We start from the raw sequence: 144,179 nt of genomic DNA on the forward strand, positions 1-144,179 counted from the left end.
TACGGAAACCATGATAAGACCTTTCATCTAACCCTCCCTAGACAGTCGCACCGCACTTCAGGTTTCACCCCCTCCTTTACACCAAGTCGGGCAGTCCCCTCTTGTGCCTTGGTGAATCCGGAAGCAGCAGAGGCTTTCGTTACACCACGATTGCCCGTCCATACTCCATCACGCTCACCCTTGCCTTGGTACGTCGAATAGGGACAAGCTAGATTACGAGTCTCACCGTTGCCCATTCTGGCTTGTGGTTAGTACGTGTAAGACTTCTAGGGTTTCCCGAGAACCGGTCCTTAATTGCCATGGGCACGACTCTCAAAACCATGCACCCACAGCCCACCATATATAAACAATATTTTAGTAGTATTAATCCTCAACGAGATATTAATAATGATTACAACCATTAAAGGTCTATCAAAGTTTAATCAATAATCAAATAATAATTGGTGAACTAGTTGAACTAAGCATGGCTAAGCATTGACTAACCCTAATTCTAGTCAAATTAACCCTGGGATGACAATAATAATGAGTGGGAATCAACGGATATATTGGTAAATGCCCAATAGATAAATAAAGTAAATAGATTTGCATAAAACAATGCATGTTTGAATGTAAAGCGAGGAATTTTATAAACATCGGGTCAATATAATCAAAGAACGGTGCCACTTGCCTTGCATAGACCCACGAGGAACTTCGGCGACGACTTCGAGAACGATCGGCGCTTCGACGGGGTCAAAACCTACGACAAACAAAGCAAAACAAGCAAAACATGCTATAAAACTACTGAACAGAGAAAAAAACTATTTTTAATGGATTCTTGGCATTTTTCTGGATTTAATGAAACTTGAATGGGCCTAAACGGAGACTAGATGAATTAGCTGTGAATTTTAGAACATTAATTGTGTTTTTAAACTAAACAGAAAACCTTAATGATTTATTGCGCAATTAATTGGAGGCATGATGTCAGCAAGGAGAGAAGGGAGTGTTGACAGGTGGGGCCGATTGGGTAGTGAGAGAGAGGGAGAGGGGTGGAGATCTCGGCCGGCGGCGTAGGGAGCGTGCGGTGGTGGGTGGCAGCCGGCGTCGGCGGCAACGAGCTCTGGCGAGCGACGGCGATCGGTGACCGACGGCAGGCGACGGCGTCGCAACGATGGTGATGGCGACGAAGTGGGGAACGGCGGCGTGGAGACACGGCCGAGAGGGAGAGGGATCGAGGCGGCGCGGCGGCGAGTCGGCCGGCGGCGCGGGTGCGCGCGGGTGTGGGTGAAGGGAGCTCAACGACGGTGATGGCCGAGGGTGGTGGACGGCGGTGACGTCTGTAGGGAGTCGGCGAGCGACGGCCCCGGGTGGCAACGGGGAGGCAAGTGGCGGGTGGCTAGCAGTGACGGTGGCGAGCAACAGGAGAGAGGGTGGAGGAGGGGGAGACAGAGGTGTCGGCCTCGTCTCGGCTCGACGACGGCGGCGACGAAGACCGACGGCGTCGACAATTGAGCACGGGCCGAGAGGAATAGAGGACGGGGAAGGAGGAGGAGGCGGAGGCGGCGACGTCGGCCAAGCGACTCGTGCGACGATGGCGAAGACCAACGACGACGCGACGACGATGTCAACGCGCGACCGACAACGGGTGGCACGCGACGGCACCCGCGCGCTCACGGTGACGCGTGGCGGCGGCCGAGAGGGAGAGGGAAAAGGGAGAAGGGAAGGGGGAGCGGGTGCTCACCGGTGACCGGCGGAGACGACGGCGCGTGGCCGAGGAGGAGCGACGGCGTCTGCACGACGATGGGCAACCGGTGCGGCGGCGGCTCGGGAACGAGTGGGGCAGCACGCGCCGGTGGGGCTTTATAGGGGAGCTAGCGCCAGCTAGGGCGGGGAGGAGGTTGGCGGCGGCGCGTGGCCGTTGCAGGTGCACGGATAGGGCGGAGAGTTGGTTGGCACGGCACGCAGATTGCGGCTGGTGGTTGTGGATGGTGGTTAGCCACGGCGCGGCCTGGGCGTGGCGTGCACGCGGGCGAGCGCGAGGGCAGCGGGCGACGCGGCGACCAAGCATGGGCGCGAGGCGCACGCGCCGCGCGGCACGGCGGGGCGTTTCCGACGCAACAAGACGGCGAGGGAGGCGCAAAGCGGGTGAGCGGCAGCGTTGCTCAGCTGCGGCGGTGGCGATGAGTAGCAAGAGGAGGACGACGAGCATGAGGCGGCGCACGCGCGGCCAAGAGGGCCAGAGAGGCGACCGTGTTGGATTATCAGCGACCCGGCGGCGATGGCGCGTGGCTCCTGGCGTCTGACGACGGCGCGAGCGCACCGACGACGGCGGCGGAGGGAAAGAAGAGGGGGAGAAAGAATTGGGGGCGCTCACCGGTGACGACGAAGATGTGGACGCGTCGGCGTGGCGGTGGAACACGTGACGACAACAAGACACGGGCGGTGGCAGGAACGCGCGACGACGCGTGTGGACGGCACTAAGCGGCAATCGGCGCGCAGCAGCGCGCGCACAGGGTGAGTGGGCAGAGGCGAGCCGGCGTGGCTCGCACGGCCGCGACGCGACAACGGCCACGGCGGCGGCAGCGACTCGCACGGGCACAGGGCATGACGACGGCAGTGTGATGAGCGGCAGCCGAGCATGGCGCACGGCGGTGACAGCAAACGACGCACGCGCGGAGGGGAGGCGGTGCGGGCGAGGGCGTCGGCGCAGCTAGCGGCGCGCGACGCGGTGGCGACAGCCACGGCGAGGCGGCACAGCGAGATGGATGCGGGGAGGACGCGAAGGGCGGCGACCGAGCGGCACACGGCCACGGTGGCGGCGAGATCGACGTGCGGCGCAGCTAGCACGCGCGAGCAGACGGACAGAGAAGGGAGACGCCTCCGACAGGTGGGCCCCACCTGTCGGCGGCCAGGAGAGGGGGACGTGAGCTGGACTTCAGGGTGCTAGTGGTCTACGGCCTATGGGCCGGCCCAGCGGGAGGGAAGGGAGGAGAGAATGGAGAGGATGCCGGAAGGGAGAAGTGGGCCGGCGCTGTTGGGCCAAGAGGAGAGGGAAAATGAGGAGTGGGCCGAGGGAGGTGATGGAGACTTCGAGCGTGCGTTGGGCCACAGCTCGGGAAATCACGAACAGAACATGTACTCGCAAAACAGAACTAAAACATGCACGAATAGATTCGCACGACGAATTAGATCCGAAACGCGAAACTGTGCACTGTTAGCGAAACAATGACGGAATTAGACGACCCGTTAAATCGAGATTTAACGACTCGCTAAACTGAAAACTAAACGACTTTAACGTAAAATCAATCTACACGTACGAAATTGAATTTCATATTGTAGATCAATCTCACGCTAGCTAAAAGATTAGAAAATCTAAGCAATTACACGGTAGATTAATGATAGATTGATCTGCATGAGTAAAACGTATGCAAACCTGAGGTTTGGTGGAGAGATCAGTGACGGATGCGGTTGTTCCTTACTGTTCGGCTAGAAAACCTAAACAATTAAACAGTAGATTAATTTAGATTGATTCGCAAGAATAAAACATATGCGAACCTGAAATTGAGTGGAGAAAACCCGGCTGCTGCGAATAGGAACAGCAGCGCTGGCGGTGGCTTGCTGCTAGGAGAGGGGTGGCTGGAGGCGGCTGGAGGAGCACGGGAGAGGGAGACGGGGAAAAGAGGCAAGGCTCTAGGCGGTATTTATAGGGAGGAGCTAGAGATAAATCTATTTACCCATCTCCTATTAAAAAGAAATAGATAAGGTTTCAAAGGGATAAAAAATTGGAGTCCTAATTGTTTGGAATTGATTTTACCGTGAGAGAGGAGGTGGTGGGGCTGTTCACGGGAGGGGAGGAGGAGTTGGAGTATGATGGGGGGTGAAGGGGGAGATCGTGCACCCGCTGGAGGGGAGGAGGAGATCGTGCACACGGGGGAGAGGCAGAGGAGTTCGGCCAAGGAGGAAAAAAAAGGAAAAGGGGAAAAGAAAAGGGAAAAAAGAAAAAAGAAAGGAGGGAAAAAGGAAAGAAAAAGGAAGGAGGGAAAAAAAAGAAATCACCTCCAATTTTGCCGATTTTTATTAAGTTTATTAGAGCAAATTTTATTGACTGCAATTCAAATTTAAATCCTGTTAATCATTTAAAATTCTTTCGGGACATTTTAGAACATTCCGAAAAGCTTCCAATTAATTAAATTAATTTACACTGTGTTTTCTCCTGAACTTTAATTAACAAATTATTTTTAATGTATTATTTAATTATTTTCTTGGATTGGGTAAAACTCAGGGCGTGACAGCTATGCAGATATATTAGTGTGTAGCAAAACTACCGAAGCACTCAGGCAACAAATGCATGATCACTTCAAGAAAAACAAGAGAAGCCGACCAATATTCTTGGAAGAGGATGAAGGGGCAGAAGAGGCGGAGGGTCTAGCAAATAAAAATGCAACCACATCCTCTCTTGCACTAGCTGTACCTTCTTCTGGGACAGCAGCAAAAAGGAGGGCAACCTATAACTTCGAGGCTCCGGCCACAAAAGATGCCAAGCCAAAGGAAACCAAGACGGTTGCTGCTATGATTAGAAAAACACCTGAAGAGATTATGGATGAGCGCCGTTCAGGTCGGTTCCAAAGCACTATGGAGAGAAGTACGAAGAGCAAGGAAGATAAGCACTATGTGGATATGCAATGGGCTTTGTGGTTCTATGAGTGTGGCATGCCATTCAATGTTGTAGCCTCAAGGCAGTTTGAGATTGCTTGTCAGGCCACTGCGCAATATGGTTCAGGCTATAAGCCTATGAGTAAGCACATGTTGAGAGAGCCCTTGCTTCAAGACTGTGTGAAGGAGACAAGTAAAATGAAGGTTGATCATGAGCTAGCATGGAAGCAGTATGGCTGCACCCTTATGTCGGATGGATGGACCGATAGGAGGGGACGCCACCTAATTAACTTCCTTGTAAATAGCATGGAATGGACCTACTTCTTGGAGTCTGTTGATGCATCAAGTGAAGCACATGATGCAACTATGTTGGCTGATTTGCTAGAGAAGAGAATTGAGATCATTGGAAAAGACAAGGTTGTGCAAGTTGTCATTGATAATGGTGCTAACTACAAGGCAGCAGGCAAGCTTCTGAGGGAGAGCATGGTTGTTAAGGCGGTAAGGCGACCTAAGCCGACCTCACACTACCTTACCGCTATGGCGGTAAGGCGTAAGGCGAGGCGACACCTTAGACGGTCAAAAGCTATTAATGTGACAAACAAAATAACCTAATATAATAGCAAATTAAATATACATTTGCTGCTGACCTACCATTGCTGCTCCCCAACTGTATGGCACATGAATAATGAGCAACATAATTAGATAAGTATAAATTCAGATCACAGGAGGAACAAGTAAAGTCAAGTACTAAACATTTGTGCAGCAATAAGTTCATAGTAAAATAACAAGCAATAAACAGCATAGTATAAAGTCAAGTACTAAACATTTGGGCAGCAATAAGTTCATAGTAAAATACCAAGCAATAAACAGCATAGTCTGCAAGCAAAAGAAAATTAACATAGCAAAATAGTGGCAGCTATCATAGCCTAATGGCATATAAAGATAATAGTGGTTCATGACTCCACACTCCACACTCTAAACAAAATTATTATACGGGCAACTCCTGATTCCTGAATCTTGATCTCTTAGAAATCATCATCAAACTCATTCAAATTGGTAGTAACATCCATGCTTCCTTCACCATCTTCAGTACCACCAGGAGCTTCATCACAATCGCTCACGTTTGCATCATCGTGTGGATCTTCTTCCTCTTCTTCTTGATCAGATTGCACATATGCTTCCTCATCTTCTTCAACCATTGCTGAATTCCTTGAGCGCCTTTGAAAGGTTATTGGATCAGCACGGTTGTGAGCTCTCCTTGGAACATTGCAACCTCGAAGAGAGTGTGACGCACCAACAGCTTCATCAACATCATCCCATGTAATGTCACGTCCACGAGCACCTTGAATTGGTTCATGTAAGGAATCAGCCCATTCATTGTCCCAATCAAACTCCTCAATGACTAAAGGGTCATAGCTTTTTCCAGCATTCTCACGCCTAAGCTGAAACCTAGTTTTCATCTTCCGGTTATATGCAACAAAAACTACATCATTTAATCTCTTATGCACTAACCGGTTCCTTTTCTTTGTATGGATCTGTAAGGAGTCAAATAACAAGGGGAGCAAAACGAGTGAATATAAATAACTTGCTGAAAAGTAAAGCAATGTAAATCAGAGCTACAATCTTGTTGACTCACAAATTCGAAGGTGCTCCAATTACTCTCGCAGCCAGATGAAGAAGCACAAAGATTAACAATGCGCTTTGCGAAGCGTTGAAGGTCTATAGCATGACCACCATATGCACACCACCAGTCAACTAAATTATAAATGCACACAATTTAGGATTTAGAACCAAAATATATATTCTGAAATAAGCTAACAGAAATGGAGGACTTTGTAACTTACTAGGCATCATTTTTCTTTGTTGGCGATTGCCATTTTATTTGAAAATGCATCTCCTCTTTGGTTCTCATAAAGAATGGCTTGTCTATCAATATTGTTTCTAATTTGATCATCTTCTACAATTTTTGCAAGCACATCAGTGAAGCAGCCTCTTAGTAGCCCAACTGTAGCATCATCTCCACTCTTAACAATGTTGAAAAATTTTCCTAGGTTCAACTAAAGTGCAGCCCCATACAAAGGATGGTCCATTTGGTTTACCCAACGTTTCTCAATGATGTCCATAATTTTCTTAAGCAAAATTTTCTTGTTTTGTGTGGGAAAACTCAGATTGATCTTCTCTTTCGCATGTGTCATTAGAGTTGAGACCTCTGGCATAGCAGGCTCCTCATGACCATCAACTGCCCTAAGAACAATAAGTAATGGTGCTGAAGCTCTAAGCCAATCTTCAACTTAGGTCCAAAATTCCTTAGATAGGACAATGTCACTCACATTCTGTCCAGCCGTTGTTGTTGATAACTTAATACCAGTCCATGCTTCACTCACAAATAGGCATCGCAATGCATCTCTCTGGCTGTACATGCTCTTCAAAGTAAGAAATATCATGGCAAACCGAGTGGCTGCTGGTCTTACAAGATCTTTTCCACCTGTCTTATCCCTCATTGCACTAAGAAGCCTCCCATGTCTATAAATGAATATGGTGACACGCCTAGCATGGGCAATAGGCTTCTTAAATTCCTTCAGCTTCCCTATGTCCTCCAACATAAGATCCAAACAGTGTGCAGCACAAGGAGTCCAATACAATGTGGGAATTCTCTCCATCATGGTTGTTAAGGCGTCGCTAAGGCGTCTACGCAGCGGTAAGGCACTGCCAGAGGGCATGGCGTCTGCCACGCTTGGCAGATTGCGTAGGGCGTTCGCTTTTTCCATAAGGCGTCGCTAGGGCGTCGCTATGGCGAGTAATCTCGCTATGGCGAGAGACAAGGACGCTGTAGAAAGAGAAGGGAGGAGAGAGGTGCGAATTTTGCTAGTGGACCCACGCACGAGAAAAAGATTGGGTGTCGTACCTTTGCGCGGGAAGGAAAGCAATCTGGCGCTTCTTTTTGGCGCCAGAAGGAAAGTAGCGCTAGAAAACAGAATCAGATCAGATCAGATTAGATCAGAGGGCCAAAGGAGGCAGTGACGACCCCACAGTGACCCCATCCTCTAGCGACGGCAAAACAACGATCCTGGGATAGTGACGACCCCACGGCGACAGCAAAAAGATGATCCTTCTCAAGGACGATCAGGTACTTCTTCTCGTCTCCCCAGCTCTGCTTCTTCCTCTGTTCTTCTTCTTCCTCTGCTCCTCTGCTTTGTTGTGACCATCTCTCTAAATCTCTGTTCTCAAAATTTACTTTTTTGATCTTCATCTATTGATCATCTGCTTCTCCTGTGTCCTCTCCTCTGTTACTTTCCCCTCACTCCCTGGCCCAGTCCTCTCTCCTCTTTATTTATAGCAGATTGATGCTCTTCTCCTATGAATATTAAACTAATGTCTAATTAAATGATTATTATACATATCTAGTTGCTGATATCCATGATTAATATTGTTGCAAAGTTTGCTTTTGCTACTGGCAGATTACTATATTCAACTATGCATGTGCAGTTGTGTTCTAGTTATAGATTAATATATTTAAGTATGCATGTGTAGTAGACAGTAGTGTGGTGTGTTGATGGTAGATTAGTATAATACTCTAATGTATACATTGTTAGTACTTGCTGCCTTGATCTGCTAATTTTGCTTGTTAGTTGCTACATCAGTTGTATATTTTATGTCAGTGGGTTGTTTTATGCAGCAGCCAAGATGACAAGTTCAGTTTCAGCCTCTGATGCTAATTATGATCCCATGAAAGATCCAAAACAAAGGCCAACAAATTCAAACGATCCAGCTTGGCAGTATGGCTATTGGACGACTATTGGAAATAGAGACTTTGTGACATGTAATCTTCGTGGAAAGGTAACTAAAGGCGGGGCTACAAGGCTGAAGCAACATCTTGCAGGTGGCTATGCAGATATATTAGTGTGTAGTAAAACTACTGAAGCACTCAGGCAACAAATGCATGATTACTTCAAGAAGAACAAGAGAAGCCGACCAATATTCTTGGAAGAGGATGAAGGGGCAGAAGAGGTGGAGGGTCTAGCAAATCAAAATGCAACCACATCCTCTCTTGCACTAGCTGTACCTTCTTCTGCGACAGCAGCAAAAAGGAGGGCAACCTCTAATTTCAAGGCTCCGGCCACAAAAGATGCCAATCCAAAGGAAACCAAGACGGTTGCTCCTATGATTAGAAAAACACCTGAAGAGATTGTGGATGAGCGCCGTTCAGGTCAGTTCCAAAGCACTATGGAGAGAAGTACGAAGAGCAAGGAAGATAAGCACTATGTGGATATGCAATGGGCTTTGTGGTTCTATGAGTGTGGCATACCATTCAATGCTGTAGCCTCAAGGCAGTTTGAGATTGCTTGTGAGGTCACTGCGCAATATGGTTTAGGCTATAAGCCTATGAGTAAGCACATGTTGAGAGAGCCCTTGCTTCAAGACTGTGTGAAGGAGACAAGTAAAATGAAGGTTGATCATGAACTAGCATGGAAGCACTATGGCTGCACCCTTATGTCGGATGGATGGACCGATAGGAGGGGACGCCACCTAATTAACTTCCTTGTAAATAGCATGGAAGGGACCTACTTCTTGGAGTCTGTTGATGCATCAAGTGAAGCACATGATGCAACTATGTTGGCTGATTTGCTAGACAAGAGAATTGAGATCATTGGAAAAGACAAGGTTGTGCAAGTTGTCACTAATAATGGTGCTAACTACAAGGCAGTGGGCAAGCTTCTAATGGAGAGAATTCCCACATTGTATTGGACTCCTTGTGCTGCACACTGTTTGGATCTTATGTTGGAGGACATAAAGAAGCTGAAGGAATTTAAGAAGCCTATTGCCCGTGCCAGGCTTATCACTACATTCATTTATAGACATGGGAGGCTTCTTAGTGCAATGAGAGAGAAGACAGGTGGAAAGGATCTTGTAAGACCAGCAGCCACTCGGTTTGCCACGGTATTTCTTACTTTGAAGAGCATGTACAGCCAGAGAGATGCATTGAGGTGCCTATTTGTGAGTGAAGCATGGACTGGTATTAAGTTATCAACAACAATGGCTGGACAGAATGTGAGTGACATTGTCTTATCTAAGGAATTTTGGACCTCACTTGAAGATTGTCTTAGAGCTTCAGCACCATTACTTATTGTTCTTAGGGCTGTTGATGGTGATGAGAAGCCTGCTATGCCAGAGGTCTCAGCTCTAATGACACATGCGAAAGAGAAGATCAATCTGAGTTTTCCCACACAAAACAAGAAAAATTTGCTTAAGAAAATCATGTACATCATTGAGAAACGTTGGGTAAACCAAATGGACCATCCTTTGTATGGGGCTGCACTTTAGTTGAACCTAGGAAAATTTTTCAACATTGTTAAGAGTGGAGATGATGCTACTGCTACTAAGAGGCTGCTTCACTGATGTGCTTGCAAAAATTGTAGAAGATGATCAAATTAGAAACAATATTGATAGACAAGCCATTCTTTATGAGAACCAAAGAGGAGATGCATTTTCAAATAAAATGGCAATCGCCAACAAAGAAAAAATGGTGCCTAGTAAGTTACAAAGTCCTCCATTTCTGTTAGCTTATTTCAGAATATATATTTTGGTTCTAAATCCTAGATTGTGTGCATTTATAATTTAGTTGACTGGTGGTGTGCATATGGTGGTCATGCTATAGACCTTCAACGCTTCGCAAAGCGCATTGTTAGTCTTTGTGCTTCTACATCTGGCTGCGAGAGTAATTGGAGCACCTTCGAATTTGCGAGTCAACAAGATTGTAGCTCTGATTTACATTGCTTTACTTTTCTGCAAGTTATTTATATTCACTCGTTTTGCTTCCCTTGTTATTTGACTCCTTACAGATCCATACAAAGAAAAGGAACCAGTTAGTGCATAAGAGATTAAATGATGTAGTTTTTGTTGCATATAACCGGAAGATGAAAACTAGGTTTCAGCTTAGGCATGAGAATGCTGGAAAAAGCTATGACCCTTTAGTCATTGAGGAGTTTGATTGGGACAATGAATGGGCTGATTCCTTACATGAACCAATTCAAGGTGCTCGTGGATGTGACATTACATGGGATGATGTTGATGAAGCTGTTGGTGCGTCACACTCTATTCGAGGTTGCAATGTTCCAAGGAGAGCTCACAACCGTGCTGATCCAATAACCTTTCAATGGCGCTCAAGGAATTCAGCAATGGTTGAAGAAGATGAGGAAGCATATGTGCAATCTGATCAAGAAGATGACGAAGAAGATCCACACGATGATGCAAACGTGAGCGATTGTGATGAAGCTCCTGGTGGTACTGAAGATGGTGAAGGAAGCATGGATGCTACTAACAATTTGAATGAGTTTGATGATGATTTCTAAGAGATCAGGATTCAGGAATCAGGAGTTGCCCGTATAATAATTTTGTTTAGAGTGTGGAGTGTGGAGTCATGAACCACTATTATCTTTATATGCCATTTGGCCATGATAGCTCCCACTATTTTTGCTTGCATACTATGTTGTTTATTGCTTGGTATTTTACTATGAACTTATTGCTGCCCAAATGTTTAGTACTTGACTTTATACTATGCTGTTTATTGCTTGTTATTTTAGTATGAACTTATTGCTGTACAAATGTTTAGTACTTGACTTTACTTGTTCCTCCTGTGATCTGAATTTATACTTATCTAATTATGTTGCTCATTATTCATGTGCCATACAGTTGGGGAGCAGCAATGGTAGGTCAGCTGCAAATGTATATTTAATTTGTTATTATTAGGTTATTTTGTTTGTCACTTTAATAGTTTTTGACCGTCTAAGGCGTCGCCTCGCCTTACGCCTTACCGCTATAGCAGTAAGGCAGTGTGAGGTCGCCTTAGGTCGCCTTACCGCCTTAATAACCATGATAGGCACGTCTGATCTTCTGGTCCTTGTATAATATCGTCAATTTGCTCCATGGACAAAGTGTATAGTAACACTGCATTCAATTTCAATATGGGAGCAAATGGAGGGACCAAAACATTTTTACAGTAACCTATCTGCCAATAAGAACTATAGTCCTGATCTTTTCGCTTTTGTTTGTGTTTATATGCCAAAATTTGAATTTTTAATTTTAAATTCAGAGCTGATTTTGGAGTTTTCTCATCATTGTTTATTTTTATCCTTGGCTTTTAGATCGCTAATTATTTATAAATTATTCTTTGTTTATAAATATGTTGTTTGGTTTTTTTCTCAAAAATGTCATGACCACCCCTATATTATTTACTCAACAAAAGGAAAAAATATATTATTTGTCCATAGGTAAACTACACCTCTGTCCGTTGTACATATTCCTCTATTCAAGAAAAAAAAATGAATTTTTGGGTTTGAATTTAGACATAAGTAGATTTCTTTTTTACGGACGGAATACACCTCAGTTACATATCCATGCACCACGTGGGGGCGTAGTAGCCATAGTTGCAGACTTCAAGTGCCCTAGGCAGTGGGACAGGGACTCGGTGACAACAACCATTTTAGACGTTTATCCTATCTTTTCGCTTAAATTTTTAATTTTAAATTTAGAATTGATTTTAAAGCTTTTTACTAAAGTTTATTTTACAACTTTAGCTTTTAGATCTCTAAGAATATGTATATAAAAGTTAGAAAAAAAGTTTTATTAACAAATTATTTTTTATTTGTAGATATGTTGTTTGGCTTAACTCGCATCACACAGAGACCGTGATGGACGATTGAAAGAGGACGAGGCCATTGTCATGCGGCATTCAAAGGATCTGAAGTCCCTCAATGCCCATTGAGGATGCCCAAGATGTGATTTACAACAACAACAATTGGGAATACAACAGTTGGGAATTCATGAAGAGACGATTAAATAAGATGAAATTAGCGCTAGGAAGATAGATAACAGGAACGTATAAAAATAAAAACACTTCGAGCCCCAACTTTTCGCTTTTGGTTATGTTTATAAGTCAAATTTAAATTTTAACCTTAAAATTAAATTTGATTTTTGGGTTTTTTCATCGTGGTTTATTTTTAAGCATTTGATTTTATATCGCTAAAATACATATGTATATTTTTTTATTCATAAATTATTTTTTATTTGCAAATATAACTTTGTCTTTTGCTAAAAAAAACAAATGATCACCGCTTCATTTTTTTAACTAGCAAAGCGCCCATACTTTGCAACAAGAGAAACTAAAAAACTAATCTATACATTGAACTTTTAGAAAAATTCAAAAAAATTCCTTTTTTTCCTAACTTTCATTTTTATCGGTCTTCTCTTGTTCAGTATTCATTCAAATTGTGATCATGCAATGCCACTGATGATGGACAAAAAAATGGATGAGAAATATAAGCCCTTTAGGATTTTATTTTCTATAAGTAAGTTGCGAAGATATATATTACTCAATTATTTTTTATAATTTGGTATAACTTTGTGCCATCATTAATGTTTTTCCATTGAAATGTTGATTATATAATTAATCGTACTGTGATCCTATTACTCAAGCACAATCAAACATATGTTTTCTATTACCATAAAAATACTAAACATCCTACGATATCAGTACTATTTATGTTACACCAAGTATATAAGTTAAACCATATATTATAAGTATAAAATTATTCATTTATTTACATCATAAATCCAAAAGAAAAAGGGAAAGTGATTGCTCTTAGGCGTGTCAGTTATTCTCCACTTGCTCCACCCCCAACTCATGTGTTAGTTATTCTCCGCTTGCTCCACCCCCAACTCAACCTAACGCTCGCACGCAACTTGATGTCATCCCAGGCTCCTAGCCGCTGGACCCGTCCCCCTTCCCAGTCATTGCTGCTGGAGCTGGTGGCAGTGATGTAACAGGCAGTTACATCATTTTTTGCTGTCGAGTCCAACCTCAACTTTCCTGTCAAATCTGGCAAAGCTCAAGGTGCTGTGGAAGCAGTTGGAGATAGGCTATAAAGCGAGGCCAAGAAGCCACACATCCTCGCTACGTCGTGATGGCCTCCCTCATGGTAAGAAACCTCCAAGGACCAAGGATGGGCTAAGGATTGGAAAGCTTTTCTTTAAAATCTTTTTCCTGCCCTTCTTTGCTCTCTCATTCTATTCCTTTGTCACCTCCAGTTGATTTTGACTTTTTATTTGCTCACTGAAGTCCTGATCTTGCTAAAGATTGGGTTTCTTTTGGGAGAAAATTAGGTTTTGGTTTGCTCCTTTGATTCATTTTAGTTTGTTTGAATAATATCACACATAATGCGTGGATGGAAGTGTTGGTTGATTTATTCGGTTAGACACCGGATAAAAGAAATTAGAGATAGAGACCGGTTTAAGAAATTCGGAATCCACCATAACTGATTTTCTACGGTGTCCTACTCCTACTCAAACAAGAAATTCGAGATAGAATAGGAGTCTGTTTCGGTGATCGGTAGAATCAGACTCCGAATCAAATACGAGATAAACCTCCGACTCCCACTAGCGATATAAATACAGAGGAGGGACGCCCAAATCCAACGTGCAAAATTTATAACCCTAATTGCCCGATCACTTGGAGCTGGAAGGGAGTCGTGAGGTAATCTCAGGACATTGCAGGTAAAGACCCGAAGGCTGTAGGTTTAGAAGTGATCACCGGCTATCTAATCTCGTCGGGAAGGAAGGGAAGGGAATCAGATGGCTTCATCTGTAGGTCAATATTTAGTTTTCCACATTTGAATTAATTGGTGATCATGTATAGATTAGGGTTTAAATTGCGTAATCTGTTTTTATGGATGAATTCAATTAATCAAACATGAAGTAGACGAAGGATGATGGTAGAGGTGACGGATGGAACAAAATTGGATTTGGTGCAACTACAGTGGTCAGAGATGGAATCAGCATGTTTAATTTTTATAATAGTAAAGATATGAAAAGATTAATCGATGGGTTGAATGAGGCCTGCTTCTAAAAAATATTAATGGACTAACATCCCCACTTTACTTATGCTATAAGTCAGAATTAAAATTTTGACCTTAAATATGGAGTTGATTTTAGATCTTTTTCATCGCAGTTTATTTTTTTAGCCTTTATTTTAGATCAATAAGAACATGTATATAAAAGTTTTATTTACAAATAGAGAACATGTCATTTCACCTCCCACAACTCTTCTCTGAGTCCGAATTACATCCCTCGATCATGAAATGCGACACTCTAAGTGGATGACGTGGACGCTGACCATGGTCCAACTTACGACTTAAGCAGCTCGGAAGGGAACAAATCCCCAGGATGGCTTCTTACACCGCGCGACGAGCAAGACCAAGCTTGCTAGTGGCGCAACACAACCATGGTGGGTGAAAGCGAGTGCCGAACACAACCATGGTTGCATCTACTCTGTTTCCATAGCTCTTACCGCTGATCATCGTGTCACTTCCCGCGACAGATGACCACGACTAGTCCCATGGTCATCGACCAAACCCGCATAAGTTGCAGCGCGTCTACCGCCTCTGCCGCCATCGGCAGGGATAGTGGGCGTCGGATGGTGACGCCGCGTGTCTCCAGATTCCCGCCGTCGGTGACGGGCATCATACCAGGACCCCCCACTGTGTCGTACACGACGACACGCGCGTTCACCTCCAGCTACACCTCCTTCACCTAGACGCCCTCCGGTGCAGTATACAGCGGCAGGGGCGGGCACAGGATTTAAAGATTGAGTATTCGAAATATTATAAAATAAAAAAGTATGTTATACTTAAAATCTCAATAATTGACTCTTATAACGTTGAATGTGATAGTATGATATATCATATATGTTTTAGATAAAGGAAGCTTTTATTGATCTTAGATGATTACATCAAGGTGAAACAATTACTCGAAGACCACTTCTGGTCTCTGCATAACTAAGATGCACACAGCAAAAAACTAGACACAGGCGTAACCAAGTATTAAAAAATAGAGCAAATCCTAGCTAAGAAGAAATCCTCAATCTAGATTGCCACCCATAGTCCTGGGTAAAAAACTCTGTGACCACCGGTTCTACTTGGTGAGACACCATAAGCATTGTATTCCGTGATCCAGGCTTCTAGAGGAGATCCCATGTACGAAGCCAATGAATAATTATGAAAATAACCTGGAAGGGATGTAGACCAAAAAAATATCAAAATCTTGGTGGGAAGCGGCGCATACGTCCATAGTTATGTTGCGGAAAATCTTCCATCTTCAACTTTGGTTGGCATGGCCACATTGCAATATACGGCCTTCCGATGGAATCTTGATCATTAATATCATATCGTGAGATAGGAGTCCTCGATGCCGGATCATGCTATATACAGTATATGCCACCATCATTAGCTTCATCACTAGATTTAAATTCACCATTTGACATAAGAATATCACCAATCTCGAGATCTGGTGGCAATGTGCTTGTCTCATAACCACTTACATTCTCATAATCACCATGATAAATCACCAATTGCATATGAATATGATTGCAAGAATGATTGAGATTGCCCTCACCTTGAGTTTCACCTTGATTTTTATTTTGAGTTGTCTTGTTTGAAGCAGCTCTTTCTAGAAGAGATTTCAGATCAACGGCATGCCCCTTGTTCCTATTTATTTTGAGAGCTCAAAAGTAACGGTGTATCGTTAATCATACTACTATTGTCACATTTCACGATGTACAAAATGAAGACAATTAATAGTTCATGGTTCATACCCGCTTTTTTAGAAGAGACCAAGAGAACTACAGAAGGTAGACTTAGAGCAATCCTAATGCAAAATACTAGTCACGATTTCTAGACCCCATGTCAAAAAGAAACTAGTACTAGGTATCACTCTTACACTGCAAACACTTCTAATTCACATATGAATTTAATGTTACTCATTTCTTTTCATGTATTGGGTGTTGTGTAGAAACCATGTCTCGTGCAAGATATGGTTTCCTTCTCTTTCTTCATTAACTCACTTGTCACATCATCTTTTATCCTAGGTGGCAGCTCATTTAATTCTATGGACACCATCTACGTCATTGCATTGTTAATGCCCTTAGTACTCTTGTAGTAATAGCTACAACCTATAGGCAAGTAGGCAATTGAAAGTGCATCTAGCCCCTAATCGAGTTTTGGATGATTAATGACAAACTAGTCAAGCACTTGTGCACTAATGAATTTGTGATGCGAAGAAGAAATGTCAGTTCATCAAGGATTACGCAAATTGTTTGACTAAAGTGATCCTAGATGAAATTCGACGAAGTTGAAGACCTTTTTGACTTTGAATCATAGGAACTTCGTACTATCAAGAGGGGTCACAAGAGTCGTTATTAGGGATGGCAGTTTTACCCGCGGGTACTCGACCCGATGGGTATGGGTGAATTTTTTGCCCGTGGGCATGCTTGCCCGATACCCGAATACCAAATGGGTAGCTGCCGAGTTTAAATTTTTACCCGTGGGTAACCCGTATCTGACCCGATATATATAAATGCTAAGTTTAGTTGACACAATGACATACATACAATTTGATTTTGGCCCATTAGCCTTTTTGGCCCAAATTAGCCCATATAAACAACCATATATATATATATATATATATATATATATATATATATATATACATACATACATACATACATCCCTTTCATTGTGTAGGGTTTCCCCTTCTCTCCAATCTCAATCTCTGCTGGTTGAGTGGCGGCGGCGACCAGCTGTGGTGGCGGGATGGTGGGGCGGCCATCGGTGGGCTCTAGGCAACGGTGGGTCGTCCACGCCGTGGAGCAGGCGGCCGGTGACTAGCGGCGTCCCCGGGGAGCAAGCGGCCAACGACATTCGCTGGGGAGCACGTGGACGGCGACGTCTGCAGGAGAGCAGGCGGCCGACGCCGTTCATGGGGGAGCACATGGACGACGATGTCTACGGTGGAGTCCCGGTGGTGATGGAGGAGCGGACGTGTGAGCGACGATGACAGAGGAGCGGGCAGTTGGCGGGTACTCGACGAGTACCTGATACCCGTTGGGTATGGGTTTGGGTACGGTTTTTTGCCCACGAGTCATTTCGGGTATGGGTCGGGTACGGAAGTGCGGGTATCGGGTTAGGTATGTTCCTACTCTACCCATACCCTACCCAACCCAACCCATTGCCATCCCTAGTGGTTATATGCATCCAGCCGAGTAAACTGTAGAAACTTAGGTTTTAAATTTCCAGAGTCAGAGCCGGACAGTCCGGCCCCTGCTCATAGCAATCTCCAAAGTGTTGGTCGGACGATCCGGCCCCTTGGTCGGACGGTCCGGCCCCTTGGCCAGACGGTGATCTAGCCATTGGAGAGGCTCCCAGTTCAAACCTATAGACTCCTAGGGCTATCCTAACACCTCTCAAGCCTTCCCAACTAGTTCTAACACCTCCTACGGTGATTAAAGTGACAATCAAGGCTAAGGATGGTTGTTTAGTTAGAGTGTTCTTGAGGGCTTTACTCTTGAAGATCATGGATGCATATGGTGGTGCTTGGGCTTATTACTCGGAGGTGATCTCCTAGACAGATAGGTGTCACCTACGAGTATCCAATTGATGTGGGTCGTCTGGGAAAGTTTGTGAAGGTTCCACCTATCCTCTGCAAGAAAATTAGGTAACTTGGTAGTGGATACTTGGGAAAGTTTCATAATGTTCACAGTTGATGCTATAATTTGAGCTTAAATGATAAACAATTGGCAGAGCTTGCATTCGAATGACTGCTAGAACCTATCAAAGACAAGTTCTTTTGCCACGATTTTGCAAGTTTGGCCTGATCTCGGTTCGGTCTAATCTAGTAGATTGCGTTTATCAGATAGTTTGTATCAGATCAATGTATTTTGCTCATTGTTTTATCGGAGTACCAGCTGATAAGTTATCAGTCATCGGCTCATTGGCTTGATAGCGATCTAGATCTGTTTAGTATCTAGGTTGACATTGCTAGGCGTAATCTTGAACTATCTCAGTTGAGTCCAATCTTCTATGATTATTCCTAGTAAGCTAAGTTCGATATTTTATAGATCTCGATTGATTGTCTGTCGTTTATAGCCGATGATCTTTGCCGATCTACATGTTCATTATATTTATATCAATAGAGCAGCCGATTGCTTTACTGAATTATTTTTGTACCAATCGGCTTGATCGGCAGTTATTTATGTTGCATCGGCTTACGAGAATCACACGCAAATTGGTTTTAGCCAATCGCAGCAAAGCATTCATTGTTTAAATTATTCCAAGTAATTCATCAGCTTATTTATTAGCCTTGATCTTCGTGTTTCCTATGATTATATCGTGCTTGACTACATACTGTCTTAGTAAAGTCCGATCTATGTATGTTTGGTTTGATATGGTTATAGGGGCTCGTCTGATCGACAAAGCTTAATAAGTAACTTAGCGGATTACATTGGTCTAATATTTAATTCAAGTCTATTTCTATCAACTTTCTAGGCGATCCAAGTTTTTTACAGCCGATCGTTCATTCTATCGGCTAACCATTACAGCATCAACATTCGATCGGCTGGATTTTTCGTTACCTATAGGCTCGATAGTCGATCAGCTTGTTTTATCGTTCATCTTATCAGTTGAAGGATCAAACTGACTGGCACGCACGCGCACCTTCTATGAATTTAGGCCCTGCATTGGAGCTATCTAAGATTGAGTATCAGGCCTTCGTGTGTGACACGTCGAATCATTTTTGACATCAACACTACTGTACCCACAGGACACAGTTCCACTACACTTGAACGTGCGCTGACGTGCCACCATGACACACCGAAAAGGAAACTGTGATAGGACCCATCACATGACCCTTCATATTCAATCGCACCGCACTTTAGATTTCACCCCCTCCTTGTCGAGGAGAGAGAAGGGGTTAATGGGCGGGCCTTGTCGAGGAGAGAGAAGGGGGATGACCGGCTAACAGTGGGCCTGACCGAGGGGGAGAGAGAGGGGACAGAGAGGGGTGGCTGACTGGCGGGGCCTGCCAGTTAGAGGGAGAAAACAGGGGAGGGGAGAGAAGATGGCCGGTGCTTGGCGGGTGGATAGGGCGACGAGGACGACAACGATGGTGCAAGAGGAGGCAGCGTGAGGACACGGCCGAAGGGAGCGGCGGCGTAGGACCGACGCGGCGGGGACAGTACGCGAAAAGCACGGGTGCACTCGGGCATGGCTTGGCGATGGCATCGCCGAGGGTGAAGGCGCAGGATGAGAGTGACAACGACGGCGAGCGGCGCACACGCGTGACGGTGGTACGAGATCACCTTGGCGACGACAACGACGACGAAAACGGGAAAGGAGAGGGGAGGAGGGGCTCACCAGTGGAGTGGAGGGCGGCGGTGCATCATCGAGGAGGCAACACACGTGGTGACAGGGGCCGGCGGCGAAGTTTGATGGTGACACGTGGAGTTTGGGTATGAGCTCAGGCGGTGGCATTTGGCAGTGGTGGGGAAAAACTAGCTCGACGGCGGCGGCGGGGTTTAAATAGGAGGGGGGAAGCTTCGCCGGTTTGGAAAGGGGAGGAAAGAAGGAAAGCGTGGGTCTGGGTTGGATTCGGGGCGTGATAGGCGGTGGCGGCGGCGCCGAGAGGGGGCCGAGTCGCTGGGGAAGGGTAGGAGCTGACGGGTGGGGCCCACCCGTCAGTGGGGTGCGGGTGCGTGCGCGCGGGGAGGAGGGGAGGTGGGGTGAAGTGACCCACGTATTCCACTTCCGAGGTAGAATACCGGTCTTGACACATTACTCGATAAACTCCATTTATCAAGAAATATGTCCATCTGAGTAGCATAGCAGAAACATTAAATGGTTCCGATTATTATAATACCCTAAAAGTTTAGCTAAAGACAACTCGAGCAACGACAACAAAAGATACAAGCCATAAGCTAGAAAGTATGAACAACAAAAGCACTCCAACTACTAGTATTACTAATGATATTTAAAATACTAATGTTCTACTTCTACTACACCTACCATGACAACGCATCACACACTACTGCTCGTCGACCTCGACGTCATCATAGAGTCCTTCCAGACATTCTTCCATTGGCTACTTCTCTTCCGCTCCTTCAGTATAGTCTTCTTCATTTATTTCTAGTGGTTCAACATCTATATCCAAGGAGTTAACATAGGGGATGAGTACAAAAGGTACTCAACAAGACCATCAATAGCAATGCAGTGTTTGAATGCAATAATACAGGATCCAAGATCCTTCAAGGAATTCCTAATAATTTTGGCAATTCTTTCTTTCAAAATCTCCAATTTTAATTTGAAAATCTACTGCACATGAGGTACCACAGGGTAGAACCTCCGATAGGTTCCTTTCATGCCGTGTTCGTAGTTTCTACCCGAAATAGGGAGTGACATATCACAATTCAATACACTCTACAGAGGTGTGTCGCTATACCCACAGACGTCTTAAACCTTTTAATGCCCACGCCCGTCGGCGCTTTAAGCACACTGCACGTTGTATGCCGGCAAGGTTAAGATCACAAGCTTTTCATCAATCCCATCTGTCAGTTATCTCTGTGGATGATCCCCGCAACAATAGCAGATCAATCATCGGATCCCGCAACAACGGCAATCCACATCATTTAGTCGGATCCTGCAACAACAGCAATCCTCATCGCTAACCCACGCTCACGGAATTAACGGAAGTCCTTAGCCCACAGGATAAAGCCATTAAGAAAGTATTACTAAGCCAACCCGTCCCATTCCAGGTCATGTGGTCGACACGATCACTACGGCGCTTGCATACCAAATGGCAGTTGTTAGTTAACCTTATGATATACTCCACAACACACAAGTACCAGTTGCCAACAAATAAGATCATCAAGGAGTTGATCCACACACACACACACACACACACACATATATATATATATGTATATATATATATATATATATATCCATGCACATAATTAACATGTGAAAGTAAAGTTCTGGTTTTCTATGCAATGGTGAGGGTTATATAAGTTGCAAATACTCGAAATAACTATCAATATGATCAAGAGATGGACTTGCCTGGATAGAAAACACCAAGAGTGCCTCCGGATTCAGTCGAAATGATTGACTCCTCGGGAACTCGAACTTCTAAAGAAAAATACGGAAGACCGAATAAAGACGTATTCCAAACGTATGATCTATACGCATGCAATGCACATGACCCAATACATTTTATTAAGTAAAACCTTGGTTCAGATTGTTAACTTAAAATGTATACTTCAAGATATTTAAACCATGATACTTAAGTGATTTATTGAATATTACTTAAAAAATTACTTTATTTAATCAAGAATATGATGAAATTAAGAAATTAAATATCTGAACAGTACAATATATAAATTTACAATAAACAGTTTGGAAAAGAAATGAATTAATTCATCTGCTCAAGTTTTATTACTGTAATTTCTAGAATCAATTTCTTTAAGCAAAAGCACTACTAAAATGACCCAAAAGTACTAGTCTCACTATACGACCTCCTTACTTGCATCGTTCTTCATTTATCTCCCTTCTTCTTCCTCATGCTTGCTCTCTCTCTCACACATACATACGTTGTGACCTTGCTGCTGCTACTGCAGCTTCATTTCTTCACTGCTGCTGTTGTGATCTACCTCCAGTGACTCCTCTGCTGCTGCTAACCGAAGCTCCAAGCCTCCTGCCAAGCTCCTCACTCTCTACTGCTCTATACCTTTCTCTCTCTATTTCTCTCTCACCTGGATCTGGTTGCATGCAGCTCCCATGGCCGTCCGCACCTAGCTCCGATGGTGGCCACTGTGGAGAAGGCCAGTTGCAGTTCTAGCAACTCCGGTGACCCCAACATTCACAAGTAATTTCACTAACTCCAGAATCCCCTTTTCCCCCTTTCTCCTGCTATACAGTACATGCACATATATATATATATATCCTCCTCTAAAATTCCTCACTGTGATTGTATAGCTGGGATGTATATACTACTACTACAATCTGACATTTTAGTTCCTATAGCTCTAATTTATTGGTTCAGAGTGGTTGCTAGGTTCAGAATAATTTTCCTCTAATGCAGTGTTCTGAAATGATGGCTACCTCTAACTTCTAAAGGTAATTATATTCCAGAAATTATGACTAAATACTTATAAGGTTGATATACATACTAATAAAATTAAATGAACACTCTAACTATGTCCGATTCTTATGCATGCTCTATTTCTCACTAATAGTTTCATGAACCAATATTTATTTCTACAGAACTATATAACAGCACACAAACCAGCCATGATTGTCCATCTATAAAAATATGCAATACTTTTCTTTCAACCTAAAATCCAGATTGATGTAAATTTATATTCATCTAAAATACTAATGCTATTGATTAATATGCAGTATCCCCTCTCCTTTGTTTTTAAAATTTTGGTTACCTCTTTGTTGCTTCTATTCTGGTAGTGAAAGATGTGTGGTATAACTTTTCTCCTTTGCTTCTACTGTCACTTCTCTGGATCAGAATGATTTTGCTACAACAATCTTCTCCTCCTTGGGGTGGGGTACTTGCTCCTCCTAGAGCTGGAGCCCCTGTTCTTCCTGAGGCTTGCTGGTCTTGCCCTCTTCTTGCTCAGATTTTCCTCTCTTTAACTCTCCTTTGGTTGTACTAACTTCTACGGCTGTGCTGTGTGAATTGATTTGGAATGGCTTACTAGTAAGACTCTGGTTATGGTGAATTTGAGAGATTTTATTACTATGAACAGTGTTTTCTAGATGACTCATCTACAAAGAATTTGCTGGCAGCACTAGAGCTTGACACCTCACATTTGCATGCTTAGTGGAAAATTGAGAAATTTTACTGATTTCTAGAAAAATGGAAATTTTGGTAAAATGTAGATATTTGATACTTTTTCATTCCAGCCCCTAATATTTTCAAAATTCAGGAGGTAACTCTGAGTTTAGGGACTGATTTGTGATTGCCCCAAAACTCAGGGTTTTCTAGAAATTGAATATTCATGGAAATTTGTAGAGATAGTTCATGCTACTAATTTTGTGCCCCTGTATGGTTTGGTTGCAAAATATATGGCATGAATAACTCACAATATTTCTATGGTTTCTAAAAGATAAATTCTGTAACCCTCCTAAATTAATTTGGTGTTAGAAGAAACACCACATTTTAATTAGCTACTGTACTTTTCATAGTGATAGACGATGATGTATCCTTGAAATATGAAAGAAGAATGTAATATGCATATGTAAATGAGATAAATGATTTTATTTATCTGATTGTGTTTTCCTATTGTGATGATATGCATACGAGTCGGTCTTCTTACGCGAAAAAACCAAACCACAACGTGGCAATTAAATGAATTAAAAAATAGTGCCGTTACATGGGCCGTGGCTGGGCCGTGGCGGAGGGGAGGCTGGTGTGGCTGGGCTGGCCCGAGGAAGGAAGGAAGGGAGGAGAAAAAAAGAAAGAAAGGGAGAAAAGATTTGGGTTGCGGCCCAAATCCGAAAAAAGGAAAAGGAGGGAAAACAGAGAGAAAAAAAAGAGGAAACATGCCAAATTTTAAATAAATTTTTGAGGCAAGTTTTATCATTTGAATTTTAACTTTAAATCCAGTTAATGATTTCACAGTTCCTGAGATATTTTAGAATATTCCAGTGAACTTCGATTTAATTAAATTAATTCATTAGAGGGGATTCTTTTCCTGAGTTAATTAAGCCAATTATTATTTAACAATTTCTTTTATTGATTTTGGCTTGGGATAGAAAGTTGAGGCGTGGTAGGCGTGAACTTGAAAACCTGAATTGACCTCGTGGGAGAAAGCTAGGTGAGGAAAGGGATCGAGAGAGATCCCACTCGCAGAAGTGCCTCAACGGAGAGTTGGATCGAAAGATCTGAACTTCCGTAGAAAAATTCCTCATGTCGCTATCTTTCTTTCGACCGTTATTTTTGTTGTTTTGGCTTTTATTTCCTCCTATCTTTTGCACACTTGCACTGCACGTTCCTAGAAACAACACTACAAAGGGGATTATCAAAATTCCTCTTTTGCCTAACCAGACGGTCTAGCCAGAACTCCCAGACTCAAGCCAAGAGCGCTGACCAAACGGTCCGGCCTACTAACCGTTGTGATTTGAATTGTTTTTCAAAACGCCTATTCACCCCTCTAGGATATCCATCTAGGATTTCAGCAACGACCAACGACACTACTGCCTTGCCGGCTTGCCCAAATGCCCGACTGTAGCTAGCCTATGACGGTAGTGACACCCCATGCCCGTCACCCCTGTGATGCCCGCAATGTCATCGCCGGCCCAGGCACCTAGCGCTTTGTGCCCTCTGCCGACCATGGGCTGCTACCATGTCCGACCACCCCCCGTCAGTCGCCACTCGCCCGGCTCGATAGCCTAACCCTGATGGCCGATACGGTGACCCCACTTCACCCCACACGTTCTGGCGGCCCGCAACTGCGCTGCCAACCACCGGTGACCTACACCCCTACTCAGCTTCTCCCGAACACACACATCAACACACGAACACAAGCCAAAGCTGGCCAAACATAGGGTTTAGGAAAAGATGGGTTAGTGAGCACTATTAAATGGGCCAAAAGAAGTAGGGGTAGAAAAAAATGCCCAGTCAACCATTTTTTCGTTTTCTTGGTTTAAAATAGGCATTTTTTTTATTTTATTAGTTATACATATGATATATATATATATATATATACCAAAATTCTTAGGTATACATTTGAATACCCTTGAATCAATGTGGGCCCACCACTGTACAATGGCACGAATACGTAGGTTGTGTCCTTCTCGAAGGTCACCTTGAAGGCCACACCAAAGATATAGGGGTGTCGTTGTCCCAAGTGCGATAGAAGCAGCCGCCCGGGGTGATAGCCCTGATGCCGACATTGAGGTGGTTAGTTACTACCTTTGTCTAAGGCCCTGTTTCTTTCAACTTGGAATTATTATAATCTAGATTATTGGGTGTAAGCTGAAAGAAACAGACAACTTATTGAATTAGCTTATTATAATCTTGAGCCTAGCTTATTATAATCTGATAAGCTCATTTAGGTGAGCTTTTTCTAGCTTATTGGGTGAAAAATTACCCACCATGCCACTCCACTCCCTTTTCAAACTTGCAAACCCAATAATCTAGGCTATAATAATCTAGGAAAGAAACAACTCACAACTTATTCTACTATAGATTATAACAATCCAGCTTATAATAATCTGACTTAATAATCTAAATTATAATAATCTTAAGCTAAAAGAAACGGGCCTAAGTAAGATTATAGTTTTGTATTATTTATATTCAACGTTTGACTGCCCTTTTTATTTTAAAAATATGATTAATATTATTATTATTATTATATAATAAATATAAATAGAACTTACGTGTGATTATTTTTTAAAATATTTTATTATATATTTTTAAAATAAGATCGACGATCAAACATTAAACCCGGAAATTCACGAGTAAATTTAAATTTCGACGGGCACCGCAGAAGTACAGATTTGTTAGCAGAAAAGAACAGGCCCAAAATGGGCTTCAACCCGGAAAGCACGGCCCATTAACTGACGGGGCGCAACCAAAACCCAAAACCCTCGTCGTCTCCCTCCCTGCCTGCGCCGCCGTTCGTCGACGTCGTCCTCCGCGCCTGCGCCGCCGGCCGCCTCCGTCCGTCGAGGTATGCCCCCCTGCTCCCCCGCGCTCGTGATCAATCCCTCCATCTCCTTTAGCTAGCTTCCCCTAAGCCAGAGGTCCCTGCTCCATGCGCTGCCTCCATAGCTTGCCTCCTCCTCCTCCCGCGGGAAAATATCGATCTCGACAGTCCGACCGCCGGCCGCCCTCACCGATCCCCATCCCTCCCGCGGCGGTGCCAGCGTCCTGCTGCTTCCGCCGCAACTCATCTGAGCGGGCCTCGCGTCAACCGACCTCCCTTGGGGGAGCTCTCTTTGCCTCCTCCTCCTCCTCCTCCTCCCACCCTGTGATGGATCGGAGTGGAGGCGGAGATCTACCTGGCTGATTTTGTTTTCTCCGTAGGTCCTATCTTTGTTGGACTGGTTCGATTCCAGTCGCCTCGATCTGATTTGCTGCTCCTGGCATTTCCTTTTTTACTGCCAGCAATCCACGAGTCCGCCGGAATTGTGGTAAAGTGCGTCAATTGCTCTATAGGAATGCAACTCTTACCGTTGCTTACTGCTCTGTTGGAATGCCCTAGTTGCAGAAATGGAATCCCGTATGATGTATATTGATAGTGTACTCTACTAACCGTACTGCACTGCATGGACAGTACATTTTGAGAATGGCGTGGAGTCAGAATGCTAGAAAGCCCATAATTGGGCTTCTGTCCCGTGCTCAACAACACGCTGCTCGGGGGTACTCGAATTCTGCGTTCCAGGCTCATCTGTCGAGCCGCCGTGTTGAACAAAGTGGTACGCTTCTTAGGAGATTCAGCTCTGAAGTGCCTGCGTTGGAGCAAATCAGTCTCATTAAAAAGCTACGGGAGAGGACATGCGCTCCAATCAAAGATGTCAAGGCTTCCTTGGTTAGTTGCAACTGGGATATTGGTTAGTACTTCTTGCTGATTGCATTAGTGTAACTTGATTGTCCTTTTTGTGTCCATTAGTCCTATCTCAGTGTGTTGATTTCTTTCAGATGCTGCGCAGAAGGACCTAAGAAAGAGGGGTGTGGCTCTTGCTGCCAAAAAGTCTTCACGGACTGCAGCTGAAGGTCTGCTCGCTATTGCACAAGATGATAAAAGGGCCGTTGTGGTTGAGCTTAACTGTGAGACTGATTTTGTGGCAAGAAATGATGTTTTCCAGTATCTGGTTAGTTTTGCTCTCAGTATCTGTATGCCATTCCTTATGCCTTCGTTTTAATGTATTATCTCATATATGAGCATGTAAGTATACATTGTCATATCAGAACATGAATAAATAGGACAATAGGACCATTTTACCCATGTTTTGGCTTGTAGTTACTTTTGTAGGTTTAGTTCGAGTATATTTCAAGATTATGCCCTCCTGCAGCTGTATTCTTTAATATTTTTTGTTAGTTGTGTATCTTGGAGGATTTTTTTTTCATTGTCCATAGTGTACTTAGCATAACTGCCTTGATTGTTCATCCATGGGCATGCACAGTTTCAAGGTGGCTAAATTTTATATATCAATTTCATCAAACACACAGGCTTCTTCACTAGCAAAATTGGCTTTATCAGCAAGGGATCCTGGTGAATTGGTCTTTCCTTTTGGTCCCGAGTATTTGGAGGTATGCAGTTATCCGTATGCTAATTTGGGTCGTACAACATTTATTGTCTAATTTGTAGAAGCTCCACCAATTTACCATGAATTTATTTGGACTCAACATTTCACTAATTTGAAATGAATGGATCTACATTTATATGAGGTTGCACTGTTTTTGTTAAAATCCATTTTAACAGGTCCCGCGATCAATTTCATGCTATTTTTTCTATAACGGCATATCTTTATCTAAGCCTACATATACCGTCTTTTCATATAGTACGGAGTTACTTTGATGTACTAATAGAGATATTAGGATCATTTTGATATTATTTTCTTGTTGGATAGAAAAGGAAACAAGTTATAATGGTTTAACTTGTTAGTTATGTGACTGGAGATGCCATGATAAATTTATCTTGGCTCTAAATATTGCTACAGAGGATGCTATATGGTGATTCTGATTTTGGTATTACTATAATGCAAATGTTTCCAAGCCAGTATTAACAGCCACATTAAAGTTTTTGTATCCTCTATAAATGTGTCTTGCTTGTTTTGACTACATGAAGATTTTCTTAAAACTGGTTGTCAGATATTTGTTGGGATAGTCTTATTCTACGTCAGCTCCTTAGAATACCTACTGTACAGCCTCTTCCTCCACTGCATGTCACTACAATTATGGACTACCTTGCATGTGCATCCATGCACTACACACTCCAATGGTCTCTACCCCATCACGCTGTTAGTATAATCCATGTGCTAGTTGTTTCCTTAGCTAGTTAGTGGTAGTAAGTCAGTAGAACCTTTCCTTCAATAAGATCGAGACCTGCTAGTAAGTCAGGTCTCTTTCCCCTTGGTCAGTAAGATATAGACCTGCTAGTAGTAGTCAGTTCTCTTTTCCTTCATCAGTAATGTATAGACCTGCTAGTAGTCAATCATGTCTTTACTAGTAGCTGGACAACAGCAGCAGCAACAAGGTCATTTTAGGTACCAACTGAACTCGTAGTGTAAAGCAAACAAGAAAATCAGCTCACGCTGCACCAAAACTCTATCTCCTCTGCAGCTCAGGGCAATACCTAGAGCTACTGCAGCTCAGTGCAATACCTAAGAGCTGTCCTGTTCTGCCCAACGCCAACACACACCCCTGCCCCTCCCCGTTTCTGCTGCTGCCATATGCATGAATGTGGTAACAATGAGCCTAATGTAGACAGCAAAGGACATGCCCTCATGTGATTATGTCTGTTACTTCATGCTACAATTGAACAGTGCTGCATACGTGCGTATGAGTTGCTATCTCTTATTGTGCAATCATAGATGTGTGCCTGTAGTTATAGAATGTACTGTCATCTATTCGTGCGGGGTGGAAACCAACAAGATGGTGGTGGAAATTGTTGGTTTGACCAAGGTGGGATGGGGTCTGTGGTGGCTTTAGTTTGACTATGGGAGGTGGTTGTTGGCCATTGCCCTGGGTGATGGGGTGTGTGTATGGGAGGTGTATGGGGTCATGCCGCTGTGGTATTTAGTTCAGAAAAGGTTGGTGTGAGGAGGTTATCAAAAATTTATGATTTGTTTAGAGAAATGTATTACAGCTTCTTATGATGTGTTTGTCTTCTCCTGGTTTTTTACCATATGTAAGTGGATACTATAGATTTCTCCCAATCTTGCAGAACCTTAGTGTCAATCTAGATCATCCTAAACTCAGTGGGGAGACAACAGTCCAAAGTGCTGTTACAGAAGTTGCTGCCATGGTTGGAGAAAATGTCAAATTCAGAAGAGGTTTCATGTTGTCCACAACTGCACATGGTGTTATTTCCTCTTATCTGCACAATTGTCCCCAGCCAGGTGCATGAATGATAAGATCTCTGCTCTTTAGGTTTATATCAAGAATATAGTATGCATGTTTACCATTATTCTTGGCTAAGTTACCATTATTCTTGGCTAGAGTGCACATAACCAATGTACCAGACAAAGGCTTCTAGTGACTATTGAGTGCATAGTGTACTTGATCTTGCTTTATTTTAATCAGTTATCACCAATCTAAATTTGTTGAGCAACTGGACGTCATCTTCCTTAATTATAAATTGTAATTTATCAATTCTCAAAGTTTAGCATTTTTTCAGTAGGGTGCAAGCTCTTAGTTTACTTTTGTAAAACCATTTGTAGGAATATGACTGCAGCGCTATTTGCCTCTTATTCTGAGATGGCTAAACTTACAATTAATTTGATTGATTCCTGTCAGCACTCCATATTTTTTTCTTCTCCTGAAGTATGAAGTTCTTTGATGCACTTGTTCACTAAATGAGCATTCCTTTTCTTTTTCCACCTTAAGGTTTGGGTCGTCTTGCTGGATTGATCACACTGGAGGCAGAAGATAGCAATGCTCCCCTTGATGCTCTTAAGAAAGTTGGGTCATCTATTGCAATGCACATCGTTGCAGCAAAGCCATTGTTTGTATCAAAAGAACTGGTCTCTGCTGCAGCTGTTGAAAATGAGCGGGACATACTCCGGAGTCAGGTGCACCATTCTAAAGAAAATTCCTTTTCTTTCCACCAGCAAAATTTAGCATCAGTATTTGGTAATTCTATATAATTTGCTGTTAGCCTGTTACATATTAGTGTGAGATATCATATATTCCATAACATGTGAAGTGCTCTGATATTTTCTGGCCAGAACAGCTGAGACAGTTAATAATGACCTAGAATGAAAGGGAAATATGCATGCATTGCCACAAATCCTAACTTGTTAGGATTAAAACGAAAAGAGAACTGTTTACTCACAATAGAAGTACAACTCCGGTCGTGTTTTGTTTATGTAAGCAATAGGGAATTGAGTTTTTTTGATTTCGTAAATGGGATATCATGGTTCTTACAGTGCCGCCTAGGCGTCTGAGCGCCGTTGGGAAGAGTCGCCACCACGTACCGTTCTTGTTGACCTTTTGCCTTATTTTCATATTCCAATTGAAAATATAATTATATAAAATCTGTAGTATGCCTCTCGTACTCATGTGTGTAAGGCATCCCCTAGGCAATTGGGCCGGGGGGGGGGGGTGCCTTAAGAATACTGCAAGATATGCAATGTGTTGGGGATCAACCACCTCACAAGTCACTGAAACCGCTTGAAAGTTTCTCATATATTGAATAACAGACTAAGCTTTACAAGGGTATCATTTCCTTATACTTAAGTCGGTTGCTACACTAACCGGCCTGCTAGAGTACCAAACTTTATGGCTCAACGTTCAACTAATCTCCTAGCTGTCCGTTGGCAACCATTGAAGCAACTACTACAGTAGACTAGTAAAAACTGGTAAGCAACAGCTACACTGCAAGCTTCGTGGTGGACATACCATACTTACAAAAATCCAAATTGACTATTACTCCCTCCATCCCAAATTGATAGACGTATAATCTCTGGGCACTAAGACCAAGGATGAAAAAAATCTCTGCATGCTTAGCGTTTTTCCTGGATCTCATCACAAGAAAATTTAACCCATATGCTTATTATGCATGCAGTGAATAACTGCAAGGTGAATGCATGCATATGCATGGTTTCTATGCATACTACGGACTTTGCATGGCCCAGTAATGCACAGGGTACTAAGCAGCTTATTAGGTGGTTGGATTAATGCGTTGGTGCATGCATTTGAAACTAGTGTCCCTGCCGAAGAAAAATAAATATGGAACGGCTGCGTCTTGATGGTTCAATCTGTTATGCGCTGATCATTTTGGGATTTTTTTCATTTTGCTAATACGTCTATCAATTTGTGATGGAGTATTTGCTAATAGAATGAACGGCAACATGATCGTAATATATGGCCATTTCTGGATGTAGGAGTAATATCTGGATGATATCTTGTAGTTGATTTGTACAGTTTGAGGTTTGTGATTGAGTTATGCTTATTTTTACATGAATTAAATAACCATTTTTTATCATCTTCTAGAGATGTATGGACTACATTAATCTGTAACATGACAATGAACTGTATGTTATGTGAGATTTAAATGACACACTGTTCTGAAACCTGTTAGGCTGAAAGCTCAGGAAAATCCCAAATGGCCATGGATAAAATGGTAGAAGGTCGACTGAGAAAGTACTTTGAAGAAGTTGTGCTTTTGGAGCAAAAATATATTGCTAACGACAGCACAAATATCAAGGTGAGCTGATAAGACCTTTTGCTTCTTTTTTATGTACTACTATGAGTTGTGAATTCACAATTCATGATAGTTTGTTTCTTGATGTCATTATTTTCAGAGCGTGCTGAATGATTTGTCAAAGGAAGTTGGCTCAAAAGTTACAATTGGCAATTTTGTCAGAATGGAAGTTGGCGAAGGAGTTGATAGGTACAATATATTTTATCACATCTCTAGCTACTTGTGGATCTTATTAGCTGAGCAGTGTTGGGGTTGTTGGTAGGGTGGATGGTGATTTTTTTCAGATTATTCTTTTGCTGTTGTGCATATTGACCTTTTACCCTTAACAGTAGATGCACTATACAAATTGATGGCTCATAAAAAATTAACATGTTTTCTTTCCGGCATTAATTTGTCATGGAAAAATGAGAAATGCAAATTTATGGTTCTTTCTGATTTCCTCAGACTTCAGTTTAACTGGGCACATCCCCAATTCTTCATTACTTTTTCGCGCTGTATAATCAACTCTTAACCAAAATTTTGTGCCCATCAGGCCTAATGAGAGTCTTGGATCTGAAGCTGCGGCTCATGCTGCATAGTTTACAAGCTAAGATCGATCGAAAACGATCATTGAGATGTGCTAAAGTTTCTATTCTTCTGAAGTTAGATTTATTAGTTTCTTGAGAACTGTACTGTTTTTTTATGGGTTGGCTCCAACAGTACGGCTGTATTTTTCTACAAATGCCATTAATCAACTAGTTAGGAGTTTACAAGTCTCCGGAGAGTATTGTAACAATTCGAATCTGGTGACATGTTTCATCTAAACAAATAAGGCATACAAGGTTGCTGACTCCTGCAAAGCTGAAGGATCCAGTTTTAATTCAGTTTGATTATGGCTTTTCTTTATCTGGGTCTGATTGATCCGCACAGTGAATTTCGGACACCTTTTTTTTTTCTGTACTATTAGCAAATGCGTACAGTTTCCTTTTTATCACATCTGGATATAGCATATTTGAGTCAATATTTGTGTCATTGCAAAATATGGACACACTGGAAGCGTTATGTTCTCCCAGTAGTATGACGCGACCATACCAGAACATGATTTTGCAATCATATTGTACTCATGTTGCGATTATTCAGATGCCCCAAGCTACCAACCAGATTGCTCGTGATGCCGTGTGCCCGTCCATATTTTTCTCAAATTTGGGGACGATTGTTTGGCTTGAGAACCAAACGACGTATTTACAAGTGAAAAATAATTTGTGAACAAAACTTTTATACATGCCTTGTTAGCAATCTAAAAGCCAATGGTGAAAATAAATTATGATAAAAAACTTTAAAATTAACTCTAAATTTAAGGTTAAATTTTTTAAAATTTTGGCTTACAAGCATAATAAAAAAAGACAAGGCTCCCGGTTCACAGCCGTTCTGTGCAAAAATGTCCACTAATACATCCCATCCCATGATGCATAATCAGAAGATTCACACTTCGCATGTTTTCAAGACAATGCAGATCTGAACGAGAAAAAGAGGAAAAGAGAGGGAAAAACAGAAGGCTGCAGGATTGAGGATAATGTGGTCAGAATGCGTGCGAGTGAATGAATGAATGAATCCTTGTACAGGACACGACTGATCCGATATAGTAGTCTGTCAAATTATTACCTCATGTGCTGCTTGATTGCCTTTCTTTATCCAGCTTTGTCATCAGATCTTGATCTTCACTGGAAAAGGGAAAATAGATATTGATCTTGTCCCAGTGATCTGCAACCAGATGGTGTTGAAATTCTCCAAGTAGTATGGTCTCGTATCGGTTCTTGTGCTGATTGCAGCTAATTGAAATTCTTTGTTTCTTTATTACCAACTTCTGAAGTTGTGGATGAAGTGATCTAAATGCCAAGAAAAATAACTCGTGAATAAAACTTTTATATATATGTTTTTAGTGATCTAAATACCAAGGTTGAAAAATAAACTTCAATTCAAGTGCCCCAAAATCAACTTCAATCTAAGATTGAAAATTTAAATTTTCGCTTATAAACATACACAGAAACAATAAGATGGGATGCAAGACCGGTACAAAATCGAAGATCAGCTGCTTAGAGTTCATGTTAGCAACTCAGCGTACGAGTGAGGCTCCTAAGCACAACTGATTTGCCATATGTTTTTCTAAATTCCTTTTATAAAACTTCACTATATGGTTGACGGCCTAGTGACTTGGGGTTTGTTTAGTTTGCAAAATTTTTTTGTAAAAACATCACATCAAAACTTTAAACACGCATTTAGAGTATTAAACTTAGTCTAATTACAAAACAAATTTCAGATTCCGCCTGGAAATCGCGAGACGTATCTTTTGAGTCTAATTAATCTGTTATTAGCACATGTTGGTTCCTGTAGCACTTATGGTTAATCACGTCCTAATTAGACTCAAAAGATTCGTCTCACTGTTTCCTCCATAACTATGTAATTAGTTTTAATGTTTATATATATTTAATGCTTTATTTAGATGTCCAAAGATTCGATGTGATGTTTTTAGAAAAAAAATTTTGTGAACTAAACAGCCCCTTAAGGAGTTGCCCCTGTTTTAGACTTTTAGGTGCGTAATGCTCCAAAATTATTGTCACTATAAACAAGGTTAAATTTTAAAACTTTGACTATTAATAACATTAAAATATTTAATTTGGAAACACTCGGACAACACATATAGAGTAAAGAGTATTTTAATAAAAATAAATATTATTTATTTTTTCTGTATATTTTAAAATAGAATCACAATCAAAGATGGATTTAGAATACCGTGTAATCGTCTACTACGATGAGAATTATTAAATTGGAGAATAGAGCATAGTAACTGAACATATTTTACTGAAGAATAGGTTGATGGGTTATGCATTTTTTAGCCTACCAAATGAGCAATCCCTCAAACTAAATCTCAACTTGTCAAGTCATATCAGTTAAAATATAGTGATAAAAAATTATACAAAAATGTTATGGTGCCTAATTAACTATTCTGATAACATAATTAGCTGAATATAAGATGTTTACCTGTAATTAGGGCAATGCATGCATCAGTACCCCACAGAGCGAAAATAAATCACAAGTCACAATCATGTTGTTAGCCGCACAACAATAATGCTCGATTAAGCATACAATCATTTGAAACCTATCTTATTTGTTTGATGAAAAGTTTCCAAGAATATATAAAATCGGCTGGAGTGGAGCCATTCCTTTTTAACGTCCCCATCTTTACAGAATGCACCTACTATGCATCCTATCAACCAAATTGCATCTCTATAGATTCTTCTAACAGTAACTCTATTTGTGAAAAGAACAAGAGGTAATGTTGAAACCACTCCAAGAATAAACTACCCAAAAGAATATTGTTATTTTTATTGTGTGCATCCCATGTGCACTGGAAAGTATGTGGTAATTAACTTTGTTCCCTTGGACCATTCTTTTCCTGATGCTTCCTAAGTTAGGCTTCCATTTGCTTCTGGTTAAAGCAAAACTGGTCCTAAAACACCTAGATTGTAGGCACCACTGGCACTGATTGGGATTAATGAGGTGTGGCTCAGGCCACATTTCACTAATTTATGAGCTCAAATTAGGGGACATTATTGTAGGCCATCAGTGAGTGCCGTGTGTGTGTTCTGCCCTACTCCAAAACGACATGAAATCTTAATGCATTTGCATCTTTTAAATGATTGATAACTAGCTTGTCGCCTGCTTTTTAATGACAAAAAAAGTTGCACAAGTTTTCTTTTTTGATGACCACAAATGCACTTCTTAATAAGTACAATTTTCATTTGAGAGGCTTTCCTTCTGATGGCAGATATGAATTGAACTAGGGCATATATAGAGGAAATGTGTCACATTTTGAAATGACTTCACTAAAATATTTTTGCGTACTACAGAACGAAGCTAGTAATCTATATTTGTATATATTGTAGTTATTCAAATAGTAATGATTAGGATGTTACTTTGGATAAGCAGTATGTTTGTTGTTAACTAATTAGAACAATGTTTTCTTCACGCCATGGTGTGCTGGGGAATCTTTGGTACAGAAGATGAGGATATAACTGACTTTTCATGTCTGTTGTACTACTCATTTCGTACTATGAACTCTTCAAATATTTTGATTAGATTCGAACAACATCTTCATAGTCTCTTGTGGTGATTCCTGAATTCATTCTGTTAGACATAATTCGAGAACATTTATTAGAAAAACACTAAAGTGCTGACAAGCTTGTGCCAAATGGAACAAATGAATGAAACTATCCCAGACATAATTCTGAAGAATGGCCGGCACATGCTATATAGAATTCAGGCAGAAAAAAAAAGTAATTGTGGCAGTTAGAAATAGTAAATGTATTCAGTGGCAATAAAAGAACTGAAAAATCACAAGTATTTTGACCAACTAAAGGTAGGAATGTCATATCTGCTTAATCATAACTGTAAGGTGGTGTTTAGATTGAGAAAATTTTTGGATAAAGTGTCACGTCAAATGTTTGACCAGATGTCGGAAGGGGTTTTCAGACACAAATGAAAAATGAATTTCACGGCTAGTCTAGAAACCGCGAGACGAATCTTTTGAACCTAATTAATCCGTCATTAGCACATATTGGTTAGTGTAGCACTTATGGCTAATTATAGACTAATTAGGCTTAAAAGATTCGTCTCAAGATTTCTTCCATAACTGTGCAATTAGTTTTTGGTTCATCTATGTTTAATGCTTTATTTAGATATCCAAAGATTCGATGTTATGTTTTTGGAAAAAAATTTTAGAAACTAAACAAGACCTAAGTTGCTGGTTGCTCAACATGGAATAAACTTTGCAGGATGCACATGGCAAGATCTGAGATTGTGTTTTCTTTATTCGGTGATGATTTGACCCTCTCCAGAATTTAGTCATTTTATTGGGAGGTTTCTGTCAGATCAAATAAAGATATGGACAGGCTGAAACAGAGCTACTTTGAATCATCATTAAGTAATGTTGGTCCTGGCTAAATAGAAAATTCAGTGATTAATTAAGCTGTTCTTTCAGGCAGGCAGTAGCTACCTTGTTCTTTGTGAGTTCACATACAATACAAGTGAGATGAATCAACCAAGTCCATTGTTCCTGTTTAGTATTATATTATTGGGAGATTTGGCCCCTGATCATGCAGTTCATTACTTCTCATGATCTCACATGCCAGGACAGAGATCATTGAGAAAGAAAGTAAAAATGAATTAAACTAGGCATAGAGATTGAATCAGCCATAGATTGATTCAGTCAAAGCAGCTAGATTATTCAGTTCTCTGATTCGGGAACATCAGTTCTGAATTGCTGGAGTAACATATTAGTGCTAACGAATCATGATTGCTGATTGCTATTGCACATCATGACATGCTTATTTTTTGGATAATTGCAAAATAAAGTTTGAGGAGACCACATAAAGACCCCCCAAAACAAGTAACAAAATGCACTTGTTTGAACTAAAAGCACAATGAATGTACATTACTCAATTATTGATAAAAAAAGTGTTTCTTATAAAGAACATCCAGCCTTTTGAATTCAATACAAAGTTGACGTTTTACAATGTTTTCTCAGGAAATTCATTCATTGGCCAGACATGCTTATGAGCCAAATTTTGATTTTTGAATTTAAATTTGGAGTTGATTTTACAGTTTTTTTTCACCAAAGTTTATTCTTTCAGCCTTGACTTTTAATTACTAAGAATATGTATATAAAATTTTTATTTACAAATTATTTTTGTTTGCAAATATGCCGTTGGATTTTTCCACAATCACCCCCACTGACTATGCTAAGAAATATTTTGCAGATGCACACTACTTTCTCAATTCATCTTTTTTATATTTTCTTCTTCTTTTATATGAGGAGCCGGCTGGAATCAAAGGATCCTGAAATATTCATACCTTCAGTTCTAACCAACTTACAAAGTACTCAATTGATCCGCTGACAGCGATTGCTTTGTGACAAATTTTCCTCCAACATCAGAGTGATAATGAAAGGTAAACGTTGCTTTCGTTGCAGAGTGTGAGTCATCAGAAACTCAGGGGAATGATGGGAAAGTTTCAGCTGTTTCTAGGGGGGGAGATAACGAACAAGAGACAAATATTCAGACCTTTTTATTTTTATTTTTATTTTTATTTCAAACCATTTTTTTAAAAATAAACCATTTTGTAACTTATGGAGATGCCACCATCTTTGCTGTGAGAAGGCAACTATGTTTACGCCGAGTTAATAGCATGCTAGAGGAAGCACTATGGTAACTTCATGTACCAAAAAGTGGACAAATCTAAAATGATTTGCATTTCGTATGAAAGGATCAGCTAAGGCACCTGTCTAGATGAGGTTTTCGTACTAATTTCCCTCATCCAACTTCTAATCTTCATTGAATTTTATCCTCTAAACACTCAGGATCGGATGTTTAACTATTTATCCTATTTTAAGAGCTTCTGGTATATATAAGACTATATATATTTTGTAAGACTATGGTTATGATTAATATTTTATGATGTATAATTGGCTTTACAAATGATTTATTTAATAGAAATTAGTTTTGAAATATGTGCTGATGTTGGTGTGAGTGCATCCGACTAATATAGATCAAGTAGCGATATATGTGCCTAGAAAATATTAGTTTTTCTATTTATATACAGGTGACTTGAGATGAATTTTGATCAATGACGAGTACAAGACTGTGTCTAGTACAGTTGGGCAATCCTATCCATTTTTTACCACACTCCAAACCACTCAACCCGTTACCAACCTTAAACCATTTTCACCCCGCCAAAACCAAACCATATGCAAAACTAACCCACCAAATCCATTTTCATGCAACTCATTAATAGGCCAAGCTCCAATTAGGGGTGGGCATTGTCAGACCAAAGAATTTGGTCTTGGCTTTCAATCTTCAACTAAGGTTGCATTCGGCTGTACCCATTACTAATCCAGATTCTTTCGTTTTCCGCGAGCACGCTTCCCAAACTGCTAAACGGTGTATTTTTACAAAAAATTTATATAAAAAAGTTATTTTAAAAAAATCATATTAATCTATTTATATTTTTTTAATAATTAATAATTAATTAATTATGTATTAATCTATTACTATACTTTTTGTGCCGGATAACCAACCTCTCCTTCGACCCACGCCGAACGCTGCCTAAATATTGGTCATTGAAAACCTAGTACATATCGGTCCTGAGAAATAACAACACCAAGTAATTCTGTCTCGTTCTTAATCATGACCAAAAACCGGCGACAATTTAGTAGATGCAAAGAATTTATATGAATCTTCAACAATTTTTTGACACAAAAATTTTAAAAGAATGCAAGCGTGAACGAGCAGAGCAGAGTACGGTGGTGGCCTTACTAGGGGGATTAGGGCGTGAAAAATTAGTGTGCTCTCTTTATAGAGCCGAGTGGGTTGGGGGTTGTATTTGTGGTTGCTTTGCTTAATTCGGTCTTTTCCAAAAGGACTAAGACCAAAATAAAATTCGGTTAATCACTATCTGAAACCGAATTTCTCGGTTATTTTCAGTCGTCGGGCTCCATCTTTACGGTTCGGTCTGTATATTTCCCTCCGTATATCAACATCCAATTCTAAGAACAGAGAGCAATAACAACATAAGAAAAAGTGGTTAGAAAATGTTAATAAAATATATATGGATGATGAAATATAAATGTTTAGTTGGAGTGACACTAATATAAATAGATAATCTATTTTGGATGGTCATTCGAATGATAATATATATGGATAATATAATATAATATTATGTTAAAGTGATATCCGATATGAATAGAGAATCTATTTTGGATGATCATCTAAATGATAAGAGCAAGCTTAATAGTATAGCCAATTACTAACTCCAAATCATCTATAGTCAATCTAATAGTTAATTCATGCAATAGTTATATACAAAATACTACACTATTAATATCTGGTCCTACTTGTCATACACATATTATGTCTTGGAGTCTATGATGTGGCTGGCTATAACTCTATAGCTCGCTGCCCTTCTATCTTCTCTTTATCTTCTTAAAAGATATTTATAGCTAGACTATAGTTTGCTATTGTATTTGCTCTAATATGAATGATTAAATTTGGATAAACTATTAAAAATGCTCCTAACTGGTCCAGGTAGCTCTGAGATGATGTGAGGGTAAGAGCAGGTACAATAGGAGGCTATAAGCTAACTATAAACATATTTTAAAGAGATAAGAGAGGAGAGAAGAGAGGTGGACTATTAATTTGTAGCCAGTTGTATGTATATGACATATAGGACCATGTATTGATGTGTTGTAGGTAACTATTATATAAATTGACTATAGATGAATTTGAAGCTAATAGTTAGCTATATTATTGAACTTGCTCTTAACTACAATTGCACTGTACCGTACATGCCGGCCCCGAGAGCAGTTCCTAGCTAGGCATCTATAGGGCATAGATACTAGTAGTAGTTATGTAGGCAGACAGCTGATTATGGTACTAACCTGAATGTCCCTAGCTCTTTAGGATGTGTCCCTAGCTCTTTAGGATGCGTTTGGTTCAATGACGAGTGGGTTGGGTTGGTTTTATTTTTGCATTGTAGGATGGGTTGGTTTCATTTTTATGTTTGGTTGGATGGATGGGATGGATCCTGTTTTTTGTTTGGTGGAAGGAATGAGATGAGATGGGTTGGACCTGTTTTTTTTGAAAGGATGAGATAAGATAAATGTTATCTCTCATATCCAAAATAAAATATTAAATACTAGGATTAATATATAAATAACCTAAAGTAATTGAATGTATATTTATACCAGTAATATATTTTAAATAAATTTAATAAATAAAATAAACATCACTATGTGCGTCATAGTTGTTCCCACCGTTTTGGTGGGATGGGTTGGACCTAAATTTGGAAGGAATATTTCTCTCCTGGGTCCAACCCATCCCACCCATCCACCAACCAAACAGGGTCAGGGATGAGTTGGCTCTGTCCCAACCCATATCATTCCTGAAACCAAACACATCCTTACTTTCCCATCATTTCAGATCAAAGCATTACTATGTAATAGTATTAAGTAGTATTTTGTAAGTTCCTCTAATAATTATAAGTCATATGTTCCGTTGGATCCAACGGATCTAACTTTTTTATAATACATTGATAGTATGTGTAATAAAAGTTTTATAGGGGTAATATTAGAACTAAAATATATAGCATAATGATAAACTTGTGTGTCCTATATCATGTTAAAATAGATGAATTGGAAAATATTTCTCACCATGTTTTAAATAAAATATTCAATATACTTATAAAAATACATAGTTAGATTAAAATTTTATTATACTCTACCAGTAGTAGAAGGTACCACACTACCACAACGGTGCCTCAAATATTAAAGCGTAAAGCCAATGATGAAGAAAACAAAAAAAAAAAGCACTCCATGCAAGGTTTCATTAAATAATATAACATATATGTAAAAATAACGATGTGACACAGGAAGATTTATGAGAGAGTGGGATGAAACTTGATGTATATGTTTACCTAGACCATAAAAATGAATTGAAAAAATAAAATATTGTTGAAATTGGTGTGTTAAAAGTAATATACAATATATGTTATCTTCTGCTCTCTCCGTCCCATAAAAAAACAAACTAGTGTTAAACGTGACCCATTATATTTCTAGAAATCTGAATATTCCTCTATCCAAATCAAATTTATTATAGTGATGTGTCATGTCTAATGCTAGATTTAATTAGATTTAATTTTTTAAGGACGGAGAGAGTAATAGACGAGAGGATAGGGTGAATATATAAAATAGGTGATGCATACAGACACTGTTTGTAAATCAACTAGGGGAGGGGTGGTCCTTGGGAGTGATAAAGCATGCAATGCAAATGCAATACGTACCGCATAGTATACTAGCAGTAGCAGTAGCTGGAGAAAGAGGGAGACAGAGCACGCGAAATCATGATGCAGCCAAAGCCCAACAAATAAAGCCATCGATCGAATCGGTCCCGGAGAAAGCAGCAGAATTAGGCAGCAGCAAAGCCGAAGAAAGGATCGATCAGCCAGAAAAAGAAGAAAGAAATGCAAATTAAGGCGGCGCGACGTACGAGGCCGAGGATGCTGCTTCGTTGCTTGCACACTTTGCGCTCCCTGCCCCTGGTTGGTTCACTGGTTCTGCACTTCCAACTCCGGTCTGGTTGTGAATGGCATTTTTTTTTTATTTTTTATTTTAAAAATATAAAGGTATTTTTGCTTTCAAAATTTGCAGAAATACCATCCTCATGTTCTCTAGAAGTTGTTTTTTTTAATTTCAAAAGACACCGGGATGATTCACCACACTTGCAAACGAAATAATTTATGAATTAAACTTTTATATACATATTCTTAGCAATATAAAAGTCAATGCTGAAAAATAAACTTCGATAGAAAACCAAAAATCAACTCTAAATTTAAGATTAAAAATCTAAATTTTGACATATAAGTGTAAGGAGAATCGAAAAGATGGGGTAACCTTCTTATAGAATAATAAATACGACGTGATAGCCTTGAATTCTCCAACGGTATAAGAAAGTTTATAAGTTATTGTGCCTTGTTGAGATCTATAGCACTAATACAGGGCTTGTCTCTGTCGTAGCTCCTTTGTTATGTTGATAGCAGATTTTGTAGAGAATGTTTTTCAACCTCTGAATGATTTTAAATGAAAAGGTTATCAATTACAAACAGACCTCGAGATCTTGAGTTCTATTGTGTTTATAAACTTTATAAGTATTTGGCCCTTCTTGCCCTCAAGGATGGCGGGAAGTTGGTAAATTAAAATGTTATCCCTAGCACTAAGGAATGTACATTTTCTACATGACATTTACCACACTATAAGAGAGTAAAATTTTGAAACAAAAAAAATTCCTTCGGGGTGGGAGGAGTATATTTCTACAGATGATGAAAATAGAAATATGTTTTTGTGATCTTTTAAAAAATAAATAGAAAAATACAAACATTTCACCATGAGCAAGGCCATTCAACCGTTAGTCTACAAGTTCCTCTTAGAGTTACTTCAGATAAATGAATTTTACAAGATTTTCATAGAAAATTGTTCAGTTCTCTAAAATACCCATGAAATTTCTCCAAACCGAATAGGCTCTTATGAGTATCTGAGTGAATGGAGAACATGCAACATAAGCTGAGATCACGTCATAGGCATATCTATGGGATGGTCCAATAGCTCTGTGACTATCCAAAAAATGTCCTAGTATTGGGCCCATTTATATAAGAAAAATAAAATAAAAGCTTATATGAGGAGAAAAAAACTACTTTATTAGTATATCATGAGGTACTTTTGATCAATTCTTTACGTACATTGAATATTGATATTTTACATTTGCGGTATTTTAAAAAACTATATATAAGTTGAACCACCCATACTCAAAATCCCACATATGTAGTCGACCACATTTCTCTTCCACACTACAACGTGTGGCTAAAGTGGTGTCTTCAGTATATACATCAATTGTTTCTATTTCCCATTTCAGTCCTTAATTAGTTTCTTTAATTTATAGGGAGCACCAATGTTTTACATAAACACCATAAAAATCCAAAAAAATATATAATCCCTTCCCTATTTCTATCGCTCCCTCTCCTCTTTGGCGCAGTTGTGCTCTCGCTCCCTTCCTTTGCTAAAGCCGCTTTCATATTTCTTATCTTGATCAGATCAGGCGTTGTCACTTCTCCTTTTGGTTGGGGTGCCACCGCCATCCCTAGATACAACAAGCACATGGTTATATGTAAAAATTGAGACTCATAAAACTATGTCTGTAAAAAGTTTAAGTCACGTCTGCCACTGTCCATGCTAATAGATTATTTGGCTTGGAGAAATTTTGTCAAAATTTTAGAGTAACTAAACCATTTCATATGAAAATCCTACAAAATTACTTTTTGAAGGAACCCAAACTCAGGCCTGATCTTGTGTAGTGTACTAACAGGAATGATAGCTTATTTTATCACTTGATCGAAGATCTTTCTAGCTATATTATACTCGAAGTGCTACCAATGTCCTATAAAAACTTCATTTTTTCTTATTTTATTTGTCCCGCAGATATTTTATCTTTTTAGTCATCACTGCATTGAAATTTAATAAAGCATAAAGTAGTAACAAATATACTTTACAAAAGTAAGGAGAAAAAAATGTATATACATTGTGATTATTAAAGTGTGGACAAATACATTATAATTTTTTACATTAAGTACTTTGTATTATCAGTATGTACTAATTAAAGATAAAAACGTATATATTTGTGAGGAGGGCGTGCGTGTTTTTTTCACCGTCCTCTCAAGGACCGAACCTAAGTTGACGTACACGACGCACGGCAGACTTACAAAGCCACTTAATTAATTACGCATTTTTTTTCTTCTCGCGCAATTATATCAATAATGTTTGCATCCTCTACCTACCTACCATTACGGGTAGCGTAGACTGTAGAGTCAGCCAAATCTTATTTATGAGATCATTATTTCTTCTTTTGAACGAACATATTTAATCAGCGATGGTTTTCTGGCCTTAGAGCAAGATCAATAATATAGCCAACTACTAGCTTCGCTTCAATTCATCTATAGTCAATCTAATAGCCAGTTCATATAATAGTTACTACAAAACATCAATACATAATCCCACATGTTATACACACATTTTGTCTTAGAGCCCGTGTGCAGCTGGCTACAAATTAGTAGCTCACCTCTCTTCTCTCTTTCCTCTTATCTCTTTAAAATATGCTTATAACTGGCTTGTACTTGCTCTTATAATACTGCTAACTACCAGTTTGTCAGTGACCCACATTTATTATAAAAATTATGTGATCGGTGGGCATGATATAAATTCAATTCTCCGTTAATTTTCAAGCCTTTGGTGGAGTGTCCGTTGCATATAATTAGGGTGGACGTACCTAGATCGATCCATAGATAATCAGTGGCCAACAATTAAATAAATAATTTAATGATGTTAAAACCCTCTCAAAAAAGAAATACGTACAATTAGTTGTGAGGAACTATGTAGCCTAGGTGGGACTACATAATTAGTGCTACATTATTACATATATATATATATATATATATATATATAAGTAGAATATATTTCACATCGATCGATCATTTCCCATGAATTTATCTTAGTGAACATAATTGATTATATTTATGTGTGCAAATTAACAGTTAACACAAGAGACCACCCATGCATCGAGAATTTATGTGTTCCAAGTTGGTTTTTGTGGCAGGTGATCGACAATTAACGTAGCGTATAGATGTAGAATCCAGCAACGTATAAGCGACCCTCACATTACTTGTTTCCATTAATTAATATCTACATGTGGCTACCTTCCCCGGCCGTGGATAGATAGATATGTACTGCTGCATTGCGTTACTCCAATTTGTGAGATATTTAGGACAAGCAAGCACTACTATTTATGTATGAACTCATCGCGCATTAGAGGTGATCACATGGAGTCCTCGAGAACAGTATTACATAGGTTGGGTTATAGGGTGTGTTTTTGGGTCAGACGAAGATAAAAGATAAAAATTATCTGATTTTTTTATAGTTATTTCATGGTATAGAGGATAAAATTAACTACAACAAAGTTCAAAATCTACTTTAAGAAAGTGAGATGAATAACTTCTGTATGAAGTATTTTTATAAAAATACACCGTTTAGCAGATCCAGGTGCGTGCGCGTAAGAGCCGAAGAATAATTTGGAAAAAAAAAAGAAGGCAGACCATACTCGCTGATCCTTTCTACTACAATATGAGGCATGATTTGAATACAGTGCTCACTACTACCAAACATAATTTTTACATATAGACAAAATAGATTTTCACATGCGTTAGACTAATGGCATGTGAGTAAAGGTGTGTGTGCAAAGCTCTGATTTTCACGGGCGGACCTTTAGGAGACTCACCTGTGAAAATATTTTCTCGCACAAAAAATACAAATAAAGATTCAGTCCTGCATAAATTTGCAATATAATTTCATGAAATTTATAAATTAACGGTATAAATCTAGCCACGAAAAGAAAATTGATGAATACAACAATAAGCAACATACGTACACTCTAGATCTACACGGTCGTTGATATTCTCACCTATACTGCACTGCTGCCATAATAAATCCAACCATACCAGATCAAGGTAAAGACATCAGAGGAGATGGTCATCATACCTTATTACACCATCCCTTCCCCCCTAGCCATCATAACTCTTTCATGACGTCATAGATGCCGCTATTGATCCGCTACTTCCATGACCGTTAGCATTGTCAATGCGTCCAAGGTTGTCGCCGCCACCAGATAGGCCCTCCTATTGTCGCTAACCATGGTAGCTATTGGCTCGATGCCCTCCGTCACCAGATCTGGTGCACTCGAGGGCATTGCCATTGCTTGAAGCATGCAAGCCCACTCTCATTGGATCCTGTGCGCCCCAAAGCTCGTCGCCACCACGGGATGCACTCTGCAATGGAGGCAAGAGTGGAAGAGACAAAGAGGCGATAGAGGCAAGGAAAGGTGGGAGAGAGGCAACAAAACGAGAAGTGATAATGAGCTTGTAGGTGTCGGCTGATCTTTTTTATATTTCATCATAATTATCGCATATGGTGAATCTAGGTGTATCGCATGTTAAAATATTGCTTTTTTAACACGTGGACCTATTGAGAGGTTTACATGAAAAAATCGACTTTCACAAATAGATCTTAACCGGAGACACTCTTTGTGGTCTTTTTTTCATCATGTATGTAAAAATGGGGTCTTTACGAAAATGGTTTTTAACCGTGGCTATGCCATGCAAATAAAATCCACAAATTTATAAAATATATATGATAATATTAATTTTATAGTAATTGATAGTATTGTAAATGAAAGAATAATGGTCAACGTATAACGTTAGATAACGCGCAAAAACTAATAGATTATACATCTTATTTTCCTAGCAAAATGGAGATCGAGAGTAAAATGTGAAGTAGAGTAGTAGTACCTATGTTTGATATTGTAAAACTTTCTAGCAATGGCTAAATTCATCTATTGATGAACATATACAATTTATATATATGTCTAGATTTATTAGCGTCCATATAAATTATTTAGAAAAGGATAGAAAATCTATTAAAATATTTTGAAACGGGGGGAGTACGTACGTACTCCTCGACTCCTTGTTGAGACGTAATCTGAAGTACTGATGGAGTAATTAAAACTGATGAGAAAGAATTAACCCAGCCCACACGCGTGTAATATATACGGTCGTCGTACAATGGGTTTGCGTTGAAACTCCAATGTGTCGGCGCCGCTCGCTAGGTCATGGGATCATCAAATAAGGTCTCATACATGTGCGTGCATGCGTGCGAGCAATCCAACCACACGCGCCAATGCGAACGTAGTACTAATCATGTAATCATGTCTACATATAGTTTACCCGTATATTACCTTAATTAATTACCTCTCATGGGTAGAGTACTATTCCAACTGATTCCAAATGTACTCAAGAGCATGTACTATGCTACCCTCTAAGACAAGCTCTCTCAGATGTAACGTATGATTAAACGGTAAGATTAAACGGTAAGGTAAAAAGGATAAGAGAAGAGACGAAATGAACCACTACTCGTGTAAGGAGTAATATCTCTACGTAATGCTAGAGAAAAGGAGCAAGAGAAATAGTAGTAGGTTGGCTAATTATTGGTTGAGTGGTTTATATAGACAAAAATAGAGGTGGCATCCACCTCTATTATAAAAGGAAAATGTTGCACATACAATCTTTTCTTCCAATATATCTTGGTATGATAAAATATAACGGTTTGGAGGATATAGAGAAACATAACGGTGGTCATGGGCCCTAAAGCCTAATTAGGTGAGAAACGTTTTATCGTTTAAACATCACACAAAAAGTCATCGTACATATAACCGTGCTGATTATAAAACATGCTCAAGTCCCTTTACCTTTTTCGTAAGACTGCTTGGATTTTCAGAATATCAAAAATTTTGTGGATGTTGTGACCAACTAGTGGTAAAACTATAGCTAATTTTAGTATAGAAAAATGTATCAATTAGTGTAGTGATTCCACACGATATTGGTTTTATAGTTGTCAATGGATATAGTTTGTGGGAAACTTCAAGGCTCATAAATGATCAGTGGTCAACCATGTACCCGTCTTTTAACTTGATTTTTCTCAGATTTTTACTCGGTTTTTGTGTGCACACTTCCTGAACTACTAAAGAAATGCATTTAATTTTGCAAAAAGTTTCAATAGAAGTTCATCATCCTACCTTTCCTAAATAGAATTTTAACTTTATAATAGTTAATTCCATTGTTTTCATCATTAAATAGCTATCACAAAAGATAAAAAATCTTTCATCTCAATATAGTAAATACAATGGTAAGTGCACTAGAGAAAGTATTATAAGCCTTTATATACTATATTAAAAAAACCATAAAGGATTAAGCGATGATGTGAAGGAGAGAGGGGGTTGGGCAACCTCTCATGCAAGAGGCAGGTTCATAAGGAAATCCTACGGAGTATTATTAACTCAACAAAAACTTGAACGCCGTCTCTTCGTTCGTCTACTGCTTGGACACGTGCTCCTAAGTTGCATGCAATATTTTCTAGAGAAAAACGGCTTGCATTGGTTACATGCAACAAATAATATAAGACATAAAAAAATAATGTATTAAATATTGTATAGACAAACAAGTAGGCTATCCATTGTACAATTTATCTATTTAGTTGTTTATGTATATCAAATAGACAACTGTTGTCTATATTGTTGTACATGCTCTTAAGAGAGTAGGATATACATGTTAGTAGTGGTAATTAATGCCACTACAATAATAGTACAAGATACCTACCAAAAAAAACATCTCTTCACGAGCTCAAAACTAAGTACAAAGATTAGTGAAAGAGCGAACAAATATAACAATATTAGAGTTTATGTATTAGAGGTGATGTATTGTTAGTGCTGCATCTTGCTCTCTCCATTCAAATATATAACCATTTCTAGAGTGTGATGATTAAGAAATTATGTATAAATGATTAGAGAAAAATATTCTAATTGGTTGAGGGAAGAATGTAAGCCAGAAAATTAAATAGAGAATTGTTATGGTCGGTTGAAATGATGAGATAGGTGGAGAAATAATGGAGTAATTAATACGATGGGTATGAGAAATAACGGAGTAATTAATGATGGGTATGAGAAATAACGGAGTAATTAATGATGGGTATGAGAAATAACGGAGTAATTGATACTAAAATAGCATATATGAATTTAGAGAGGGTAGCCATCTATATTATAAAACTTACTTTGGTACACATATTGATGTCCTAAAACCACATACATTTGATATGTGCGCGTAAAGAAAAATATGTGAGCAAATTTCGTGGCTTCATCTTCATGGAAGATCATCAAACACAGAGATAAAACTGTCACTATCGTATATTTACAAGTATAAGTAATACTCTATGTTTACATAAAAGATTATAAAAATATAGAGTAGATGTTAAAATCAACTTTGTTTTTTATATTCTAAAATATTTTGGATTTACCTAGATTCTTATATGGATCTATATTATATGTGTGTATAATTTATTATTTAAATTTATTAGTATCCATATAAATAATAGAATACGTGAAACACAATGTAATACTATATAATCCATCCCTAGATTTCATTGAAACATTGGCGTGTTCGTCATTCACAATGGAGCATAGTATGTGTTTTATAAAAATATTATATAAAAATGTTTTAAAATTATATTAATTTATTTTTTAAATTTACAATAACTAATACTTAATTAATCATATGCTAATAGTTTTGTTCGTTTTACTTGCAACTCCGAACGCAGCCGACGTCTTCCCCGTCCCAATCATCTAGAAAAGATTAGTAGAACCACACGAGTTGAACAGATGGAGGTTTACGCATAACGCATGCATATTGTCAAAAACGACTCATGTAGCTACCACACCTTTGACTAGGATGGTCCCACGTGGAGGCTGAGATTGACTGCCTGTTTGTACACACTGGCCAGGTGTAGAGGCAGGCATCCAGTCAGCATCGGGTGCACAGCTACGTACTCCTCCTATTTTATTTTTATCTGATGACATTAATGTTATCCACATTTTATCATTTGTCTTATTTAAAAATTATATAACCTTATTATTTAATTTATTACTTAAGTATGATTCATAATTTATATATTTGTAAAGTTTTTAAATCAGATAAACAATAAAATATAAATTCAAAAATCAACAAACCATAAGAACAAGTGTAATAGCATGCTATAAGTCAGCTAAATGGTGAGGTAGAGTAGAGATGTGAGGAGAGAGAAAAAGCGGACCGTAAGCTCACAGCCAACTTGGGCACAAGAACATAAATCTATATGAGCGAGACAAGTATGTCATGTATTAATAATAAAAAACTAACTACTATAGATGGACTAAGAGAAGACTATTAAGAGTCTTACAATTGACTTACTCGCTATTCCCTTCGTCCCAAAACAAAACAATTTTTCAGCTTTTAGATACAATATTTGACTCCTCGTCTTATTTAAAAAAGTTTTACGATTAACATTTTTGTTTTTATTAGATGATAAAAGATGAATAATATGTGTGACTAATTTTTTTACAATTTCTTAATTTTTTTAAAAATCAAACGGATGATAAAATACTCAACACGAAAATCGAAAGATTACCTTTTAATATACGAATGGAGTATATCATTGGGGCATGTACAACAGTGAGACGATAGCCGTATACATACATCCACGTTAGATTAATCATCTTACGTGGCATCATTAATTCAACAAAAACTTGAACATCGTCTCTTTGTTAATCTGCCGCTTAGACACGTGCTCCCAAGTTGCATGCAATATTTCATATAGAAAAACAACATACATTGGTTGTATGCAATAAATACAAGATATAAAAAATAATATATTAAATGTTATATAGATAAATAAGTAGACTATTCATTATATAACTAGTCTATTTGACCTCGGTTATATATAAGTATCACATAGTTAATGGTTGTCCATACCGTTATAAATGACCTCTTAGCCTTGCTCTAAAGTTGGACGGGATACTGCATATACAGTATAGAGGGTGCCGGCGGCTGCTCAGCCGGATGCCGACACGGCGGCACGGCCACCGCCTCAAAAGCCGCGCGCGCAACTTCCTACGATCGAGTAGCATGCAGCAAGGAGCTAGCATAGGGAGAATGTCTCTCCTTTTGTTTTAGCTGCTATTTAGATTAAAAAAATTTTTAGAAAAAATGTCACGTCAAATGTTTGAATGAATGTCGAAAGGGGTTTTTAGACACGAATGAAAAAACAAATTTCACGGCTAGCCTAGAAACTGCGAGACGAATCCTTTGAGCCTAATTAATCCACCATTAGCACATGTTGGTTACTATAACATGTATGGCTAATTATGGACTAATTAGACTTAAAAGATTCGTCTCAAGATTTCTTTCGTAATTATGTAATTAGTTTTTTTGTTTATCTATATTTAATACTTTATTTAGGTGTCTAAAAATTTGATACGATATTTTTAGAAAAAATTTTGAAAATGTGCGTCTTCATCAAGGACTTGGCACTGTAAACCTCGTTAGTGCGGTCCCTTCTGCTGGCATTTTTTCACCCTCTTTCTAATCACCTCTTCAGTGTCGACCTAACTAGCTTGCTTGTTTCTACCTGCACTGTTGCCTCTTGGTACGACATGGTTTGATAGGATTAGAAGCTTATTCAATTTGGTCCTCCATGTTTTTATTTAAATGATTGCTAAAAAAATCTTCTTCATATATCATACATATTACATCATTCACACCACATCTAACTATATTTTATTGATATATCTATTATTTAAGAAATAATAGATAGTATATGAGATGGTTGAGCTGCGGGATATACTCTTAATTTAGCGTTAGCCTTCTCAGTACATGCTTTCAAGATTTTTTATTTTTATTTTAAAAAAATTAGCGTATGAGAGGAATCTCTTACATAAAAGGTAATGCACACGAGAAGCTATGTAACCTACTAAAGATTATTTATATTAAAAATGACTATACAAAGAATATTGTACGTAGCATATGACATATAAATTTTATGAAAAATAGTAACAAAAAGTTTTGAAGCTTGTACACAAACTTCTATGTTGTGTAAAGAGGTTGCCCAATAAATTTTATAATCTTTTGAAATTTCTAACATAGTAAATCAATTGTTACCCTTGTACTTCTACCATCACACCTTTTATATTCTATTTAAAGACAAATGACATATTGTAGAACAAATTATAAATTTAGTGATATATTATAGGAAGTGATAATGTTATAGTAAATAACTGAACCAAGACAAACTCAGTGACATATAATAAATATTTTCTTATTTTAGTAACAAGGAAATGATCTCTATCGTAAAAAGTTTATTCATAAAATTATTTAAAACAAAACTAAAAAGAATTTTATATGACAATAAAAATATAATTTCATATGCCAAATCTAATAAAATTTGTATATTATTCGATAATGATTTTGAGGTACAACTAAGTACCCTATCTGGTTGGTTCAGTGCAAAAAGCCCGAGCCCCACTAGGCCTAGATATTGAAACTCAAAAGCCCCAAAAAATCTAAAATTTATAAATAGTCGAGAAAATATAGAAAAAATGTAAAAAAAACCTAGCCTAACTCGAAAAGTGCAGGGTTTGAGTTGGCCCAGACTTTGTTTCCTAGTGGATTATTGAGTTCGGGCCAAGTTTTTTTGGCTGAGCTTTATCCAGGCCCGCCCAAAGCCCGACCTAGCCTAGGGTTTGAATAGGCCTAGGTATGACTATGTGTAAGACAACACATATTTTTTTAGAAAAATGAACACTATTGATAATTTCATATAGATATGTATTGCAAGAAGCCCATATGATTTAATATAGGTTACATAGGCCTCGAGGCGACGGGCTTATGGATGCATCCAAAATCATTTTTTTAGCAAACCAGGGGATTTTAGAGACACTGGTGGCATATTTTGTGGGACGTGGTGGGAAGAAAGATGACTCTACTTTTAGGGCATCTTTAGAGAATTTTAAAGAAAATAATAAAGGAACTACACTGTTTTCTAAAAAAAATTATGTAAAATTCCTCCATTCCAAAGATACCTTAAGGTAGGAGATATCTCAACTCACTGTGTTATCAGTGGCTAGAGCTGTGGCATGACAACCAAATTTGAGCTGCAACAAGGAGAAATTTGCTATTTTGCCACTATCAAAGATGGGTTTCATCTGTTTTGCCATTTTGGATTTGTGTTTCGCCACAATGCCGTTATCAAACAAGGTCACTCTATTGAAATGTCATTTTTTTTTTGCATTTTTTGCAATTTGAAAATGGTCTTTCTATTTTTTATGTGTTGTATGACTATTTTGCTCCCAAAGTGCTCACTAGCAACAGTTATGATGGCGCCAAGGCTGACCTCTGGTCCTACGGTGTCATCTTCTACGCGCAGCTCGTCGAGATGTCATGGTTCTGAAAGACGCAATCTGTTCCACGCCCATCATTAGAGCCGCACTAGCGCCGGTGGACACGCTCAGCAATGTCGCTGACAACAACGACAAACCAACTAAGGTGTTGAACACCTTCCACTTGATCTCACTGCCTAAGGGCTTCAACCTGTCGCCGCTGTTCGAGCAAGGGCCCGCCGTGTCAGGGCAAGCCACGACACCGACCTCGCCAAAACAGTCCTCCTTAGAAGAAAAACAATCATATACCGTATACAAAAAGGAAAAAAATGTTTTCAAATTGCGAGAAATAAAGAAAATGTCAAACCAATGGACTGGCCTCGTTTGGTAATGACACTGTGGCGAAACACAAATTAAAAATAGTAAAACAGATAAAACCTATATTCAATAATGATATAATAGCAAATTTCTCTGCAACAGCCCTCAAAACCCCACACTCCAGCTAAGTTCTGTTGAATTTTACCCCACCTGGAAACAAGGTGCCCCCAAATGGAGGAAGCCAAAGCAAACCAAAGTGGGCACCAGCATGGCCTTAATTCAGAGGGGCCCCACATTGTCAGCAGCTAGGCTAACAGGTTATCATGCCAGGATAGGAAGAGGCAACAACCAAGGGGGTGTTTAGACCTGGCTAAAATTTTTTAGTATATGTCACATCGAATGTTTGGATAAATTAGTATTAAACATAGACTAATAAAAAATAATTTCATAAATAAGAGTTAATCCGCGAGATGAATTTTTAAGCCCAATTAATCTATAATTAGCAAATGTTTACCGTAGCATTATATAGGCTAATCATAGATTAATTAGGCTCAATAGATTCGCATCGAGAATTAGTCCAATATTATGAAATGAGTTTTATAATTAATTTATATTTAATACTATAAATTAGTGTCCAAACAATGTGACATGTACTAAAAATAAGTCCCTGTCTTTCCCAAACATCACCCAAGAGCCACATCCTTTTTGCACGAAAGCCCCTGGAAAACCACAATATTGGGGTGCCTTGACCAAAACCCCCCATCAACTCAAGACAGAGAGAGCAAGAATGCCATCGAGCAGAAGCTTCTCCTGCTCTCTCTCTCCTCTGTCCTCTGTCCTCTCTTCTCTCTCTAGTGGTCTACCAGCTTTGCATTGGGAGGAGTAGTAGTATATTATTAGGTGCAACAGGGCAGCAGGCAGTGTGACCCAACAATAGACAATTGGACACCCTGTTCCTCTTCGGCTCCTCTCTTCACGTCTACCATCTTTGTTCCTCTTTCTTCTTCTTCCTCTTCTTCTCCCAATCCTTTGTCGTTTGCTCTGTCTGGGTTTTGAGCCGGAGGAGACGGGATTTGCTGTGCATGATCGATTGGGTTTCTTGCGTAATTGCGGCCCAAGAATCGGGATTTTCCCCGGCGCCGAAACCGGTCAAAGAGGTGATCTTTCTTTCTTGCTTGCTTGGTTGCTTCTCGCGTTTTTTTTTCCTTTTAGGCGAGATTGTTTCTCGCGTTCTTCAGGCGTTCTTTTATTTTATTTTATGTCTTTACATTTTTTTTGGTAAATTTTTCAAGAACTGGAGCGGGATCGATGTTGTTGCTGGTTGCTTTGGCAAGTGTGGAATCATGAAATCTTTGTCAGGTGCTTTCGCTTGCCTGGGTGTTCGGTTGGTGGTGATTTTTTGCCAACCGCTGCTCTGCTCTGTTTCTTGATTCAGTTTTGGTCAGTTCGCATGTCGTTAAATTTCCATCTCTTAGTATCCTCTGAATTTGAGGGGCGTTTGAATTGGCTTCGATCCATGCCGAATTTGACGCAAACAGAATTTCTGGGTTTAATTCTGATTTTGTCTCTTGTCAATTGTTTAATCAGTTCAATCTTCAGAGAATTTGTTCAAGGAAATTTCCAACCACTAAACTAGTGGATCTCTAAATCTCTTTGTTTGCTTGATTTTCGCCGCAAATTTTTATTGCTATATTTTGCGTGGCCAAAACAGCTATTTTCTGTGCATAAATAATTCGCATATTGGAAGTATCGCATTTTGTTTATTTTTTCTAAAATAGTCACCGATGATATTCACCCAAGAACGTTCAGTCTTCCTTATCAGAAAAAGATAATCTGATAAATTAGTGGAAGTCCTCTTCTCTTCCACTATACCCAGCGGCAGCTCCGGTGGAAGTCATCTCAGCTGAATCTAGCCTGATTTTCTTGCGACTATTTTGCAGTTTTAGTTTTAATTAGAGCTTCAAATTAAAGTCAATGTCGTTTATATTTATATTTATATTTATATTTATATTTATATTTATATTTATATTTATATTTATATTTATATTTATATTTATATTTATATTTATATTTATATTTATATTTATATTTATATTTATATTTATATTTATATTTATATTTATATTTATATTTATATTTATATTTATATTTATATTTATACTTATACTTATACTTATACTTATACTTATACTTATAATACGCGTATTGCTCCTGACCGGGTAGTATAGTGAGTTAACAAGACTTAATGGCTTTATTAATCCGATATATACATTGGGTGCTCTTAACTCTGGTCAAAGGCTGCTTGCCTGACCACACGCTTCTTTTCTGCAACTAGACCGGCCAAGAAGTGGTGCATGTTACATGGTTTCTTCTGATTAGTGCAAGAACTAGACCTTGTTTACACTTAAAGTCTGATTTTTTTTTTGGTTTTTTCTTAAAAATTAAGCTCCACTAGTATACAGTACTAGTAGCATGTTTTTGGTATTTGGTCGGTTGCACATAGTGGAAAGAAGGAAGGGCATTGTTAAAAAAAATTAGGATGTTTTTGGATGATTTCCTTGATTTTGGGTGCTAAACAGTACTGGCAGATTACATTTCGTCAAAATTACTTTTTTGACCTGCTTTTTGCTGTGCCATGGCCGATACCCGTGCAGGGCTTGTCTGGGCTTTACCAGTGCACGTATTTTGATGGTTCTTTAATATGTGGTTACTCTGTGCTAGTGGTTTATTACCAGCTGTAATGACGTGGGGCGTTTTGTTAATTCCTCTTTAGTGGAGAGATTTTACTTTCCTGCCATATCTTGGTAACTGCAAACCAAATGTAGTACAGGTTGTACTTAAGAGTTTCCCCTCCTAGTATTGGGGACCAAGAACATTGCTCCAGCTTGTCTAAAACCAAAATAAGTCTTCCCTTGCAAAGAGAGTGGAAGTGTGTTTTGTACTCTGAAGTCTAGCTGGCATATATTCTCATGATACTTTCCTCAATTTCTACTCCATTCCAGGACCCAGGTGCATCTGTCTGTAGACAAGAGAATATAATCTTTGGGCATCCTCTGTGGTTCATCTCTTAGAAACGTACCGAACAACCTGCAAATTAGTCTCCTGCTCTTTGCATCAAAATGTCAGGTATCATTTCTTTTCTTTTCTTTTCTTACTCATATATTTGTACTGTATTGCTAATGAAATGTTTCCTCATTAATTTACTAATTGGTGCTAAATTGTTCTTTGCATGAAGTTCGACGCCGATCAGAGAGCATGGAGTTCTCGTTTGATGAGAGGAAAGATCGAAGGTCAGATGTGGAGAACTCAGAGGACGAGCGGAGAAGGTTGTCCATTGGGTCACTCAAGAAGAAGGCGCTGAATGCGTCGAACAAGCTAACACATTCACTAAAGAAGAGGGGGAAGAGAAAGGTGGAGAATCGGCCCTCATTCACAATTGAAGATGTCAGGGATGAAGAAGAGGAGCGTGCTGTCTTCACCTTCCAGCAAGAGCTTTTTAGCAGGAGCTTGCTGCCTGACAAGCACAATGATTACCACATGCTGCTGAGGTTGGTTCTGGAACAATAGTGAGAGATCAGCAACTGAAGCATATAGCTCTTTAGTTTTTTTTTTCATGTTGTGGCAAATCTCTTTTCAGTTTGATTCGCACTTTCATGTCTAAAAGTTGCATGCCTTCATTATCACCATAGGTTTTTGAAGGCTAGGAAATTCGACACGGAGAAAGCCATTCAAATGTGGGCTGAGATGCTCCAGTGGAGGAAAGAATTTGGCGCAGACACAATACTAGAGGTGAGGCTGAACAGCTTATGCTGCTGGTTAATTGATGTGGTGTTAATATATCAAATTTTAAAATTTAACTTGGCCAAATTTTCCTAAAGGATATTGAAATATGTTGGTCCATATGCGCATTGTTTTATCATACATAACATTAGAGATACCATCTGGCATCTTAAATCTTGTGTGCTTTAAGGTACAGATTGATAAACAGTAGTACGGATTTTATCCCCAAGCTCACATCTGTTTTTATTTATTTTAAAAATATAACTGATGTTTATGAATAAATCTTGCAGGATTTCAATTTTGAAGAGCTGGACGATGTTCTTTGCCATTATCCTCAGGGTTACCATGGAGTTGACAGGCAGGGAAGACCTGTATACATAGAAAGGCTAGGGAAAGTTGAACCAAACAAACTGATGCACATTACTACAGTTGACCGCTACATGAAGTATCATGTACAAGAGTTTGAGAGAGCATTCCACGAAAAGTTTCCAGCATGCTCTATTGCAGCAAAAAGGCATATTGATTCTACTACGACCATACTAGATGTTGATGGTGTGGTATGCTGATTCTTCTCATATCTGGGATTGCACATTCATTTATTCTCCAAATTCGCACTTGAAGTACATTATATTTGGGACCAACTCCATCAAATTTTATCATGAATTATTTGATTGCAAACTGCGTCGTAATAATATTCCTATTATTCATTGACAATTCTGTTGCAGGGTCTTAAGAACTTCAGCAAAACAGCAAGGGACATGCTAGGTAGAATGCAGAAGATTGATAGTGACTATTATCCTGAGGTATGCTACATTACTAATTTCCTTGATCAATTCCAGGAGTCAGTTTGGTTAACACTTTGTGTGTATTCTCAGACACTGCATCAGATGTTTGTTGTGAATGCTGGTAATGGTTTCAAGCTACTCTGGAATACAGTGAAAGGCTTTCTTGATCCCAAAACGGCCTCAAAGATACATGTGAGTGTCAAACGTCTATGGAGATTTTCCATTTCCTGCTCGTCCAAAAGTTATGTAATATATTTTAATGGAGCTTCATTTATAGGTTTTGGGAACAAAATTCCATGGCAAACTTCTTGAAGTAATAGATGCAAGGTACTTTCCATTTAGAAATATTTTATATGGTTTCTTGATCGTAAGTATTTTGTGCTTCTATCTTTGATTGAATTCACATTGTTTTGCTATTTACAGTCAACTTCCTGAATTTTTGGGTGGAACATGCACTTGTGCCGCTGAGGGAGGATGCCTCAAGTCTAACAAAGGCCCATGGAATGATCCTAATATTATGAAGGTAACTTTTGTTGATTTATTTCCTAAACATATTCTGTGCCTATCCTTAGTAAGGTTCTATGGGTTGTAACTAGCAGTGGTTTAAATGTTTTGGATTATTTTTGGTGGTCTTTTAAATTTGATAACATGATAATGCCTTGTATTTGATTACTATACTACTATCTAAAAAACCCAATATCTTCGTTCTGGGCATGCTTAAATATAAACAGAACTTAAATATATGATCGTTAAGGAATTATTCCTCACTTAATACTCTGGAGAAGCATACAAATCTCCTTATCTAGTTCAAAAAATATTTTCAAAAAAAGAATGTTTCATACATGTTATACTGAAGCCTACTGCAGCATCCTCAATTGTGGTAATTTGGTGGTTGCTTGTAGCTTGCGCATAACAAGGAGGCCAAATTTACAAGACATACTCGGCGCTTGTCTGAGATTGAGCAGCGAAGGGGTTCATTTGCTAGGCTACATCTTTTGAAGGTAATGTCCACTTTTTATGTGTGAACAACTTATATAGTCATGTTGTTAGATTCTATAACATGAATGAAGGCATTGTTCTCACTCATCAATCAAATTCACACTGACAATTAATAACACCGTTTGTTTCCTTATGTATTCATGTGCCCATGACAGGGTAGAAGCAGTGACACATCAACAGTTGAGTCTGGATCAGATGTTGATGATCTCAGTTCTCCTATGATGAGAAGACCAGTGGAATGTAGTCGATTAGCTCCAGTTCGTGAAGAAGTGAGCTTTTTGCCTCCCTCTGTTGTAGCATGGACTTGCTTATTCATGTGCTCATGCGAATTATATTCTTAGTGTTTATGAAATCTCTTATATTATACACAGATGCAGATCAGAGCACGAGACTCTGCAGCTTACTACAGCTGCGATGACCACTTTGTTGTGGTAGACAAAACCGTCGACTATGGTAGAGGAGGAGCAATGCCTGATAAAAGTAAAACCAGTACACCAGAAGTAAGAGCTCAAGCTCAGCCTTTTGGAACTAGCACAACATCATATACAACAGGTATGTTTATTTATGGTCTTGATACGCCACTTCATGTAGTCCAACAAATCTGAAAATTTTTGTTCTTCCCTTAAAAACTTCTATGCACTTTCTTAATTTTTATGGAAAAGCTTTCCGTCTTGAATATTGAAGTGAAACTTGCGTGCAATGGGACGGTTATAGGCACACTGCACACAGCAAGAGACCTCAACTAGCAGCTAAACAATGTAGGGTATATAACACTTGAATCGTGAATGTTGCGTCGATGTTAAGCAAGGACAATTACAGTTATAGCTTGCTATGCTTAGGCCGCGTTCGTTTGCCCCAAGTAAGTTAACATACCCCATCGTTTTTCGCCCACATGCTTCCTGAACTGCTAAATGGTGTATTTTTTACAAAAATTTTCTATAGGAAAGTTGTTTTAAAAAATCATATTAATCTATTTTATATTTGTTAACAATTAATAATTAATTAATCATGTACTCAAGCCGAACGCGGCCTTAGACAGTTATACCTTAGTTCTTTACAGTTTAAACAGTAATGAAAGAACAAGCAGTTGAAATGTTGAAACTATAATTATTACACAGACCTGCTTCTTCCTTAGAATCATCATTCTTATTTGCTTCGAGTAGTCTGTTCAGTGCTTTTGTTTTTCTTATCTTGTATAGGTTCCTCAAGCAACAGAAGCAGTATCCCCTCAAGCAACAGAAGCAGTACAGTAGCACCTAAAGAGATCACGGATGACGGAATTCTCTACCGATTTGTCAGATTACTGCTGGCCCTGATTGTGAAAGCTTTTGCCTTCTTCCACATAGCGTATGGTCAGCAGGACACACCGGTCAGCAACCCCCTGCCTCCAGCTGAGCCTGAACCAGTCTCTGATGATCATCCAGCAGTTGATACTTTCAGTGCCGACAACATCAGCCCTGTCATCGAGCGGCTCCAGAGGCTCGAGGGTAAGGTCGATGAGCTTGGCAACAAGCCCCGAGAGATTCCCCTGGAGAAAGAACGCTCCCTTTTGGAATCATGGGATAGGATAAAATGCATCGAATCGGATCTTGAACGGACAAAGAAGGTAAGCTGATCAAATTTATTTCTGTTTGAGCCTTATCTCTATCAAAGTCATGCTTCGTACTGGATAAATATTATTCACTCCGTTCCATATTATAAGACTTTGTATACAAAATATAGATTGATATATAAATGAATCTAGACAAACCTAGAAAAACTTATAATATGGAATGGAGGAACTATGTCAATAGCATATAAATTATATTATTAATCTCGGTACTAAACCACACTTAAAGATGGTTTTAAAGGATTCAAAAGAGGCAGCAAGGCAGTTATAAAAATATAACGACCAGTAGAATGCACCGGAGAGCCACCCTTGTCGGACATCTTGGAATTATAGAAGTTAAGGCAGGCTAGAGTCTTATAGTCTTCTAACTTCTAATAAGCTATGGTGCTTGTAAAAACTATCCTAGCCTTATATCGAGTACTATTTAAATATCTTCAAATATGAAAAACTCTCCCTTTTCGGTTTATCAGGTGCTGCAAGCTACCGTGATGAAGCAACTGGAAATCGCAGAATCAATTGAGGAGGTGATTAGATCACAGCTAAGGGTAAGATTTGAGCATTCCTTCTGTTTCATCCCCTAACATGGATTGACACAAGTCATTGCATACTGTTTCTCACCAATTTACTGCATGAACTCTTACCACAGAGACGAAGATTTTGTGCGTAACAAAACAACTCTTAACTCTGGAATTAACAACACGGGTCATCGAGGAGATGAGGCTTAATTGGGAGCACATTTGGTGGCAAAATTATGCATAGGACACGGTTTGATGAGTGCAGAGAATGAATTCGGTGTTCGAATGAATTGGCTCAAAGAATAGGTGCCAGGAGCCCAGGAACAGCAAAAGATCAGCTCCCATTTCATCTCCTCTTCTGAACCAAAGAGGCTTATGTATCATTCATGATAGCACATAGGATATTAGGATGGATGGCACAAAATCTAGCATACAAATGGAAATCGATGTCATACGGATGTCAATTGTATGCTACTTCTAGAAACATGAGCACCAGAGTCCTCTGCCAGAAAATGTGCTTTGTGTGGTACCATCATACGGCAAATTTGTAGAAATCATGGGAAAATGCTCGTACAACTGGGAAAATTTGGTTAGATTGTGAAAGTCATTGGTTGCTATATTTTAGATTAGAAAAGAAGTAATAGATCTTACTGGTACTTGACAAAGCCGAGTGACCAACTGTTTATAATTAAGCTCAAATTTCACTTCCCAATAGAAGTTGAGATCAAGCCATCGGTAGTTATTATCGTTAGACTTGTTGATCTTCATTTGCTGCCAAATCTACTGTAGCTGTCATGCCATGCCACTAGTTCAGTCCCTCGGCCATAAATATAGTTCTCTCTATTATCCATCTCAAATGAATCTATTTCTACGCCTACCTGTGGGTGGTAAGACCCTTGAGTTGAATCACAATCATATTTAATCTTTAAAATTTTCTTAGCTTAAAACTCTATAAAATTTTAATTCACCTCATCTTAGAGCCAACCCTTAAATTTTGTAGAAAAAACATGAGCCAATTATCATGGTGACCTACCTCATTATCTCAATCATTTACCATCATTCTCTATTTAATTTTTTTTCACATACATTCTATTTTAACAAATTATAACAGTCTTTCGATCATTTCTAACTCAACTCTAAAATCTTTAGATTTTGGGATTACATCTAAAAGAAAAAACTTTTATGTTGCAAGAAAAGTTGTACAAGACTTTTTTGAGAGAATGTACGGTGAACAAGTGTCCCATCCTGTTGTGTAAAGAAAAGTTGCAACATGGTCGCAGTTGTTGTCTGTCCTCGTTGAGTTGTTTTTACACAATGTGACATGAGTCAGACTGACGAATGTCTGGCAGCAACAGAAAGGCACGCAAAACCCTGCAAATGATCAGTAGTAACATAGGCTGCATTCAGGGGTGTTTGGATCTTTCGGTCCCTATCTCATCGAATGTTTGACACTAATTAGAAGTATTAAATATAAATTATTAATAAAACACACTACATACTCTGGACTATTGTACGAGACGAATCTATTGAGCCTAATTAGTCCATGATTAGCGAATACGATGCTACAGTAAACATTTGCTAATCGTTGATTAATTAGGCTCAAAAATTTGTCTCATGAAATAGTATTTATTTATGCAATTAGTTTTGTTATCAGGCTATATTTAATACTCCAAATTAACGTTCAAATATCTGATGTGACAAGAGACTAAAAAAAAATCTCTGGATTCAAACAGCCACTCAGTCTGATGAGAAGGGGGTGATGAATTGGTTATTGGGTGGAAAAGTCCCAAACGAAAAATAATCTATATACGATGAAAAACACTAAAATTAACTTAAATTTAAGATTAAAAGTTAAATTTTAGCCTATAAACATAATAGAAACCAAAAAATAAGGCCTTACGTCAATAGAGGCTATACTCAGGTCATGTTTAGTTCCTAGAATAAAAATTTTCATGTCATCACGTCAAATGTTTAGACATATTAATAAAATTTAAGTGTAGGCAAAAAAATTCAATTACACAGATTACGTGTAAATTACAAGATGAATCTTTTAAGTGTAATTGCATCATAATTTAATAATGTAGTGCTGCATAACATCCTCGAAATTTTAGGGTAAAATTTTTGCGAAAATATTTTAAGTTGCCGTTTTTATTTTCTTTAAGTTGGAGCTCTTAAGTCCATCCATTCTATCCTTTTTATTCTTTCTATTTGTTGCAACCCATTTAATCTCTGTCATTAATTCAAATTTATCTGTAATAAACTATTACCAGATCCCTAACATTAACTCGAGTGTCCAACACTGATCTGATTTCTTTTGTAATTATTCATTACCAAGCCATTGTCACAAAATCCCAGTGTTCACAAATATTTCATTTCGGATTTATACCGGTATATGGAAATTTCAGACTTATTTATTTAATTTTGCATAAAAAAGATTCATTCAAAAAATGAAAAATAAAAACATGACTTTGAGTAGAAAATACAACCAAATCAATTGAAAATTACACTATCACTTGCATTATAAGAAAAGTGTATTTACACACATGCATTTCTACTTCACAATTGCCCAAACTATCTCTAGGCCCAGCAGCTTACCTCGGCTAACCAAAGTTGTACTGGGCCAAACTTTTGCTGGAGGCCCATTTTCTAGGTTAGGCTAAAAAAGGGGACAGATGCACAAATCTAGCAGCAGATTAAACGGCCAAAAAATTATATGGTATTCTCCCAAAAATCCGCCGTCTATATATTTTTAATAGAACCTGCACATTTGCAATAGGATGATAAAAAGTAATCATATTTATTGTATCAAACAAAGTGATTTTTGCATCAAAAACATGCCACCCACCTTTCTTAGACACTAGTACTATAAAATCGCTGTCTGCGAGAAGATCATCGGCCCGGCAGGCTGTCAGAACGAATTTTTGCCAAACACGATCTTAACACTAATGATCCCAAGACCGATCTTAAACCTCATGTCCATTTACATTTTGTCACGTTAGGCCTTTGTACATTAGGTTTGAGTTTTTGAATGCTCCACAGTTTCAAAATATATGACATTTTGTTTTGTTGGGATAAAGATTTGATTAGAGATTACTTTATTACTACCTCCGTACTGAAATAAGTTCATTTTTTCAGTTTTTAGATATAATATTTTGACTCTTCGTTTTATTAAAATTTTTTACGATTAATACTTTTATTATCACTAGATGATAAAACATAAATAGTATTTTATATGTGACTAATTTTTTTTTAAGTTTTTTACAAAATTTTCAAATAAGACAAATGCTCAAACATTGGATACAGAAATTTAAAAAATGAAGTTATTACGTGACGGAGGTAGTATGATATAACTTAGGAAACATAATTTATATTATTAAACTTTTATTCGAAAATACTTTATTATGATTACACTTATTTTATATAAGAGATATATTATCAGAGTAATCTCAAATCAAACTTTTGTACTAACAAAATAAAATACGTCATATATTTGAAATGAATGGAGTATAAAAAAAATCATGTGGAAAGACCATAATATTAAGACATAATTTTGAGGAGTATTTCTAGTGAAACTCCTTTAAGAGTATTTTATCTAAACATCATGTGGAGGAGGTGGGTGTGCTTTCAATAAAGTTATATAACGAAGTAACAGATTTTCCACAGGCCTCCATAAGAAATAAAAAGTTTATAAAATCAACAATTAAATGATACAGCACATTAATAGGACCTGTTTTCTCATCTCTACTTTGAACAATTTCAACGGTAGCATAGAGGCCACCTTTTCCAAATGTTTCATTCATATCAAACCATGTACTTGATCTTCTACTGCATTTTTGATATAATGTTATCTGAACTGCTCAACTTAAACGGAAAGCAACAGAAAAAGGCATACAAGTTCACATTATCCCTTTTCTTTTGTTCAATCAAGTTGGCAATCCACCCAATTAAAGTCAATTTTTAGGTACAAATATGTGACAATAGTGTGCACGGATCTCGCTTTTGGAGACACAAAGATTACACTTCTAGAAGTATAACCCTACAGCTACAAGGTAGCTATCTGGTGAACTGATGACCTGCAAAACAGAATATATGGACTTAGAAGGGCGACTACTCCTATTATTGATAACATGATCGGTCATATTTTTCTCATTTTATTTTTGTATAAAACATACTCTCTCCGTTCCATATTATAAAACTTTCTGAATTTGTCTAGATTCATTTGTGTGTATATATATATATATAGATTCATTGGCATATGGATAAATTTAGGTAAGATCAGAACGTCTTGTGGAACGGAAGAAATAGTTTATTTCTACGATCACACGCATGCACACCAGTACACATAAACATCACATGCAGGCATCCATGACAGGAGACAGAGGCCAATGATAAGTTCATAACCTCCTTATTTGATTATACTAAATCAACTTTTGATCAATTAATGTTCTATGCTGTTAATAACTAAAAAAGGCAAAAGATGATACAGTAGTCATCTGAAAAAAATATAATGCTACCAATTTGATATTACTAAAGCATGTGTAGTGCACCTTATTGTTTTATGAAAAAAATATAAATTTTAAATCTGAAATTATGAATGATTGTGTATGCTCTGTAGATGACAACTATTGCATATCTTACTGATGGAGCAGCGTTGGACCAGAGTCGGTCCTCTTTTTATTTTGTACAAATATGACTTGTTACTGGAATCTAGATATATATTTTTTAGGCAATGAAGACTTACTTGAACTTAGCCAATTATATTAAGACAATATAATTGTTCCGAGAACACTCCCAACCTCTATATATCTATCTAGGATGCACGTAGCCAAACACCACCATACTTAGAGATACGAAAATCTTTATTATTATTTTGAGAAAAATCCCAGCCTCTAAATTTGTATGATGCACACAGCCAAACACACCGCCATACCTAGAGAAAAGAAAATATTTATAATTATTTTGAGAACACTTCAGGTCTCTGCATTTCTAGGATGCACACAGTCAAACACACCACCACACTTAGAGAAAAGAAAAATCAAATATAACATAAACCTACATGTTGGATGTGTGTTTTGTTTTTCTTATGGAACCACACTAGTGTTGCATTCAGATAACACCGGTAGCCGGAGAACAGAAGAATTTTAATTGCACCGTATGCTTCCAAAATCCAACCAAACGAACTCAAGTAATTTCAAGCTTGAACTCTGCCTCATTTACAATTAATCTCTTTCCACCTAATTGACAAATTAGTCAAACTGGGCTGCCAAGTCTAAAGACAAGAACCTCAATCACAAGCACATTATGAGCAAAAATAATAAAAAAAAACTAAACGACGCAACTGGAATACTTTAACAAGAACCGCTCCTGCAAAGATGCACTTTCACTCAGAAATCAGAAATGTGAGACAAGGGGTCACTGTCCTGCAAGTCTTCTTCAGTTTGCTACCAAACTTGCCACACATCCGTGCACACATCACCTACCTGACTCACAAGCCATATGGACAAACTGAGGCACTGCTTAGTTTCCAAAAATTTTCACGGGACACATGTAACAAGCATTAAATATACTTAAAAAAATAATTAATTGCATAGTTTGGAAGGTATTCATAAGACAAACCTTTTGAGCCTAATTAATTCATGATTAGTCATAACTCACATCTGCTAATAACGGATTAATTAGGCTTAAAAAATTCGTCTCATGGTTTCCTAACACCCTATGTAATTAGTTACCGAAATAATCTTCCGACATCCGATCAAATGTACACCCTATGTAATTAGTTACCGAAATAATCTTCCGACATCCGGTCAAACATTTGATGACACCTAACCTAAAAATTTTCGTGAGCAATACAGGCCCGGGACGTGAAGCATCGGTTCCATGCATGATCAGGAAGCCAAGAAACTCATCAGCCATCGTCACTTCGTCAGCAGCTTCTTCATGTCGTCGAAAGCGCCGATCCAATCCGATCGCAAGACGACGCTGTCAGGGGCGCACGCGCGAGGAATTCAGGCCAGCCAACGCATCTTCTTGCCTGACCTAACACCGAATCCTTTGAACCGCAGCATGGAAGCAACCCACACCTGAAAGTGATATCTGATCAGTGATCTGATCACCCTGCTTGGCATAAAAATAAAATAAACAAAAGAATTAGGCTGATGTGTTTGTTGATTGAAAGTCTGTCACACAGAGGTAGCAGATTCATCATTTTTTCTCGCCGAATAATCAAGAAAGGCAAGGATTTAAACCAAGTTGATAATATCATAACACTTCCAGAATACCAGACTGCTGATTGACCCTGATTTCTCACCATCAGGGAAGAGTCAATTAATGAGGTAACCTAGTACTCAAAAGAGTTCAAAAGTGTATAGCTTTCAGCTTAATTTTGACCACAAGTGATACGCATAGTTGGACTCCTACTTTCAAAATGAAAAAAAGCAGCCATAGTTTTGACAGCCAAAAAGGGCAAATATGTTTGCGAAAACCGTCAAACTTTACATACAAATAAGAGATTGCCGTGTATGAACAGACGCCATGAGATATGCCTTCAGCAATCAACAACAGTTATGGAACAATGGTAGGCCAAGACGGCAAGAAACAGCAGGACATGTCAGTCAAAAAGAAGGTACCTGTATGACTTTTTTATGATATGCCATATCAGCAGTTTATAAGTCAAGGAACCTGAAATGCATATGGTGATTGGGTTAAGAATATCAAAATGCAGTGCCTGATTGAGTAAGCGACCGCTGTTCCATCTGTTGCTAACTTTGTCAACAACTACCAATAAGAAAAAACAACCAAATGTAGAAAATTGCTTTTAAATAATAGTGTAAATAAGATAGATTGGACAATTTAGTACATGGTACAGTCAGAAATGATATCTTGTTTATGCCATTCATTATTGTCAGGATAAGACAAACAAAATCTAATAACAATGTAATGTATCGTCAAGAAGACTAACAGTTGATGACAATAGCTGATATGATGTTTACGGTTTTTAAATAAGATATCAATCACAGTAATAATTTTGACTTGCTACAGAAAATGAAATGTGAGGGGAAATAGTAAAACACTTACTGCAGTGTGTATGGCGAGATCTAAGACACTTCTTTAAAGCTTGTCAGCAGAAAAAAAAAATCATAGAATCATTCTGAAGAGAATCATGTAACATTTTCATTTATGCAGACAAAGTACAAATATGGTCAGCTCTTAAACAAACTATTTAAACAGTAGGCAAAGCTAGCAAAATTACCATCCAAAACCACGGAACAATATCATAACATAAGCAATTACCAATTTGCAAAAGCTTGTACTGTGTTCTTTCTCAGTAAAGAAGCATATGTACAAGCATGGGAACTTTGTTCCAAGATATATATACTTGTCTATACAACTAAAGAGGCAGTCTTCTACACAAAAGAACCCTACAATCGTGTCTGTGTCTCTTTCTGTTATTGTGTATTATGTACACTGACTGAAACCAAAACTGCAAAACACCTACCAAAAGGAGCTACTTTTCTTTTCTGTATACTTAGGTTAAAATGATTAAACTACTTTACTTACATTCCATTAGCAATCAAAACCTACAAGAACTAGAAGCATTTACAGCGATTTTTCAGATGATTCCTCTATGTTTGTTGAAATGAGTGAAAAATCATCGAGGAAATTGCTGCCCGAGTCAACCTGCAATTCTTTGAACAATGTCATGACCTGGATCATGGTAGGCCTGCAGATAGGCTGGTCATCCAAGCAACGGCAAGCAATCTTCAGATACTGGTACAGCTCTAATTCTCCAGATGTCGTAGACATCAATGTAGGATCATATATTTCGCTGCATCTGTCCTCCCCCATCATCTGCTTCACCCATCCAACAAGATTATTGTCACCAAATTCAGCTGGGTCAATTGGTTTTTTCCCTGTGAGGAGCTCCAAAAGCACAACTCCATAGCTGTAAACATCACCCTTCGTTGTGCACCTGAAATCCTGACAGTACTCAGGTGGCACATATCCAGGGGTTCCTGAGAGCATGCTCACAGTGAGATGTGAATCAAGTGCATTCATGAGTCTTGCCATTCCAAAGTCTGAGACATAGGCATCAAAGTTGCCATCAAGCAGCACGTTGCTGGACTTCATGTCCCGGTGTATGATATGTGGAACACAGCTGTGGTGGAGGAATGCTAGCCCCCTAGCTGAGCTGATCGCAATCTTTTTCCTTGCTGCCCAATTGAGATTCACATTAGCCTCAGCCTTGTCATGTAGAACAAAATCTAAGCTTCCATGCTTCATATACTCATACACAAGGAGTCGCTCATCACCAATCTTGCAGTATCCTAGCAATGGAACAAGATTGCGATGCTTGATCTTGCCAATGGTCTCCATCTCTGCAGTGAACTCCCGGTCACCCTGACCTGTGAAATGCATCAGCTTCTTCACAGCCACAACATTGCCATCCTTGAGTTTGGCCTTGTAAACCTCACCAAACCCTCCTGACCCAATGAGTGTCTCTGAACTAAAGCCATTTGTGGCCTCATGTAGATCGGCAAAGGTGAGCTTCCTCAATGGATTCTCAAATATGGCCATATTGATGCTCAATGGCTCACCGATACCAGAAAGCTTCCAGCTTGATTTGCTGGATCCTGGGAGGTTCTCAGTGTAACCACCTTGTATTTCTTTTGTTTTATTTTTATGGGTTCTCCACAGCTTGTAGTGAATGACCAGAAAGGAGAACAGTATGAGCACTGAAAGTGTCACCGCAAGGAATACGCTTTGTCGGGTAATATTCCTATGTCCATAAGTTTGGGGCAGATCACTTGTGCCTGTATTATGTACACAAGGATTCAAGGGTACACCACAGAGGCCAGAGTTGTTCTCATACCGGGATGCTGGAAATGTGATGAGTTGCCCTGAGGTCGGGATTTCACCAGTCAGGTTGTTGTTAGAGACGTCAAAATCTGCAAGGAAATGCAGATACCCAAACCCTGGAGGGATGACACCAGTGAGGTGGTTGTGTGAGAGATCAAGTGCACCAATTCCCTTGAGCCCAGTGAATGCATCTGGAATTGTACCAGTAAGTTCATTATGACCCAAGTTAAGAACCTCGAGATATGTCATGTTCCCAAAGCTCGCCGGAATTGTGCCAGTCAAGCTGTTGTATGAAAGATCAAGAAAGATCATGCTCCCGTTGTTTCTGAAAGTGTAGACAGTCATCCCTGTGTATATCCTTGTGGAGGAGCACAAGTGCACCGCCGGGAAATTGGCCAGGCGCTCCGGCCGAATATCTAGGAACTCAAACAGAACACCAGCACCAGGGCAGATGTTGCCAGCCTCGTTACGGAGAAACGCAAACTGCTTGCCAGAGACAATTGCTCCTGTGATGAGACCTGCCTGTGCTGCTAGCTGTGGTGGTATTGTGCCAGTTAAGTCATTGCTGTTGAGATCAAGCCAGATGAGGTTGCTGCAGCTGCCAAGCTCTGCTGGGACATTGCCAGAGAGTGAATTATTGTTAAGCTGCAGAATGGCCAGATTCTGGAGGTTGCCGAATCCTGAGGGTATACTCTCAGCCAGGAGGTTGCCAGCAAGTGATACCCAGATGAGATTCACACACCTGGTAATGGACTGAGGGATGCTTCCAGTGAAGCTGTTGTAGCTTATCACCAATGTCTCCAATGTGGTGCTATTGAAACAGAATTTGTCTGGTATCTCACCAGATAGATTGTTTGCCCATATGACCAAATCCACGAGCTTTGGCAGAAACAATATTTCTGGTGGAATCTGACCAACTAGAAGGTTGAAGCTAAGGTCAATAGACTCAAGATTGACACAGTTGCCGAGGGATGGTGGCACTCTCCCATTAATGTAATTGTTTGGGAGGATAAGCTTCCGTAGTGAAGGCAATGACAAGCACAAATCTGGCATTATTTCGCCGTCAAACTCATTGGACCCAAGATCAATAACTTCAAGCAGAGGGCACCTAGAAGCAAGTACAGGCAGTGGGTTTGCCCCTGTGATATTGTTGAACGGCAGCCGCAGCACACGAAGAGATGAAATGTTGATGATCACAGTATTGATGAAGTCCCCAGACAGCTGGTTATTGCCAAGATCAAGCACCTGGAGCAACCCACATTGTCCAAAACTTGCAGGCAAGCTGCCACTCAGATGGTTGCTTGACAAGTCTAGCTCGACCAGCGTCTTGCACAAGATGCTAAGCTTATCCGGTATTTCCCCAGTGAACTGATTGCCGGCTAGTGTGAGTCGCCTCAATGTTTGCAATTCTCCCAAGAACACTGGTATCGGACCAGACAGAAACTTGTTCCCAGACATGTCAAGTGTCTCCAATCGATGACAATTGGCAAGACTCCGTGGCAACCCTACGCTACTTAGTCTATTGTATGACCAATCAAGCAGTGTGAGGTTGGCACACCCACCAAATTCATAGCGTGAGATGTCCCCAGAGAAGTTGTTGCCGGCAATGTTCAAGTATGTCAAATTGGCCGGCGCCATGGCCACGAATCTTGGAGGCAATATGCCGGACATGGCGTTCCATGACAAATCAAGAACAGCAACTTCACTGCATGATGCAAGCTCGGGGAGATTTCCCGTGAACTGGTTGGCTGAAAGGTTGAGGTACTGAATCCCATGGCAGCCGGCCAGGGAGTAGCTCAACAAGCCGGCATCTGACAACTGGTTGCGCGACATGTCGAGCTTGCGCAGGGATGGTGGGAACGGGAAGCCACCGCCGGTGAGGGAGTTCCTGGACAGGTTGAGGGACTGGAAGCCGCCGCAGGACCCCAAGAACGCCCGGTGAAGCGTCCCGTTCAAGGTGTTCGACGAAATGTCCACCTCCACGAGCGCGCACGGCGCCGCCCGCCGCGGCGAGCCGTGGCGCGGCGAGAGGTCACCGTGGAAGGCATTGCCGCGGAGGTCGAGGCGGCGGAGCGCCGGGAGCCCGAGGAGGGCGTCGAGGCGGAGCCGGCCGGAGAGCGCCAGGCCGCTGAGGTCGAGCTCCCGGACGCGGCCGGCGGCGCACGAGACGCCGGCCCACGCGCACGGCGACCCGCCGGCGGTGGAGTTGACCCAGCCGGCGAGCGCGCCGCCTGGGTCGGCGGCCACGGACGCGTCCTTGAACGCGAGCAGCGCCGCGGCCTCCTCTCCGGCGCCGGCAATGGCGCGAGCCAGGTAAAGCACCACCGCCACCACCAGCAGCGCCGGAGCCGGCGCCGGCGCCACCACGCGGAGGGCGCACATGGCCGCTTCTCGCTGCTGAACCAATTGAGTTCTTCACATGGCAAACAAGACTAGGAGCTTGGGTTCGAATTCAACTGCAAACATAAAGAGAAAACAAAAATCGTGTCATTCGTGTACAATAACATCAAATTCGCAGTGAACTGAAACCTGAATGAAATTACTTGATTCAATTCATCAAGAAACTACAAGAAACAAACTTTTTTTGATGGACCATACAAACTCGATCAAATTTTATAGCAAGAAACAACTCACCACGCGTGACAAACACCTCAAGAATCAACTAAACCAAGACGAAACAACTCCAAAAAAATCATCAAAAGACGCTGAACAGCAAAGCCCGTCAATCCATCAAGAACGCAATAACACAGCTGCAAAATCCTTCGCAGCGAAGAGCAAATCCAGAAACAGTAAGGACAAGGACTACATTAGGACGGGGAGAGAAGCCATTACGCCGCATGGGGAAGAAGGGGAAAGCCGCATGCAGCGCAGGTGTGGAGGAGGAAGAAGAAGAAGAAGGCCAAGTAGAATACTTGCCGGAGTATTTAACTACTACTACTAACTACTGTATTAACAGTAGTAGAAAATTGAGCAAAGATTTCCCCTTTTTTAAAGGAACAAATTGATTTTTCATTTCACAAAGACTTGGATTTGGACTAATTTGGAGCATGACGATGAGGAAGAACATAGGCGAAGGAAGTAAGGAGGCGGGGTGCATCCAAAATTGAGCTGAATTAAAGGGGGGTAGGGTATACGACCTAGCGAGTGATTCTCGTTTGCTTCCAGTGTTGTTTGCTGTGTTGTGCGGTGCGGTCAAACATTGGGAGGCTTTTGGCCGACGAACACGACCGCTTTTTGGCCTGCCCCAACCGCTGCTTTACATTCAAGTCTAATATTAATTTTCTCTTAGGCTAAAAAGAACATTACCCATCCAATTTTCTCTCACTTAGGGCCGGCTCCTTTTAAAGGAAAAAAACAATGTATGGAATTTCTGGATTTCTTTAAAGAGCATTCGGTTCATGGGAACGAAGGAGACGAAAGCTAAAGGGAATTTACTATTTCTACAACTAAAGTTGTAGAGAGAAAATATAGAAAAATTCCTATCCACTCGACCACTTGAAGTATTAAGAAGATGAACGATAACAACCACTAACCTTTTATTATGTTTCATAACCTATACGTTCATCCGTGTGTAGTCTACTTTAGAATTATGTAACATGAACTCTAATGATTTGCGTGTGAAGAATGTACCAGCGATAGAAAAATAGACTGTAATATATTAACTGTCTAGAACATCTAAAATGTATAATAATATATTACGAGAGGTTATCTTTTCATTAGGGTCATATATTAAAGGGTTAAACTGTGTACTGGTTAATAATTTTATAGAACGAGTAAGTATATGTGATGCAAGGAAATGATTTGTATATTGTGTATATATGTCTTCATACAGGAATTGAGTGATTATTGTTCTGCTGAAAAAGGATAGGCAGTACCGTAGTACACCTTACGGGTGATTTTTGAAGACGGCAAGTTAGGTATCTGTGTAGGAAACATAATATATTAAATATTCCTTGGGCAAGGTAATAACGATCCGGTTAGTTTGACAGTGGATTTTTTTATAAAAAATTATGTTATTAATTAGGTTATGATTTCAATAATGAACCAATGTACAGATAAAAGTATGTTAGCATATTTAGTCACTAAGTTATCGATCAAAATATATAGCACAGAGAGGTAAATGTATACCAAGATAAATTTTCATGTGTGAATCTACATATACAAATAAAGAGAATTTGGTTGACACTATTAGAATTCATAGAATTCATAGTAATAAGGAACACATCTACATACATATTAATACATATTAGTAAACCGGAATTGGAAATAGGGCAGACATATTTATTCTGAATACGAGCAATGATGGTACACAACATTATGGGCTTCTTTAAATCATAGGAATAAAAAACGGAGGAAAAAGAAAAACATAGGATTAAGGAACGTAGGTGTAAAACAGAGGATTGCAAAATATAGGAAAAATATAGGAATAACCGTTTGATTGGACCACAGGAAAAACACATAAATTTAAATAGAGACATAGACTTAAAAGGATTTTTTCCATGAGGTTCATCAACCTCCTGTGAAATTTCCTTCAAAACTTATATAGGAAGATGCATTCCATAGGAATTTCATAGGATTTCATAGGGTTCATTCCATTGATTCAAAGGGTTTTGTAGGAAAAATTCCTATAGCAATAAAATCCTCTAAAATTCCTATGAAATTCATTTGAATCAAAGGGGGCCTATACGTGTGCATAGGATAAGCATATAAACTGACAACGACTAAGACCTTGTTCGGCAGGGGGCATAGCCCTAGCAAAAAAATATAGTAATAGATTAGTACATGATCGATTAATTATTAATCACTAAAAAATATAAAATAGATTAATATGATTTTTTTAAAACAACTTTCCCGTAGAAATTTTTTGCAAAAAATACACTGTTTAGCAGTTCGGGAAGCGTGCACGTAGAAAACGAGAAAGGCTTAGTTAGCTTATGGCATGGCCGAGCGTAGCCTAAGTAAGTTCCAAAAGTTAAGTACTCTGTTGCCATACAGGACCAGAAAAGTGGTTATACATATACATAGGTAAAATTCCTATGGATTGATGCTGTCATACATTGGCATATCTCCAAATTTACAACATTATAATGGCACGTTTGGAAATTTCCCCTTTTTCTATTTCTGTGAGTTAAAATTCCTCCAAATCGAATATCTTCTCTCTCGTAACATCGATACATTGCAACTGAACTAGTCTATAAATTTAAAGATAGATTAGTGAAGTCGATTAAGGATAAATATTGGATTCTATCACCCTATCTTTTGGCATTTGCTTATGCTTGATAAAATTTAAATTTTTTATCTTAAATTTGGAGTTGATTTTAAGATTTCTCATTGTAGTTTATTTTATCGATTTGGCTTTTAGATCACTATAAACATATATATAAAAGTTTTATTACTAAATTATTTTTGTTTGCAAACATACCGCTTGCTCTTTTTTTTTTAATAAAAGCCCAAAAGATTACCCCCCCCCCCCCCAGTGGTGATCAGCCACTTGCAATGGGAGTAGAGGGGAGAAGGATGACTGCTTCTTAAGTTGAAAGTACACTAGTATGTTCGTGTATTGCAATGGATCCATATGATCAATAATAAGCTATACAAATCCATAAGATCTACGATGGATTGGGAGTATGGACCTATGAAATGTACGGACATTTTTCCTTGGTTTTAGGATGAGATGCAACCGTGCATGCTAATGCGCACGAAGGGAGGATGGATGATTCAATTTTTAAGTAGTGCACTTATCATTCTCTGCTTCTCATATGCTTATAAAAGTGAGCAGAGGGAGTAACTATGTCACAGATGAGAACTAATGACTAGTAAAATTGTGAAAATGAGTTTCTTCTTTAAGAAAGCAAGCTAAAATCCCATCGTACTTCATGGATCGCTAAAGAAGAAGAAAAAATGAGGCTGATTTCCCCCCCTCGCCGTTGCTAGAAGGAAGCACCGATCAGGCGGTCCTCAAGGAAGGCGGTGATAAGATCTACTTTTCCCGCAACGGTGCTGGCTATGGTGAGATTCGGGGATGGCTAGAGGAGAGCGTGCGACAACGACAAAATGGTCGCTGCCCAAATCATGATGCGGTAGGAGGGTGGCGCATAGACAATGCATGGTGTCAGCCGAGATGACATAGTGACGAGGCGGGTCGAGTAGGTGGTGTGGCGAAGTGGTTTGATGCAACGTTGTCGTGCGGAAGTAGTGACGATGGACTTATGGTTAGTGTGGCCATATGTAGAATGTAGATATATCCGGCAGGACCAGGGATGGATTTAACGTGGGGGCGACGGGGTCTCGAGCCCCACTACCCCCGTTAAAACTATTGGAGTTGCCACTAGGCAGGACAGTGTGACAAAAAGGTGATTTGATGAGCCAATGCTATAGATGAGGTTGCATGATGGAAATGTTTCTAGCAAAGACATGGTAGTATCAGATCCCCTTGTTGATGATAGACTATACGGCAATTTCTCAAGGATGCAGTTGGTGGTGTGAGGTTTTAGATCCAACACTGGCAAGTTGGTTGTGTTGGTCATCGGGTGTTGTGTCCGCTAATTGCTGCTTGTCCGACTCTTGAGCATCCAAAGAGCTACATCAGTGTGTTAACACCAAAATTTGGTAAATTTCCTTGGTGGATTCGGTTAAGGAAAATCGCAATTAGTAGATGAAAATCTTATCTAGAAGAGACCGGATTTGAGAAGAAATCATGAAGACCAAGGCTTGGCGGCGTAAATTTATCTATTAATTAGAGTTAGTTAGGATTTTTATTTTATCACTAAGGTTATTACAGTCCGATCAGGATATGTGCTAGAGATAGAATCTACATAGGAGTTTGTTATTTTTCTTTATCTATTAGGAGTCGTATGTCGTGTCCTACACGGATTAGCATCCATCTGAGGGTATAAATATATATGTTCGAGGTCATTGTAAATCATCTACATCATAATTAGATCAACAACTTTCGGCGCATCGCCACCCTCTTCCGAGTCTTCAACTCCGGCGGAACTTGGCACCAGATGTGGGGCTGCATCGTGTCGATCTCCGACGGAGGGGTAAGTCCTACATTCCGCCGGGCCACGGTAATCGCATCGGCTAGATTAGGATTGTCTCGGTTCGGTCCGATCTTCTAATTTGGTTGTGCGATTGCTAATTATCGTATCAGTTTCAACTTAGATCACTTTTGTGTTTTGAGTTGATCTGGTCGACCACTTTGGGTACTCTATGTTGGTTTGATATTTACTATTTGACATATTCAATCTAGTTCTATCTCGGTTAGGTTCAATCTAGTAGATTGCGTTTGTCAGATGGCTTATATCAGATCGATGTATTTTGTTCATTGTTTTATCGGAGTACCAGCTGATAAGTTACAGGTCATCGGCTCATTGGCTTGATAGCAATCTAGATCTGTTTAGTATATATCCTGACATTGCTAGCTTTAATCTTGAACTATCTCAGTTGGGTCCGATCTTCCATGATTATTCTTAGAAATCTAGGCTACGTATTTTATAGATTTTGTTTGTTTGTCCGCCGTCTTTAGCCGATGATTTTTGTCGATCTACATGCTTATTATATTTATATCAATAGAGTAGCCGATTACTTTACTGTATTATTTATATACCAATCGGCTTGATTTAGTTAGATCGGCAGTTATTTATGTTGCATCGGCTTGTGAGAATTACATGTAACTTGGGTTTAACCGAACGTAACACATGATTTATTGTTTATTCCAAATAATTCGTCAGTTTATTTATTAGCCTTATGGATCTTCATGTTTCCTATAATTATATCGTGCTCGACTGCATACTGTCTTGGTTAAATCCAATCTTTGCACGTCTAGTTCGATCTGGTTATAGGGGCTCATCCGATCGACTAAGATTAAGATTAATAAGTAACTTGACGGATTATGTTGGTCTAATATTTAATTCAAATCTGTTTCGATCAAGTTTCTAGCCGATCCAAGCTTTTTCCAGCCGATTGTTCTTCCTATCGCCTAACCGTTGCAGCATCAGTATTCGATCGGCTGGATATTTAGTCATCTATCGGCTTGGTAGCCGATCGGCTTGTTTTACTGTTCATCTAGTCAGTTGCATGATCAAACTGACTGGCACGTCCGCGTATCATTCTAATAATTTAGGTCCTGCACTGGAGCTGTCTAAGATTGACTCTTAGGCATTCGTGTGTAACACGTCGAATCATATTTTTGATGTCAACATGGTGACACCAGAGGGTGCCATACATATTGGAGGCAATGTCGCAACGCCACTTCTGTTATCCCTGCAAGGGGTGGACTCATTTGAAGGAAAACCTTGTTCCAAATGTTTGGAATAGCGATGGTGACATTCAAGGTTTCACAATCTTCTTGAACGCATCACTTTCGAGATTCCCTATTGGTATGGTATCCAAATGGTGGTGTTCCTGTTAGATTGGGTTCGATTGGTGGTGGTAAGATATAGACTAATTATTGTTTTAATGTTTTCTTCCTCTTTGGTTCGAGGCTAGTCACCAATGGTGATGTGGTAGCTAAATTTGATTAGAAAAGGATTGATTGCTGGTTTCGGTGATTCTATTTTTTTGGTTCGAGGAAGACAAGAACTAGTTGGTGAATTTAATTAAGAATTGTAGATGTGATTGCATGTATATGGAAACGACATCTAGTCTTTATAAAAATGGTTAATTGGATCAATAGCATTATAAATTTGTCTGTTTTGAAAATTACCACGACTACTTGATGCCATTACAATTTCCAAACTATTTAAGATATGTCACTGTGTATCTTTCAGTACATTTAGAAAAAATATTAGACCAAACTGCCCTCTACATAATAGTCTTTTGGAGGAAGTGGTGAACAACACAGAGGGAGAGAAAAAAATTTAAAAGTGCACCGAAGGGGAATGTAGTAGCATATCTCAAATAGTTCTGAAATTGTAATGACATCCTCCCAAGTAGTCGAATAGTAATAGTATTTTTTGAAACATGCAAATTTATGATGGCATGATCCAATTAATCCTTTTAAAAAATACAACGTAGAGAAACATTGATCCCCTTTGCATCAATCCCCTTTACAACATAGTCAAAAGATTTTATTTTAGTCACTTAATTGTTTATATTTTGAATTTAAATTGTTTAGATTCCCTTTCTGAACACATGATTGGATATAAAACCATGGGAGTCAGAAAAATTATGATAATCAGCACATATATCCTTAAATCTAAAAATAGTGTGCTTTTACACATTTCAAAAACATTATCATTGTGGAATGAAAGTGGCTAAATGCCGTTGATAGTTTTTTTAATAGAATTACATAGTAAAATCTTATCGAATCTTCAGTGACTAAATGCATATATTTGTTCTATTACATTAGTGTGCACATCTCTTATTTATATACATCTGCTGAACCATGCAGGGTATCATCTAGTTGATAAGTGAGGTGGTAAATTCATTTAATACTACAGAGACTATTCTATTTCACTTCCCGCAAAAGATCAACACCATGCTGCTTCGACTCTCTTATAGCAGTGTAATAAAGGTAACTGTGTTAGTTATATACGACTAGATTTCTAGGTGAAGGAAAGACGTGAGGAGAGCTGAGATTGGGTGCGCTATTAAATACTCCCTTCTCTTTTAAACATGGAGACGTCGTTAATTTTTTATATACATTTAACCATTCATCTTATTTAAAAAATTTTACAAAATATGTAAAGCTATATATATGCATAAAAATATACTTAACAATAAATGAAATGATATAAAAATAATTAATAATTATATAAATTTTTTAAATAAGACGAATGATCAAACGTATATAAAAAAGTCAATGACGTCAAATATTTAGGGACGGAGAGAGTAGTAAATATATATGAAGAGAATTGTATGGTTAAAAATATATTAATAAAACAAGTCTGTTGTTTCTTGTATGTATAGCTAATTATTATATTCACTGCATATATGAGTAGCTCTATATGACTTGGTATATGCACATTGCCAGCAGTTGGTTGTGCCCATTGAACTTCTCTAAGGGAGAGCTTCCGGTTACCTAACCAATTTTTCATGTCATTTAAGGTTTAGGATTCCGTTTTATCTAACCAAATTTTCATGTCATTTTAAGGTTTGTAATATACCGTCGGTTCAGGACACATTCTCCTGCTCTGCCAGTATTAGGGTGCAGAGATGTTATTAACTGTTGGTGCAGACGTGCAGTAGGACATGTTGGAACCAACGGATTCTAATTCAATTCCAAGCCCCTCTATAACTAAACTCCTACGGAACTAAAATTTAAAAGATGGCAAGACAGGTAAAGTGAACCTCCAAATTCGATCGAATTGTTCGTAAGGGCGCCTTTTTTTTTCTATTGCTGTTTCACAGCGTCATTCAGGGTCCCAGAGACTTTGCCACCTTTCAGGCAGCTTACGCAGCATTTCATCACAGTTGTATTTTTCTTTCTTCCATCATAACGATTCGAAGCTTTGCATTATTGATTCTTCACTTGTATGCGGTCTCACACCTCACTAGTGTCACTATCAAAAACAAACCTGACGATACCATTATTGCAACGAACACGAATTGTTATCCAACAAGACCTGCACAAACTTCTCTACCTAAACACGGGGGCTAGGCTAGGCTTATTATCTCCTCGCCGTGATTTAGAACGCTTCTGCAAACCACAAGATCTGAAACAAAAAGACGACCTTACAAACACTCTTACAGGGCCCAAGAAGTCGATCATCTGACTAGCATCAGGACATGCTTCCAGCCACAGAAGAGAAGATTTATGAGGGGGCGCCCAGGTAGGAAGCCAGGCGTAGTATGTCGCTGAAGACGCCTCCTGCGGTCACCTCTGCGCCAGCGCCTGGGCCTCGCACGATCAGGGGCTGCTCCCTGTATCTCGACGTCGTGAAGGCGATGATGTTGTCCGAGCCCGATAGCTGCGCGAATGGGTGGTCCTTCTTGTACCTCCGCAGCTCCACCTGACCCTCCTTGTTCACCACATCCACCACTCCAACATACCGCAAAACCTAGAGTCATGAATGGTTCAGCGGTCCATTAGATTTTGGAATCTCGTGTGGAGAAATATAAGTACACAGCGGTATGGTCAGAGCAAATGACAACATGATCAGCATGATGTTTTCTGAAAATTAGTAGTTCTAGGTCAATATTAACCTTTCATTTTGACAACATAGAGTGCATATAATTTCAAGAATAATTATTGAACCAACGGCTAATCTGATGATGAAGCCAATGTGAAATGATTTGTTTTACAATACTCCGGCCACGTTCGGGAGGCCTTCCTTAGTTAACTTATCTTCCTAATTTTCCTCGCGTACACTTCCCGAACTGCTAAACGGTGTATTTTTTGCAAAAAATTTCTATAGGAAAGTTGTTTTAAAAAATCATATTAATCTATTTTATATTTTTTTTAATAATTACTAATCTATTACTACGTTTTACGTGTCAGGCATAAGTTAACTTATACATCTCCTGCCGAACGCGGCCTCCGTAATAGTGATAGAGGGGAACTAGTATGGAAGAAATTTAACCGTTCATTCATGTGGGTGTTTTTATAAATGGCATGATAATTTCATTTAGAAATGTGAAATAGGTTAATCTTCGCAGATATCTTAAAATGTACTCCCTCCGCTCCATATTATAAGACTTTCTGGCCCTATCTAGATTCATAAATTAATCAAAGCATATATGTTGTATATGTGTCTACCTGTCTACATTCATTAGCCTCCATATGAATCTGGACAAGGCTAAGTTTTACAATTTGGAATGGCGAGAGTATCTAACAAATTACATATATGCCATGATTTTTCCCACCATACCCTACATATATGCCATGGTTTTGTCCAACAATACCCTTGCACCAATACGTAGTACTTGCGGATACTACCCATACTAAAAGGAGGAATTTTACTAGTTTATAGTGGATCTGAACCGTTGGATCACTAGTACGACCCACTAATATAGGGTAGTACAGTGTACCATAAATGAGCTCATGTGAAATACAGTGTGATTTTTTTATCTAGAGGTGATATGAAAATGTCAACAAATAATAACAATTACTTCCTAGTTCCTACAAGTGAAATTTCGATGAAGAGTTGAGACATGGAGACAGATCTACTTACTTCTCCTGCAGCTTCAGCATCTTTCCGCTCAATTGCCCAGTCCTGGTCAAAGGACGGTAGCTTTTGCATGTATTCATCAGCTGTTGAACAGGACTGCATAACAAAAAATCTAATTAGGAAGTGTAAATATCAAGCTATAGTTATAAAGAAGGATGCAATCTTACTCTCAATGCCTCCGGCACAAGACTCCTTACAGGAATATCAGAAAGCTCAAGCCTCAATCCAGATTCCCTCGCAAGAATTATGACCTGTTCCAAAAGTAACTAATTGCCATAAACAAAAACACACACACACACAAAGGATAAATGTTCTCACAGAACAAGTATGCAATATTAAAAATTGAAAAGGGTAGAGAAGCTAGTATTGTTGAAAAGCAAACTAAATATTGTGCATATCAATCATGCAAGTTCTCAATATAAGGAAAATGTCTAGTTTTTTCATCCATCAAATTTTGGTGTATGATTTTTACCTCAAAAGTCCAAAACTGTTTAAACTTCATACTTCATTTGTCGGTACCCAGTCAAATAACCCATGACAGCAAATCTAACCTAGGTTTCTGGTCAACCGTGAGGCTGTTTTTGTAGCCAAGGCAGGTAAGGACCAGCTAAGGCAGATAAGAGGAGGGACACGGAAAGGACAGAAACAGAGATGAGGATGGAGAAAGGCAAAGTAGCTTGACAGTTTCTATAGCTGTCTTTTAAAGCATGAAGGCATATAAGTTTACTGGGCATCTAGGATGTCACGTGTTACTCAAAACCACCAACAAAAGCAGCCTATGGTACGGCGATACACATTTTTCCAAAAAGAAACAAAGATAAGGCAATACAGGGAGCATATACATATTATGTCAACATATTGCAACCAAGATATATGTTAAGCCACATAGTACTATAGTAGTGGACACAGAACATCCTTCATGCAATCACAAGGAAAAAAGAAAAGAAAAATGTGTAACAGAAAAGGGCTGGACCAATCTACCCAGGCAAACTGTGCCATTTCAGCCCAAAATCAGCAGCGGACTTTTGCACCCCCCACCCCCCCCCCCCCCCCCCCCCCCCCACCTCCCTCTTTAAACCTAGCAGCAGCACCCGCCACCTTCATTCTCTCTCACCTCCCTTCTTTTTCTGGAGCTATTGGTGGAGCCAGTAGCTGCTGTGTCATGCCTGCCTGCGGCGGCTCCTCAGCAGGAGGGAGCTAGGGACTGGTGGTGGAGGTCATAATGTCAAGCTCCAGGCAGCAACACAACAGCTCAAGCTTGCGATCTAGGTGGCTACGTAGCAAGTCAAAAGCTCCTGGCGTGATGGCACAATCATATCGAGACCGTATCGATCGCATATTGAGCATGTGTTATCATTTTTTTTCTTTTTTTAATGGAAAATTCTCTAATACTTCTCCAATAAGCATATTGACCTACTGTATTGTGTATCGCTGTATCAGTCATGTATCGGATACAGAGATAGCAGCTCTGTGATGTATCAGTGATTCATAGGTAAGCAATATGCACCATTTAGGGTGAAAGCTAAACTCAGGTATGAGACCAGGGTCCAAAAGTGAACCTTTTGTATAAATCGGCAATCAATTTGACCCTAGATAATGAATCTGTGATAAATTAGGCTTAGCAAGAAACAAAATTTGTTCAGTTCAGTAGTGTGTATGCAGCAGCATATTCTACATGAAAAATAGATGGTTCCCTTTTCTTTATTTTCAATAGTGTAATGTTAATGCCATTCAAATAGATATACAAGTGGAGAGTGTAAAGACTAAGGAGCAACACATAAGGTAACTAACCCTGATGGAGTAACAGAGCAATAAATAGAAAGTATAGTTATGTACCCCTCCCCCCTCCCAAAATATAACTACTTGTCTTGGAGATGCTACTTTGACCAATAATTTTACAAAAATAAGTTATTTTAATAAAAAGAGTAGCGTATCATGATAGTGCTTAATGATAAATTTACTAACATTATTCTTCCGTGATCGATCTTTTGAATTTCTTTTGTTACTAATAGTCAAAGTTTAAAATGCTTGACTTAAAACTATTTTAAAAGTAGTATATTTTGGGATGGAGTATGACAAGCTTTATGATGGAAACAGTACCTTTCTGGCTACATCAGTTCCAGATAGATCATCTCTTGGATCAGGTTCAGTGTATCCAGCCTCTTTTGCTTCAGAGACAACATCACTGAAAGTTCTTGTTCCTTCAAAATTGTTAAAAATATAACTCAACGTTCCACTGCAGTTGAACAATCAGCAGAACATGTTATCAGGCAGCATCACACTAAATTCCCTAAATAACAGAATCTGTAAGTATCTTACTCACGCAGACGTTACAGTAATAGCACACAAAAAATTGATACGTGACACAACATAGTCCTATCCTCATACTGACCTGAAGATCCCCTCAATACGCAATATCTTGTCACCTGTTTCCAGCAACCCACGCAATGTGCTAATGATTGGGAGGCCAGCACCAACAGTTGCTTCATAGAAGTAATGGGTATATGATGCACGTTGTAGAGTCCTAAGTTTCAAATACTGTACAGCAGGGGAAAAAGTTCATAGTCACTAAAGGCAACCAATTATATCTAGCATAGTAAATTCAAGTGTACTAATAATTGTGGACGACTTCTCACATCCATGCAAGGCTGAGATGTGCATCTAGTTCCAAAAACACGGCTAACATTGTTCTACTAAATAACTTGGTAATAAATATATAAATTTGAGATCACCTATTTAAAAAATAAAAAAAAGGCTTATGCGTTTGTTTGACAACAAAGCCTGCTGCCAGGCAAAAAAATAACCTTGTCCAGTGGCCCTGAATTTGCTTTCTTATTTGGAGTGATGACATGGATTCCCTTCTTTAACCAGTCATAATAGTGGGATGCAACACTTGTGTCTGCTGTGCAGTCCACCAAAACCCTGTTAGGGAATAATTGATTCTCGGACAAATGATCAACGAACTTGTCAAGGTTGGCTGGTTCTGCTTCAGTTTTCAGGTGCTCTTTCCACTGGGTCAAATCTATTCCTCTACAGAAAGAACAAACTATGAAAAATGTACGGATAAAATCATTTTAGATTAGCATATATATCTACTGCTTAAAAGTGGAGTCGTCTGACTTCTCGTCTCATAAAAACAAGGAAAAAGATCAAGTGGTTGGTAAAAAAGTGCTCCCCCACCCCTCCTATCGGCCCATACAGCCCATCCCCAGTCGTATTGGGCTGTTGCAATGCACAGGCATGTTACTAGTTAGGAAACATCAGTCAGTAATCATGATAAACCAACGTTTTTTTGGTAGGACAGAAACATTCAGCTTCTCAAATCCTTCTTTGTTAATACTAATGCTCATCATACAGCAACTTCAGCAAACAATCTTGACTACAGAACTTCTACAATATTCTGTCTAGTGAAGTTTTTTGGGCAAACTAGAGAAAGTAAAGCAAATGTTTGACATCAAAGTTGCACATGCCATTAGCCATGATAGTTTGACCAATAGAAAAGTTCATGCACGTGAAATTGGAACAGCTACTGAGCTAATAAATCTATTAAGACGGATATTGTGGTGTTCTGCAGAAGAGATTTAATTTTGAAATGTAAAAAAGAGGGAAATGGAGATTCATTTAGCATACGTATCATTCAAAAGCATTGTCCTCGAGCCAGTGATTCCCATAACGCGCAGATCAATGTTCATATTTTCCTTAAGAACTGCAGCCTGCAAATAATTGAGTATTAAGTGTTAAAGTGCACTAGAAAACCCAGTCAAAGGAAAAATGGCACATTACATACTGCTTTTCCATAAAAGATAAATTAACCAGAGCCAATGCACACCTTTTTCTAGAGATCACACGCAAATCTAACATATGAGCAGGCAACTGAAAACAGGAAATATCTCCTTTGTTATATTTGCTCATGTATTTCTATCCAATCAAACCAGCAGAAAATAACTTGTAAGCAGAAGTTACACTGGATGTGACAGCAGTACTGTAGAACTAGAACTAGAATGTACATTGCCTGTGAGTGTAACACTATGGACGGTACATGCCATTCACTCCCTGATCAAAGAAATTGCTGGAGAGTGGAACTAAGGTCTCCTAGTAATAACAGATATAGGAGCAAACTGAGCCAAGATTACAGTCCTGCAAATATACAGTTCTGCATAGATGTGTTCTTTTCACAGATTTTTCTGAGTTTTTTCCTCGGCTTTTGCGCACATGCTTCCTAAACTGCTAAACGGTGTGTTTTTTGCAAAAAAATAAAATAAAATCTATATACAAGTTCATCATTTTTAAAGAACATTTTTAACTTTGTAGTAGTTAATTCCATTATTTATACCATTAAAGCTATCACAAAAATCAAAATTCTTTTACCTTTTATCTTCCATCTACAAAGAACACAGCAGGTTGGGTTCTTTTCTCAACTTTTTCTCATATTTTTTCTTGGCTTTTGTGCGCACACTTTCTAAACTGCTAAACGGTATACTTTTTTGCAAAAAAGTTTCTATATAGAAGTTCATCATCTCACCTTTCTAAAATAGATTTTTATCTTTATAGTAGTTAATTTCATCGTTTATACCAATAAATAGTTATCAAAAAAAAACTTTCATCTTCCATCTTTCAACAAGAAAGAACAAGCTGAGTTCGTTTCCTCCTCTTCCCAACCTCAACTCCCTTGTTTTCCGTGTGCATATTTCTCGACCTACTAAACGAGCGTTTTTCCAAAAAAAAATCTATAGGAAATTTGTTTTGAAAAATCATATTATTCCATTTTCATTTTTTAGCTAATACTTAATACTTAATTAATCATACACTAATTGGCTACTCCGTTTTGCATGCCAGGTGGTCAGTTTCCCAACCCCACTGGCGAATGCAACCCTAACTGAATGTTGCAACTGGCAACAATGGTCTCTGCATGAAGATGGTGGATGTGCCTCATGCTCTGGTTTATCAGTAATCAGGTACCCTCTGCTTAACAGTTGGTGAGTGGCTGCTGCTAGAGTCCTCAACACGATGAAAAATATGGAGCAGGCTAACATAACAATAGAGTACTTATAGAAATGGTCCAAATTAGGCAATTAACCTTATGGTAAGACCAAAAGAGTGATCTAGATATCATGAAAATGGCAGTGTAAGTGCATCATCTTCCGTTCTTAGTCCTAGTGAGGTCCCAAAATAGAAATATACTTTACTATTCTTTGTGCATTATGATAACAAAAGGTGATACGAAACAAGGTATACCTGATCCTTCAGCTGGTTAAGGAGAGTGCGGCCAATCAACCCAGGTCCAATGATTCCAACAGCAAGTGTGGTTTTGGAGAGGAAGAACCTTGAATGAGCAGCTCTCAGAGCCCTTACACAGTCCTCTTGCTTCAATACAACAGTGATGTTGTACTCACTGCAACCTTGAGCTATTGCCCTCACATTAATATTTGCCTATATCCATCATTTAAAGGTAAATTAACCTGGTCCCTTGAAAAAAACTTATGTGCAGTTGGCATGCAAAAATGAAACTGTGGGATTACCTTTGCCAGTGCATCAAAAAGGGTTGCACTAACTCCAGGAGTACTTGCCATCTTCAGGCCGACAGCAGCAAGAATGCTACAATTATGAATGACTTCGACCTGAAAATAAAAATTTCTATCTAAATAATATAGAAAGCAGCAGATCAATATCATATCCACATCATGCCATGAAAGAAGCAAAACTTATACATGCCTCAATCGAGTTAGCTCCAACCAGCTTGGGTACTATTCAGTACAATAGGGTTTGATATGGTCATATTAGAAGCTTCTTGGGCCATTTTCCAGCCTATTAAAATTTTCTCACGATGTTGCTTCCAAGAAGGCTTTAATGCTTTATATCATGAAAGTTTACATGAAGATCATCTGTTATGGTTGGGCTTAAGTACCAGGGCCTCAGCAAGCAAGCAATGGGTCACGCAAGATGAGGCTGCTATAGATGACACAGCAGATGGAGCAGCGCCTCATACACAGTTGATAGCCAAATCTATCCAATCAAAGGATGGCTTTCTTTTTTCCATGCAACACAGGAGTGATGTTCCTCTTCTCTAGCATGCCTTATACACAGCTTCAACCCTGACATGGTGGCACAATGCTGATGCTGCCCAGGAAACCCACCCTATTTTACAAAGTATAATCTTCACCACCAAATTTCAGGACATAATACCATCATTTACATATTTACAGTGCAGAACAGAGTGAGTATTCTGCACAACTGACAGCCCACTGCAGTGTTCAATTTGTAATATGTGTAGAATTTGTTTAGGCAATGGCAGCACATACATGTCAATCAAAACCGCTGAGCTACTAATTTTTCTCATCTTTAAAAGAAAATCAGATAACCATTGAGAACTATTATAATAGAAAATTTTCTTTTGAGAAACATGAACAGTGGAAAATAATCATGATCATACCTTAGATAGCCTGCCTGCAGATAATGCTTCACGGAACCTGACATGCAAAGCTGCAGAAACTGCAGCAACTTCCTTTTCTGGAACAGCAAAGCATACGGAGTGTTCACTACTAGCCTGCACATGCTTTGCAGTTAGGATGTAGCTTCATCAATCATATGACATGTTAAGAGACGCAAAACACTATCTACCTGCGATATCATGATAACATTAGCTCCAACATCCTTCACAGCACCAAATATGGCACTTGCAGTACCAGGAACACCAGCCATTCCAGTCCTGCACCAAAGTTTAATGAGCTGTTTTAACAATAGAATGCCTAGTACATCTTAAATGTGCTTATTTATCCTTCTGTTATACGAATGTTAACCTTGCAAGGTCAGCAATTTGTGTCAAATCAAAATTCTAGGCACACTGGAATAAGAAATTTTATTTTGAGAGCAGAAGGCACAGTTCTTTGGAACTTGTTAGAGATCACGTGACCTGGTGAATTGAGTTCAGATTGTAGGATCAAAATAAGAAATGTGCTAAAGAAAAAGAAACTCACCCTTCAACATTAACAAGAGCCAACTTATCTATAGTAGCAAATGCTTTCACACAAGCCTCCAAATCACCATTTTCATTTGCAGGCTGCTGGCAGATCATGGTTCCAGGGGCAGAAATATTGAACATATTTCTTATAACAATTGGAATATTATATTTCATCACAGGTATGATGGTACGTGGATGCAACACATTTGCCCCAAAATATGACTGCATACAGAAAATAAATCAAGTTATCTACAAGATACTGAAAACACACAATCCAATAGCTTCTAGTGTCTAATAGCGCATATGGAACAGTTCTTATTGCTAGGCCTAAGTAAACAGCAATCAAGCCTAGCCTGGTTTCATCACAATCTCACAGACGTGCACTACTAAAATGTTGTTATTAGTTGAGGAATAGTTTATCTTGCACCAGGCAACTTCTGTCATGCTCAGAGGGTTACTTTGCATGCTCAAACAGATAGTAGTGTGATCATAGAATCAATGGAAATGCATCCAGATATAGTACAGAAATTACCATTTCCCATGCCTCCTGATATGATAATGTGCTTAGTATGACAGCCTCGCTAACTGCAAATTGGATGCTATTGTTATGTAGTATATCTCAAAATGGATAAGTTATGCAAAGAGAAAGGTTAGTCAAAATGGAATTTGTGCATACAGAAATAAAGTCAACAGATTTAATTCACATTTGTTTTACAATGTACAGAACAGATACATTTGCAACCTAGCAACCCCATTAAGTATGTGGGTGCATAAAAATTCACATAATCCATACTTGTGCTACTGTTAATTGAAATTTTCTCTGAAGTATTAATTTTTTGTATTAGAATCAGAAAATTCAGTGACCTCAGAAGTTGTTTGATAATTTTGATTTGTACAATGATCATGCGCCTCCACTCCAATGGATGGTAATTTTGCTATTTACTGTGAAAAATGTCAATATAGTAATGTTATACCGGCATAGCTTAATGGCCTCCTGAAATATGCAGACTTGGTCTCAGAAATATATTACGTTCTTTCAGAATACTACAGCAGACAGTAACAGACACATACTGTCAATTCTATGTGGAGGCATAAGCCTTGACAAAAAAGATGATGAGATTGAAATGGCGCGCACACATCTTATCTACATTTCACATTGCATAACACATAAAAGAACAAGTAAATTTCAAGATTGTGCCAAGGAAGTAAGTTGATATAACATTACCTTTTCTGGGATCTGCACTAAAGACCCCATCAACATCAGTCCAGATAGTGACCTGACCGGCCTCAACAAGTGAACCAATTATGGCTGCGGAGAAATCACTCCCATCTCTTTTCAAGGTTGTAGGAATGTTTTCAGGTGTACTCGCAATAAACCCAGTAGCAATTATTGTCTCAGCTGGTCGTCGCGCAAACCATTTCTCAAGTCGTTTCTCAGATTCCAAATAGTCAGGATCTACTTGGTTGGAACCTGTAGGATTTACAACTAAAACTTCTCGTGTATCCATCCAACTGCAAGGTGTTCCAGACTGCATAGTGTAAGATATTTGTTGTAAGTCCATGTTTATAAAGGTATAAGCTAGGTCAGACTTTTATATGAGCAGTGCCTTCTGAATATATTAGCTGTATTTTCCATAGAGATTACTCCAACTGAATGCAAATGCATAAATTGGTTTTGTTGATAATAACAAAATTTGCAATAGAACCAAATGGTTTGACACAAGTGTACACTGTCGCCCAAATATTTCAAATAATCTCCTATACACTTATACAATAGAGTATTTATATTTTTTTTCACATGAACGATAATGTTCAGGAAAGGCGATCAAGCAATATTTCTATTTCAAAAGGAAAGGGGTATATAAACTACATTCAGCTGTGGCTTAACCGGATTTTCATAGAAGAAAGGATGATCCAATGAGCAACGATTACTGACAGACCTGGTACTGTAAGGATGTTGTATGCATGAACTCTACAGCAAGAGTAATTGTTATGTGCCATAGATATGTCGCTGAATTTCTTTCTGTGGTTTTTGTATTACCTTCTTTATGGCAAATGACAGCATTTGAGCTGACCATAGCTCTCCATGTCCGACAACATAATCTGAGAAAGATTCTGTTGCATGCCCAGCTGCAAGGGGAAATGTATCATGCCTCAGGTAAGAAGATATGTCTACAATCAAACTTAATTATTGCACATAATAGTAAATAAATCAGCAGTAAGCACAGAAGTATTAATGGCCCATGTAAGTCTTCTCTATAAGTAGGCCAAAAATAACAGAAAATCTATGTTACTGAAAAAACACATGGCACAAAGATAAGAAAATCAGGGTGATGAAATATATCATACCTATGCATATGGCACGAAGCATTGCTTTTAGGTTGCTGACATCCGCGTGCAACTGAGACAAGAATCTTGCAAGGTCCTCTCCTCCAAGCAGATCCTTTGCGGCAGCCATATGCTTCTCAAAAACTTCATCAAGTGCAGTGATATAAGAATCATCCCTTGATTGAGCTTTATTTACAAGGTTGTACATCATGTCAGTGACTTTAGACATTGCAGACACGACTACCAGTTTCCTCTCAGAAGGGTCACGAAGGATTATGTCAGCAACATTTTGAATCCTCTGGGAGGTCCCCATGCAGGTCCCACCAAATTTATGGACAGACCACATGTCACCTTTTGGAAGGTGAGCACTAGCTTCAGCTTGTTCAACTGAAACTGCTGAGAACAAAGGAATAATTAGATGCTCATATATCATATATTGATGGTCTCACTTCTATCAATGCAATGAAAGAAATATGTCTTCGTGTTTTGTTATCCTAGTGACACGAAGAAAAATGTAGTAGTAACATTGATATTGGTTAAATTGTATTAAAATTGAAACCTGAGATGCAATACCAAAAAACAGAACCAGTACCCTGCAATAGCTTTAATCAAAGAGCAGTTCCAATTGAGTAAAGGAATCTAGTCTATGGAGCTCCTCCATCAAAAAAGGGTGAAAATTAAACCATAATGCAGCTACTGCCATAGAATGTATCTCAATCTAGGCAGACTAAAAGTGAACTGAAAGAAAGGAACAAAATCAACATAGTATAACATTGTCCATGTAAGATGACAAGATAATATTACCAGCAGCTGGTGTGAGCATATTCTCTGAAACACCCATATAGTGTCTTCCTGGACGATGGCTGTTCCTGAACAAAGCAAGAGTAGAAAACGGAAGCATTGATTCACTCACTGAAACTGGCAATGCCTATTAGTTACCAAAGAAAAACTAAGCTGCTAGAAAAATAATTTTATTGAAGACATCACCGATAAAATAAAAAATGACTAGAGAAGATGACAGTAACTTGATAAGAACGTTAACAGACAGTAACTTGACAAGAGCGTTAACATTCCATCCTACCTCATCCCACAAAAAAATAGAACCATCCAATTCCATTCACCCTCCCTCCATCCAAAAACTACCTTAAAGTATAGGGTCTTTTTACTATCCTTGAAAAGTATCTTAAGGATGTAAAATTCTGGTAACTTAAGGTACATTATACTAAATTTTTATGTTGAAGAATGTGGTAGCTCAGGTTACTTTTTCAAGGATGATAAAAAAAAAAGCTCTAAAGTATGTAAAATTCTGGTAGCTTAAGGTAAATTATACTAAATTTTTATGTTGAAAAATGTGGTAGCTCAGGTTACTTTTTCAAGGATGATAAAAAAAGCTCTAAAGTATAACTGCTCAACAGCATGTAATACAATAAACATGACTGCACCATGCTAAGCAAACCCACAACACAATTTCAGTCAGAAGGGATTCAGTTCATTCAGATGAAAAAAATCGCTCACGACGCACAACACCAACCTTAAAGGGCCCCCGAAGGAGCACGCCAGAGTCCTGTCCAATCGCCATCGCCGGGAACTCGCATGCCTGCAGCATAATCTACCACCACCACCACCACCACCAGTCAGCAGCACAGCCTCAACAAAGGGTGTGCAGGGCAGGCCAGAGCACACGGGAATAACAAGCTGAATACCAAATCGCACAAAAAAAAATCCACCAAAAAAAAAACGGAAACGCAAGCGCACCGACGGCGCGAGCGACCAAATCCACAAAACGGAAAGGTGCGCGAGACGGGGGAGGAGGAAGAGGAGTAGGGACGAAACGACCTCTGGGAGGGGGAGGCGGAGGAGCGAGGGCGGCCGGCGGCGAAGGCGAAGGCGGCGCCCGGATGGGGGCTAGCGACGGCGAGGCTCCTCATGGTGGCCGCCAGCGCAGCCGCCCGCAGTGGGGGGAAGGGAGAGATTAGACTTAACCGTGACAGCGAGCTCCAAAACCCTGCTTTAACCCTACTGAATACTACATCATTTTTTCTTCTTTACCCCCTTCTTTTTGTTCTTTTTACATCTTACTCCATATTTGCCAATCAACTGAGATCCTGATTAGTTCCAAAAAGTTTTCTTAAAAACATAACATCCAATTTTTGGACACTTAAATAGATCATTAAATATACATGAATAAAACTAATTATATAGTTATGGGAAAAATCGTTTTACGAATCTTTTGAGCCTAATTATTACGTGATTAGCCATAAGTGCTACAGTAACCTACCTGTACTAATGATGAATTAATTAGACTTAAAAATTCGTCTCGTAGTTTCTTGACGAAATCTATAATTTATTTTGTAATTAGACTACATTTAATACTTCAAATATATGTCCGTATATCAGATGTGATGTTTTTGCAAAAAGATTTTGTAAACTGAAAATGTTTTTGTATGGTAAGGTTTTTATACTTCTGTTCTTAGTGATTAAAATACTATCACTGAAAATTAGAAAACTGAGAATAAGAAACCTCTAAATTTGTATTTAAGTTTATGAGGTGAAGGGGCCTGGAAATGGAACACAGTATGAGTTGGTACTGTTTCTCAAGGCCGTAATTTATTGGTTTTCTTCAGAAAAAAAAAATTATCCGCGTGACTTGTACTGTGGTCCATGCCTCGTGCCAATGGGATATGGCCTACGGGCCGCGTGGCAAATCAGGTCCAGTCTATTTTAATTTTATTCGAATTTTCTCCGGAAAAATCCGGTTGGTTACTCAGTCCAATTTCTCCCATTTTCAAGTATTCAACAAGTTATTTTTCAATCGAACAAAATTTTCAGAAAATATGATAAAATTGCTACGTCTTTCGCTAGCAAGGCAGGCATGAACCATTTCTTTTTCATTTTTTTTCAAATATTCAACAAGTTATTTTTCTTTCTGTTTTTTTTTTCTTCACCGGTTCACCTTGCAACATGGCTGCGAATGTAGCTCAAGTATACGTCCACGTGCATGGGCAGATAACCATTTGGCCCGTATAGGCAAACGGTTTGTGACTTCTGTGTGATTCCTAGCGGTAGAGAACTAGAGATGCGCCGTCGGACTTTTTTTTATGAAGTTGGAATCCTCTGAACCGTGTGCTACAGTGCTTTAACCAGAGAAGGCAAAGGCAAAGCAAACTTCTCCCACGCCATATTTTGATTCAGACCAGCTACAGGACAAATTAGTTGGTGCTACAAAAGTTTGGCATTCAGGGTCCCTCATGAAAGATTCAAAGGATTTGTGGAGCATAATTTTGTACTCTCATTTCTATATCATAAAACTTCCTGAATTTACCTGGATTCATCCGTGTATCGACGTATATATTTTATATATGTTTCTAAATTCATTAGTACACATATAAATCTAAGCCAGCCAAAAAAATTTATAATATAAAATGGAGGGAATAGGATTATTAAAAATTGTTTGTCTTCAGAATAACGATAAGTGTTATAATGTGCAACCTCGTCATCACGATATGTTTGCCGCCATGTGGTGATCTGCCACGTCGGCCCCAGCCATTGCCTCCGCTATCGGACATGCACCATCCCACGATTTGCAGTTTTTGCTGCTGTTGAGTGATGACCTCAACACCAAGTTAGCCCATCCATCGACGTCGCCGTGTAGTGACCTGTCCCTATGTTGGTTGTATTTCCATCACTTCCATGCTGACTGCTATCACTAAGTGGGAATATCATCCCCATGTCAGACGCATTCGTCATCGCCATGTCAAATTCATCCTCACATCGGTTGTCGATGTCGCCATCGAGCGGTGACTTCTGAAAGTGCATCTAGCCCCTAACTGAGTTTTGGATGATTAATGACAATGCTAGTCAAGCATTTGTGCACTAATGAGATTGTGATGCAAAGAAGAAATGGTGGTTCATCAAGGATTGTGCTGATTTGTTTGACTAACGTGATCCAAGGTAGAATTCTACTTGAAGACCTTTTATTTTTGATTTTGAGTCATAGGATCTCTGTACTATTAAGAGGGGTCATATGAGTTGCTGTATGCATCCATGAGTGAGCCGAGTCATGTAGAAGCTTAGGTTTCTAGTTTTCTTGAGAAGCAGGAATCGGACGGTCCGGTCAGAGCTGAACAGTCTAGCCCCTGCTCAAGAGAAATTTCCTAAGTGCTACCCGGATGGTCTGGCCCCCTGGCCGGATAGTCCGGTTAGGTAGCTTTTCCAATGGCTACATGACGTGTGACAACATTATAAATTGAAGCCTATGGATTTAGCCGTTGTTGAGGCTCCTAGTTCAAACCAGTAGGTTCCTAGGGATAATCTAGCACCCCCTCTAGCCTCCACCACTAATCCAAACATCTCCTAGAGTGATTTAGAGAGAGAATCAAAGTTAAGGATGGTTGTTTAGGTTGGTGAAATCTTGAGGGATGTTCTTTGGAAGATCATGGATGCATTTGGTGGCGATTGGGCTTGTTACTCTTGGAGAGCGATCTCCTAGATGGATAGGCGTCGCCTATAAGCTTCCAAACCGTGTGGATTGCCCGAAAAGGTTTGTGAAGGTTGTTGGCTAGCCTCCGCAAGGAAATTATGTAAATTGATAGTGGATACTTGGGCATGCTCATAGTAACCTAGGGTTGAGCGGAATTGCTTGATCTTGATCTTGGTGATCGATCAAGGATTCACTAACCTAGAGGCGCAAGATTAAAACCCCTAGTTGGCCTCGTGGGAGAAAGCCAAGTGAGCGAAAGGATCGAGAGAGATCCCGCTCACAGGAGCGCCTCAACGGAGAGCAAGATCCAAAGATCCGAACTTCGGTAGAAAAATCGCTTGTGTCACTGTCTTGGTCTCCACCGTTGTTTCTGCGTTCTAGTGTTTACTTCCTTCTAGCTTTTGCACACTTGCACTGCACGTTCTCAGGAACTACACTAAAAAAGGGGATTCCTTACCTGATGGTTCGGTGTTCAAGTCTGGACAGTCCGGCCAGAGCTCTTACTCCACCCGAGAGTGCCAACTGAATGGTCTGGCCATCTAACCGCTGCAGATTTTAACTACTTTTTAGAAACGCCTATTCACCCCCCACTCTAGCCTATTCATCAGGGATTTCAACTTCATCCTCATATCGATTGTCATTCCCGTGGTCGAGTGGTTACTCAGGGAGTATTGAATAGCTAAGTCGTATTTTCTCCTTACCTAAGTAATAGTAATAGTTTTTTCCCTCTGCCTCACTGTTGTTAAGGCCAGATTTTGGCAAATAGCCGTTATGGATTAATGTGTGATTAAAGACCCAATCGGATAGAAACAGGGCAATCAGACAAAAGACCAAGTAGGGTGCGACTCGAAGTTTAGCCTATAGAGTCCGGATCGGACAAGAATTGGAGTCCGATTGGGCCCAGATGATTAGAGATAGATTCGGGACTAATCACAGTCCGTGTAACTTAGATTTATCCGTTACTTAGAGTATGTTTAGGATTTTATCTCTAATTAGAGTCCGTGTGTAATAGATTAGCTAATATGGATCCGTATCCAGTTAGGTTAGTTAGTTTCTGGGATATAAATAGAGTATCTCGCAACTTTGTAAAAACAACAATCAGTTTAATAACACATCTTCAGCGCATCACCAACTGTTGACAAGAGCGAGCTCTCGGTGCGAGGTTTGTGAGCTTCGCAATGTAGTTCGTGTCTGTCAACCCGTCGATCGGCTAGAACAGGACTGTCTCGATTTAGTTCGATCTCCTGCCTAGTTGGTCGATGGTTTGTCTAAGGCTTGCTATTACTTTGATCTGTTCTTGGTTTGAAGTAGTGATAGGTTCACAATCAGGTCCTCACGAGTTCTTTATTTGACTTGTCGATATGAATCTGTTCAACTTGATTCTCCCTCGGTTTAGTCCGATCAATTTGGTTGGCTGGATTTGTATTAATAGATCGAATCAAGTACTTGTGAGGGCTTATCACTGGAGTTCTAGCTAACATTATCTCAAATAACTCATCGGCTTATCTGTTTTCTATAGTTACACCAAACCCGACTGCATATTGTCTCGGTTTGGTCCGATCTATGTGAGTTTGGTCCGATCTGCCTATAGAAGCTTGTCTGACCTACTAAGTTTAATGGGTAGGTTGATGGATTACGTTGGCTTGATATTCAATTGCTCGTACGTCACAATATTACGCTGATTTCATGCATGGTTTTGTTAGATCTAAACTATCTTAGTTTAGTCTGATCTTCTAGGTTTGGCATGAGTATGTATGCATTAGTTATTATTGTTTCATGCTAGTAATTAGCATAGCAATCCAGTTTTACTTTGAATTACATGTTTAATGTCCTATCGGCTGCTAACTGCATGTGCGATAAGTGCTAAATTGGTCCGATCGGCCGATTGATCTTAAAACTATCTCGGTTAAGTTCGATCTTTTAAGATGAGTTAGTTGATTGAACTATTTGGTGGTTATCATACTCATATTCTAGTCGATATGTCATATTTTTACATATTATCATGAAATTCATGTAAAGCCGATTATCTAGCGCATCGACTAGGATGTCCTGAAGCGGTATCGGCTATCCAGCCGATAGCGGTTTAGGTTTAACTACTTTCCATGTTTATATCTTGTCAGTTACAGGATCAAACTGACTGGCACGCCCGGTTTTCTAAGAATTTAGGTCCTGCACTAGAACATTATGAGAAGTGATTCTTAGGCCTACGTGTGTGACACGTCAACGTTCATATTTTGACGTCAACACATTTTTGGCACGCCCCGTAGGACACATGCTGAGAAGACCCAACTTGAACCAACAACCAGCGAACATAAAAGTCAGACTGCAAGATGGCGACCAAGGAAGTTAGCTCCAAGAACATCATCCCGGTCACATTGGACAAGCTGGCCGATGAATAGAAGGCCCTCGTACAGCAACACCTCGATAACTATCGGAAGTTGTGCTTGGAGTCCTTTAGCATGACCAGAGGTAGTCCAGAAGTCTCGACTCCCGACGCTAATCCTGGAGCCAGGACAACCAAGTCACCCACCTCCCAAGAATCAGCCAACCCCATAGGATATGGTTGACTCGGTCGTCCATCACGCCATGATCAACCAGTCGGGGCTACTAGTCAACACACTTTCAGGGTTGATCAGGCAGGTGGTTGATGGTACTGTTGACCAAGAGTCACAAAGGGGACCAGTGTACTTAGCCAAAGGAGAGACACTGAAGTATCAGTAGCCCAGAAACACAAGAGATGCACCAAGGAATGAAGATCTGATACCCGATATCCCACCACACAACTATGAGTGGTCCCTAGAGATACCAAGACAGCTATACCAGGAGAGGACACCGCCAAGATACCAGCAAGCAAAAACCTACCACAACATCGGTGCTCCATATCAACCTCCACCAATATGGCCACATGCCAAGAATGAACCGATGCATAACAACCCGCCTCGACAGCCATATCCAGCACCCATGGCGCAGTTTAGGGATGAAGACTGGGCTGACTACATAGTCGAAGTAATGCGAGAGCAGTTCGGCTTGAGGCCCAAAGAGCAGATCGTGATGTATCGACGTCCATATCTAGAGTGGTCTGAGAGGGTGCGTTACCACACCGGTACAGGGTGTTGGACTTCTCCAAGTTCTCGGGACAGGATGGTGTTTCAACCATAGAGCATGTCAGCTGATTCCTGGCCCAATGTGGAGAAGCATCGGCTGAAGATGCATTAAAGGTGCGGTTCTTCCCACTATCGCTGTCTGAATCGGCCTTCACTTGGTTCTCGTCACTACCTCTAAACTCGGTGAGGAGCTGGGCCGATCTGGAAAAGCAGTTCCATAAATACTTCTTCACAGGAGTGCGCGAGATGAGCCTGACCAATCTCACTACGGTCCGACAGAAGATGGACTAATCGGTCCAGGATTACATCCAGAGGTTCAGAGACATAAGAAGCCAATGCTACATTCTGAACCTAAGTGATCAATAGTTGGTTGAGCTAGCATTCCAGGTTGATGGATTACGTTGGCTTGATATTCAATTGCTCGTATGTCACAATATTACACTGATTTCAAGCATGGTTATGTTTAGATCTGAACTATCTTGGTTTAGTTTGATCTTCTAGGTCTAGTGTGAGTATGTATGCATTTAGTTATTATTGTTTCATTCTAGTAATTAGCATAGCAATACAGTTTTACTTTGAGTTACACGTTTAATGTCCTATCGGCTGCTAACTGCATGTGCGATAAGTGCTAAATTGGTCTGATCAGCCGAGTGATCTTAAAACTGTCTCGGTTAAGTCCGATCTTTTAAGATGAGTTAGTTGATTGAACTATTTGGTGGTTATCATACTCATAATCTAGCCGGTATAGCATATTTTTACATATTATCATGAAATTCCTATAAAGCCGATTATCTAGCGCATCGGCTAGGGTGTCCTAAAGCGGTATCGGCTATCCGGCCGATAGCGGTTTAGGTTTAACTACTTTCCATGTTTATATCTTGTTAGTTATAAGATCAAACTAACTGGCACACCCGGTTTTCTGAGAATTTAGGTCCTGCACTAGAATGTTCTAAGAAGTGATTCCTAGGCCTACGTGTGTGACATGCCAACGTTCACATTTTGACGTAAACAACTACCTGAATTGATTCTCCATTGAGCAGTGAGTCAGGGGCAACACATGTTATATCATGTTTATTTTTTACAAATCTTTTCAGCTTTTTTCTTTACTAAATGGTAAACTATCTGAGTGAGACAAATTCCGATTGTGAAACCCAGCTCCTTGTTAAGTGAGTGTATAATCATAGGAATTAACCACTCAAAAAAAGTAGTAGTTAGATATGTGAGAAATTGAATTGTGCTTGGCTTAGTTGCTTGTGAATAAATCTAATTAGAAAAAAGTGCTGAGTCATGGAACTCTATTTACTGGCTCAACCGAAGTGCTATGCTATGCTATGTTTACCGCTGGTCTCTAGCACTCGGGGGCGTGCCAGGATGAGTGTATAACGTAAGGTGCTAAGAACTACTTAGAGAAAATCAAAAGCATAGAGATAAGTTTATTTTTTTCTCTTAATGATCGTAAAAGTATTCGAGTAGTAGACATTATAATCGGTGAAGCTCGGCTCCATGTTGGGTGAATGTTTAAACGTAAGCAATCAACTTCTCGGGAAAATTAAAATCAAAAAAGGGAAAAAAATACACACTTGTATAGTCTACAACATATCTGATTTTTTTCAAATCTTTGTCTAGTTTGATTATTAGTTTATGTGAGGGAACGGTACCAAGGACTGTACTGAACTAGGAAATATGATACGCTACGCGCTGGCTAAACTGCTCGAGGTTGTCGAGATGGGTCTGTAACACGAGGTGTTAAGTATTAACCAACGCTTAATAATTGAGCAATGGCAAAAGGCATAAAATTGCTTAAATAGCTTAATAAGTTATGCTACTTCCACTTTATTCAAGTAGATATATTTTGCATCAGATGCTATTTATTCTTTGTGTTTATATTGTAGGGTCCAGATTGGGATGTGCGTAACAAAGATTCATTGTCGTGAGCAGGGTTCTCCTTACCGCGCAAGCCGCCAAAACCGTGGTACCGTGCTCCCGCGGATCCCGCACGGTAACCGCAAAAACCACATAAACCGTGATGAATTTGAATCCAAAACAATTGAATTTAAACTCGTGTGATTTTCGCAGCTTACCGCGCGGTTTGCCGCGGTTACCGCACGGTAAGCCGCGAAAACCGCGGTAACTACTTACTGGAACAACACATGAGAACAGCGGTTACCGCGGCTTACCGCGCGGTTTTTGTAGCCAAAACCGCGGTTACCGTGAGGAAACCACGGTTACCGCGAGAAGACCGCGGATGTGATGTCAAATGCAAAAAAAAACTTTAAAAAATCTAAAAAAATACATGAAAAATAGGAAAATATTTTGTGACTATATTTATGACAATATGACATGTTATAGGGAAAACAAGAAAATTTCACATGACATTTTCTAAATTCTTGATATTGCAACATACAAACATACACCGGCATATCACCCTTCACCAAATAATTCACTCCAATAACAAGTAACGACAACTTCATTTTGATTGCTGCGTCACAACTATACCTACTACTCATTATTATAAATAAAACTATTATGTATGTACTAAGATGCACGTATAATTTTTCTCTATATATATTTTTTATATATCCATCGTTGTATATTTGTATTTCATCATTATGTACCTAAGTGTCTAGTGTAAATTAATAATGACACAACACAATATATTCTTGACCATCTTCCTATAAAATATTACTTGCAATAGGCTATTTTTTAATTTTGTTTCCCGAAATACTCGTTTATGATTTTTAATTACGCCGGGAATACATTTTTTCATTAATTTCTTTGACAAAACTACACTATATATCAACATATACAACATATATTTTTTTCATTAAATTTCCTCAAATTTTTTAAATTCTCCTCAAATTTAAACTCGGTTACCGCGGCTTACCGAAGCCGTGCCTCGGCGGAGGGCGCGGTTACCGCGGTGGTAACCGTGGTAACGCAAACCCTGGTCATGAGCTTATCTTCTGCACACAACGTTTGAACCAGTCGATATACTCCACAAACACTTTATGGGCTTAAAAATGTGCCTACTGGTATGGTCCACTATGATTATGATTAAGTATAAATATGTCCCTTTAGGGCTGAGTGAGCCGTTGCTTTTGCCTGGTGATTGCACAATTTATACCATGTCTAAGAAAATGTTGTGATTTTTATGGTTAGCCTAATGGTGACATAAAACTTGTGATTTCTCATGATTGGGATACCAATAGCATGCCCTTAAAATGGGTCGATAGCTAGTTTTCGTTTGAAAATGCAGGTGTCGGCCGGACACATCCTAGATACTTAAAGTATTGTTAAGCATGTGCCCGAAGCTTGGGTGATTCTGGATTTGATTACTCATTCTTCTACTAATTGTGCTTTAAAAGCATTATCTTGGGCAGAATAATTTTTTACTATCTGTTCGAGATATTACAGCATTTTCATCTCCAAACCACCCGGGGTCAAATTGCTTAGGAGAGAGCGACCCGAGCCGGTACCACTCGGGTTTGTGAGTACTCGGGAAAGTGTCGCTTGAGTCGGATACTCGGAAAGTGTCGCTTATTAGATCCTATAACAATTAAACATAGAGTCGAGGGCTCGATGCACCTAAACTTTTGATTTGATATGGTGTTTATCAGACTATGTTTATATCATTTTCCATTTAAGCATTGAGTCGGAGGCTACACGTAGTTTTTTCTTTTCTTTGGAGCCCTACACAGCCTCTACGACCTCAAAGGAGGAAGCCCTCGGGAGATGTCCAACATACTGTGTGAAGATATTCCTGATGATCAAGAATTTGAACAGGTGATGTTGTGTGGCTATGTATGACTCTAGGGGTATCATGTGTACTGTACATTATAGGAAAGGGGGTTTGAGTTGTAAAGTAAAATGCAAGGATTAGTATTCCATGTCTAGGTTTCATAACCAGTTGGGTATGAATCGGTTTAGGCTTAGTCTTATCAGTTTAGGTCTCTATCTCTTGTAAACCAGTCTTCAAGTATATGTTTAAAGATTTCTATATATTAAATTTATATCTATAATGTTTGTGTATATTTAATATTTGTATCTATGTAGATTTTCATATGAAGAGTTTATATGTATAAAGTTATATATACATAAGTTTGTATGCCTAAAGTTCATACGTGTAAGTTTGTATGTATGAAGTTTATATGCCAAAGTCTTGTGCAAAATTTATATGCCTAAAGTTTATCTATATACTAGAAATAAAATGCCCGTGTGTTGCAACAAGTAATGAACAAGCAACGATGCGATAGTGTTAGATGGGTGAAACACTTGAAACAAAAAGAGAACAGTGTACATTACTAAAAGATTTATATAATGATGTTGTCTATTATTGTTTTAAAGTTATATCTTATGAATGGTGTAGCCCCTAGTAATAAAAAGCCTGACTCTTGATATAACTGCCGAGGCGGCGTCGATCGATAGGGGGCGACGGGGGTTGGAGAGCTGAGGGCGGTGGTGGTCGGTGTCGCTGGTCGACGTGTAGACTGGCGTCGGGCAGCCGGGGGCGCCGGGCTGCCGCAGGCCATGGACGACCTGAGGGCAGAGGGTGGTAGGCGGCGAGGGCGGAGGGCAGGGATAGGGTTGGCAACGGGGCAGGTTAGGGCCAAGTTGGGCAAGAATGGCCCTGGCCTCGACCCCAAAATTCATCCCTGACCCCGACCCTGACCTTGATGGGTCCCCAGACTCGAACAGGGCCCTGACGCCCCCGATGAACTATGCACGCATAGACGGACTCACCGGAGTGCGCGTGAAGACGGTGGCCACCGCGCGGAGCTCTATGTCGCCCCACCGTCACACTCGGCCGCTGCCCTATAGCCCTGCGCCGTCGGCCCCCACCGCACCGGAGCGCCCGACCGCCGCCCCGCTGCTACACCAAAGTGCCTGACCGCTGCCCCGCCTTCACGCCCAACCAGCAGCCGCCATCGCGTGTGAGGCAAAGAGTGGGTGAGACCGTGAGAGAGTGAGAGAGAGATAGAGAGAAGGTAGGGCTAGGTTAGAATATTTAATTGGGTTTTTTACTTTTTTCTTTTAGGCAGAATGTTTAATAGTCTAAGAAACCTCCTTGGGTCCCCGCGGGGAACCCGTGGGTAAAATGCCTCCCATGTGCCCGCGCCGACCAAAACCGTAGCCCTGGCTCCAACTCCCCGCGGGCCCAAAATATTCCTAGGAATGACAACCGATCGGGTTTAGTGTGGGTAGAGCAATTTTCCGCTCGCCAACGCGAAGGCTACGGGTAGAATTCCCTACCGGTACCCGTGCCCACGGGTAAAAGATGATACCTGTACCCATACCTGTTGAGTACTGGGTGGGTATCAGGTACCCATCGGGTCTATCATTTCACTTATCAAAAGCACATCAAAATAACCATTCCAATATATACAAGAAACTAAACATACTGCTCATAATACAATATTGCATCACACATGAAAAGTTCAACAAATATAATATATTGCCCATAATAAAATGTTCCAACAAATACAACAAACTAATCATAGCAATAATAACATCACATAGTACATTATCTGATGTTCAGAATCAATCATTCAATATTGCATCACATAACAAAAGTTTAAGACATAGGTCACATTAAATTTTTTAGCTAAAAGAGAGTACATCACAAATATTATTACATGAATAATATAATAAGTTTTTAACCTAAATTCAATATGTGGACTACGTTCGGGTACCCGACAAGTCACTCGCGGGTGGGGAAAAATACATGTGCCCGTACCTATGTCGATTCGGGTCGGGTACGAGTACTACCCACAGGTGAAAAACGTTACACATACCCATCCCCGTCGGGTCGGGTACCCCGTACCCGTACCCAGATTGCCATCTCTAAATATTCCTCGCCCGCATCCCCGTAGTGGTAGGGCCCCAGCCCTGTGGGGGAAGTTGCCATCCCTAGTGGGGTGGGCGGCAGGCGACAATAGTGCTCCGTGAGTCTAGGACTATGCGGGAATGGGGTTCTAGGGTTTTGCACTCTGTAGTCTGCTTTTGTTGTTCAACTGTTCGCTATGGGCTAGGCCCAATAGTGGTTGCTAGGTTTTTCCTATTTTTTATTTTTTTAATATTTTGGGCCTTGCGGGTTAAAACTATCCTCCGGCCCTGGCCCCGATTCCCCGCGGGGCGAAATTTACCCCTGACCTCGGCTCCATTGGGGCGGGTCCCTAGCCCCGACGGGGATTTTGCCACCGGGGCCCTGCCCCCGGCGAAGAATTTGCTAACTCTACCCGAGGGCCAAGGAGGCTAGGCACAGCGCGTGTGGCATCGTCCTTGGCTGTGGCTGAGACACGGAGCCCACAACGGATGAAAATTTAGCAGAAACTATACTAGAGATATAAAGATAAAGAGAGATACACACGCAATATAGTACACGTAAGAGAAAATGTCACTTTGCCTTCCTTAACTGTAACATGAGTCCGTTCTTCATCCCTTAACCTTAAAACCGGGTATAGCACATCCCTCGTCTTTCAAAACCGGTGTAAATGAAGTCCCAAAACAGTATTAAGTCTGGATTTTTCTGATGTGGCGCTGATATTGGTAGTTTGACTTGATTATCGTCCCACGTGGCACTGACGTGGCATTAGAGATAAAATTAGAAGATGAAAAATTAAAATAAAATATGTTAGGCCCATATATCTTCTCTCTCCTCTCTTAATAGCTTTCTGTTCTTCTTCCTCCTACAGATAAATGCTTCCTATGCTATAGAACTGTCAAACTAGGAGGGAAATAGTGACGACATACTGTTGGCCTGCCACGGCAAGCGCAACCACGGATCGACGGCGGTGGTAACACAGCATGTGCCCTCGCTCTCTCCAAGCCTCCAAGGTTCATCACCTCTGATCTTTCTACATCTGTGAAGCCCGCCATGGCTGCAACTATGTTGAGATCCACCTTGATGTTGCTAGCCCTCTCCATTGCTCCTCCAGCTCCACCAACTACAAAAATAGGCTCTATATCATCGGGAACACATTTTGACACGCTAAGACTGCCACGTTTACCAGCGGAGCTCTCATACCATCTTTCTCTCTCCACTAGGGTCAAACCCTAGCCACTCGTGTTCTGGTTGTTTCTGTTGCCTCCCGCGTAGGGCTTTGCCACCAAGCGTCGAGCTGCGTCGTGGGACACGTCCCATCACTGTTTCCCATCGAAAATCGAAGGCCCAAATCCTCCCAAGTGTGTTGCTTGCTCGTGCTATAGAGAGGAGGAAGATGAACATTACACCGACAATAAATGAGAGAGAGGAAAACATTGAGATGGAAAACATTGACAATAAATGAGAGAGAGGAAAACATTAGGACCCAAAATATTTTAATTTTGGCAAAATTTGCTACAGGCCATCGAAAAAACGTGTAATTAGCCGGTGGACACCCTAAGATCACGAATTTGCTGCAGGGCACTACAAAAGTGTGGTAATTAGCTATAGGGCACTCCGGCCAATTTTTTATTATTTTCGGAGTCAAAAATTCTAAAAATGACGAGATTGCCCTTGGTGACCAACCCATTATACGCCCTTATCGCCGTTGAGTCGCCACTGTCGCCGCCTGCTCACTCGCCCTATAGACTAGGGTTCGGGTGTGGTGCGGCGCCGAGACCAACTGACTCTGGTTCGACTGGACCCAGTCGACATAATGGGTTGGCCGCCGAGGGCAATCTCGTCATTTTTAGAATTTTTGACTCCGAAAATAATAAAAAATTAGCCGGAGTGCTCTATAGCTAATTACCACACTTTTGTGGTGCCGTGTAGTAAATTCATGATCTTAGGGTGCCCACCGGCTAATTACACGTTTTTTTGATGCCCTGTAGCAAATTTTGCCTTTAATTTTTTAGTACCATATGGGCCCGCATATTTTATTCTAATTTCTAATTTTTAAATTTTATCTATAATGTCACATCAGTGCCACGTGAGATGATGATTGAGCCCAACTAGCCACGTCAGCGCCATGTCAGCAAAACCAGAGTCAATACTGTCTTTGGACTTCATTTGCACTGTTTTGGAGACATGAGTAATGTGTTATATCTGGTTTTACGATTGAGGGATGAAAATCGAACTTGTGCCGTATAGTTAAGGGAGGCAAAAAATACCTTTTCTCTACACGTAAACCAAACCGATCGCCAAACGGCCCAAAAGGCCCGATTGAGGTGATGGCGGTGCGGAGCCACCACAAGCCCACAAGTGGCCTCAAGACCCATACAATTGTCTGAACCCGATCCCCTCTCCCATCTCTTTTCCTCTACGATCCAACCCACGGCGGCGTTGGCGGCGGCCGGCGGCCAGGGCGTGCGGAAAGATCCGGCGGGGGCCTGCCCGCTACTTGCGCTGACCACCCCGCGCCCGCCACCGCCTCCGCCTCCGCCTCCTCCGCAGCGATGGGCTCCATCGAGCCGTTCAACCGGTGAGTCTGGCTGGCTGGGTTCCCCGTCCCTCCAAGCTCTAACCCTAGGCCCTCGTCGCTGATCTCTTGGGTTGGGTTTGCGGGCGGTCGTGCCCGATGATGATGATGATGATGATGCAGGCTGGTGAGGCTGGCGGCGCGCGCCTTCTACGACGACATCTCGATGAAGGGCGACAACCAGCCCAAGACCTCCCGCGGGGACAACCGGGGCATGGCCGTCGTCGTCCTCGACGCGCTCACCAGGTGGGTGGGTAGATGTTGCTTACGCTGATTCTGGCGGAAATCTCTCTGCGGTAGTTCGTGTGCTTAGTTCTGGGTACAAGGTCGGTATTTTTCTGGTGGTAGAATCGCGTGGCTATTGGAGCTAGCAAAACATACTTCATCTGTATGAATTGCCAATTTCATAATTTGAATTAGCACGCATAGAAATTAAGCTACTGAGGGACCCAAATTTGCCTTAATTAGACTTTTGTAGATACTTAGTTGAATGTAAACGGGTGATCTCCCTTAATCGTTTCCATGGAGACCTCCGTCTAGGTTCTGCAAGTATTGTTAGTGATAATCCACATGAATTTTGTTAGCAGTTTGACTATTTGTTTGTTTTAGTGGTTTTGTATTTTTTTTTGAAATTTAGAGGTTAAAGATGATAATAACCGTTAAGGAATTCTATACCCAGAAACTGCAAATTTTCTAATCGATTGAAGCACTAAAATCCTGCATGACTATTCATCTTGCTTTTAAAGACATATGGACTGGAGCCAATGAATGACATATTTTATTTATTACAAAACATTATTTTCTTAAGAAGTTTCTGTCCACAAATCTGTGGAGCTCAGCAATTCAACACATCTATGGAATATTTAATGGATTGCTAACTTCATTTATTAGTCTTCAAGTTGTTCATCCACCTATTTGTGCCTTCATTTGCCACACATCGACACTAACATGTGATGCCTTTTATTCATTTATCATTTCCTTGGAATACAATGGTTTGTGGATCTGTCAATTTATGCAAAATTTATGTTTTTCCACCGCTAGACGTCAATGGGTTCGAGAGGAAGATCTGGCTAAAGCATTGAAACTCCACTCAAAGCAATTGCGCCGTATCCTTCGTTTCTTTGAAGAAGAAAAACTAGTGACACGAGATCACCGGAAGGAGGTTAGTTTTTTTTAAAAAATTCTCCTGTTATTGCAGCTCCATTATATTGCTTTTATATTTTTCTTTCGGGGATAGCCATGTTTTAATTGTCTCCTGCAATCCAATGGGAAACATCATTATTGTTTTATAATTTTGATTTTTGTTTTGTTGCTGCAGTCAGCAAAAGGAGCAAAAATATACAGTGCTGCAGCTGCAGCTGCTGGTGATGGTCCACCAGTTACCAAGGAGGGAGAAGAGAAAGTAAAGATGCATACCCACTCATACTGTTGCTTGGACTATGCACAGGTAGTTATCCCTAAACGTGTGGTATCTGGATATTTTGCAAGGTAGAAAGTTAAATTTCATTGTCCAGATATGCAGATTGAAGGCATGTCCTCCACAATATAGGCCAGGAATTTGGTATTCTTTTTTTTTTCCTTTTCTAGATTGTTTTACTCAGGATAAGTATTTTGTAGACACTAGGAGTGCGATGCTATTATTGCGGGAGATAACCATACAAAGTGTTGAAAAGCTAGTGTGGTTTGCATATTTTATCCATGGGGCGTGAAGACTGTTTAATGTTCAGTCACTTATTCTGAGTCAGTATGTGAACATTATTATGGATAATTAATATTCTTTAGATAGTGCTTCCATATACTAGAAATATTAAAAAGGTAGGGATTTCATCATCAGGGTTCATTTATAAATACAGTTTGTTCATATGTATGCTGGCTGTAGGGACTCCTATAAATATCATAATCTGTAGTCATAGATTCATTTATTCCATATTTATGTATAGCGGCCACAATTTGAATCGACACCATGAGGAACCTACTTTACATAATACTGTAAGGAACAGTATAATTGTAGGCAACCTAGGCATCCTTGGTTCATGCAGTGATTATATGCATTTTTTCTTGTTTCTAGGGATATAAACCAAACATAGATACTATGTGTTAACAAAAAACTATTGACCATTGTTTATGGATGGTTTAAATCAATTATGCACCTACATTTTTGTTGAATGGCAATTCATGAACTAGTGTGGAGAACAATACAGCATGTCATCAAGTTACCTTTCTCATGCATAATTGCATATCCATCAAATTGACTTCAGTGTTGAATAGTAGAGGAAGAGGGATTACTGCGTATTGGATTGAACATTGTTCAACATTCACCAAAAAAATTGACATCACAACACTTTTTTGTGCGTGTATGCTGATGGCATTTACAATGTCACTATGTTTGGAAATGATTTCCATGCTACAATTTGTCTGCCACTGTGTTCATTGAGTATTTGAGTTATATCTGTTTTATAACTAATGAATATGGTCTTTCATTTATTCGATTACTACAGCCATAAAACCTATTTGTTCCCTTTCATCTAGTTCTGTTATGAAATTTGAATGGTGTTTGATAAAGATGCATCTGCTTGAAACACAGATTTGTGATGTTGTAAGGTACCGGATACACCGGATGAAGAAAAAGTTGAAAGATGAACTGGACAGTAGAAATACAATCCAGCACTATATCTGTCCTAATTGTAAGAAAAGGTACTGGGTACACTTTTAGTTCATTTGGTACCAGGCATAAAATTAATTTACTTGGCTTTCATTTTCTCTTCTAATATGCAGGTATTCAGCATTTGATGCATTGCAGCTTGTAAGCTACACTGATGAGTACTTCCATTGTGAAAACTGCAATGGTGAGCTAGTTGCAGAGAGTGATAAGCTAGCTTCTGAGGAAATGGGAGATGGTGATGATAATGCAAGAAAACGCCGGCGCGAGAAATTGCACGATATGCAGCAAAGGATCGATGTAATTATTTAACTTCTATTAGGATATTAAGAACTTTTTCTTGTAAGCATTCAATTTTGAGTTTATATACGTACAGAACAGTGCAACTTTTGCAGAATATGATAAAAATGTTTGTGGTTTACAACTTGGAAGCATAACTGTTGGTTAGGCCAGGGTTCCATGCTTTTTTGTACACAACAGGAAATAGAGTTAGGTATCTGCTTGATGCCTTTCTGGATGTTGTTGAAATTCCTCTCCTTGTATCTTGCTTCCCATTGCTTCCCTGAAAATTGCTTGCAACATGAATACATGACCATGTTAGTAACACTTATATGTACATCTGATTGTGGAACAGTTTCCACTGTGACTTTTACACTACAGTTGTTTATGTCTCCTACTTTTCTATAAGCTATAGAAGTAAAATATGCATTAGTTTCAACATTAACACCACACCATAATGTATTTCTACAGTATCATCTGAACACTTTTGGTTCGTTGGTTTGCTTGTACAACTTTATGATGTCGATGTGTCTACAATCTACTAAAAGTTCAATATAAATATCTCTAGCTGTTTCAGTCTATTCAATAAATACTTTTAATGAGGTAGAGAACCAGTTCTTAGATGGGAAATTCAGAGTATTGTGATCCTTTTTAGTGAAGAGTTTTTTTTAATAATCATGAGTACTATTCTGTCATTTTTTCCTATTAATGTGAAAATCTATGTTTCTTAGTCTTGGTCTGCTCTAGTTTGGTGTTATATTTTGCTTTTATAATTTTGTTATATTTTGTTCAGGAACAATTGAAGCCATTGCAAGCACAACTTAACAGGGTGAAGGATCTGCCTGCTCCTGAGTTTGGGAGTTTACAATCATGGGAAAGAGCAAACATTGGTGCTTTTGGAAGTGCTGACCCTAATGCAGCTGACTCATCTAAGAACTCACAATCGCAGTATAATGGTACACCTATGCCATACCTTGGAGAAACAAAGGTAAGACTATTTTTTGTAGCTTTTATTATTGTTGTATTTTATAATTTAAGTGGTATGCATGCAGAAGGCAACAGAGCAGCATTCTGTTCTCCTTTTCAATGTCGAACCAAACTTCTCAAATATGTCTTTTGTCATCTACATCTTGTAAACCAACTCTGAATCGATTCTAAACTAGTTTCTTCCTGAATTTTACCAAAGATTTTTGTTATTTTAATACAAAGATTTGTAGTATTTGTTAAATAACACGATGTGTTCATTCCTCCACACTCATTCATATTTGTTTAACATGCACTTACACATGGATCACATCTGTCTTGTATATCTGGTACAAGATACATTTTCAATCATATCTTGACCTAATTGTGCCTTTTTTACTTATTTGTCATTTCAGGTTGAAGTTGCATTGTCAGGCACCGGTGTAAAAGATGGAAGTGCTGAATCAGGTACCAATGGTAATGCGCTTAAAGTCTTGCCCCCATGGATGATCAGACAAGGCATGACTCTTACAAAAGAACAAAGAGGCGAGACCAGCAACTCATCAAATCTGGATGAAAAATCAGAAGTGAAGGATGAGAAAAAACAGGACTCAAAAGAAGATGAAAAGAGTATACAGGTCAGTTTCGGAATGCACATAAAATGCGATTTTACTTTCAAGATTTATCTTCTATTATGAAATGCTTATAATTTTCCTCTATTGTATAGGATGAATATATAAAGGCTTATTATGAGGCCTTCAGGAAAAAACAAGAAGAAGAAGATGCAAAAAGGAGAGTAAAGCAGGAAGGAGAGACACTTGCATCTGTATCTCATTCTGAACGGCAGGTGGGCATGAAATCCAAACGAGAGGATGATGATGAGGGTGTTGAATGGGAAGAGGAGCAACCTACAGGTAAATTCTTGCTTGTAGTGAGAGTAAGTTGATCTTACTTCTGTGTTTAGCGAAGATGCAACCTAGAGCCGACTTAATGTTTCTAATAAATAATTTCAGTTTCATAGATGTTGAACATTGGATCTGCTGAAGCTGACATAGTTCAGTTATTAGCTAACAATAGTCATATGATGATATGCTGACTTGTCTAATAGGAATGCCATAATTTCCTCTTAGAATGTTGAACTAATTGTTATTCCTCTCGTTGGATTTTACTTTGAAAATTCATCACTTGTTTACGTGCTGTAAAGTACATTACATTTACACGCGTGCGGGTGCACACACAGAGAGATGACCACGTGTTAAAAAAGACATCAGTTTTTTTACTTAATTGTTGATCTGTCTACACAATTTCCGACCTGCATGGTGTGGTGTGAGTTTGTGGTATCCCATCTATATTTAATTGTTCCATCTTGGCATGTCCTTGTGGAATATTTGAATAAAAGGTTCATACGCTACATATTCTTTCATCAAGACTTTGTCCTCAACCTAAATACATCTGCTTATGATTATATGCTTTAGACATTTGAAGATGGCTTTTATCAGTTACTAGGCCTAATTGTTTTAACTAATGCAGGGAATACAGCTGAGACATATAAACTGGCAGATTTGAATGTTGAAGCCCAAGAATCTGGTGACGAAGAAGATAATATTGTCTGGCAAGATGGTTAAAAGGCAGTCACAAATTTGGTACGGTAATTCAAGCTTCAGGTACATTTCAGGAATCGGATGATAGGCAATATCAGCAACTAGACAAACAAGACATCAAGAAAAGAAAAAAACACGAACAGCATTTCCACCACCGAATTTGTTTGTATGGTTTGTTTGACCAAGGGAATTTACTTCGAAATGAAGCGTTTCCTTTCAACAGCAAAAACATTTCCAGACTTGAGACGGCCAACGGACATCTCCTGAAAATCGTTATAAGCTACTATACTGTACTGAAAACTATTATGCTATTGACATCTACAAGTCCCATGTGGAAGGAATGAATTGTTGCAAAACTAGTTAACTTTGTTGATCAGGGAATGATCGGTTTTTATGTCGTGAAAATGCATGTTAACGATAATGTCGGGCGGTGTTCCAATAGCACCAAGGTAACGGCGATTAGCCTGGTCACTTTTTTCATGCTGTTCTTGTCATGAGGTCTATCTTGACGGCCATGAGCTTAGATTAATTCTGTAAGTATTAAGGAACTGGTTTTTCTCAAAGATTAACTACTTCATTTCTAGGATTTAGATCTTGTACTATAGTGTAAGCATTTTTGGCAATCCATCTATTTTCATTCAAAATTCTTTAATTTATATCCATGTACTAAACAATTTAAATATACTTATATTTTGAGATAATCTAGAAATGCTTATATCTTTTGAAGGGGGGAGCAGTTAGTTACCACCGTAGGCAACACCTTGATGCCTGAGTGCGTGCTGCTATGCGCTCGTGTCCGAGTTAACCTTGGTTTTATTGGATTGACAGTAGCTTCATATATCTGCAAAATAAATGACGTAGTGAGTCTTGACATATATTGATTTCTGAATAACCTGCGTATTTAGTCTGATGAAAGCAGGTTGACTGACTTTAATCGTGGGTCGAAACCAATTTGAAATTTCTTTACAGTGTTTACAGTACTACGCAAGTCGATGAATGATTTGGTTTTACTGGGTGGTTCTTCTTGGTTACAGAGGTATAGTATTTACTCAGCATTCATTGTCTTCAATTTTACCACGTATATGCATGTACGTTCACTGCTCTTCACTACCCACGTTACCACGTACATGTAAACGCCTAAAGGAGTGGGTATGGATCTGTTTCTTCGTCACATGTTAATTGGTTAGGTACTATCAGTACGCTCAGTTACCATTAATAAAGCGAGCAACTTATTAATTACCATCTCCTGTCCTATGGCAAACTGACACCCCGAGTGCTTGACACTATACATAACACATGGAGCCATGTCCAGGGGAATCCAACAAAATGGCCGGCGGCACAACACTAGTCGTCATCGTGGCGGTGGCGGTGCTGGGCGTGGAGCCGGTGGCGGCGGGGGTGGCGCCGACGCGGTGGGGCGTGCCGCCGGGGCAGGCGTTGGACACGTACGAGGTGCGGATGGTGAACCGGATGGGGAGGGACATGGAGTTCGAGTGCGACGGCTGGCCCCACGACTTCACGCTCAAGGCCAACGGCGGCGACATGAACGTCACCTACGAGACCGCCTTCGACCGCCCCGGCTACAACTTCCTCAACCCCAGGGTCGCCTGCCTCTGGTCGTGAGTACCCAACCACACATGCGTGTTTTTTTCATGCGTTTCACTTGCACATAACTACCCTGAGATACATTCAGATGGTTTTCAAGGTAATCTTGGAAAAGTGCCACAGTACCCAGCTAGCTAGCTTGTTTCTTTCCGACATGGTGCTCTTGTTTTTTTTTTCTTTCATGCATAGTTCTTGTATTTCTAACGGTAAATTGCTTTGCTGTGAAAATATGTATGAATAAACATAAAAAATAAAAAATCTAAAAAATATAATTCATAAACACCTAATTGTAAAAAATGCTATTGATGAGTTACAAGTTGTACGAAATACCATCGCACAAATAATATTGTGAAATATCATCGGCGTTAGGTTCCATCAGCCGTTAAGTGGTATAAGATGAACAATGTATTTAACACCACGAGATAGATTCAACCCTAACGACGATAACATTTCTCAGACAAATTCGTTTGTACAATGACATTTCGTAGAACTTACACTTGTCGATAGTATTTCTTATATTTTCTCTAAAAAAATAATTCCTTCGGGTGTTAGCACGTTGATTACTGCACACAACAATTTTCAGTTAGTAAATATATTATGCCTTTTAATTTGCTTGTGCATATGAAATTGAATTGGAAAAATGGAATCATAACTCTCATCCAAAATTAATACAAAATTAATAGCATTTGTAGGTAGTTAACTCTAGTAGATTAACTACAGTAAGTAGATTGTTAATATATATAACATATGGATGGTTTTGATTAAAGTATGAGAGGGATTAAGGCTATTATTCTAGGTGAGGTGGTTTAAAGCAAAGACCCTAATTTGACTTTACAGGAAATGCGTTTTTTTACTTCAGTTTTTTCTTTCTTTTGGTATTCGAGTCGAAGAAATACGAGAATTCTATAACTACCAAAAAACTTTCTTTTCATTGAAATAGTTTATTTAGTTAATAGTTAATTAGTTTTGTTACGGAAAAATAGATTGCTAATCTAATTTGGAGGTTGATAGTTTATTTGTTGGAGAAGAGTCGATTCTCGGCCAATCTCAATGGGAGTTTCATGGGCAATAAATAGGCTGTCATGTAGACATTTTTGATGATGTGGTAATGTATTAATGAAGAGAGAGATGAAATGAGTTTCATAAGGATGAAACCTTCTATGCAGTGTTAGCTAGACAGGTTGTGTCTTGTATGTAACCTAGGAAACAACAATGGATGAAACTATGCATTGAGAGAGGGACGTTTTATCCTAGTTTTAAACTTTTTAGATGACATGTCACTCTAGGTAATCGTGTCTATAAAGCTTGCATTGAGGATGTCCTTCTCTTATCATTTCAGGATTTGATCATCTTGAGTCCTCCGTTGAGGATGGAAATGGAACTTGTTTATTCCCTTTTTCGACCTATATTTCGTACATACGATAGAATATGGGTTTAAATAAATTGGATCTTTGCGTAGTGTTTCCCGATAAATACTTATTTCTTTTATTCATATTTCTCCATAGATAGCAAAACAAGTTTGTATTAGTATAAAAAAACAAAACTAATGACTATTCATGATTCCATCTATATTGGATCAATTCCCTATAACACTTTGCAATGAAATTAGAGGAATGTTATGGTAAAACTTCGTTTAAAAAGATATGGTAGAAAGCAACGTGCGACTTGAAGGACACGATCGATTATGGATTTTGCTATCCACCATTTTCCGTAGTAATGGAAATGCTCTTGGCTCGACATAGTCTGCTCTACTCATCCCGAACCGAATTTGCGTTGGGTTGTTTGTAAGTAAGCTAAGTAAATAGTACACCATGGAGCTCGAGAGGACATAATTTTTTTTAATCAAGGGAAAGGATATAGGGTTAGTGAAAACTAATAAATTAGGCCAACTTTGTCATTCTACGGGTTAAAATAAGACTACTTCTTCTGGATCCAAAATTAATAAAATAAACAAATCAATTTTTTTCTTAAAATAAGGAATAAATCATGTATACATCTAAACAACCCTTTCATAAATCCAAGCAAACTTTTCGTAAATTCAAACACCCCTTTCGCAAACCCAAACAACCTTTTCGTAGGCGTCCTCGGATTGGCCTGGGGGATCGAATTGATTAGAGAAACATGAGTTTAATTAATCGGTTTATTAGTGAACAAGGAAAAGTATTTTCGGTGACAACTATAAAGGATATATAAATAGCATAAGTGTTAGTATAAATTATTTGAGGACAATTGCTCCTTTGATCCTTGTTCTAAGGCTAACGACCGCAATGACCATCTTTTGCTCTTTCGACATTGCCTTTTAGTAATAAAGCGGAGGACTGGCCCTGTTTTATGAAGTGTAGTTAAAATTATGATCTATGGGATAAATTGATCATTTTGTCTTTGCTTGTTTGACCTTGTTGTATGTCAACTTTTTGGAAATATCTTTAGATGTTCTTTTACAAAGACTTTTCCTCGGCTTTGGTGTCCGTCCCCATATGGTTGAACGCTGCATATTTTGCAAGAAAAATTCTATATAAAAGTTTATCATCTGATATTTATAAAATATGTTTTCAACTAATTTCATCGTTTATACGTATCACAAAAGTCAAAAAATCTTTCATCCATCGCCATACCCATCAAATAGAAAGAACACAGCCTCGAGCCAAAATAAGTACCATGTATACATAAGTAGAAAAACAAGAGCTAGAAAGCTAGTGCATGTGTTAATTAAGCATGCATGGGAATGAATCTGTGCGTGCGCAGGTACGCCGGGAACTACATGAGCAGCGTGATGATCTGGGACGAGGAGAATTGGCCGGAGAAGAAGGCGTGCCTGACGGGGCCCGGCGGGGGGTGCCTGCTGCTGTTCGAGAACAAGGAGGAGGTGGTGGTGACGCCGGCGGGGGCGAGGAGGGTGCTGGGCGACCTCGCCGTCAAGGAGTGCAGCACCCACTGGTACGGGAAGCTGCTGCCGTGGGGCGCCGGCTGCTCCTACCCCAAGCACGACCACGCCTACGCCGGCACCGTCCACTCCACCTGGTCCGCCGCGGCCATGGGCAGCATGATCGGCCATTGATTCAGATGATCGATCGATCCATCCCCTCGTCGTCGCCGCCGCGCCGTCCGTCGGTCACAATTAATATTCGCAAAATAACACCGTTGATGATATATACATATATATACTTGAACTGAAGAATAAATTTCATGGAACCCTAGCTAGGTATAATGGTTTCGTATTAATTGGTTGCGCAAAATGGAGGGATTTTGGTACGTGCTGCATGTATACATAGCCTCAACTACTAAGTTGTAGAGTTTCACAAAGTAATCTCTGTATGCAAAAGAATAAATATATACTAAATGTTTTTTTGATATCAATATATTATAAATGTTAGAGAAAATCTAACAAACGCCATCGATAAGCACTTAATTCTAAGAAATGACATCGACGAATGCGAGTTCTAAGAAATGCTATCATACAAACGAATTTGTCTGTGAAATGCCATAGCCGCTAGGGTTCCGTCAAAATTTTTCGTTAAGTGTAGTATAAACAGTGCATTTAACGGTAGAAACGGACGGAACCCTAAGGGCGATGACATTTCTCGGACAAATTCGTTTGCAAGATGATATTTCTTAGAACTCGTATTCGTCAATAGTATTTCTTAGACTTAGATATTTGTCAATGGCATTTTTTAGATTTTCTCTAAATGTTAGTATATTGCTTTCTGGCATATATATTTTTCTGACGTTAATTCCCTTTTAGATTCGTTTTTGGACTAAGCGAGTAACGAAAATGATTTATGAGACTTTATTAGCTGAACGAGAGTTAACTTAAGTTGGAGCGTACAATTTAGGTTTTTACGTTATATGAATGCTAATAAATCTAGATATGATCAAAATATTTTATAATATAAAATAGAGTGAGTATATACAACAGCTAACTTGCTATTATTAGAGGCGCAATTTTTAGTGTACTATGTTCATAGTGTAATAGGTCCTGATACAAAAATTGCTGATGCTTGAGCATATGCACGCCTAGATGAAAATAACTACGGAAAACATTGAGTATCCGTGAAATTCCCCAGTTTAAGTACATAGTAGTTGATATTTTTTTATAATGAAAAACTAGGGCAGGAGTATATATCTACTACCTGTTTAGTTCGTGTGGTTCAGAGATCATGCCTGTCTGGAACTCACAATGTTAAATATGATCACAATGGTGGGTATGATTTAGCACTAAAACATAATGTATCTGCGGTAAGTATACAAAGGAATCCCTATCTTAATTTCTTCTCCCTAGACCAAAACAAAAGCCAACAAATCAGAGTAGCAAAGCAAGCAAATTATCGAGCATGAAATTAACTAGGGGGAAAGAAAGATCAAGCATGGCGCATGAGGTAAATGCTGAATTAATACATGGGCTATGGCCCATAGAAAGACTAATTATTTATAAAATAACAAAAGCCCACATCATAGGATGGTATGTGAGAAAGTTTAGTACCACCTTCCTTATTATGCGAGAGGGAGATCTCCCTAAAGGGGATGATGTTCTGGCCATTTGAGATATGTATGTTGGAGACAACATGGGGAACACATGCGCTTGCTCGCTTACCTGGCTAGGCACACGCATACGCGACATGTGCGTAAATGGTTCGCCAAAATTGGATGCTATCTTTTGCTGCGATTTAGTTTTGTTTTAATCTGAATATTCTATGCATGCAATGATGCAGTGTGGAGTATATATAAGGTACACATGACGTATCCGCTCGATCAAGTGAAGTGGAGATAAGGTAGGCATCCTGATCACACTGTAAGATCAAGATGTCGACTAGAGGAGGGGTGAATAGGCGATTAAAAATAAATCACCTCTAAACAAAACTAACCTAAGTTGCTAGGCTTAATGGAGAGCAAGACTACACAAGCAACTAAGTTAACTTTTGCGATTCCTAGGGTGATAGTGACTCAATAGTATCACTAGGAAAGTAAATAACACCTCCTAAGTCTAGTTTTGCAATCCTAGGGTGAAATGATCACAAGTATATCTCTTGGAATGCAAATTACACAAATGTAAAAGTGATGCGCAAAAAGGCAATGAGACAAGCAATTTTTCACCGAGGTTCGGAAACTCGTCGGTTTCCTATTCCCCGATGAGGCGAGCCCAACTCCACCGCTCAACCACAAAGCCACCACACTCCCCCTTCGTCAAGGGGTGGGTAAAGTGGGAGCCGGCCCAAGGAGAGGACTACCCAAGCCTCGCTCACTAGGGTTGTTCTTCCTCCACTCCGGAGATGGCGAACACCGAGCCACTCATAAGCCGGCGCCAGGTCTTTTCCACAACTTCTTGGAGAGATCACCGGGCAACTCCTCCACAAGCCGTCTTGGAGGTGGCAACTTCCAAGAGTAACAAGTGATGACCCGGCGTGGAGATGATCAAGTGCCACACTAGCTCTACAATGAAGCAATGCACTTGATTCTTGGCTAGAACTGCCTCAAACACACTACATGGATGAACCCTAAGCTCAAATGAGTATGTGAGAGATGCAAGGGATATGATCAATTGAAATGGCAGCCAAGAAGACTCCCTTGCTGCTGGTGGGGGGGTATTTATACCCCCACCAATAAAATATAGCCGTTGGGGTCGAAATGCCGCAATTCTGTGTGCTGCCGGTCTGACCGAAGGTATGTGGCCGGTCAGACCGTGCTACTGTGCAACGGATAGAAAACTAGCCGTTGGAGCTCTGACAGGTGATGTCAGGGGCTAGGTCGGTCAGACCGGCGTTGAGCAGTCGGTCAGACCGACCTCAGCTCGGTCAGACCGCCATCAGCTCGGTCTGACCGACTGTGGCTTCGTCGGCTCTGTATCGACCACACCGAGGGGCCAAAAATTGGCCTCCAGGGGGGCGGTCAGACCGCCCAGTAGCCTGCGGTTAGACCGGACTGTGCCCGGCGGTCAGACCGCCCTACGACTGTCGGTCTGACCGACCTTGGTCTGGCCGACTCCAATGAGTTTTGCAAGAAAGAAAATATGTTTCAAGTGTTTATGCAAATGACCTAATGTGGCAATTAAAATAATCTCTTTGCTAGGTCATTACCCCTCTTAATAGTACGGCAAAGCTAAAAATGAACTAGGAAAAAATTTGATCGCCCCTTCACCTCGATCAATTTAAAATTAAAACGCTAGATTTACCAACTCCTTCCAGTTTGCTTTGCGCCATCAAATTTAATACGTCAATAATCATCCATGAGCACTTACGAGTGAATCTAAACTGAAATACATATCTCAAGTGTAATGGTTAGTTCACAATTAGCGCTTGTCATTAATTACCAAAATTAACAACGGGGTCCTAGATGCTTCAATCTCCCCCTTTTTGGTAATTGATGACAAACACCACAAATTAAACATAGAAAATATGAACATATTGCAATAAGGCTCCCCCTTAACAAGTGCACAATACTCACGAATAACAAATAGAGATATCAAGAGCAAAAGATGGTCACACATATATCAATCTCACATCCACCATCCATCACAGCACAAGTTCACAATAATAGCCAATTAACCAAAAGAGATAAAACCCATCCAAAGAGGTCTAACAAGGTGACATAGGCTATTACAAGATCACGAGGGGTCCAATGAGACAAATAGTTCAACAAAACGAAAACGAATACACAAGATAGAGTAATAGCCCATACCCCATACATAATATAGCCCAACCACTTATCCTAATAGATAGAGGTAGCTAACCTCACTACTTCTAGTCCCATGAACCAACAATAAAAGCCTAGATTTTTATCCCTCTTTTGGCATCAAGGACCAAAAAGCATCACTCTGGTAGAGGAGGAGGACGCGCTGAAGTGGATGGATGGGATGAATCACAGCGACGATGGTAGACAAAGGCCTGAGAACTCTCTGAGAGCTGCACGCGGCGATCAAGAGTGCCAACCTGAGAATGCAGCCTGTCCATAGAAGAGTTCAGAGATACCTCATCTGCTCTAAGCCCACACACATCCTCATGCATAGCCTCTTGTCCAGTGTGCAAGCGGGCAAAGTTATCGCTAAGGGTATTGAGAGCCCCTAGCACTGGATTGAAGTAGTCATTTGGAGGCATGCCAAAGTATGCATATTGGGTATTGAAGAAGTCATGAGGAGCAAACCCTTGAGGAGGTGGTGGAGGAGGCGGAGCTTGACTTGAACTTGCTCCTTGAGTGAATTGCCTCACTCTAGCACCCCTAGGAGTAGACAGCTGAAGACGTGGCTTGTATTGCTTGTGAGGCTTCAAGTTACCCCCTGCAGCCCCAAGCTTGTCTTGAATCAACCTCATGATATAGGGTGCATAGTATATTCCCTGAGTAAACGTGTCCTTGGAGATAGCAATTTCTTGCATCATGAGAGTCACAACATCAAACTGACGGCCCTGAATAATAGCATCAATGACATGCCAGGCCACCCCTCTGATGTCATCATTGTTTATAAGGCAAGGAAGGGTGGTAGCCCTCACAATCCTGTTGACCACACTGGGAATGGTCCTCAAACCTGCAACCTTCCCATGTTTGTACCTCGCTCCATCTTCATAGAACTGAGAGAGATAGTCCATGTAGAGAGGATTGAAATTGAGCTCCTCGTGCAGATCATCTCCAAAGTCAAAGCGGATGTTGAGAAGCCTCCGGAACTGCCTCTAAGAGATAGAACAAGGAAGAGTATTGGACATCCACTTCATCTCACTATAATCTCCTGCTACCCATACTGTGGCATAGAACTGACGGATCAAGTCCTCATTGTAATCCTGCTTGAGGGTCACAATGCAGTCAATGCCCACCAGCTTGAAGAGATCATGCAAGCTCTGAAATTCAGGTGTCTCATTGATATCTCTCCAAGAAATCTATTTGTGATCTGCAAAAACTTTTCCAACATAAATCTGCTCATACACTGTCTTTTGGAATGCAGTGTGGAATCTGGGATCTGTAGTGTCTTTAGGCCTCAAGAACTGATCATGATGCCTTAAGATGGTGTACTGTGCCGGATTCCTTATGTTTACCACAAATTGGATGGAGGGATCAATCTCTATCTCATCACTCCCGTCATCCTCATTTTCTTCATTACCGCTGCCATCCTCTCCACTTTCCTCTTCACTACCTTCCTCAACGTTTTTTTTCAGCCTCTTCGTCACTTTAAGCATACTGCTCAGCACTAGAATTATCAAACTCTCCATCTGACTCACTGGCAGGATCTTGAGCAAGCTGGCGACGAGTACGAGGAGGCATCTCTGAAGAAAGGACACAACAAAGCAATGATATGATATTAGCAAGAATTCTAGAACCAGATTTGAGGTGGAGAAAATTTACGCTTATAACTTGAGAAAGTTGGTCAGACTGCAGGCCGTAGTCCGATCAGACCGGCAGTCAACTTCCAGTCAGACCGCCTGGTGACTGCCGGTCAGACCGCCGGCTGCGGACCGGTCAGACCGCCGTATTACGGCCGGTCAGACCGTGACGCAGGCCGGTGAGACCGGCCGCTAGCCCACGGTCAGACTGCCGGTGGCGGCAGACCGCATCCTACAAGTTTAAGCAATCACAAAATTTTCGATAACCACGAATTTGAATCTAAAATATTGCTACAACAAGAGATACATAATTTGGAATATAGACAACAAGGGTATGGCCTATTTCATGAAGATTGAAAAGAGGGAAGAACTACCCTTAACCCTAGAGATCGAAATAGACCGAATTGAGATTAGATTCAAACGGGAGAGGGATTTACCGGTTGAATGGAGGGGATTTGCACCAAGAACTACCCTCTATTTGTGCAAATCGAAGATCACCTCGTGCTTCACCTAGGGTTTCATGCCATGGATCAAAAACTAAAAAAAACGAAAGTAATCCATGGAACGGAGAGAGGAAGCGGAGGAGAATCACTTACGGTGTAATCGGAGAGAAATCTACGGTCAAACCGAGAGGATTTGAGAGGAGGATGAGGTTAGGGTTTTGAGAGGGGAGAGAGAGAGGATTTTCGGGTTTGGGAAGTGAGGGGGTGAGAAAAGGAGAGGAGAGGTCGGGCAGGGAAGAGGGAGTTAAAACTCCCTGGGCCCACCGGCCGGTCTGACCGCCTCTACCCGGCCGGTCAGACCGCCCCACCAGGCCGGTCAGATCGCACGTATAGTGCCGGTCTGACCGCCGGCCTCAGCCGACAGTGCACAGTCCTTGCACAGTTCGGCTGCCCCCAAACAATTAAATCCACAAATAAACAGGTTTGGAGCAATTTCTTTTAAATGTATGAGTTAAAATATTTCTATCCATCCATAATATTTGAAAATCATGATGGTTTATGACACAACTCATTTAAGTGCTAAGAGGTGACCGTTTATGGTCTATAGAGGGATTTGGGACCAAAACAATTTGCAAATAACTTTTGAAGGAAATAGTTTTTGAAATCGATTTGAATACCAAAAACAGTTGAAATAGACTTCTCTACCAACATTGTTTTAGCACTTTTCCCAAAAACCTCCTCAATCCCATTATAAGGATGAAACCACATTTTAGCCAAAACTAAGAATTTAGTTTCTTTAAGAGAGGGTAAAAAAACATTTTCAATCAAAGATTGTTTTTCTTGCAAAGAGAGGGTTGTAAAATATATTGGAGACCTTTTAAAACATTTTCTAAGAGGTAGTTCTCAAATTTCAATTATTTTGCAAAAGTTTTGACTTATGTTGACTTGGTCATTTTGAAAGCACTACTAGCACTAGTTAGTTATTTTTCTCATATATAAGAGAAGGTGGGGCATATGCAAGAGTGCAAAGCTCTCCCTTAATGTGATATGCTCTAAGAGGGAAAGAACGACAAAGAAACAATAAAATCGAAGCACAAAAGAGCAAACATACAAAGAGCAAGAAAATAAACATGATGCACAAAATCAAGCCACATTAGAGAAATCTATGACATTTAACTCATTCCTCAATTTGCAAAAGTGTGTTTCATCAAGAGGCTTGGTAAAGATGTCGGCTAGTTGATCCTCGGTTCTTATATGGCTAATGACTATGTCACTCTTGGCAACATGGTCTCTTAGAAAGTGGTGGCGAATGTCAATATGCTTGGTTCTAGAATGTTGGACCGGATTATTGACTATCTTTATGGCACTATCATTGTCACGTAGGAGAAGGGTTTTGGTAAAGGATATGCCATAGTCCAACAAAGTTTGTTTCATCCAAAGCAATTGGGCACAACAACTACCCGCCAAAACATATTCCGCCTCGGCGGTAGAGAGGGCTACGGAGTTTTGTTTCTTGGATGACCATGACACAAGAGATTTACCAAGCATTTGGCAACTCTTTCTATCCACTTTGCAACCAGCATAATCCGAGTCGGAATAGCCAACAAGCTTAAACTTAGCACCTTTTGGGTACCACAAGCCAATAGTTGAGGAATGCTTTAAATATCTTAGAATTCTTTTCACGGCCACTAAGTGACACTCCTTAGGAGCGGCTTGAAACCGTGCACACATGCAAACACTAAACATGATATCCAGCCTAGATATAGTAAGGTAAAGCAAACTACCAATCATAGAACGATAAAGCTTTAAGTCTACCGGCTTACCTCTCTCATCAAGGTCGAGATATCCATTTGTCACCATGGGAGTCTTGATTGGCTTTGCATCCTCCAAGCCAAACCTCTTGAGTAGATCCTTGATGTACTTAGTTTGGCTCACAAACGACCCTTTCTTGAGTTGCTTGATTTGAAGTCCAAGAAAAAAACTCAACTCTCCAATCATGGACATCTCAAACTCCCTAGACATCATATGACCAAATTCCTTGTAATGCACCTCATTAGTAGAACCGAATATGATATCATCAACATAAATTCGACATACAAAGAAATCATCATCAATGATTTTTGTGAAGAGGGTGGTGTCAACCTTTCCAATTTTAAAATCCTTTGACAAAAGAAAGTCTCTCAATCTTTCATACCAAGCTCTAGGAGCTTGTTTTAGTCAATAGAGAGCCTTTGAGAGTTTATAAACATGGTTAGGATTTTTAGGATCTTCAAAACCGGGAGGTTGTTCAACAAAAACAAGCTCGACAATTTCACCATTAAGAAAGGCACTTTTCACATCCATTTGAAATAATTTTATATCAAAACATGATGCAAAAGCAAGAAGAATGCGAATAGCTTCAAGTCTAGCTACGGGGGCAAAGGTTTCACCAAAATCCAAACCTTCAACTTGTGTGAAGCCTTGTGCCACCAATCTTGCTTTGTTTCTTACCACCAACCTATTTTCATCTTGTTTGTTTCTAAAGTCTCATTTTGTCCCAATGACACTGTGGTCTTTAGGCCTTTTAACCAAAGTCCACACTTTGTTTCTTGTGGAGTTGTTGAGCTCTTCTTGCATGGCATTTATCCAATCCGAATCGCGAAGAGCTTCATCTACATGTTTTGGCTCAAGACAAGAAACAAACGAGTAGTGTTCACAAATAGAAACAACACGAGATCGAGTACTAATATCACCCAAAACTTAATCAATTGGGTGATCCTTGGAAAGAGAAGTGTGTATTCTTGGTGGCATGAGTGGATATTGTGCCTTTTCCTCCACTTCATCATGAGCTTGACTTTGCGTAGTGGAAGTAGATGGCTCATTTTGATTGGAGGTGGATGGCTTGTCTTCCACTTCATTAGGCTTGATGTCACAAATAGACATGTTCTTCATATCTTTCATCAAGCCTTCATCACCTACATCATCCAAATTCTCATGCCCCTCTTGGGAGCCATTAGTCTCATCAAATTGGACATCGGCGGTTTCTTTTACTATACCTTTACTTTTGTTGTAGACCCAGTATGCCTTGCTATTTGAGGCATATCCTAAAAGAAAACCTTCATCACACCGACTTTCAAATTTGGTTAGTCTAACACCCTTTCGATAAATATAACACTTGCAACCAAAAACACGAAAATAGGCAACATTTGGCTTTCTCCAAACAATTAGCTCATAGGAAATCTTTTTCAAAATACGATGCAAATAAAGCCTATTTGTTGCATGGCAAGCGGTGTTTATGGTTTCCGCCCAAAAGGAGTTGGAAACACCATATTCATCGAGCATAGTTCTTGCCATTTTAATTAATGTATGATTTTTTCTTTCTACTACACCATTTTGTTGAGGTGAGTAAGTGGCAGAAATTCGTGCTTAATACTAAGATCATCACAATAGTTCTCAATATTGGTGCTTTTAAATTCGGATCCATTGCCACTTCTAATTTTCACAAGAGAGCAATTAAATTCATTTTGAGCCCTTTTTGCAAATTTCTTGAAAAGGTCGGCAACAATGGATACCCAAGTATATCGAGAATAGTCATCAACAATCACAAGATAATGACTATTTCCACCAATGCTCCTATAGGTTGTTGGGCCAAACAAATCCATGTGTAAGAGCTCCAATGGTCTAGATGTGGACATGATACTTTTGAAAGGATGAGAACATGCAACTTGCTTGCCGGCTTGACAAGCACTACAAAGCTTATCCTTCTCAAACTTCACATCTTTGAAGCCCACAACTAGATCCCGTTTTGAAAGTTTACTCAATTGATTCATACCAACATGGGCTAGTTTCCTATGCCAAAGCCAACCCAATGAAGTTTTTGCAATCAAACAAGTTTTCAAGCTTGCTTCACTAGAAGAGAAATCAACCAAGTAAAGATTTCTATATCTAAAACCCTTAAAGACACAAGACTTGTCATAAAGACTTAAAACAACAACCTCATGAGGAAAGAAGTTACATGACAAGCCAAGATCACAAATTTGAGCAACCGAGAGCAAGTTAAAATTGAGAGATTCAACAAGAGAGACATTTCGGATAGACAAGTCATTTGAGATAGCAATTTTACCTAAACCAATTACCTTTGCTATTGTCTGCAAATGTCACTTTCTCCTTTTCTTTTCTTCCCACTTCAAATGTGGTGAACATAGCCCTATCACCGGTCATGTGTTGAGTGCATCCACTATCAAGCACCCAATGGCTCCCACCGGTGCGGTAGTTCACCTACAAAAGAAGATCAAACTCTTTTAAGACCCAAACTTTGTTGGGTCCTTGGAGGTTAGAGATCAAAGACTTAGGCACCCAAATGGCATTCTTTTTACCACCAAGTATAGGGGAACCAACATACTTGGCAAAAATCCTATCATCATGAGTCTTCCTAAGCATATAGTGTGAGTCAAACAAGTATGGCTTGGGAGGCTTGCCACCATGGCAATCATTCACCAAATGCCCAACCTCATGACACTTAGTGCAATACTTGCCACTGCTCTTGACAAAGCGAGTGACATGGTGAGAAGGTTTCTTTCCCTTCTTTGGAATGAATCCAAGTCCCTCCTTGTTAAGAATACACCATTGTTCACTCAAAATTTTGTCAAGAGTGTTCTTGCCCTTAAAACATCTTTCCAAACTCTTATTGAGCTTGGCCACTTGCTCTTTAAGCTCATTGTTCTCAATGACAAGTGAGGTATCATGAGTGGACACACAAGAACTAGAGCTAGAGCTAGGCACATCCATAAGATCATCACAAGAGGTGGAAATGCTAGATGATGCAACATGAGCAATATGACAAGTAGTACTATCATCAAGCAAATCACAAGATATGCCAACATCAATAAATGCTCTATGTTGTGTAGTGGAAAGGAGATTGTCATGAGCTTCCTTAAGCTTCTCATGAGAAATGGTTAGTTTCTCATGTGAAGTCTTTAGCTCCTCATACAAGACTTTCAAAGAAGCATGATCCTTCTTTAGAGCCTTGAACTTGACTATCTCTTTTTCACTATAAGCATGGAGTTCCTCAAACATACTCACAAGCTCATCATAGGAAACATCATCACAATCATCATCACTTTCACTATCACTAAAGGATGATACCTTAGACGAGTTCTTTGCCATGAGACAAAGAGGAGCGAAGAGTGATGGAGCCTCCTTGATAGCAACCACGGCCATCTTCTTTTTCTTGGAGCTTGCATCATCATCAACTTCTTCTTCATTGGACCCAGATGAGGTTGTACTCTCCTCATTTGAGTCCCATTGCCCAATGAATGCCTCAATTTTTCTTCCTTCCTTCTTGAGCTTCTTCATGAGCTTGTAACCTCCACTCTTCTTCTTGTATGACTTGTCTCCATCCTCATCCTTGGAAGGACACTTGGAAGCAAAGTGTCCCTTCTCACCACACTCAAAGCACCTCAAGTTTGAGAGAGTCTTGTTTGGTCTTCTATTTCTTCTTCTATTTGAGTTGGAGCCTCTTCCCTTTTCTTTTCTTCTTCCCAAGAAGTCATTGAATCTTCTAGCCAAAAGAGCGATTTCTCCTTCCAAGTTATCATGAGCTTCACTTGCCTTGCTTTTGCCCTTGTCTTCAACTTCGGCTTGAAGAGCAATGCACTTCTTTGATGGTGAGGCTTCCTCCATCTCCTTCTTCTTCAACTTGTACATGTCATTGGTGTTGATCTTCCCCAAAAGGCTTGCGGGAGTTATTCTTCACATGTCGGATTTGATGAGCATGGTGACAAGTGTCTCATACTTCTCCGGCAAGGCTCTAAGCATCTTTTGGGTAACTTCAAGATTGGTGTAAGTTGCTCCTAGCCCCTTGAGATCATTCATAATGACATTGAGTCTTCCATACATGTCATTCACACTTTCATGAGGTAACATGGTGAATGTCTCATATTGGACCTTGAGAAAGTGAAGCTTGACATCCTTGTATTCACTTGTACCCTCATGAATTTCACTCAACTTGACCCAAATCTCATGAGCAGTCTTAAGATTGCTTATCCTATCAAACTCTTCTTGGCTCAAGGAATTGAACAATGCATTCATGGCTTGAGCATTGTAACTTGCATTACGTAACTCAAGTTGAGTGGGTGCCATGGAGTCAAGTGGCATGACACATCCTTCATCTACAACCTTCCAAATACTAGCATTCATAGCCTTAAGGTAAGTAGACATTTTAGTTTTCCAAGTGGAATAATTTGTGCCATTAAACATAAGAGCCCTACCAACATTATGAATCTCTTCCAACATCTTTTCTCCCTAGGCGGTAAAGCCTAAACACGAGAGACCAAGCTCTGATACCACTTGTAGGATCAAGATATCGACTAGAGGGGGGGTGAATAGACGATTAAAAATAAATCACATCTAAATAAAACTAACCTAAGTTGCTAGGCTTGATGGAGAGCAAGATTACACAAGTAACTAAGTTAAGTTTTGCGATCCTAGGGTGATAGTGACTCAATAATATCACTAGTAAAGTAAATAACACCTCCTAAGTATAGTTTTGCAATCCTAGGGTGAAATGATCACAAGTATATCTCTAGGAATGTAAATTACACAAATATAAAAGTGATGAGCAAAAAGGCAATGAGAGAAGCAATTTTTCATCGAGGTTCGGAAACTCGCCGGTTTTCTACTCCCCGTTAAGGCGAGCCCAACTCCACCGCTCAACCACAAAGCCACCGCACTCCCCCTTCGTCAAGGGGTGGGCAAAGTGGGAGCCAGCCCAAGGAGAGGACTACCCAAGCCTCGCTCACTAGGGTTGTTCTTCCTCCACTCTGGAGATGGCGAACACCGAGCCACTCACAAGCCGGCGCCGGGTCTTTTCCACAACTTCTTGGAGAGATCACCGGGCAACTCCTCCACAAGCCGTCTAGGAGGCGGCAACTTCCAAGAGTAACAAGCGATGACCCGGCGTGGAGATGATCAAGTGCCACACTAGCTCTACAATGAAGCAATGCACTTGATTCTTGGCTAGAACTCCCTCAAACACACTAAATGGATGAACCCTAAGCTCAAATGAGTGTGTGAGAGATGCAAGGGATATGATCAATTGAAATGGCAACCAAGAAGACTCCCTTGCTGCTGGTGGGGGGGGTATTTATACCCCCACCAATAAAATATAGCCGTTGGGGTCGAAATGCCACAATTCTGTATGCTGCCGGTCTGACTGGAGGTATGTGGCCGGTCAGACCGTGCTACTGTGCAACGGATAGAAAACTAGCCGTTGGAGCTCTGACAGGTGATGTCAGGGGCCAGGCCGGTCAGACCGACGTTGAGCAGTCGGTCAGACCGACCTCAGCTCGGTCAGACCACCATCAGCTCGGTCTGACCGACTACGGCTCCGTTGGCTCTGTATCGACGACCCCGAGGGGCCAAAAATTGGCCTCCAGGGGTGCGTCAGACCGCCCAGCAGCCTGTGGTGAGACCGGACTGTGCCTGGCGGTGAAACCGCCCTACGACTGTCGGTCTAACTGACCTTGGTCTGGCCGACTCCAGTGAGTTTTGCAAGAAAGAAAATATGTTTCAAGTGTTTATGCAAATGACCTAATGTGGCAATTAAAACAATCTCTTTGCTAGGTCATTACCCCTCTTAATAGTACGGCAAAGCTAAAGATGAACTAGGAAAAAATTTGATCGCCCCTTCACCTCAATCAATTTAAAATTAAAACGCTAGATTTACCAACTCCTTCCAGTTTGCTTTGTGCCATCAAATTTAATACGTCAATAATCATCCATGAGCACTTATGAGTGAATCTAAACTGAAAGACATATCTCAAGTGTAATGGTTAGTTCAGAATTAGTGCTTGTCATTAATTACCAAAATTAACAACGGTGGCCTAGATGCTTCACACACGACATGTTACCTCTATATATACTGAGTCAAACGAAAAAACAATCTACGGTTTTCCTCCTCCTTTGTACTGCATCCAAGCTCGTAGTCTACTCTGTCCTTCTTGCCGGTGTGCAGTGGCGATTGGAAGAGCATGTTTTTGGAAACTTTTCCCTCGACGTCCTGTAGTAGGAGAAAATGACAATAAGGTTTTTTGGTAGCGCGTTACACGACTGCTTGCCGATCTGCTACGACGACTCGTCTTCTTGTACGCTCGAGGGTTGCGCACCAACGACAACATCTGACACCGCACGTCGTTCCTCTGGTACGTGTGGTTCCTTGTCAAGATGATCAACGACAAAACTAGAAGACTCGGTACGTGTTCTTCATGTCTCTTATATATTATCTATTCATGTTTTGCTATCCAATTTATATGTATAGATCATATGATTTGAATATCATAGTGTACATGGTTAATGTCATCATTTATTTATATAATAAATTAAATCATTATGTGCTTATATATTCAATAATCCAAAAACCTTATTATTGGCATTGTGGTTTTAATATGGCTGGCTTCGCCGATGCACTGATGCTGAAAAATTCATCGGTGTGCACTTCAAGAGATGGCAGATCAAGGTTTATTTGTGGCTGATGGCCATGAAATGCTTCTGGGTTACTGATGACAAACTTGAAAGAGGTCTTACTGTTGAAAAGCAGAAAGAATTCGAGGAGGCCACTAATATCTTTGTAGGAGACGTTCTTGGCGAGCATTTTGTAGGGACATATATGCCCATAAAAGATGCTAAGGAATTATGGGATGAGTTGAATGCCTAATCCGGTGCTACTGATACTATCAATGATTATACGTCATGGAGTATGACTTATACGCTCCACCCAAGTGGTAGTCTACTGATGGCCTAGTATCAGATAAGACTATCAAAGAAACTTGCTTGCACAAGACTTGCAATTCAAGGCGTATTCCATTATTGAAGTTGTGAGTAAGTATAACTTGGAGTTTTAGATGGATGTTCAACCTTAACTGGTCTCTGTCGAAACACTGGTGTGCAAACAATACATTGAAAAAGACAAATATTTGTGGGATTTTGAAAGTTGGTGGGGGGTTGCTGAATTAATATATGGGCTAAGGCCCATAAAAAAATAATTCTTGGAGAATCACAAAAGCCCACCTTATGTGATGGCATGTGAGAAAGTTTAGTACCATCTTACCTATTCCAGGAGAGGGAGACCTCCTTATAGGGATGATGTCTTAGCTATTTGAGACTAGGGTTGGCAACGAGGCAGGGCGGGGCCGGGTTGGGCAAGAACGGCCCCAATCCCAACCCCGAACACAGTTTCCTGCCCTGGCCCGAAAGCAAAATTGGGGCTAAATTCATCCCCGGCCCTATCCCCGATGGATCCCCGTTCCCGGACGGGGCCCCGATGCCCCACAACAACGATGTAGAGAGACGAGGAGTCGAGGAAGGACAGACTCACCGTCACCGGAGATAAGGAACACGAGGACACTGACCCTTCACACTGCCGCCCTGGCCGTGCCACCGTCCCCGACTGGTGGCCCCGACGCTGGCCTTCGAGCCCGCCGCTACTGCCCCTCAGCACCGTCGCCGCTGCCGGCCCTCCGCAGCACCGACCTATCGGCTCGCGCTGAGAGTAACGAGAGAGAGAGAGAGTGAGGGATTGGCTGAGAGAGAGAAGGGGGGTTAGGCCGGATAGGGTTTTTTGGCTATGTTGGGTGGGCTTTCAATTTATTGGGCCTTACGTTTTAAAGTCTAATAAGGATCCCCGGGTCCTCGCGGGAACCCCACAGACGATATACCTCTCCCACCCCCGATAAAGCCGGGGCCCTGGCCCTGAATCCCCGCGGGACCAAAATACCCCCGCCCCTGCCACTGAAAGGATGGGCCCCGGTGGGGCCCCGGCCCCGTGGGGACAATTGCCATCCCTATTTGAGACATGTGTGGTGGAGAGAACAAGAGGAATAAACGCGAGTGCTCGCTCGCCTCGCTTGGCCAGGTGTGGTGCACGTGTACACTACAAGCGTGTAAATGGCCTGCTAAAATTAGGTTCTCATCCTTGTGTAGGCGTAATTATATTCTGCAGTTTTGTTTTGTTGCAAATTGATTTTGTTTTATTCGAATATTCCGTGAATGCAACAATACGATGTGGAGTCCAGATAAGGTACGCGTAACTTGTCCAGTTAAGTTACCTAAATTAGAGTTAATGTTGTACTTGAGGATATTGCCTTATATTTGCATTAAAAGATCTAGGCGATCTTCATTATTTTCTAGGAATTGAGGTGTCGTTAGTCAAGGATGGTATTATGCCGTCTCAAGATAATTATGCTCTAGACTTGTCGAAGAAGGTTAATGTGGGAAATTGCAAACCAGCTATTACACCTATGTGTTCAACAGAAAAGCAGTAAGCAGAGTTACTTGGCCCGAAGGATAATAGTAAGAACAGAAGTTTGGTTGCAGCTCTATATCTTACTCTTACTATACCAGATATATCATTTTCTGTGAACAAAGTATGTCAGTATCTTTATTTTCCTACAACAGTGCATCGAACAACTGTTAAACATATTCTCATATATCTAGAGTATACACTTGGCACAGGATTAAAGATAAAAAGGATACATCCTTGCTTATTATAGTGCTTTCTGTAACACGGATTGGGCAGGAAGTGTTGATGATAGACAGTCTACAAGTGGCTTTGTAGTCTTTCTTGGCTATAATCTTGTCTTTTGGAGTGGATGCCAACTGTGTCAAGATCTTGTACAGAAGCAAAATACAAGTCTTTGGCAAATGCAATGGCTAAGGTGATTTGGATTCAAACTTCGTTGCACAAGTTTCCAAAGTACACCAAAGGCACAACTCTGGTGTGATAATATAAGAGCAACATATGTGTCATCAAATCCTGTGTTTCATGCTAGGACAAACATATTGAAGTTGACTATCACTTTGTTCGTGAAAGAACGGCTAAGAAATTATTAGAAGTACGGTTTATCTCAACAAATGATCAAGTTGCTATTGGGTTTACAAAAGCTATATGTGCTAGAAAATTGACTTATTCAAATATAATCTCATCATGTAAGTTATGATTGAGGGAAAATATTAGAGGTACGTACATACAGTGTCTCAGCTGTTCAAATTGTAATAAACTATGTAAACTTTTGCTGATGTTTACGGCCTATATGAACACAGATACACGGCCTGGAGAGAGTGGAGAGAGGTGAGAACGCTTCACTAATCTTTCACATATATATGGTACTAGTACCGATTGATTTCTATCTCGCTCGCTGGTCAATTCCCTTGTAGTGGTACACATACTGCTGCTTATACAATCGCTCAGACAAGACAAATTGAAAACTGGCTTTGTTGAGACAGGATCGACTGCTACTTGATGACGTTCGGTCATACTTTAGAAACGAAACGACGGTTGTTGAATTTGGCCGGCCATTTGGCATTTGCAGCAGACGATGGCCGGTCGTTGAGACGAGCCGCCGCCGCGCGCGCGCATCCTTACCAATTCTTTCGCTAGCTACCTTGTACATATCATCTGCTGCTCCTAGGCAGGCTAGCTAGTCCGACTCGCTCCGAATACATTCGATGGACAGATCCAGAAGGACGCCGTTGCTTCTTCCGTAGGAGCCGCCGCTGTCCGGCGTCTCTGATTTCCAAGGCCGCCCCGTCTACCGCCAGGGGCGGATCATCGTAGGGGCTGAACAAACCGGCTGCCCTGTGCGGGTGCGTCCCTATCGTCCTCCGCCGTGTCAGGTGTGTCGGGCTTCCTGTCATGCCATGCGCCGCTGTCGACCCCTGCCGCGTGCGTAGGCCACTGGCCGCTCGGCCCGCTCCTACGCGTTTGCCGTCGGCTGCCAGCTGACGACCGCCTCCGCCGCTCCTTGTATCCATCGTACACCGCCAGCCGCTTGAGATTTGGTGGGTGTGAGTGATGATCAGGGTATTATGGTGGGGAAGGAGTGTGGACTGGGACGAGAATGAACGGTTTGGATGGAAACAGATAAAATGGATGATTAAATGTTGATGGCTATGTTCTAAGTGGGCTAGGCCAAGGAAACAAATTTGCTAGACTTTTTTTCATAACGGTCCAACTAACTTCATCTTCTGCCTCCAACCACGAACTGAAGAACTTCATTCTTTATCCTAAGAAATCATAGAAAAAAATTTGTAGAGGGTCTTAGAAGAGGAGGCCTAGGGGTCCCCAGAGGGCTGAAGACCCTCAGCCCCCATGCCACCTCCGCCGCTGTCTACCGCTCAGCCTCGGGCGGCTGGCGCTCCGCCCTCTTCGTCGCCGGTACGCTCGCACGCACGCAGATCTCTCTCTCCTCTCCGTCGATATATGTAGTATATTGGAATCGATGTGGGGATCGATGTTGGTGCACGCACAATGGTGGAGATGGGCGGCAGCTTCGCCTACCTGGGCGTGTCGGCGAACCTCGTCACCTACCTGAGCGGGCCGCTGGGGCAGCCCAACGCGTCGGCGGCGGCGGCGGTGAACGCCTGGTCGGGGACGGCCTGCATGCTCCCGCTGCTCGGCGCATTCCTCGCCGACTCATTCCTCGGCCGCTACGCATCCATCCTCCTCGCCTGCACCCTCTACATCCTCGTACCTACCCTTAATTTCCCCATCTATTCATTAATTTTCTTACTGCTCCCTGCTGCTATGTCCCTAAATATTTGATTGATGACATCGACCTTTTTTATATATGTTTCACTATTTGTCTTATTCAATTTTTTTATAAAATATATAAAGCTATATATATACATAAAAGTATGTTTAACAATAAATAAAATAATATAAAAATAATTATATAATTTTTTTAAATAAAATAAATAGTCAAACATATATAAAAAAATCAACGATGTTAAACATTTAGGACGGACTACTGATGGTAATATCCCCGTCTTCATTCATAATATTTCTTTAATGTTTCACGTTATTCTAATTATACCGATAATTTTATAATCAATCTGATACGTAGAAGAGAATCTAATCAATTTAAAATTAGAAAAATAACTACTCTCCATTTCGTAATGTAAGTCTTTCTAACATTACCTATATTTATATAGATGTAAATATAGATGTTAATAAATCTAGACGCATATATAAAGTATATATATTCATCAATCAATAAATTTAGCCAAAGTCAAAAAAATTTACAATATGAAACGGAGGTAGCGCTGACTGACTAAAACAAAGTATTTAAACATCTCCCTACCCTATATCAAATAACCTGAGAATACTTATATATACTCCAACACAATAAATTTGCAACTACGAGCAAGATGTGTTTGACTAATTTTTTAAAGTTTTTACAAATTTTTTTGTGATTGATATTTTTATTTTTACTAGATGATAAACCATAAATAGTACTTTATGCGTGACTAATTTTTTAAAGTTTTTTATAAATTTTTTAAATAAAACGAATGGTTAAAGGTTGAATACGAAAAAACAAAAATAAACTTATTATGGGAAAAAACAGTATCGTCGTTTTGACGTGACACCTGCTATGTCCAGTACTGAAGCAAACATTCAAGTTTATAATATTGTTGCACGTAGCTGTTGTACCTAACACAAAGGGCTGTTTAGTTTCAAAAATTTTTGTCAAAAACATAACATCGAATCTTTAGACACCTAAATGAAGTATTAAGACACCTAAATGAAGTATTAAATATATATGAACATTAAAACTAATTATACAGTTATGGGGAAAATGGTGAGACGAATCTTTTAAGCCTAATTAGGACGTGATTAGCCATAAGTACTACAGTAACAAAGAGATGTCCTAATGACGGATTAATTAGACTCAAAAGATTCGTCTCGCAGATTTCAGGCGAAATCTGAAATTTGTTTTATAGTTAGACTACGTTTAATACTTTTAAATGTGTGTCAAAAAATTCGATGTGATGTTTTTGCAAAAAAAAATTACAAACTAAGCAAGGCCAAAGATTTGAAGTTTGGAATTTTTATTAGTATATCGCACATACTGCTGCAGTATTTTGACTTATGCTTATTTGTATTGTTTACTAAAAATACAATAAAAATACAACTTATATATATATATGTGAAAATTAGATCCTACTACCAGGTGTGCTACTCTCTGCACGTCCATAATGAAAAAAATATTTCCATAATTAGAGCATGTTTACTGTAGCATCACATAGTCTAATCATGGATTAATTAGGCTCATTAGATTCGTCTCGCGAATTAACCCAAGATTATGAATAAGTTTAATTAATAGTCTACGCTTACTATTTATAATAAGTGTCCAAAAATTCGATGGGACAAGGGGCTAAAGTTTAGCCTCACCCCCTTAGTATATTACTCCATTGATTCATACTACCTACTACTCTGCCAGTAAATAATTAGTTGACGCCATGATCAACAAGCAAACTAAACTTAGTTTGCATCTCGGTCTTCAATTCCATCCTGCCCTGCATTCTGCACATAATATACTACTCCCTCTCTACCGGAATGTAAGACATTGAAGAGCCTTAATGGTATTTTTTTGATTGTAAGACGTTCTGGTATTGGCCTGTATATACTGAAAGTTTTCTACCCAAACTACCCTTCCTCCTATACCTATCGCTGTTCCAGATCAAAGACGCGAGAGGCGCCGCCGCTGCCGCCGCCAAGATTAAGTGCCTCTGCCGCCGCAGCATTCCTGCAAGTAAATGGAATCGAGATCGACCTCAAGAGGTGAAAAAGTTGATACCTTTGGCTCTCATCCTGGGGCTGCCGACGACCGGGGTGTCGTTGGCGGCGAGGGTCGCACACCACTGTCGCGACACCGTCACCCTCGCCAACATCCCCCGCCACGTTGGGCCTGGTGCTGCTCATCTCCCCCATCGCTCCTCTGTTTTTTCTTTCCTTTTTTGGGTGTTCATTGTTTTGTCTTCTCGGTAATCTTGGTTGGATTGGGGAGAAGGGGAGAGAGGAAGACAGTTCTTGGTAGTTCCTCATAATGGTTGTTGTTGTGTTCCATTGCAGCGAAGATCTTCGCTCTGGTGCTCTTCTCACCGCTGTAAGTCCCTTTCTGATTTCACCAATTCACTGTACTCTAAATTGGCCTTGGTTGGATTGGAGTAGTTGGCGGGCTCGATGGCATCCCAAATGCCTTGCGCCTCCATGTTAGCCTCCATCTTGATCGCCCAGGTGGAGTAGTTGGTGGAGGTGAGCACACTCCACCCTCCTTCATCGACCATGGTGCCAAGTGCTCGACGACGGACATCTTGTTGAAGCGTAGGATCTTAGGCATAAATTGGCTCTGATACCAATTGTTGACTCAAAACCAGGAGACATCGGCCCAACTACGAGTAAACCTTTGTACACCCCAAAAGCTAGCCCATGAGATAAGGGACTTCTTACCTTTTAAGTTGGTGCCACTCCTCCTAAACTTCCAATGTGCGACTATTCTCAACAATATCCCTCGTCACACATTGGTTGTCACGCCCAGAAATTCCTCACACGAATTTCTGAACTTAATTGTGTATTAAAATCTCTGTCCAGGACCCGCCAAGGTACACAAATAGACAATGTTGATTACATAACCATCGTTCTTAGAAACAACTTAAATAACACTTATTCTAACGAAAATACAGCGGAAAGGAAGGTAGACTAGCTCCAGCGGGTACGGCTCCAGTCCACAGGCAAAGTTTCAACGGTAGGCTAGCTCACTCCTGAGAGTCTCCTCCATCGGACTCAACTTCTAGCTCTGGAGGGGGATGTCACACTCGCAGTTTTATCCTAAGCCTAAAATCGTAAAAAGAAATTCGTAAATAATAATTGGCTTAATTAACTCAGGAAAAATCCCTCTAAAAGAACTTAATTTAATTAAATCGAGGTTCGCAAATCAATTAACTGGATTTAAACTCAGATTGCAGAAGTATAAAATTTGGCCAAACAAATTAAGTTAAAACTCGGCAAAAGTGAGGCTTTCCTTTTTCCCTCCTTTTTCCTTTCTTTTTCCCTTCCTTCTCAAATTGGGCCGAAGTCCAATTTTCCTCCCCTCCCTTTTCTTTTTCCTTTTTTTTCTTTTTCCTCTCCTCCTTCCCGGGCCGGCCCGGCCGAGCCGGCCCACCTCTCCCTCCAGGTCGGCCCAGCCGACCCGGCCTCCCGCTCCTCTCCCGCGCGCCCGCGCCCTTCCCTCCCCCTGGGCCGCCGCCGCCGGCCCAGCTCGCTCGCCCGCGCCCGCGAAGTCTGCCGCCACCTCCCTCCTCCCTCGCGCCACTGACAGGTGGGGCCCACCTGTCAGTGACCGTGCCCGCGCCAGCTCGCGCGCCCGCACCGGCCGAATCTGAGCCCGCGCCGCGCCGCCGCCGCAACGGCCGCCGCCGAGTCCTCGCCGCGCCCGACTCGTTCTCCACCTGCCGCCCCGCCCTAGCCGGCCTCCCCGCACTATAAATCCCCACCGTCCCCGCGCAGTCGCCCACTTTTCCCTCTCCGCCCGAAGCTCCCGCAGCCGCCGCTCCTCGCCGTCCGTCCAGCCGCGTCACCACCTCCGCCCCGCCGTCGCCGATTGGTTGCCGCCCCTGTCATCGCTGGTGAGCATCCCCAGCGCCGCGCATCCTCTCGCCACCCGGCCGCCGCCGCGCCCGACCTCCTCACCATCACCGATCGATCTCCGCCGCCATCGTCGATCGACCGCGCCTACCCGCGTCACCACCTCCGCCTCGACCTCGCCGACTCACCCGCTCGGTCGCCGCCGCCGGTGAGCGTCTCCTTCCTCCTCCCCTCTCTCTTTTCCTTCCCGACCGACCGCCACCGAGCTGCACGCCGTCGCCGGACGTGTGCGGTGCGCGTTGTCGCCGACGCCCGCCGTTGTTGTCGTCGCCTTCACGTCGCCGTCGTCAATCCGCTGCCACCCGCGCCCGTACGCGCCCGCGCTCGTCGCCCGGTCGTCGTCGCCGCGCCAGTTCGTCACCTCCACTTTGCCCGGCTGCGCCGCGTGTGCCGTCGCCTCGGTCGTGCGCCGCGCGCCGTCGCCGGTCGCCGGTCGTCGCCGTCGCGCCGTCGCCACCGTGCCGCGCGCCGTGAACATGCGCCGCCAGCTGCCGCTGTCGGCCAAGCTGCTCTCCCCGCTCCCCTGCTCTCTCTCCCTCTGACCGACGGGTCCCACCCGTCAGCCGCCGCCGCGCCCCTCCTCCCTCTCTCCTCCCGTGGGGCCCAGCTGTTAGCCTCTCCTCTCCCCCTCTCTCCCACCGACAGGTGCCCCCACCCGTCAGCGCCTCCTCTCTCCTCGCTGACGTCAGCAGCCCCATTAATTACGCAATAATTGATTTAGGACTTTTCTGTTTTGTTAAAAACCCAGAAAACTTCTAAAATTCATAAGTAATTCATCTAGTCTCCGTTTAGGTCCATTCAAATTTCATTAAATTCATAAAATTGCCAAGAATCCATTAAAAATACTTTTCTTTTGCTGTTTCAGTAGAGTTGGTGCCTGTTTTATTTATTTTTGTGCTTTGTCGCTTAGATTCGGACCCCGCCGAAGAGCCGGTTTACTTCGAGATCATCGCCGAAGTTCCCCAGGGGCTAGAGCAAGGCAAGTGGCACTCATCTTTGATCATATTGGACCCATTATTGTAAATTCTCCGCTTTGTTTATTCAAATATGCATTGTTTTAATTAAAGTATTTACTGAATTTATTTTTCGGGTAAACCATATTATTATGCCGTTGTTTATCCAACTTTATTCATTGCTAGACCAGGGATAACTTGATTAGAGTTAGGCTTAGGCTAATGCTTAGCCGTGTTTAGAATAAGTAGCTCATGGGATCACATTTAATCATGCTTAGTTCTAAATAGCGGTAATAATGATTCATCACCCGGTTCGGGTTAATGTCAACTAAAACATTGATAATAGTGTGCTGTGGGTGCACGGTTTTGAGAGTCGCACCCATGGCAATTAAGGACCGGTTCACGGGAAACCCTGGAAGTAATTAAGTGCTAACCACATGCCGAAATGGGTAAGGTGGGATTTGAAGCATGGCTCCGAACTATTTGACATACCGAGGCAAGGGTAGGCGTGATGGAGTATGGACGGGCAATCGTGGTGTAACGAAAGCCTCTGCTGCTTCCGGATCTACCAAGGCACAAGAGGGGACTGCCCGACTTGGTATAAAGGAGGGGGTGAAACCTGAAGTGCGGTGCGATTGAATAGAGAGGGTTACGTGACGGGTCCTATCACGGTCTCCTTTCCGGTATGCCATGGTGGTATGTCGGCGCACGTTCAAGTGTAGTGGAGTCGTGTCTTGTGGGTACATGTCACGCCCAGAAATTCCTCACATGAATTTCTGAACTTAATTGTGTATTAAATCCCTGTCCAGGACTAGCCAGGGTACACAAAAAGACAATGTTGATTACATAACCATCGTTCTTAGAAACAACTGAAAATTACACTTATTCTAGCGGAAATGCAGCGGAAAGAAAAACAAAGGGGTAGACTAGCTCCAGCGGGTACGGCTCCAGTCCACAGGCAACACTTCGACGGCGGAACAGCTCACTCCTGAGAGACACCTCCATCGGACTCTGCTTCTAGCTCTGGGTTGGGAAAGTTAAGCAAGGCTGAGTACAAACCACCGTACTCAACAAGTAACACGGACAAGGGGGAAACAAATGATACAACGGAATTTACAAGGACAGGCTAGGGTTAGTTGCGACAAAGCAGCAATTTAAATAAATAACAGAGATTGAAAGAATACAGGTAATTTAAATACAGTAAAGCATAAATAAATAAACAATTGTAAAGTACCACAACACTGTCCAACGTTACACCACGTTGCAACAGGCCCAACCACTACTCAACGTTACACCACGTTGCAGTAGTCCCAAGTGATAACAGATTTTACTCAAGTTATTAGGGTTCACTAATCACAGTGAAGCTGGGAGTTCGCCCGTAACCGTGGGCACGGCTATTCGAATAGTTTATACTCTGATCAGAGGTGTACTACTGTACCCACAAGACACGACTCCACTACACTTGAACGTGCGCCGACATACCACCACGGCATACCGGAAAGGAGACCGTGATAGAACCCGTTACACAACCCTCCCTATTTAATCGTACCACACTTCAGGTTTCACCCCCTCGTTTACACCAAGTCGGGCAGTCCCCTCTTGTGCCTTGGTAGATCCAGAAGCAGGAGAAGCTTTCGTTACACCACGATTGCCCGTCCATACTCCATCACGCCTACCCTTGCCTGGGTACGTCAAATAGTTTGAAGTCATGCTCCAAATCCCACCTTACCCATTTCGGCATGTGGTTAGCACTTAATTACTTCCAGGGTTTCCCGTGAACCGGTCCTTAATCGCCATGGGTGCGACTCTCAAAACCATGCACCCATAGCCCACCATTATCAATATTTTAGTTGACATTAACCTGAACCGGGTAGTGAATCATTATCTCGGCTATTCAGAACTAAGCATAATTATGTGTGATCCCATGAGCTATTTGTTCTAAGCATGGCTAAGCATTAACCTAGGCCTGACTCTAATCAAGTTACCCCTGGTCCAGCAACGAACAAAGTTGGATAAACAACGGCATACTAATAAGGTTTACCCGAAAATAACATAAAGTAAGTACTTTAATTAAAACGATGCATATTTGAAGTAATAAAGCGGGGAATTTGCAATAATGGGTTCAATATGTTCAAGGATGAGTGTTACTTGCCTTGCTCTGGCCCCTGGGGAACTTCGGCGACGATCTCGAAGTAAACCGGCTCTTCGGCGGGGTCCGAATCTAAGCGACAAAGCACAAAAATAAATAAAACAGGCACAAACTCTACTGAAACAGCAAAAGAAACTATTTTTAATGGATTCTTGATAATTTTATGAATTTAATGAAATTTGAATGGACCTAAACGGAGACTAGATGAATTACTTATGAATTTTAGAAGTTTTCTGGGTTTTTTAACTAAACAGAAAAGTCCTAAATCAATTATTGCGCAATTAATGGGGCTGCTGACGTCAGCGAGGAGAGAGGAAGCTGACGGTTGACAGGTGGGGACCACCTGTCAGTGAGAGAGAGAGGGAATGGGCGGCTGACACGCGGGCCCGGGGAGGAGAGAGAGGAGGCGGGCGCGGGGAGCGACTGACGAGTGGGACCCACTCGTCAGCGAGAGAGGACAGAGAGAAGGGGACCGAACGCGCGGCTCGGCGGACGGCGGCGACCGGCGGGAGCGGCGGGCGACGCGGCGGCGGCGGCGCACGGCGACGGCGACGGCGCGACGGCGACGACCGGCGAGCGGCGACGGCGCGACGGCGACGACGGCCGGGGCGGCGACGCACGGGCGCAACCCGGCAGAACAGCGGCGACGGCGACTGGCGAGCGGCGGCAGCGCGGCACGCGCGGGCGCAAGAGACGGCGGCCAGACGTCGGCGACGCGGAGGCGACGACGACCACGGTGGCCGACGGGAGCGGCGGGCTTCAGCCTCGTCCGGCAACGGCACGCGACTCGGCGGCAATCGGCCGGAAAGGGGGAGAAAGAGGGGAGGAGGGTGCGGAGGCTCACCGGCGGCGGCGAGGGCGCGGACGGGTCGGCGAGACCGAGGCGAAGGTGGCGTCGCGGGTAGGAGCGGGAGATCGGCGGCAGCGACGGAGATCGAGTGGCGGCGGCGAGACGACGAGGCGCTGCGGCGACCGGGCGGAGAGGGAGCGCGTGGCGCTGGGGATGTCCACCGGCGACGACGGGGGCGGCAATCCGACGGCGACGGCGGCGCGGAGATGGTGACGCAGCGGGACGGCGACGACCAGCGGCTAGCGGCGAGATTGCGCGGCGGCGGCGGACGGCGGCAGCGAGGCGGCGACTTGAGCGACGACGGAAAGCGAGCGACGGCGCGCGGCGGCTCGGGATTTATAGGGTGGCGGCACCGGCTAGG

At 40.6% G+C, this 144,179-nt stretch overlaps 8 protein-coding genes across 10 annotated transcripts in view; 6 read left to right on the forward strand and 2 right to left on the reverse strand.

Annotated features, from left to right (window-relative positions):
* The first annotated feature begins 8,313 nt into the window (after positions 1-8,313).
* LOC102714944 lies at positions 8,314-10,979 on the forward strand. Its single transcript, XM_040527148.1, has 3 exons — positions 8,314-9,887; positions 9,985-10,160; positions 10,663-10,979. Exons 1-3 carry the CDS (start codon positions 8,314-8,316, stop codon positions 10,977-10,979), a joined length of 2,067 nt encoding a protein of 688 aa, XP_040383082.1.
* Positions 10,980-22,045: 11,066 nt separating this feature from the next.
* LOC102712379 (elongation factor Ts, mitochondrial) lies at positions 22,046-32,724 on the forward strand. 2 transcript variants are annotated; one of them, XM_006659281.3, is made up of 9 exons: positions 22,046-22,371; positions 26,798-27,074; positions 27,163-27,335; positions 27,694-27,774; positions 29,411-29,585; positions 30,073-30,257; positions 31,769-31,894; positions 31,992-32,080; positions 32,424-32,724. In XM_006659281.3, the coding sequence occupies exons 2-9, from the start codon at positions 26,810-26,812 to the stop codon at positions 32,467-32,469; spliced, it is 1,140 nt and encodes a 379-aa protein (XP_006659344.1). In that variant the 5' UTR covers positions 22,046-22,371; positions 26,798-26,809; the 3' UTR covers positions 32,470-32,724. The 2 variants fall into 2 exon arrangements, with proteins under 2 accessions (XP_006659344.1, XP_015695438.1); XM_015839952.2 differs by lacking the exon at positions 22,046-22,371 and adding an exon at positions 26,096-26,191.
* A 21,797-nt stretch (positions 32,725-54,521) lies between these two features.
* Positions 54,522-62,150, forward strand: LOC102712101 (phosphatidylinositol/phosphatidylcholine transfer protein SFH13-like). Its single transcript, XM_006659280.3, has 15 exons — positions 54,522-54,788; positions 56,634-56,757; positions 56,867-57,179; positions 57,321-57,420; positions 57,702-57,968; positions 58,137-58,214; positions 58,287-58,388; positions 58,474-58,523; positions 58,620-58,719; positions 59,099-59,197; positions 59,351-59,464; positions 59,567-59,747; positions 60,395-60,801; positions 61,275-61,349; positions 61,451-62,150. The coding sequence occupies exons 2-15, from the start codon at positions 56,751-56,753 to the stop codon at positions 61,469-61,471; spliced, it is 1,914 nt and encodes a 637-aa protein (XP_006659343.1). The 5' UTR covers positions 54,522-54,788; positions 56,634-56,750; the 3' UTR covers positions 61,472-62,150.
* A 6,422-nt stretch (positions 62,151-68,572) lies between these two features.
* Positions 68,573-72,141, reverse strand: LOC102715229 (brassinosteroid LRR receptor kinase BRL3). The gene has a single exon (XM_006660002.3). It carries the CDS (start codon positions 72,006-72,008, stop codon positions 68,916-68,918), a length of 3,093 nt encoding a protein of 1,030 aa, XP_006660065.3. The 5' UTR covers positions 72,009-72,141; the 3' UTR covers positions 68,573-68,915.
* An 8,439-nt stretch (positions 72,142-80,580) lies between these two features.
* LOC102715505 (bifunctional aspartokinase/homoserine dehydrogenase 1, chloroplastic) lies at positions 80,581-93,543 on the reverse strand. 2 transcript variants are annotated; one of them, XM_015840556.2, is made up of 19 exons: positions 93,411-93,543; positions 93,106-93,183; positions 92,379-92,443; positions 91,596-91,970; positions 91,288-91,376; positions 90,472-90,775; positions 89,779-89,831; positions 89,263-89,468; positions 88,907-88,994; positions 88,719-88,832; positions 87,808-87,906; positions 87,524-87,718; positions 85,919-86,001; positions 85,093-85,318; positions 84,681-84,826; positions 84,389-84,524; positions 82,456-82,539; positions 82,292-82,384; positions 80,581-81,178 (listed from the first exon to the last, which is right to left on the reverse strand). In XM_015840556.2, the coding sequence occupies exons 1-19, from the start codon at positions 93,500-93,502 to the stop codon at positions 80,933-80,935; spliced, it is 2,772 nt and encodes a 923-aa protein (XP_015696042.1). In that variant the 5' UTR covers positions 93,503-93,543; the 3' UTR covers positions 80,581-80,932. The 2 variants fall into 2 exon arrangements, with proteins under 2 accessions (XP_015696042.1, XP_015696043.1); XM_015840557.2 differs by having other exon boundaries at positions 80,782-81,178; positions 91,596-91,967.
* Positions 93,544-107,393: 13,850 nt separating this feature from the next.
* Positions 107,394-113,480, forward strand: LOC102711824 (general transcription factor IIE subunit 1). The gene is made up of 10 exons (XM_006659279.2): positions 107,394-107,560; positions 107,681-107,803; positions 108,599-108,719; positions 108,876-109,004; positions 110,142-110,251; positions 110,333-110,516; positions 111,289-111,483; positions 111,875-112,096; positions 112,186-112,372; positions 112,989-113,480. Exons 1-10 carry the CDS (start codon positions 107,535-107,537, stop codon positions 113,081-113,083), a joined length of 1,392 nt encoding a protein of 463 aa, XP_006659342.2. The 5' UTR covers positions 107,394-107,534; the 3' UTR covers positions 113,084-113,480.
* An 875-nt stretch (positions 113,481-114,355) lies between these two features.
* LOC107304715 lies at positions 114,356-117,977 on the forward strand. Its single transcript, XM_015840086.2, has 2 exons — positions 114,356-114,678; positions 117,410-117,977. The coding sequence occupies exons 1-2, from the start codon at positions 114,356-114,358 to the stop codon at positions 117,720-117,722; spliced, it is 636 nt and encodes a 211-aa protein (XP_015695572.1). The 3' UTR covers positions 117,723-117,977.
* Positions 117,978-137,681: 19,704 nt separating this feature from the next.
* LOC107304716 overlaps positions 137,682-144,179 on the forward strand; it is a 12,356-nt gene continuing 5,858 nt past the window's right edge. The window contains exons 1-3 of the mRNA XM_015840087.1: positions 137,682-137,780; positions 137,902-138,133; positions 138,295-138,328. Of these exons, the coding sequence (XP_015695573.1) occupies positions 137,682-137,780; positions 137,902-138,133; positions 138,295-138,328 (365 nt within the window). The remainder of the gene's footprint in view (positions 137,781-137,901; positions 138,134-138,294; positions 138,329-144,179) is intronic.

Source organism: Oryza brachyantha, chromosome 8 (assembly GCF_000231095.2).
Source record: "Oryza brachyantha chromosome 8, ObraRS2, whole genome shotgun sequence".
Taxonomy (NCBI): domain Eukaryota; kingdom Viridiplantae; phylum Streptophyta; class Magnoliopsida; order Poales; family Poaceae; genus Oryza; species Oryza brachyantha.

Bases quoted from the DNA above. Each gene is read 5' to 3' on its own strand.
- LOC102712379 (XM_006659281.3), top strand. From the start codon at position 26,810: ATGGCGTGGAGTCAGAATGCTAGAAAGCCCATAATTGGGCTTCTGTCC. The intron at 29,586-30,072 runs GTGCATGAATGA...TTCCACCTTAAG, and splicing joins GCACAATTGTCCCCAGCCAG to GTTTGGGTCGTCTTGCTGGA. The intron at 31,895-31,991 runs GTGAGCTGATAA...CATTATTTTCAG, and splicing joins ACGACAGCACAAATATCAAG to AGCGTGCTGAATGATTTGTC.
- LOC107304715 (XM_015840086.2), top strand. From the start codon at position 114,356: ATGGAGCCATGTCCAGGGGAATCCAACAAAATGGCCGGCGGCACAACA. The intron at 114,679-117,409 runs GTGAGTACCCAA...GTGCGTGCGCAG, and splicing joins AGGGTCGCCTGCCTCTGGTC to GTACGCCGGGAACTACATGA.
- LOC102712101 (XM_006659280.3), top strand. The intron at 58,215-58,286 runs GTATGCTACATT...GTGTATTCTCAG, and splicing joins ATAGTGACTATTATCCTGAG to ACACTGCATCAGATGTTTGT. The intron at 60,802-61,274 runs GTAAGCTGATCA...TCGGTTTATCAG, and splicing joins ATCTTGAACGGACAAAGAAG to GTGCTGCAAGCTACCGTGAT.
- LOC102715229 (XM_006660002.3), bottom strand. From the start codon at position 72,008: ATGTCGCGCAACCAGTTGTCAGATGCCGGCTTGTTGAGCTACTCCCTG.
- LOC102714944 (XM_040527148.1), top strand. From the start codon at position 8,314: ATGACAAGTTCAGTTTCAGCCTCTGATGCTAATTATGATCCCATGAAA. The intron at 9,888-9,984 runs GTACATCATTGA...AACATTGTTAAG, and splicing joins AATTTGCTTAAGAAAATCAT to AGTGGAGATGATGCTACTGC. The intron at 10,161-10,662 runs GTAAGTTACAAA...AACCAATTCAAG, and splicing joins CAAAGAAAAAATGGTGCCTA to GTGCTCGTGGATGTGACATT.
- LOC102711824 (XM_006659279.2), top strand. From the start codon at position 107,535: ATGGGCTCCATCGAGCCGTTCAACCG. The intron at 108,720-108,875 runs GTTAGTTTTTTT...TTGTTGCTGCAG, and splicing joins CACGAGATCACCGGAAGGAG to TCAGCAAAAGGAGCAAAAAT. The intron at 110,517-111,288 runs GTAATTATTTAA...TATTTTGTTCAG, and splicing joins ATATGCAGCAAAGGATCGAT to GAACAATTGAAGCCATTGCA.
- LOC102715505 (XM_015840556.2), bottom strand. From the start codon at position 93,502: ATGAGGAGCCTCGCCGTCGCTAGCCCCCATCCGGGCGCCGCCTTCGCC. The intron at 92,444-93,105 runs GTTGGTGTTGTG...TGCTTTGTTCAG, and splicing joins TCCTTCGGGGGCCCTTTAAG to GAACAGCCATCGTCCAGGAA. The intron at 90,776-91,287 runs GTAATACAAAAA...TACACTATGCAG, and splicing joins TGTCATTTGCCATAAAGAAG to TCTGGAACACCTTGCAGTTG.